Genomic DNA, 123,303 nt, shown 5'->3' with positions numbered 1-123,303 from the left:
TTGTGGTCTAACACTCCAAGATGTGCAGGATAACACGCTGGCAATCTGTCACTCTCCTGGCTCTTGTTAGCTCCAACAGCTTGGTGAGAAAAAACGGTGCCAAAATAGATGCCAGTCCGACCTGGGGGACTTGAGAAGCGTTGCCTGAGGCATGCAGCCGAAAGCTCTGCCTGTCACAGCACGTGCATCCCTGCTCCACTTGGCTCCTCCACCAACCCGGCAGGCTGGGACCAGCCCTGGGCTTTCCTCGTTACTGTCGCAGTTTCCCATCTTACCAAATCTTCACTGAAAGTCGCCCTCCCAGTGCTGAGGTCTCACATTACTGTTCTCTCTTCTCTTCGGTGGACCAGTTCACTTGGCACAGCGGCTGCCTGTGAACCCGAAGACTGCAATTAGGGCTCTTATCATTTGCATACCCTGAATAGCTGTGGCTCCCCTCTTGAACAAGCTCGGCATTCCTAGCACTGAAACCTCTAATCAGGCCAAAACGTTGGCTTGGAGCAGCTTAAAATGGGAACTTGGCGACTCCAGTCTGCAGCTCAGGAATTCCTTGTTTGGTTAGACTTGAAAAGCTGAAATGCTGGGGATATGTGAGCACAGACTGCAGTGACATTTATTAGATTAGCAGTCTGAGGCTGTTTCTTCAAGAGAACTTCGCTAGAGACCACAGGGATCCATGAACATGAAAGGATGTGGTGTCGGTATCTTGCCTCACCATCTGAGTACTTTCCAGTAATAACGGACGCTTACAATACTGACATTGCTGCTGAAAGCAAATCTGTAGAATTATAAAGCATGAACAAATAATTGAGGGCATAAACCAGAAAAAAGAGCCAGATTCAATATAAACCAAAAGGCTGGTGAAACAGCACATTAGTCTGCTTTGCAGTGAGGTGGGACCTAGAAGAGGATACAAAGCCTCTTCTCAGGGTACTTACTGAAATTCAACCCATGACAGCGGTAAGTGATGGCCGCTGCTGTAGGGTAACAAGAAATGAGTTTTATCCCTATTTGTTTGTCTTTATCGTATTCACATGCTTTCCATGAATATCTGAGCCAATGGCAACTATAGCCTTGGAACCTGCAGGATTTCAGCATATACGAGAGGATATTTGTGGGAAGCAAATTTACAATTCAGAAATGGAAAAATTTCACAGGAAACCAATGTCCAAGGACCATCCAACCAAGGAAGAGAAGGAGCATTGAATGATCAGTCTAAGTCTTGGCCATTACCTGTCGATTGTAGTAGTTTTGGTTGTTAACCACAGATGCAGAAATTAGCTGTGAGTAACTCTGGGGCAAAGTAGCTGCAGAAACAAGGTCTCCCAAAGCAATACAAGGGCAGCATGCAAACAGACGGCAAATTCACCAACTGAGAAATGCCTTAAGGGATGCTTAGCTGTTTGCAGCCATAGTCTCAGGAGGGTTTAAGAAATGTACTGTCAGGCCTCAGTCCAGGATGTCACTACCCATTGAAGCCCATCAGAAAGATGCTCTGTGAAAAGGCTGAGTATGAAAACGAAGAGGGGCGTGAATCACTGCTATAGCAAGGGTTTTTCTGCTGCTACCCATTCTGGGTTGTCTTTGACCAAGGTGACAACCACCATTCTTCTGGGTTGTCCTGGCGGAAACTGGGGCCTGGAGCCTCCCAGCACTGCGAGTGCTTCATCTCCTGTCTGTGAGCTGAGTTTGCCCTCTGCTGTTTGCTGAATAGACTGTTCCCTCTGGTTAATCTGAAATGGGAGGGTAAGAACAGCAAGACCTGAAGAACCAGAATGGTCACCCCCAGATTTTAAGAACTTAAGAACTGTGACACTTAAAAAAAGTGACACCCACAAAGGTGGAAAAGCCTTATCTGAGACTTTAGTGTACACTTACTTTATGTTCTCAAGCTTTTCTTTATAATCACAAAGACCAGAACCCTCCCCCCCCCCTTTTTTTTTTATTCTTCCCTAAATAAAAGCCAATACTTAGAACTCAGAATTTAGCCCCCTGATCTCTTGAGACCAGGGATTTGGGTGTGACAGAGAGTGCTGCTGACAAGAGGATCAAAGGCTGTATGAGCCCACAGAGGAAGGTGCCCTGGGATGACAAGAGGTGCCTGCAATGAGGGGAGGTGCCCTGTGATGAGGACTCAAATAGGTTTGCTTTCTCCCCCTGCTCTGACACCATATTCTCTCTCCATCCCTAAACTGCAGACCTGCTTCCATCTGGCTCCCAGGTTGGTTGCTGCCCTCCACTGCCCTGCCTTCTCTTCTGCAGCCATCCAGCCCCGGGAGCATTCATCGCCAGGATGCCAGACGCCCTGGAAAGGACGCAAGGGCTTGTCAAGAAAGCTGCTGGCTTCTTGCCACATGTTTGCAAACTGAGATCAGCCTTCAGGCTCCTCTTGTTGCTGTTTGTTTTCTCCTCTGTTCCTAACAGCCTCTGCCTGTGCTGTCACTACTGTCGCCCTGCAAAGAGGGGCTCAAACAAAGGTGTGGCAGCGGTTGATGTCTGGCTGGGCTGGTGGGACTCTGCTGGACATCCTCCTGTGCCTCCCAGCTCTCATGGGCAGGGCAGGAACTGACCTGGTACTTGTTTCAGAGGAACTTCTGCATTCCCAGCTGGTGCCAGGGAGCTGGTGTCTGCGGGTGGCTCAGCCCAGGGAAGGAGCATCGACTGGGATGTTCAATGCTGACATCTTTCTCACATCTCCCTTTGGAAGTGGCTTCTGGGACTAGCCACTGTAGAAAGACTGCACAGATCATCTCTAGAGCGCTTCTCTAGGTGCTTTTGTACAGCTCCTAGGTGGACACTTTGTTCCATGCATGGACAAGGCTTCAAAAGGTAAGTGTTAACCAGGCAGTAACAGGGGGACGTGGGAGGGAGCTGACTTCCTTGACTCTCTGATCATACAGTTGTTGCCTCAAGTGAGCGTGCTGACTCCTGAGCACCCAGGGCAGCTTTTCAGGGTGTATTGACCCAGAGCAGGACATTTACCAACTGTGTCATATCCCTGTGTCTCCCCGAGACTCCCTCACTAGGCTGAGAAAATTAATGATAACAGGTAACATTTGCAAACACCACAGAAATGTAAATTATGAGGGTCTTTATGGGCAATTATAGATGAGAAAAAAAAGGCATAAAAATGACCTAGGCTGTTCTCAAAGGGCAGCAATGACTATTCCTTTCACATGGTTATTTCAGACGTGGATATCAAGTAAGCAGAGCCCTAGCACAGCTGAAAGATGGATAACAGTTTTGCATCTGGAGAATCAGATCCTCTATCTGGTATGTGGATAACGAGCCTCCATTTTCCTCTGTACAGTCATAGCAAAGACTTGGATAACTTTATTTTAAACCAAGGATTTATCTCCTGCTGAAAGACTTTAGTGCTTAGTTTAATCTGGATTGCATGACTTCAGACACAATGGAACAAATATTTTGAAGTTTGGAGAGTGTTGGACAGTTTTGTAACTGTGCTTGTAGCTCCTACAGCAGCACCAAAATTCCCCATTTCATGCTGCTTTCTAACAGAAACCTCTATTGTCTATAGTGAAGACACATGTGAAGAGATGCTAAAACATATCTTTTATCTCTCGCTTCCACAGATGTGGCCTTGGCTTGGAAGAGTCTTCTGAAAGCCAAAGCAGTGGTACGTGCGGTTCAGGGAACACTTGCTGTCACATATCCTTTATCGCTCTGTATCTGTGCATCTGTGTATCTGTTGCTACCTGTGCATCACCTCCATAGAGTTTTCCTTCATGGATATAATGTAAAGTGATTGTTTGTTCTTTCGCAATGAACATATAACCTCTTTAATCATTTGCTAAATGACAAAGAGAGGATAAAGAGAAAAGCAAGGAACCTTACCAAATTTCACAACACTCTTCAAAATTAATGACAAGAACAGCTGAAGGTTTGCCTTGCTTGTGACTGAAGCCCTGAGCGGAATAATAGCTGACACTGAGCTGGGACATCCTCTGAATTCTCCCTGTCTTATTGTCCTCTTCAAAGGAAACATAATAATTTTTATAGCAGGCACAGCAGCTGCAATCGTAACAGTGAAATTACTTGCATGAATGCATATTGTCTAAATCATGCAGTGTTGCTTGTGCAGTCAAGGCCTGACACTTGTATCACACTATTTAAGTTACTGTCGGCTGGGGTTACTTCCAGCTTATGCTGTTTTTAAAAACATCAGAGCAGCTCTGGTAAAAACCCGAGGCACACATACATACAAAGTGTAAATAATGGAGAGAGGTGATTTCACCTCTTATCTCCCCAGTCAATTGCATTCTTTCCAACTGTAGGAAATACCACATGGAACATGCTCAGACATGCCAGTATTTACAGAGTAACTAGGAGCTGCAAAATTAATCAGAGACGCAGTGTATGCCAGCAAAAGGCTACCATGGAAAAAAAACATATGTCTCCCTTCAAAAGAAAAATCTGCCTTTTCACAGCTACAAAGGATTGAAAACAAATTTTATCATCAAATGTGGAGTTGTGCCAAATCACAGGCAGCCAGAAGAAAGCTTTGGCATGAAAAAAGCTTTGGTGAGTTCTGAGTTACTGGGAAACTGCTGAGACAGGGGACTGCTTTGGTGCTAGAGGGAAGGGAAGGTGTTAAAAGATGGTGAAAGGTCCTCTTCTGTTGAAGAAAGTGTATATTTTCAGCTATCTGCTAATGCTCCCAGAAGAATTTCACAATGCAGGAGTCACACCTTGCTGGAGAAAGTTCAGGCAAAAGCTGCAGCATTAATACCCACCAGCTACAGCAAAGGAAAAGCCACTTGTGCCTGACCTCTGAGGGTTTTTTTTCTAGAGATAACTGAAGTGATGTAAATACAGAATTTTGTTTATTTAATTTTGCACAAAATACATAATATGTTTCAAATCATCTCTAAAAGACAAAGTGGGACAAGAAAAAAGCAGGAAATTGAACGAAATTACACAAGACTCTTAAAAACTAATAAGACTTCACTTGTTTTTATTTCTGTATCTGCTGGGTATTTTGTTTTGAGATGGTTTATTGTCTGGGAACAGTTTAAGCTGCCAGCCTTTAATATTTATGGGTGCTATTTCCTCTATACGCAGTAGGGCTTTGTACCAGGCTCATGGAGATGGCCCACTGCCTGGACCCCGGTCGCGGTAACAAGGATAGCAAGAGAGGTGTGTTGAGTTGATCTGTTAGAAGATTTTTGCATGTAAATCTTTTCTCTTGCTCCCAAGCCATTTGAAAAAAGGAAGGAAAGATGAGATGAATGTTTGTCACTGGGTTTAAATGACACGGGGCACGACGTGACCTGGTGGAGCACATTTTAACGTCATGTACTACGGTACTCAAATAGCTGGGACACAGGGTACTAAAGGCAGCGTGGGTTTCTGTGCAAGCTAGTAACCAAATCCTCAGTCTGCCCCACAGGCCTGGGTGGCATGGAGACAGTGTTCACAGAGATTTTTACACCAAAGGACAAACTCACTTTTCCACCCCAGAACTGCAATGCTGGCAGGCTCGTTACCAAGTGTGAAGGAAATTGTACACAGGTGTCCGAAGAGACAGATTTGGTTGGGGAATAGTCCCCAGTAAAATGAACTGGTTTAATTTAATGGTTAAGGAACCTTTTTGACATTTTGATATTGACATAATTTTGCTACACTGTAGATGGGGAGAGGAACAGAGATGAAACAGCTATGAATGAGAAAAAGAGCAATGAGATTCCTCCAGCCTGCAGGTAAATAACAATCTTAATGTACAGCACTTGGCGGATGAGGAAGCATAGGCACACATAAAAGGATTTAAAATTCTGGGATGTAGGACCTTAGAAAAAGTTTAGCACCTTACTATTTATTAGAAAAAAAGAAAAAGTCACCAGACAATTTCACCCTCGGAAATGCTGACCAATAAAACAGTGGAACACGCCAATGGCCTGACATCAGTTCTCTGTGTCTGTCTGCCCATGCTTGTAATAACTCTTATCAGACCATGGTTCACTTTGTATTTTCCCAATATTATCTGCATTTGCCAAACTCTTGGTAATTGGCAAAACGCTGATCCTGTGGAGACACTGAGATCACCATAGGAGCATGTTCTAGAAATTCAGCTGTCACTCATATTAGCTGTCTATTGAATAATTTAATAATACACTCTACATGTTCAGTCTTGTTTTTCTTTTTCTTAAGAAAGGGAAACTGTGCTGCTCTCTCCCCTGCTTGGTCACAGACCTGTTTCCTTGAGAGCCCTGCCGTGAGCTCTGGCCCATCCAGAATGACCCCTCTCTCCTCCCGGGGCGACTCCTGCTCAGCACCATGCAGCCCTGCCAGGAGGGAGGCTGAGGATGGTGAAAGCACAGCTGGGACACGATCTCCTGCAAAGAGCCTGTACAGACCAAGATGGGACAATTTCAGGGAGCAGTCAGATTCAAGAGGTCGCGCAGTAGAAAGGGAAAAATCTCCCTGCTGTTTGCATCACCCACCTCGCTCCCCCGCAGGGAGCAGTCTGTTCTCAGCTGTCCCACATGGCAGCCGGAGCAATGCTCCTATGCCCATGGCTGTCCTGCTTCCTACATACCACCTTCCATCAGCCAGCAGGCCCAGTGATCAGAAGCTGGAAGAGTTGTGGAAGAAATCACCCCAAAAGAAGTTAGAACAACTCAAGAAGAGAATCCAGGAGCAGAAGCAAAAGCAGCAAGCGGCCTCTCAGGAGCAGAAGTGCCCGACTTCTGCCTATGCTAAAGAGCCACCACAAAAAAGACCCTTGAAGAGGAAGGTGTGCAAAGTGGCGTCTGCTCCTCCTGCTCCAGCTTACAGAGGTCAGTAGTAGTCTGGCATCTATGGAGAAAGGCTGAAACTAGCAGTGCTGAATAACTAACCCCACAGCTTCCACCTCACACTTTGGTTTATGTTAGGCAGCAACCGTGTTCATGTGATAAATTCATTTACTTCTGCAGCCCTTGGGGGAGCTGTAAACCTCCCTGTGCTATACATATCAGCCTGCTTACTGAGTTCACTCCTCCAGTGAATTTACTCCCCAGCACGCACAAATTTATAAATTTCTTTCCACAAAATAGGAAAGAATTTGCTGCAAATATATTCTTTTCTCCCCTTTCCTCCCTCATTCTTCCTTTTGCCAGATATAAAGCATGAAATGGGAAACAGCAGCACAGTAATTTGGAGAGGCATCACAGGTATTTAACGCAGGAATTCTGTAGTTCAGAGGCATTACAGGGGATTTAACGGTTCATTCAGTGGAACTAGTGTGGATCTGAAAGCAAATATTATTAGACTTCCTTATCCTGCTTTGCTGCTAAATTTGGGGCTGAAGTACCATTCATCTACAGCTGTCACTTTAGTTTAGGGTGATTTAAGATCTCAGGTTGCTGTGAGTAACACATGGACTCGAAGAGTAAGGGCTGCCTACGGCTAGCCTGACTAGCCTGCCCGCTTGGCAGTCTTTTCAGCCAACGGGGGATTACTGAGGGTATATTAGACTAGAGCAGACGAGCTGAAAAGCTGTACATAATAAATCTTATTGCTATAATAGCATTAGCATTAATTCATTGGGCACTATGATCCCTGTCACACACCACCAGCTTCCATGGGCTTAGATTTGCTCCAAATCACCTTTTACAACAATGTATGGAAGTATTTTATGGCGCTCACCTTGGGTCTGTGGGAGCAGACATCCGTGCTGCCGTCTCGCCCTTTCAGCTGAAATCAGGCAGCAATTTCTGTCATCACTGCGCAGCGTTACCCCTCCTAATACCCAGGAGCCAAAGCCACAATCCCTGCTGAGCCTCTTCTGAACATGCTCGGGGGGAAGGCTAGTTTAGGTTGTTCTTATCCCAGATCATTTTACATAACTGAGTTAGGGAAATACCAGACAAACAGTTCAACTCGCAGAACAGAGGCAGCCTCTGAGGCTGAGGATTAACAGGTCCAGACACTCGGTTCGGATGCAGCTTGTTCAGTTTGTCTGACTGTACTTTACCATTGAAAAAAGTGTCCCAGCTGCTTTGCCAGATATTACCTCTGTCAGATATCTGCAGCCTGGCCTAGGAAGCCTGCTTCTGCTTTGCTTTTTTTCTCTGGGTTTGGTGACTGCAGTCATGTCTGCAGTTTGATTTTAGCTGCATACTAATTCTTTTATGTATTTTTTTTTCCCCTTCTGATTAAAGACCAAAGAGAGAGAAGCTCAGCACGGAGAATTCAAATGCAAAGCCAGAGGCAGCCTTCACCCAAGTCCTCTGCTCTGGAGAGAACAGTGAAAGATAAATGTAAGGATGAAAATCATGAGAAGTTACACAAATTGATGGACAAAACTACTGGAGGTCAGTGGCATCTGAGCACTCACCTGCCAAAATCTTTAGCTGGTTATTAAAATAATACCAAATCCTAGGATCCGCAGTCAGGGACCAGGGCCTAGTTATACCAAGCAGGAAACAAAGAAAACCATTGAGGGAACAGATAAAAATCAGCATTTGTTCAAGGAGGCGGAAGACGACCACTGCCAGCACAAGGACACAAGGCTTGATGTCTAGGTTAGCTGCTGGTGAATTGTGCTGAGGCCCCCGGATGCGGTGTCAGACTGGCCACCTGATACCACTTTCTGTCACTGAAAAATAAGCCATACGGCCGAGGTGGGAAGAGCTGTCTGTCACTTATTCAGTTCTGTGTTTCCTAATGAATTAAGAGGGCCACCAAAAGGCAGGGATTTCCTGGCCTGCAAAACAGGGACCGAATCAAAGTAGTGAAAAGTCAGATGAATCATCCACAGCCTTACTACAAAGTCAATAGCAGGAACAGGAATCCCAGTCACTAGTTCTCAGTTTACTTTGACTGGTATGTCTAAGTGCAGATTTTCATTCCTGGTGCAATTTTACGCCTTTAACTTTGCATCGGAAATAGTTGCATTCAGGCTTTGTGGGGAGCAAGGCAAGTAGTGGAAGTGCTACGGGCACTGCTCACTCAAAGTGGTTGCATTTTACACTAGCCAAGGTACTAGATATGTAACTTGTGTGAAACAGAAAGAAAAAAATCCAAGCTATCTAATGCTGTGCAGATGAAATTATGACCATAGTGGCATCATGTGCTCTGCTACCTAAGTACTATTTAAAATGCATGAAATATATAATAATTTCCTTCTCCCTCCTTTTTTTTTTTTTGTTTTAATGGATTGTTTGAAAAATGGCTTGATCTTCCTCTGAGAGTGGGTCATAATAAGACCATGCCACATGAAGCATTCATCATTGTAACTGCCAGTGTCATGGTGTCTTTATTGGCTATTAGTTTCTGTCAGTGAAAGAGCCAAGGCAGGGCTACAAAGAGATGAATGAGGGGCAGAGGTCAGAGCCAGAGTACTCAGGAATTTGATGAATTATAAATTTGCTGTAGTTAACAAAAAATTAAGTCACAACAGCTATAAAATATTCATCTGTTCATAGGTAGGAAAAAACAGGAGGATATTTAAATCAAAAAATTTCCTTCTAGCAAGTGTTTTCATCAGGAATACAGACTGCTCGTGAACTTTAGCATCATAGTTTCTGTAGTTAATAAACACTGTGTAGATAAAAAAAAGATTTAATTAAAATCAGGCAAGATGGTGAAGTGAAGACTGTTAGATCTACATATTAATTTGTCAGTTGCATTCAGAGAAACTAAGACAGCATAGAAATAAATACATCCTGCATTTTTAATACTGCTAAACTAGAAAACAAAGTAATACAGCAAGGTGTTTCATTAAAAACACCGATGGATCTCAGCTGTCCCAAGTCCAACAAATTTTGGCAATTCCATCCGTGCTTCCTGCTGTCAAACACCAAAGAGCATAGGTCAGGTGAATAATCCCTTTGAAGGCAACTAAGTCCACGTGATTGTAAGAAGTGATTTCAGCCCTACAGAGAGTGAAGTTATTCCTTGTCTGAAAAACATAATTTCTCTTATGTCATGACCTAAACCGCACGATTAAGATGAGCCTCCAGAACATCTCAGAGTCTGCTGCAAATTCTGCTGATGTAGGTGGCTGTGACTCCTCCAGTGGCCATGGTACGGAGCCCAGGGCTGTTAGCGGAGGCAATGTTGCCTTACAGCTGTTGTTCACAAAGCAAAGGGGAATCTCAGGACAATCCCATTAACCAGTCAGTCTCTAAAAGTGCTTTGTGTCCAACAGATGATTCTCAGAGGTGCTGCACAGTCAGCTCAGCCCACCGACAGGTTTACTGAACAGAAGCTAGACAAGCTTGACTCGGTCAGTTGACTGAGTACTGAACCACATCTTTGAACTGAGGATGATACTGACTTAAGAGCAAAATCTTTTATTTAAAATAAAAAACTTGAATATTTTTATTGGGAGAGAATTTGGTGGGGAGGATTTCCATGCAAAAACCAAATAAGTACCTGTTTAGTCACCTGCTGCTGGACAACCTGGCCCAGGTTGCCCAGAGAAGTAGTGGATGCCCCATCCCTGGAAGTGGTCAAGACCAGGTTGGACAGGACTTTGAGCGACCTGGTCTACTGGGAGGTATTCCTGCCCATGGCAAGGCGGTTGGAACTAGATGATCTTTAAGGTCCCTTCTAACCTGAACCATTCTATGATTCTGTTTGCAATAAATACATAATTATGCCAGTGCAAGTACTGGCATGCTGTGAATGCAATCTGAAATCATGAAGTAAAACAGTGATAAATATTGTCCATTATGTGACACCACCTATTAAGCAAGAATCATTTGTTTGTGCTGCATACTGTATCATTTATTTTTGCATTATACATTGTCTCTCGTCCTCTGTCGTTCATTGATTCTTCCACACTGCATCCTGCTGATTCTCACCAGTTTAAAAATGAATTACTCTAGTGAGTTTGAAGTAATCACAAGGAAAATCACATTTTTGTTATCCCCCTCCCTCCAGTTCTCAAATCTGCGGGTACCCAGTAAGTACCAGCTGTCTGCAGCTGCCGTCATAGAATAAAGCTCTATGACGCTCTCAGATCAACGTCCCGACCTCCTCTGAGTGTTCTTGAGAACTCTGGGAGTCAATGGCTTCTGGGTAAAGCTTGTAAGAACTGTGTGAATGTGCTACAACTGTTAAATTATATAAATGTTAATGGTAAAGCCTTAGGAAATCACTGAACCTTCATGTGTTGCCCTCAACTGATTCATGAACCAGCTCTCTGTCAGTCGGTGAATAGACACTAGCAGAGTGACAGCCTCCAAAGTTTGAGCCCTTTAAAAATTTTTTGGTATCAAAGTAGCATCAACTTTTTGTTTCAGCCTGCTCTGACTGAAACTTTTTAGATCTCCCCACACCTTGAGTGTGAATCCTGGAAACTGCCATTAAAAAGATTTATGATAGAGTTACAATTTTCTTTCAAAGAAAATGTGAGGGTTTAATTAACAAATCCTTTGTTTCAGGTGCAAAGTTACCTGGTGCTTCTGCATGGAGAGAAGGTCAGAAGTTAGCGAGAAAGTTGCTTGGTCCACTTCCTACTTTTCCAAATCTGAGGAGCACAGCTGAAGAGCAGACCACAGCAAATACCTTTGGTACAGTTGCCTCTCTACTACACTAGTTGTTTTGGCACACAAAGAAAGAGATACAGCATCAGCATCACGTCCTGCACATAGTAGCACACTCTGCTCTTTAGCTGGGTTGGTTTGCCAGACACAGCTTCCCTGGGTCTACCAACAGCTGAAGCTGGCCACTGTGTTCTCGTTGTGCGACACTGACAAGCACAAGAGGTTTATGAGATAAAGGGTTTCACTGCCCATATATATTAAATTCTGAAGGGCCACAAACTGCACATCGTTTGTACAAATGGCCATTGCAACTTCAAATTTTGCGTTTACGGACTTGTCTTCTCCTTAGGGCGTTGCAGATTTTACAACAGACATACAAGCCTTGGCTACACATGCAAATAGGCCTCAGACCTATAATAGGAAGCAGGTTTTGAGATGCAGGATACAGGAATTGATACATCTCTGAAGTAATAACGCCACTGTTTTTTCAAAATGCTTCCCACAGAACCTGGTAGAGGATTTGTAGCAATGCCAGCAATGGAAAACAGCTCCAGAGAAAAGGGAAATGAACCTGTGGGGAAAAGCCCTGAATTCAAAAGCTATGTGGTGCCCCCCAGCAAGCCTATTGAAAGGGGCAGCAGTGCACCAACCAAGGGTACCAAACAAATACTCAGGAACCTGCATTTGCAAAGCCAGTGTCATGATGATCACAGACGTACCAGGCTCGTGAAAGACATTGAAAAAGGAAAGGTAGAAGTTCTGCAGCGATACCCAGGGATGCATTCTCCTTCATCTGGACCTCGGAGCATAACTCCCTCTGCCTTCAGGGGGGAGAAGGCACAATCTTCATTAATGGAAGATGGAGCCGAGCCCAGCCGCTTAGAAAGCTGCAGCAGGGGAAAAAGCACATCTCAGAGACAGAAAGGCTCAAGCAGCCCTGCAAAGAAAGGGTCTGAGAAAGAAAACCTTAAGCACCCTTCAAAGAGGAGGGTAAACATTAAAAAACCTCACCCCTACAGCCCTGAAATTGTTCAGGAATTTATGCAACGAAAGAATGAAGAAAGAAGGAAAAAAAGACTAGAAAAGAAAAAGTCTTTGGTGCAGGCCATGGAGATGAGAAATAAGAGACTGCAAGAAGTATACAGGAAACAGAGAGAAGCTATTGGAAAGAAAACGTGTTCTGACCAGCTGTGCAAGTTCATTGGGGAAACAGCATCTGCAAAAGAAAGTCCGCAGCCTAAACTTGAGCAAGTAAGTCGTAAAGGAGTGGCAGATTGAAACCCCTCCAATCTTGATTAGTACAGCACCATGTAGGAGATGAAACACTTCATACAAATGCTTTGAAATGCCAGGGAGAAAAAGTTTTATCTGGAAAAAGAAAGCAATTAACTTCTAATTATGGCAAGAACTGCTGTGCTCATTAGTAAGGCTGGAACCCTTGACTTCAGGGTCAAAAGCCTGGAAATCTTCATTGCTTGAGCTAAAAGAACAGGTTTGTTGTTTTGTGCTCGCAGTTTTCCAGTTACACAAACTGATTATTAAGTGGAACAAAAGCCAAATATTACCCTCATGTTGCCTAGCTATTTAGTGCTTACACTAATGGTCCCTTCTGTCTTAGGAGCAAATCAGTGGTGGAATCCTGGAGAGCAGTTTCATGACCTGTGTGGATAAAACACCATGTACTCTATTAAGTAAAGATCACAGAAGCAGGTACGCAGACATAAAAGGCATCATAGAAAGCCTCTTTCTCAGCACACATTGCAGACTTTTCATACTATTCTGTTGTAAACTATAAAAAAATAGAGTAATGGTCTACTGTACTGTCCTATCTAACCTTTAAAATCAGCCTTACCCCAGTTACAGAATGCGGGAGCATCGGAGAGCGCTTTTGAGCGTGGAAGGACAGCGATGCTCTGGCTCTCCAGATTGAGGCAAACTTTTCAGCCTACTTTTAGGCTTTGTATTTTTAAATAATAATAATTCCTTGCCAGCCCCATGCTGATTCTTCTCCGCATCTGTCAGCAGTTCATGCTCCATCCTGAATCTATCATTTGACAAATGTATCTATAGACGGGGAAATCTGTTTCTTTTTCTTTTGTGAAGCACTTTAGCTGAGGATACTGGTCTGTGCAGAAAGCTACTGTTACTTTGTCTTCATGAAGTGACATTTCTCCTTTTTGTTTAAACAGGAATCAACTTCTATACATGGCTCAATCCCCTCAAAAAAGAGCAGCATTACCTTCTCCAGCACCACGGGAATCTGAATGCTGGTTTCTCAGTCCTCTGAAATGTGAAGACCTGAGGGACTGCTCTCCCCCAGCTCTGCGTACGCCTCCTCTGAGCTTTTCCCTTCCTCAGAAACATGCAAAATCTTACTCCAAGGACCTGACTTCTGGTCTTTCTCCATACAGAAGTAAACAGGACCGAGTGAAAGCCATACATAGTCTATCCAAGGAACTTGCAGAAAAGATTGAGATGGCAACTAAAAGACTGAATGCAGCAAGCTGGATTAAAGACTCTGCTGACAAAACATCAACAGAGACAACTTTGGACCTTTACAATGAATTATCCTCTGTCCCAAAGCCTGAGACATCCAAGGATGAGCAAGACAGGACAATGACTATACAAATGCTTCTGGACACTCCAGACCCTGATGTGTTACGTGTGTCATCAGATAGAGAATTTCATAGATGGGGCAGGATTAGCCTTGTGGGTAGCACCAAAGGAGCAACAGCCCTGGAGAGAGAGAAGGAAATATCCGTTCCTTTGCCTGGTGGGAGAGCAATGAGCAAAGAACTACCATGGACTCATAATGCAGGACGGAGGCATCTCAACACTGGGGAAGACCTGAGCAACACATTGCAAGGTAGATCACATTGACACGATGCAGCAGTGAGGCTCAGATGCCATAGCCCAAGTCTTTCAAAGCTACAAAGCAGTGTTTAAGCCTGATCTCCCCTTGGCTATTAGAAGTGTTATGTCTTGGAAAATCCCTGAGCAGTAGGTCCTCTAGGCTGTATCCGTACTGCTCAGAGGGAGTAGCCGCTGAAGCCTTGAGTGTTTGCAGGCTGGTTCTCTGCACAGCTCACAAGTTTAATGCCAACAAGAGTCACGGGTGCCCTCAGCAAGCAGCAAAGGCAGCCTAGGGACCCTCTGACAGCAGCAAGTACAAGCGCCGCACCACGTGCTGTTCAGTATCTTCAGATTAGTAGGGCAGAACCATGAAATTTCCGCAAATCTCAGATCAGGAGTTTGCCAGAATCTTAGTAGTGACTGACTTCTCTTATATATCTGTTTGATTAGCACTGAAAAGTCTGTCAGTCCCCCTGCGAGAGGAGAGAGAGGACTGAAGTAGAGGCTATCACATTAAGAAGTAATGATCTAACTTAGATAATGATCTAATTACTTTCTTCTCCTCTCATTGCACCTGTGAAACTACATCTCTTCATTTTATCTGTGGCTTTGCCATTGATTTTGGACACATCACTTCACCTTCTGGTGCCTAGGCTTTCCCAGAAGTGAGAAAGGAATTATAAGCCTAACCCCACATACTTAGAAATCTGTGGATAAAAAGAACTATATGGAAGTTAAGTGCTCACACATAAACAGGCAGAGAATAGATGCCAAAGCTTGGGCCGTTTCATTTCTACAAAGAGCATATTTATTAAATGCCTTCATTTGTCTTTTTAAAAGGTTTTCCTGTGAATAAGGGCTCTGAGGTGGACATAAGCCTATTGCATGAAAAGCCAATAACCAGCCCAGCCTCTCCATCTCACAGATTCCTCACTAGAAGGTAAACAAATTTGGATATATTATTCTCTGCTAAATGCACCACACACACACACGTAGTTAAAATAAATAGCACCAATTCAGCATGGAGCCAGACTGCTCTTTACTCCTTAAGCAGCGAATTGCCAAGTAGGCAGATTTTGACACAAGATATACTGAAAGAGGGAACCACCTATTTGTAGAGAGCGGGAAGATCAATAGGAAAGGTTCAGCTGGGGTTTTTTCTGGGCGAGATGGATCTCCCCTGCAGGAGTTTTGCCCTAGATGCAACCCGCCAGCGGCGTGAGGAGACTGGGAGTGGAGGGGGGGGAGGTTCTTTCCGCGTAGCCAAGCCCTGTCCCGCCTGTCCGGGGGAGCTCTGTCTGTCGCCCGCGTTGCGGACCAGGGACAGGCCCCGGGAGGAGGCGGGTCGGGCGGGGGGCAGTGGCGGCGGCGGCGCCGGGACTGTCCGCCAGGTGGCGCCACGAGCCCGCGCCGCTCCGCGCCCGCGGAGCCCCGCGGGCCAGCAACGCGTGTTCGGGAAGGGACACGGGGCTCTGCCTCCCTCCCCGCCCCGGTAGAATAAACCCCTCGGTATTTTAACATATGGCATTGGCAGAAGAATGAATTGATTATCTTTACGAGTGCCTAGTTGAATCTCCACTGATCTCTTTTTTTGCAGGGGATTAAAGAGTGATTTAATGAACTGAATACTATAAATTCATTTTTAATAATTGTTTTCACTCACTTTGCTCCAAAAGCGGGTGAAAAATTCTGATTACTGCAGCTCTACTGGTTGTGTGTATGTGGAACAACACCTACTCACGAACATCAAGTTTCCTTGAGCAGGACACATGTCGGAGCATGGTAATGATTATTCAAAATAGGTTTTGAAGCAGGAAGCTGAGAAAAAAGGATTATATTAATGTAGGTTGTTTTCAGTCAGCCTACGTTAATTAAATGTTTAATGTAGATGACAGCCAACAACAGAGAACTCTCTGCGTTTAGCCCATGTCTTAGAGAGCAAAGACATATTCATGTAACTGCCCCAGGTGGGTCATCTCCGGTGACAGGGAGGACCATGAAGGCACCTGTTAGTTGAGACACAATCACTAACTGCAGACCAGACCCTGCCCCTGTCCAGCCACAGAGAAGGACAAAGCCAGAGTCCCCACAGGGGACACACATCTCTGCAGAGAGGTCTTCCCTGAGAGAGCAAATCCCCTGAGCCCTAGAAGATTAAATATGACCTGGACAGGCATTACCAAGAAAGGACATATGTGCAGCAAACTGGCCACCATGTCCCCAGCTTCCCGTTCAGAGCGAAGGACAAGGTGTCGGTGCTGCGGTCCCTGCCCAGTGGGATGGCGTGGTGCTGCTTCATGGGCAGTTCGCTGGTGCCAGGGACCAAGCTGGCTGTGCCAACCTGCTGCAGTGAGCCTGCAGAGAGCTCTAGCGGGAAGAAGAGCAGTTTTGTTAACTGAAGGCAGGATATAAGGCACAGCATTCATTTTTAAGAAGATTGTTTACAGCTTTACAGTGCAAAGTAAACAAGATGAAAATGAAAATTGGAGAGATAAGTCCAGAAAGCTCAGCTTACCAAAGTTATGAACAGTAATTACCGGAATTACTGAGAGTTAAACCCCTGTTCTTTGTGCGCAACTACCACATTCACAAAGGTTGGGCTGATTCTTCTCCGAAAGATCAGTTGCAAGTATGGAGCTGTTCTGTCACAGAAGATGGCAAATGTATAAAACATGAGCACTTGGCACTCAGAGTGTGCAGTGAAGAGAGTCAGAGCTGCACATGCACTGCACCTTAGAGAGCGCAGCCCACCAGGCTGAAGAAAACAGCGTTGTCCATTACTCTTGTCGTGATGCGTGCGTGGTTATATGCAACTCTAATTCACAGTAATGCAATGTAGGTGCAGAACCCCTGTGGGCCCCGAAGGGAATAGCTCCTCAGCTGTAATGGACAAGCATCAGACAAAGTAGAAATAAGACAGACTGCACCGATCTCCTGAACAATGCAATTACTGAGAAAGCAAAGCTCCTGTGTGTTTCAGCAGTGGAGTCAAACAAAGTCCTCAGAGCATCACAGAAAAAAACCCACCAATAAAATAAATCACAACCCTGTTGCAAGTGCTGCTTCAAAAGATGAGGAGAGCTAATTGCAGATAAAATACGGCTGTATTTAGAGATTAGAAGTGGAAAGCGTTGCTATGTTGTGAACGGCTCCAGACTCATCTCCTTGTGGGCTGAGGGCTCCCTCTGATGCAGCAGTAGTGACAGTAAGGGGACGATATAAAGGAAAGACCATCCCATGTCTAACCCTTTCTTAGCTACTGGTAAAGTAGATAATACAAAGGTTCAGAGTAAAAGCCTGTCTTTGAATTGTCCTCAGCTTTTACTTGCATATGATCTAGATTTGAATTTTGCACCTAGTCCTGAAGCCTGCGCGCTCACTCACGGGAAGCACAAGTCGCTGAGAGTCCTTCCGCACACAGCAGTGGGCAACACACACCAGTAAGGACAACTTGAGGGTCCCTTGATCTAGCTATTCCTGAAGTTTCCAGTATCAACCGGTTCACATGCCTGCTGAGGGCACACAGCTACGATCTGATCGGGCAGAAAGCCCATGGTAAAGGAGCACCAGTGTGTTAAGGAGGTGATTGAGGAAAACACTTCCCAGGGTCATAATTTCTCCTGCTCCAGACACATTTGCACTGTGAGTGCATGAACTGCCTATGGGGGAGTGTTAGTGGGGAGTGAAGGCAGCCTGTCTCTTGGTGAGCATACAAAGCTTTACAGCACTCTGGTAACAGACGGCGATAGTGCTATGTTTTAGCCCTTGGTAAATCCGTGCCCGTAGAGCTCATCACCAATGTAGCTAGAGCAAGGTTAGAAAATACGATAGTAAAAGCAGCTGAATTGGGTCTATGCTCCGACTTCCACTGTTGCTACCAGCGGTAATGAGTTATGAGTCCACAGTTGCCTACAATAGATATTGTCTTCAAGAGTTCATCTAAACAAAGCCACCTGTTAAAAACTGACTGTTTGCCAGCCTCATTCACAAATACAAAACATCCAGCATTACAAAATTAGTGCTCTTGAACATGATCTTATCCACAGCCAGTTTCGACAGCACAGTTCTGTGTTTACATGTTTAATTATAGCTGCAAAAACAGTGACTCATGTTCATGCAAGAAACCCTGCAGGTGCCTCTTTCCATAAGAAATGTTCCCATTTCATGCACGGCTGCTCTGCAGTCCACAGGGGCAGCTGAGGGAGATTTGTTGCTAATGCAAATGATTCGCTGATGGGAATTCTCCAAACTGCCAGAAAATGTGTATGCAATTTCATCCTTATTTTTGATTCAATTATCTATGTAAGTGGCTTTCTATTACATTCCTGAGAGTCAAAAAGATCATAATACTTTTGCGTAAATTCAGTTTTGAAAGTGCATGGGGCAGTCTCACAGGCTTAGGCAGAGCACGCAGCCGCCAGGCAGAGGTCTGACGTTCAGAGTTGTTAGATCACAGCTCCTGCTGTGGACCCAGTAGTGCTTTCTCTTTAGCCACTGCAAATCCGAAGAACCTCATCTGGGAATTGTGATGGTTTATGCCCACTGCAGAGCTGGTTGTGTCTGGTGGAGAGTGGTTGCTGGGCACCCCTGTTAACCCCAGTATTTTCTGTAGAATCTGCATTGACTTCCACTGGTGTTGGCAGTGGCCTTTCCTGGAAACAGGCAGGGTTGGATTTGGACCGTGGCATCAGTCTTTTCAAACAGAAGTAGGCATTTCTCAAGAGCCAAAGGAAACAGTGGCATTGACTAAAATACTAACACAACACAAATGCAGAGACAATACTCCATGCATTTACCCAACAAATATTAGAACTGCTTTTTAAGAAGACCCTGTTACCTATTCTCTTTCTCTCTCATCCACCTTTGCTCCCGCTTTCTGAAGGCTACATCCAAGACGCGTTAGTGGAAGCTGTACTAATCGTTTTAGCAGTTTCTGGGTCATGAAAAACAAAGAAAAGCTTATTAATGAGAAAAATGAAATGAGATTTCCCTAAGCTGATTGCTGATAAAAAAAATTTCCATGTTCATTTTTCTGTATAAAAAGAAAACATCTGTCACCGTTTCAATGTGTCTCAGTGTCCCTGCCTGTGTTTCAGCTGAGGCTTGATCAGTAAATGCCCATTTTCACACCTTCCTTCCTAATCTTTTTAGTTAAGCTCAGATAGTTACAGATCAAAACAAAGTAAAACCAGTTATCTGAGATCTTCATCAGGACTGTGGGACCTGGTGCTGACATTGTTTTGAAATATTAAAGTATATATAACAAATCTAGTTGGGCCATAGCCATGTCCCAGAAACGCTGGAACAGAGACCGGTACTTTGTGTTTCTAAAAAGATTTCAGAAAACTTTGCCAGGGATCAGAGCTAGATTGTGCAACCAAGTCCTAACAATGGCACAGATTGTACAATGCAACCCTCATAAATTAAGCTTCAAATGGCAAGGTTGTTGTTTCTATTTTCTACCAGGTTGAAAAATATGCAGCTCTCTCAGAGAAGTATTTAGAGTAGGTAAAGACGAGTGTTTTATCTTTCCTGACAACATCGAGGTACAAGAAAGGGGATTTTGTACATTGGCAGGTATGACTTTTCAGTGAGTCTTTTGTTTCCATTTAACAAAATTGAATAAATGATAGCTTTGTTAAAATGAAATAAGTATTTTTTTGTTCCAAAGATTGTTTATACTCTTGCACAATCTCAAAAACTCTGAGTAATTGTTGTTGTTACCTTGACACAGTCCGCAGAGAGAACTCACAGCTCAGAAGAATCACTACCAGTGTGAGACCATTTTCAAAGTTCAGAACCAAGAGGAAATTGCCAACTGGTCTCCCAGAGAGATCCTGAGGACACCGGACAGCTTCAGGTCACAGCCCTCTGCCACTCTGAGCCCTGGAGCTGAGACTCACCACAGCTTTGAGCAGGACTTTGGTAAGGTGGCATTTCCCAAAACATCAGAGCACGGTGGTTACTCAGTGCCCTCCCAAGGTACTTCTCATGCTATTGCAAAAGAACGAATAGTCCTTCATTGCAAGAGAATCTTTGCTAGTGGTTCTGATTGGGACTGAAAAAAACTTTTAGGGTGAGGGGGAATTTCAAATAGCTGGTTCGTGTTCCAGATTTCAATGGTGAAGAATGAATATGTGAAAAATGTCCCCTCAACCTTCATATCCAATTTAACAGATACACCCCACTAAAAAATGCAATAGAAACACTTTGCCTTTTCCATGCAGTGCTGTGCTTGGCTGTCTCATCACCTCACAGGTTGCCCCTGTGCTGAGTGACACAGTGACAGCTACAGACAGCCCCCGACAGAACAAACCCCATTCGGGCCAGAGCCATTTTCAGCACCTTTCATCTGAAGGTCTCAAGGAGCTTTGCAATTAATTCTTCATAATTACTACATCAGATAAGTGTGGGATATTATCCTACTTGTACAGCAAGACACATCAAGGCACAGAACATTTACAGGGGGTTAACAAAGGATGCGGGCTGAATGGAGAGATCTGCTGGAGGATCCCGCGGGGCTGGCCAAGGCAAGGGTGGGGTGCCGGGCATCACCGCTTCTGCTCAGAACAAATGTTTGCATAGAAACAAGGGAAAGTTTGTGGTCGAAAGGGTTAAAAGGCAAACAGTAGCATACAGGCCGCCCTGTCTGAAGGGATCTCTGCTTGCTTCCTCCAAACAGTAGCAGATGGTGCATTGTTTTAAGGGCTTTTCCGAGACAAAAGAACAAGATCAGATAACCTTTCCTCAAAGAGGGTACTTACAAAAAGCCTTTGCTCTTATTAAGGATTCTTCATTGTTTTCCCCACAAAATTTTATATGTAATATTGGATTTTGAGGTGGTGGAGAAGCCAACTTTGTTTACTATGCTTCTCCCCATCCCCCAGAGACTAGGAGGGCATCTTACATGATTGGACAGTAAGTCTGTTGTCTGAAGTGTTTACCATAAGCGAAAGACATTGTATTTATTTAATATTAATAACTAAGGGCCCCAATTCTGGAAGGTATCTGGCAAAAAGACCCTGCCATCCACCATTCACCACATGAACAATAGGAACTGCTGCCTGGTATCTATGCCAGGAGAAACCTTTACCTTCTCTGTGCATTTGCAGGAGCTGACAGCGTTTGAGTGAGCTCAAGCGCCAGGTTTGAGTGTGAGCCAGCAGTTCCACTACGGCCCATGTTGCTGCAGATGAGGCACAGAACTGTCACTCTGGAGACAATGTGGTTTTGAAATATGGGTCACAAGTGGATCTGCTCACCACTCTTATCAGGAAAAGGATATTCAGACGCAACGCTGTATTGTCTGCTACGATGCATCGCACCAGCAGTTGATTCTGTTCTCTTTCACAGAACACAGAAGTCACCATGCACACGCAGCATAATGATGTGTAATTACACAACTGCTGCGAAATATAAGTATTTACCTTTAAAAGATAAGTGCATCCCCTAACTGCTAATTATTATGCCAAAGACATGAAAAAATTTCTGTAGTAAACACATTTGGCAAAATGAGAAATTTCATCTTCAAACATAATAAAACACAGTATAAGAGGCAGATATTCATAAAATATTTGTAACTACTGCCTGAAGTAAAACAGTGAACCTGTCCCAAACTGTTGAATTTTCTTTTTAGACACAGAGAGTATAAAATCTGGAATTGCAAATGCTATAAGCACATGCTGTGATGAACAGAAATTGTCTCCACAGGGGTCACTGGGAAGTATTTCACATAGCTCTTATATGGATCCCTAATCATGTTAGGCACAAAGCTTGGTATAACCAAGCGAGCTGATGAGGACCTGCTTTGCACATTCTGCTTCTCTCAGAGACACCACTACATAAAGTCCTTCCATCGTTCCTGCCAGACCACCAGGTCTTTTCCACAGGGAGCTGAGAAGATGAGCTGTACTTTCCTTGATACTGCAGCACGCCCTCTGAATACAGCTTACAGTACCCAAGTTTCTGTATCATTATTAAATAAGGGAAGTGATCATCCCCCTGTACTCGGCACTGGTGAGGCCCCACCTCGAGTACTGCGTTCAGTTTTGGGCCCCTCGCTACAAGAGGGACATTGAGGTGTTGGAGCGTGTCCAGAGAAGGGCTACAAAGCTGGTGAGGGGTCTGGAGGACAAACCTTATGAAGAACGACTGAGGGAGCTGGGGTTGTTTAGCCTGGAGAAGAGGAGGCTGAGGGGAGACCTTATCACCCTCTACAACTACCTGAAAGGAGGTTGTAGAGAGATGGGGGCTGACCTCTTCTCCCTGGTGACAAGTGATAGGACAAGGGGAAACGGGTTCAAGTTACGTCAGGGGAGGTTTAGATTAGATATTAGGAAACATTTTTTCACTGAAAGGGTTATTAAACATTGGAATAGGCTGCCCAGGGAGGTGGTGGATTCACCATCCCTGGAGGTGTTTAAAAAAAGGGTAGATGGGGCACTTAGGGACATGGTTTAGAAGTGGCTCTTGTCAGGGTAGGCTAAAGGTTGGACTCGATGATCTTAAAGGTCCCTTCCAACCTCAACAATTCTATGATTCTATGATTCTAAGAAAAGTAGGAGATTTTAAAAAAAAACATTTTGCCTGTGCCCCTTCCTACAGCCTTGCGATTGGACTATGAGCCAGATTGGACTAAATAAGCCAGAAAGCTCTTGTTTCCTTTTAGAATTTGAGAAATAACAAGATTTAAGTTGAAATTAATTGCTAAAAATGTATTTTCTAAATGTTGAAGCTTAAGAACAGCTACTGGTTTAAAGTAGTTGGCATTTAGAAAGCAAATTAAATGCTCTCCATTATTCTTAAAATGCAGAATCTTAACCTGTATTACAAAGAAAAGATATTCATATGTAACATCTTTCCTTAACTGCTGATTGACATATTTTCTCATGTCACTAGAGGGAGCTGCTTTCTTGCTTGTAGCAGAGGGAGAAATGATTAAATTAGTGGAATCAGTGAAGAAGCGTAACAGCATGTTTTCAGCTAATTGCCCTCTGATTGATGGTTCTGAGATAAGACAGCTCTTCGTGTTTTGCTTCAAAATCCTACACTGTCTTTTGTATTTTACAAAGCTTCTGCCTGGTGCAGCTTCAGTGAGCTCCATCATCAGCCTTCAAACATCTCTGAAGGAGTCTGCAGTGACGGCAGCGTTGAAGCATAGCATGCCTCTTGACTCTGTGACAGGCAATACGAGAATCGCTCTTGAGAATTGCTCTCACTTCCTTTGATAGCAGTTTTCTCCCTCTGAACTAGTTTCTTTCCATACCCACAGATGCTATATTTGCACTGCTCATTAGCTGGCTGATAAATCATCCTATAGCCTATAGCACAAGAAGTCAGGACTTTGTTCCTCTCTGTGCTACTGCCCCACGGGGTGCTGTTACTTGTAAAATACCACTGCAAAGCATGTGCACACCTGTGTACATTTCTTGCTCTGTGGAGTGCAGTGTTGCTTTGCCGTTACAGGCTGGGGCTTTGGTATCCATACTGCAAGGGTAGTGGGTGGAGGGAATTGAGTATAACGGATGAGCGGTAGAAGGAACATTCCATGGACAGTCAGGGTTCTGCTTAGGCCCAGATTCAGGCCCAGCTCTCTCTTGCTCTGCTGCTCTGCATGTGACATTCCGCACGTGGAAGGGTCAGCAGCAGGGTGAGGTATTGCCATGTGCTGCAACATCTGGCTGGAAGCTGAACTCTGGCCAACCCTCCGTACTAGAGGATTTAGATATAAACACAAAATATGCAGAGGACAGGAGCAGCGCAGGACACATTAATCCCCTTGTCTAGCAAGCAGCTACTCTTCAATGACAAGTGGGATATCAGTCGTATTTATAGAGGAGAGAAGAAACTGATTCAGCAGGCGCAGAAATACAGATTCTCCAAGGTACTCAAGAATGCGGATGAGCCCATTGATTTTCCTGTTTAAACAAGTGTAGCCTTCAAGTTCAGAGTCTCTTGCTTAGGGATCGCTCTTCTTGCAGAAAAAGGGCTAAACAGCCATCCTCATCGCCTGTACTGCATATCTCAGTTGTGATCAGGAGTTAGCAAACCTCTTTTCTGCATCTCCATTTACCTGTCACCACCACAGCTCAGTTCTTGCATGCTAACAAAGTACTGAAAAGCCTGAGTGGTATTTCACCTGTCCCTTCCCTTACCTGAAGGGCATCTTAAAATAATAAAGCAATTGAGCTAGCACAGTAATTTTGGAGAGAGGAAGGATTGGGTCAGTTCCTTCTGGATCTGTTGCTCCATTCCACAGCAGCCATTCAAGACTTTTTACACCCCATCTTCATACACCTCCTGGCAATAATGTAGTCAAAGTTGTGCTTACATCTAAACTTGCAAGTACAAATTTTTGTAATAACTGGTTTGGACTGATTGCTGACATGGGCAGAAAGAGAAAAAGCTGTCCTTGACTAAAGCAGCAGTAAGTGCTTCTGCCTAGCTTCAAGTGATTAGAAAAATGAGACTTTTAGCCCAGCTTTTTTAATTATATGTCACAGAGATTCTACAGGGCTTTACTGAGATTCTGCAAGTGCAGCGGAAAGTGATTTAATAAATAGCACTTTTTTAAAAAGACTGAGTGTATGTACATTGAAGCTATCTGGGTATGCAGTAGAATGCCATTCATCATAACATAAGAGGACATGAAGTTTAGCCAGATGGTATTTTCTTTAAAGCAGGATTTTGCAACACAAGAAATGTATCTGGAAATAGGCACATTTAGGAAAATTATGTTCAAAAGGAGTGAAAACAGATCAGAACAAACTTTTTATTCACTTTGAGATTGGTACCATTGGTCAGGCTTTGAGTAGAACAACAATAACATCATTCAGTTTGAGGCACAAAGTTAAAATACTTCCCAGTTTTCAACTATATCCTAATAGAATCCCATGCTTCAGAATGGCCCTGGTATTAGTATTAAAAGCTACTCAGACAACATAGCATCAATAAATTTAGATTGTAATTTTTTTTTAATAAAATGACCTTATTTGTTAGTATGGAAGGAGGCATCCTCATCTGACATTTGAAAGTGATGAGCTGTCTGTATACCCGTTGAAGAGCTACTCACTTGTCTTTTTTCTATTACATTCCTTAAAACCAGTAATAAAACTTCCCTGTAGAAACAACACCTCTTTCATCCACAGCATTTTCCTAAATATACCATTTCACAAAATCATCTCTGGTAACGGTAAGTTTTACAGAGTCTGAATCAGTCCTCAAAATTAGAAAGATTGGGGTAAAACTAAAAATCTTTATAAAAGGATGAACTCTTTATTGGGCATGTAATTTCTAGGTAATTCAGTATGGTTTTGCCTTTTGAAACAACCCTCCAGAGCCAGGAGATATGCATTACTGAAATAAAAGATAAGATTTTCTCTTGATCAATCAATCTCTTGATTCTGAAAAGGAGAGGGTTAAGAAAAGCCTCCTATATTAGTACTGTAAGAGGTAAGTGAAATTTTCAATCAAGCTGTTTATAAAAACACAGCAGCATTCTAACAGAAAAATCTGCATCAGGCTTGAAGCATTGACATTTTATTTCACTCACAACCACATAAACACAAAAAGCATCCTGGCATGCCAAGAAGCCCACATCTCTGTTCCTTCCACGTTAAAGATCCCTCAGTATTTAAAGCAAAAACAAACCTTGTGTGCTGTGGGCTTCTCCTGAGGCATGGGGTAATTTGGATTCAGACAATCTGGACAGGGATACAGATTTTATCTCAAGTTTCCAAGTCAAACCTATTTCTATTTATGACCCACACTTCAATTCATTTATGACTCTGGTTGCTGTGACAGTGCCACAGCATAGAGTAAACACGCAACCTGTTTGCATAAGCTTAGCAATTCATCTGAGAAGCTCAAAGCAGCCAAGAACATATCACTGGTAAACATTACATCACCTGTACTGTAAAAGACAGACGGGAGAGTTACAATAAGGAAGTAGCAGTGAAACAGGTACACCTGGAACAAGAATTGTTTTCCCTACTTAAAAGCGAAAGCTTTTTTTTATGGGCTTGTCTCCCCCATGACAAAAGAGAGAAATCAAGCCTGCACCCCCACACAGGGAGAAGCTACAAGATGGAGGGGGCATGCGCGATGCTGCTAGAGTTCCCAGAGAAGTGACCAAGTGGGGAAGCTTTTCTTGCTTTGTAACTAATGGGTCTGATCCTGTTGGTGCGGCGAAGGAGCAGTGGGGACAAGAGTGGCCATAACCCAGGCTTTGGACTTAGAATGGGAATTGCTCCCCAGTCCTTCTCTTTCCTGGCATAGGACCTTTTGAGTCCTACCTCTTCCTCTCTCCCCAGTACATGTGTGACTTTATGCTAACAGATTTATTGGCAAGATGTAAGTAGTGACATTTTCCTTCTTCGGATATGGTAGAAGAAGTAAATGTATGCAGCGAAGTTATTCCAGGAATAAAGGCAGATATCAGATTTGGGAGGCTTCCAAAAACAGGCCCAGAGAGGATTCAAAAGGAAGATGCAGTTAGGAACAATGTACACATCCCCCCTTCCCCTTTTGGCAATCCCCTGTTTAAATCTATGTATTAGGGCTCAGGCATGTTTTGAAAGGTACAACCAGACCTGAAACACAGCAGAGCTGAGAAGCAGATGCCCCGGTACCACATTGAAAATATCATGATGCTGTTAGATTATTTACAAGGTGTACTGACCTCAACAGTGACCCAGTAAGCCAGCTCTGGTGTCAAAACACTTAAATCCCCATGGACTTTGACAGTGTAGAAACACATTTTCAAGGCAGCATCCAACTGGAATCTGAAGGAAATCTGCTTCCACTGCCTCCCTCTGGGAAACTCTGATACTTTCTTCAGCTGGCACCTATTAAATGGAGCACGGATGTTAAAATATTTTTAATTAACAAATGGTGACTGTTACCATCTATTTCCTAAGCTTCTGCAGGTGAAGGAGACTCTAGCTGCACAGAACTGGAAGAGAAACACAAGAGCCATCTAGACAATTTGAAGCAAACCTCCCTACTACTGGCTCACAAACTGAAGGTACAGTAAGCAACTTATGAAATGAGCAAAGAACAATTCCAGTTCTACTATCCCAGGAAAAAAGGTGCTAGCTATCCTGGAATCAGGTGTGTTTAGGCTATAATCAGTTGGCATCAGCTGACTCTGCATTAGGTTTATAAACCCCATGTAGGTGTAAAGGAGAGGTGCCAGACTTAATTTGCTATTTGGAGATGCTATTCTAGCACTGGCAGGCAAGAATGCGTCGCTGTGCTGCAGCTAAGGCGAGTATTTGTACTGCTTTCCAAAGCAGTCACAGCAGGATGTGAGGCGAGTTGGCTGCATAATACCTGTTCTGCCTCCTCTTGGAGTTTGCTGCCCTTTGCCCCCCAGCTCTGAGAAGTCAGGTGACTTGGTTAAAAATATCACTTATAGCATGTCATTTCCTAATGCAGGTCCATCAGCTCCAGCAGAGGCTTACGGTGCTGAGGGAGAAAGCAAAACTAGAGCTTCAAGAAAGCCAGAGGTGTTTGAGCAACCTGCTTCAACACAATTCAGAGGTAAGTTATCATTTCAGGTCCTGTGCTGTTACCTCTGGATTCAGTAAAATGTTCCTCCGATCCCTACTGGGTTGTATTTTTTTTCTCACTTAGAGTCCCTTAATCAAAAGGGATTTTTTAACTGATAAAAAAACTGTAGATCTGGGTAACCTTTTGGAAGTGCCCAGGTGTCTCAGTTAATGGAATCCCTTAGGTGGTCATTTGGACTGTTGATCTGAAATCACTTAGGTACTGCAGCTTTTGGTATCTATGGCTGGTTTTGCTGTAAAATCAAGAGAAGGGTTTTTAAGTCCTCAAAAGATAATTACTGTGATGCTTGCTCAGACATGAGAGCCTAGTCAGATGCTAATCTTGACCAAAAAGTATCTTTCCAAAACCAAAAAGTTAGCATGCTGTTTATTTGCGCCTCAGATTCTGAATTCAGCTAGGAACTGAAGGAGCTCGGTGTCTATTTGTTAGAATATGAATTTAGCCGCACATTCATAAACACAAGCTCAGACCCCATGTGCAATTCCAAGCTCTCGTTATGTTGTTGAGAATATTTGCTTTGGAGGATACTTTAGCTCAATTAATGTCTCTCAGTATGTTTGAACAACTCAGACAGAAGTCATCTCTGTATGGTTTTGTTGGGTTTTTTAAGCCCTTAGGATGAACATGGTACCCTGACTCCCATGAAAACAGCTCTAAATAAGCAACAGTTTGTGAGCTGTTACACGATCTTACATCCATATGCCCACACAGTTATTTCACTGTGAGTAGTATCCAGCTCATTAGTTAATCCAACTCTTCAGGAGTTATTGGCATATGAAAAGCATTATCTACAATGAAGGGCTTTCCCAAGAGGATGAGGGAAGAAGGCTTAAAATTCTGCCTTTCAAATAGATCATTCAGGTCTATGGACGATTTCTGTGTTTGCAGGAGTGCAGTCGCTCCAAAGGCAGTTGTTATTTTGTGCCAAAGTTGGACCATGCAGAGCAAATGTGGAGAGGATCCCAATCAGAAGGCGACAATGCAGCTGGCAGGTACAGAAGGCAGTATACAATGAGGCGTTTAGCCAGTGTTTTAGCCTGTGGTTTGACTGTACGAATGACTCGCAGCTCTAGAGCATTTGTGCTGTGCATGGTTTCTAAAACTGATGTTCATTTCAAGTCACTTAAGAAGAGCTAATATGGCTGTCGTGGTATCTTTAAGACTACGGCCTCACCATTTTACTCATTCAGATATCTGCTGTGAAGTATCCATCTTTGCAGTACAGGCTTTCTACTCTGATTTATGCACAAACCACAGTATAAACACTTTTAACACCTTTGAATGGTCATGCTTTTTTTTCCTTTCTTTTTTTTTTTTTTAAAGGTACAAGCCCCTTTGAAACCTGTGGGGGGAAAACATAATTTTCCTCATTTTGTTTTGCCATCGTATACCTTACTATGAATGGGAAAATTGTATGAGAACATTTTTATGTTCCTTTAAAGTGGCATATATTAAGGACTTGAGGATTGCTTCTAGAATCTTATGGATACAATTACCAGAAATGCGTCTCTGCACAGATAAAACTTTCAATATTGCATAAAAATGAGCATCATGCTAATTTGAAAAAGACTCAGCCTCCACAGAGGACTTCACTATGAAAGCTGGGAATTGAAATAGTACCTCTGACTGCAATAAGAACATATTTCCTTTCTTTCTTACTGTCAGTAATGAAGAAACACATTCACTGAAGCAATCTGCATTGCAGACAGAAAGAGATCACAGTCCAGTGGATTCCAAAACGGTGGGAGAAAGAAAACCTTGGGGAGGAAGGGATTCGTATTGCTCAGGGCTTCAAGAAGGTGAACACTAAGTTAAAGGATTTGGTGGTATTGGGCAAACAACAACACTTTCTAGCATGACGTGAGAAACAGTGCAGCATCCAGGGGCTGGAACGCATATTCACAAATTTCACTAATTTTCTAATTGATTTTGAAAATTTTGACTTAAATACTCAGATTCATTATGCATATTTAAACCATAACAATCTCCCCTTGTACTCCTGACCCTTCTACAGAAAATTATCCTGGCAGTTGAGAGTTATTTAGCCTATTTATAGGCCCTTTCTTTTTACCTGTATATAGGCCCTACCTGTTTACCATGATTTCACTCAAAAGGGGGGTTAGTGTTTATAACTTGCTTCTGTAAGTGGGCGGCTGTGGGGTGACTCTCCTTAGGCTCCTGCTGAGGGCCTGGCCACCAAGCCTTTGCAAAGGCGCCTTGAATTCAGGAATGGATGCTAACTCATCTATGATGGCAACCATTTTTTGGGGGGGGTCTTTTTTCCCTTTTATTACAGAGAAATATTTTACTTACAGTGACTTAAAATCTTCTCCTTAGGATCTCTGCCAGTGGAGCACGGGGAGCCACTGCATGACCATCAGACCTTGAATCTGTTGTCACCTCTGATGAATCTGCCCCACGGGGAGACCCGTGCAGGGGACGACTCTGGAGACAGCAGCGAGCGGGCCAGCTCTGACAGCCAGGTAACACCAGCTCTTCTACCAGTGTCTGGTTTTTGTGGGTTTTTTTTTTTTTGGCTTTTAGTGCCAATGTCAAACTTGTCACCCACATGGCACTTCAATAAACATGATCCTCTGCTCTGTCCCCAGTGGAGTGAAGTCGGCCGGCACTATGGAGACTCCAGCACCTTCTGCTGCTTCAGCTTGGCCATGGTGGAGCAGTGTCTGAGGGGAGAAGAGCTGCGAGCTCGACACCAGGCTGCCCTCTTCAAGCTCCGCAAAAAAGCTCTCCGGGAGAAAGCCAGGGCCGAGCTGGCCTGGCTGGGCCACCAGAAACGGTGAGGGGGACATGTTGTGGGCAGGAGACCACAGGCGTGCCCTGGCTGGGATGGGTCCCTCAGCAGGAGGTGGAAGTGCAGCTGCCGGCTGAGAGGAAGAAAAACTGTCCCCACTCAGGGGGAAAAGAGCAAATAGAAAATCCTTCTCTTACACAGTAAATGCTGGTAAAGCAGGAGAGGAGTCTGCACAGTTTTCCGCTCCCCAGAGTGTGGTCGAGCTCTCTAGCGCAGTCTCCTTCAGGTGTGGTGCGAGCCCCTCCTCAGCGCTGACTGGGCTGAGGTGCCTTCAGGGACAGCGTGAGCCCTTGGTGCAAGGTGTCCCTCAGCGCTGACTGGGCTGGGGCACCATGAGGTACAGTGTGACCCCCCCGGTGCATGGCGTCCCTCATTGAGTACTGAGTCACTGTGTACCGAGTGCTCAGGGAAGTCCGGCTGCCTTGGGAGAGGTCCAGGTGAGATGTCCTCCAGGTCTAGCAGAACTTTCTGCAGAACCTTCCATAGCTGCTACTGCTTTAGGAGGAGCTTCTATCTGTGGCATATAATAATCTGATTGTGATCCCCATCCTTTTCTGGTCTCCAGCTGTCTGGAAAGCCTGCGAGATAGTGAGGGAGCCTCTGCCATGGCCGCAAAGCAGCACAAAATCCTAACGGAGCTGAAACAGGAGCAGGTAATTCTGCAGCAAGAGGAGCTGGAGTTCATCTTATAAACAGTGGGAGGATGCAATGCCGGGAGGTGGCTGGAGCTGCTGGAGCAAGTGGGGTTTGTTTTTTAAAAAAGTCACTGATGTCATTTTGCATGCATTATTCTGTTTTGCTTCTTTGCTTCCTACATTCAGTGAGGTGGTTTTTGTGCCAAAGCCTGTAAATCTAAGAGAAAAGAAAACACCTTTTTTTTTTAATTCCTGCTGCTCCACTGTTACTGTGGATTTTTCTCTTTGTGCCATAACAAGCAGGTCATATAATGTAGGTTTCCACTGATTTATGCAGATTTATCCTTCTGATGTTCAAATACATTAAATTAATCTGACAGCTAATTTTATAGTCTCAGTTCCCTCACTACTGAGAGGAATGCTGGGCTCATAATTAGACTTGGTAATCAGAAATTTTCTGTCCTACTCCTTATGTAGTACAAAGCCTCTCCTCTACTTCAAGGAATTCTTGTGCAAACCACAAGTGTCTTGTAGTTTTAAATGACCTGAAGATAATTAATTTGCAAAGGTCTCACCTCTGGGAGACACCCCATCTCCCAAGCAGTGAAATATGCACTAACCTGCCACTAGTTTTCACAGGTAACCCCCAGCCAGCGTTAGTGAAAAATAAAATTGCAAAAATTTAAAAAAAAAAAAAAGAGCAACAGAACCCGCACATTGAATTTTCAGCATGTTTTATGAGTAGTATTGCTGTATGTTAAAAAAGACTATACACAATTTTAAGTAGGTCTCTTTTCTGTTATCTTAACACTTCTAGGCTCCTTTCTTTTTCTGCTTTGTGTAGGCAGAAATCCAGCACTTGCAAAACATCTACAGGGCAGCCCATCAAGAAAGAAAGCTTTTATTAAAGCAGCAAAGAGAAATCTTAATGATGCGTCGTTCAACAGCACAACTTCAGGAAAAGGTGCATAACTTGGCTGGGAAGCCAGAGGTTATTAAGTCACAGTCACTAGATGTCTCAGTGGGGTTTTTTGAGTGGATAATAACTGAAGTCATAACTGGCACTACAGCTAAGGAACACAGGTGAAACCTTATGTATTACCATTTCATTTCAGCTTACAAGGAGCCCAGCAACTGATGAAGGAATAAGGCTGAAGACAGTGAGACTTATTTCTAGCCCGAAGCTATCCTCCTCCTCAGCAGAGCCTACAGCCCACCCAGAAAGGCCTGATCTGTCGGGAAATAGAGAGAGTTGTGTCCGGCTAAAGAATAAAAAAAGCAAGAAATATGAGGAGTAAGTAAAGCTCTTTTCACAATAATAGCTGAAGATAAGAACCAATCCAGTGGAGAAGATAGAAGCAGTTATGTCCTAGATAATTGTGTGAGTTTTAAATACTCCCAAGAGGGAGTTTTATAACAACAAGTTTCGAAAACATCTGTGTTCAAGCATTTGATGCATCAAGACCGCTGCTTATCATTCTGACCAATATTGCCTCACTGTTTATTCATGTGTCCTCCATGTGTCCAACCTACCATCTCATGTCCCAAATGGTAAGTTCCTCAGGGCAGGGACCAGCTTATTGTGAGGTATGTGAACAGCATCAAGTAAATCAAGGTGTCTGGATCCGTAGCTGGAGATCCTTTCCATACCACTTACTAAATTATTCAGGTAGAATACATTCATGACTTCAATATAACAATAAGAAACGGTGTATTTCTTTCAGATTTTTCCATTGTTTAAACAGGACCCTTATCTGCAGTCACAAATATTAACTTCTTGAATAGAACAAGCTAAATCTGAGCCTTAATCCTGAAATTTAGGGAGTCTGTGTATATGTATATATCTGTCTGTGTCTATATACATACATATAATCATGTAGTACTGTGATTTGGATTTATCATTAGAAGTTGGACAAGTCCGTTTCATGCTGAAAAAAGCCATGTTGATCTGCCGTCATAAGCTTATTGCACATGGAAGGGGCTGCACTGTGTAATAAACTATTTAATCCTGCACGCAAAACGCGGGGTAATACTTGTTCCTGAGGCAGTTGTGCTTTCTGTAGAATGGCTCCAAGCTCTTGTATTCAGTGTCACAATCCTCTGTGCTTTAAGAAAGCCAATGCTCGCAGGTTTTATATATTAATTTTAAACTCCACGTTTTCCTGCAAGCAGGTAAACATATTTCACCATGATTATCTGCACTATGAAATGTTAAGCAGTATTATCTAAGTCTGCGGGACTGGGGCCTGTCATTGCAATGTTAGGAACGAATGTGGCTTTAATATCAGGCCTAGGCGAGTGAATTTACACAGCATTAATAACCAGGATATTTTTAAATTATGCCACACAGCTACTAACGATAATTCACATTTTCATGATGGCTTTTAACTACAAACTCAAAACACTCTGGAACTATCTATTAATTAAACTTCAAAATACCCATACCGAATGAGTAGAAATGTATTGATTTAATTGGTGAAATTCCCTCCTTTGTCATCCTCTGGCTCTAATCCTATGCATCACTTAACCCCTCAGAGCAGGTTTGTGTTTCACTTAGCATTTAACCACAGCCGGCTTTTGTACGACACGGGGCTTAATTTTATGCTTAAACTGAAGCACAGAGGTGTAATGTAAAATGCCCACAGCCAGAGGTAATTCAGGAGCTCAGTCAAACTGTTCTGAGAGAGCGCTGGCCTCCTGTTCCCCGAGCGCTGTATCCCCAGCATTCCTGTCTGATTCCAGCTGAGCAGTGCAGATGAGGACACAGCAGTATCCACACTACTCAGAACAGCAGTCTTCCAAAGCAAGCTCAGATGAACAAATATCTAGTTTGCTTCAGAAAAAAACCCCAAATGCAGTTAAAGACAAATATGTATCTATATGAATTAAAAAAACCCCTTCTCATTCAGTGTTACCCAGATCTTCAGCAGCCTGGTGAGTCAGGTTTGTGCATTTACTTAAGTTCCCATAGGGAAAAGCTTTCAAATAAATCCCTGCATGGAACTGATCTATAATTCATGGTGTTATTGATTACAAGTCACAGAAATCTTTAAAAGGTTTCTTGGCTGTGCTTTCACTTCTTATTACTGACAAGCCTGCTCATAGGAGAACTGTGAATATTAACGTCAGTCTAGAGCAGACAGGGCCTGGTGGAACTCGCAATGCACCCCATCTCTGGCTGCTGCTTGATGGTGTATAATCTCTTTGCTCTGTAAGAGTGCAGGGTGGTAACTATGCTATCTATCTACCAATGCGGGTATGTTCATATTTTATAATGATCTGCAAGATAGTTAGTAAGCAAGGCTGTAAGGGGATGGAGAGGGTTGGGAAATACTTCTAAACGTGAAAGCAAACTGAAATAATAAATAAATTTAACAATATGTAGAAAAAGCTGCTGGTTTGCAGTTTTGTTAATGGTTATTAAATAATAGAAACAAGGAATACGAAACATAATTATTACAAATGGACAAGCTTTTAGCTAAGAATTGGGACTATATCTTCTGAATTGGGACACTTTGAAATCTGTAACATTAATGGTGTTGAATACTCTATAGGCCATCTTTTTTTCACATTAAAAAAATTAATATGGATTTAGCTTCTAGACACTGTCATATTGTTAGTTTTAATCTATTCAAGAATATGTTTAACTTTTTACATTGTTATTGGAGTAAAAAAACCTGCCCACAGACCCAATAAAACCAAATCAAAAAACTTACATGTAGATTACTGGGTTTTTTTCTGGTCAGAATAACTTAGGCAACTGTGTATTCTAGATCTTGTACCACTAATGGAAAAGTCTGTGAGTATGAATTGTGTTGCCTTGTGCTTTTGCAGTAAGGAGACTGTTTAGAAAGTTCAAAGTCATCATCGCAATCAGTATTTGATGTCCCAAATGTCCATGAAGTTGTGATGCTATATTTAAAGTAGAAAAATTAAAGAAATCTGTTGGAATCTGATAAAGTATCACTGATTGGAAATGGAAGAGGCATACAGGTTCAGATTTTGACCTTAGTTTTGCCTTTTCAGTGCTGATGATTTCTTCAGTCTGCTCTTGTCTATGAAGATTAGAAACCTGATTTACAAAATACAGTATCAAGTGAGAGGGAGGGGAATGGGGAAATAAATACACCATTCAGAGTACTTCTGGCTTTACTAATTTGCTGGTTTATAAACATATGTGCATGGGAGCACTCTGCAGGTACTATCATGCACTACCAGAAGCATTTAATTCATACCTTTATTGACTTCATGTAGATTTGTCATGATTAGCTTGAGAACACAAAAACAACTCCCAGTCATTAATTCCTTGTCTAACTGTTTACAGCCTTTCTACTGAGAACAAGAAAACACTGGTACAATACCAGAAACAGGTAGAGGATTCCACAGGTTTGGAGCAGACCCTGGATGCGCAAGGTCCTGATGCGTCTGAAACTGTGACCAATAACATCTGTGGTGCCACCAGCCAAACCACAGGCTCGGTCTTTATGATTAAAGATTGCATAAACACAGGTACCCAATAAAGAAGACTTCTGCAGCAAACCGTGTTTGTGACCACTTTGACAAACTGAATGATTTAGGGCAAAAATTGAACTCTCTGCTGTTCTTTGCAGCAGTTCAAATGATCTTTTGGAAGAGCACTGTCAAGCTAATTGGCCCGTGAGGGAGAACTTGTGACATTGATCTGTTCCTTGGTTACCTCCAGCATGAGTATTTTGTACCAGGATCTGTTCAAGATTAGCAAGAAGAAGGTGTAACAAGGGTGTAAGATGTTTTGTTGAGGTAGTAGCTATGCATAGATGAAGAAAGAGGAAAAGCGTAGAAATTTCTGGAAGTGGGTTTTACAATTGCTACCATGAACTGGATATGTAAGGTGATGATTGAATAAATAAGGTCTTGGTTCTTTTGGCTTCTTTTGATGTGACAAGGAATGTGTAGGGCGAAACTAAGTTACTTAAGCTATAAATATCTTTAAGCCTTTTTGACTGAGCTAAATAAAAAGCTATAGTCAAGTTATTCATGGAAAAAAATGCAGCATCGTAAACGTTGTAACTTAATGTTGTACCTTTCAGAGCTTAATGCTCAGGATCATGTTTTATTACCTCTGGAACATGCAAATTCATCTAGAATGGATGAGCCTATATCCACACCCATTACAAGAGAAGGCAGAAAGTATGCATTTCTGGTAAGGATCACCTCTGGAATTCCATTTCTGCCTACAAGAAATGGTGTCCCAGGTTATATTTGCCTTAAGATAGGGCCAGCATAAGACTCATTTGGTAGTTATGAATATCAAGTAAATATCAGTCTTGTGTGTTGATTATGTGCACTTCAGCTAAAGACTAAATTTAAACATGGGCTGGTTTACCACTGTGTTCCTGCCCCTTCCATTTTTTCTATGCTGTTAACTAATGACAATGTGTTTAAGCCATCTCCCATGGGTAAGTTTTGTGCTGCTCCAGGAGAAACTAAACCTGTCCCTGGAGCAGTAAATTTTTATCTGCCCATAGCAGCTGCAGAGACTAGTCTCTTTCCTATTTCCTAAATCAGTGACACGGCCCCAGTGCGGGTATATATATGCACAGGAGTCCATATGCACTTACACATCTTAGCGTGAACAGGTAGATTTAATCTCTGATCTCTTAACTATTTTTTGTGCCAGTCCTTTTCTCTGAAGATATTAACTCTTTCTCTTAAATGTTTACATTCTAGGAATCTGTGCTGAACGAAAAGGCATTCATTTCAAACTCAAAGACAGATCCTAAAGACAATGAAGATATTAATCCATGCGACAGCAAGTTCACAGCGAAAGGCTTAGGGATGCTTTCTACTTTGTGTAACTTATGCCTGGTTCAGGCAGAAAATACTCTTCAAGGAACTGGTAAATCATATTTAATGCTATTATGTCCAATCTGTTTCAACCACTTCAATCAAACTTTAATCCAGACAGAAAGAGAGACAATATTCTCATTTATTACCTAAGTGTCTTGCTCACTATACCCAATATATAAATCACTGCTAGGCAAGATGGGGGAGATCTCTCAAAGGTTTATTATGAGATATGATTATACTGCTTCCTCAGAACAAAATCATAACTTATTCTGCTTGTGTCATTAACAATTTACTCTCTTTTGAGGCATTTTTTAAATAATTTAAGGGTGTTCTTTTTAAAAGGACATAGATCAGTTGAAGATAGACTTCAACAGGACATGCTGGAGTTATTTTTGTTTCCAGGTTTTATCCTCAATTCATATTTCTTGCTTTCAGTAGGATGTATGAAAAATAAAACTGGCTGTTTATATGTGAGCCTGTTATATCATTTATATAGTTCTGGGTATGCATAATCTCTGTATTATAAATATTTACGTATTGTGGCAATATTTCATATTTGTGTTATTTTTCTAATGAACTAGCTTTCTGCATTTACTCCTAGATACCATATTGAGGGAGACTATAGATTTGTGTAATTAAGACGGCATAACGGTGGTCTTAATGACAAAAGTTTGGCATAAACTGCATCTTAACTAGATTCTCAAGCATAGCTTTCAGCATGTGGACATCAAATTGTCTGAAGTAAATCCTGTCCCTCAGGCAAAGAGAAGTTTTTCCATGGACTTCAGTGGACCGCAATTTCACCATTACTCTTTTGACTTGATTTTTTATATTTGGCAAGGAGTTTTGTGCTGTCTCATGACCTAGAGCATCAGTTCATAGGCACTGCCATAAACTCCAGTAGCAAGCCTTAGATTCTTGTAGTCATGGCTACTTTGTGTGACTGAGATAAAGAACGCTGTATTTCCCTTCTGTGCTGAATAATCTGTGTATTTCAGGTGATGCTACATTATCCTTAGAAGACCTAGAGAAAGAGTCCCTGATAGTGGAGAAAGTATACAAAGAGCAGAGAAGTCATAAAACTCTGAGAGAAGAGCAGGAGGTCTGCAGTCCGTTTCAGGCACGTGGCAAGCTTATAATTTGTCATAACTGTGTTTTTCTCACGTTAAATTTCAAGAGAAGAAATCTGCGCTATTTGCTGTCATGGAGATACTGTGCTTGGAACTCAGCTTGCAGGCAGAGAAGCTGAAGTTGTGTTGAGGTTTTCTTACACAGTTAAAATATTTCCCTTAAGTCTGGGTAAGTCCAGTAGCAATTCACTGGTATTCTTTAGGTTTCATGTATATTTAGTGATTCTTGATCACAATCTCTGCAGGCTGGAAAAAGGAAGAAAGATCTTTCTTCTGATGATGAAGATGAGGAAAGATCAGCACTGATTTCAGATGAAGCTACATCAGTGACAACCCAGTTAAGAAAAGAACGGTCATCACAAGAACAGAGGTACTGTGTCTGTCAAGGCCAAGACCTTCTGTCCTACTTTCCAATTCTTACTGATGTGTCAAACCTTGTCTAGTTTGTTTGATCCACGTGGTTGTAGAAAGAGCATGCAGACCTGAATGGCCTTACCCTGGTACATGTTGTCTTGTAGAACTTTAAAAAACAAAACAAAACAACCACAAACAAACCCAACAAACCAAACAAAAAAGACCAATCCCCCCCCCAACAATGCAAATCCCAACAAAACACAAAAAACCCCTTCTTTTTTATAAAAGGGTTTGACATAATACTAGTCATGTTCATCAAACGTTGTCTGCCAAGTTTTCTTAGGCAATGTAATTCTTTGGAGTCAGTTGAAGGGGTGTTGAAATCGGTTTTGGGGGAAAAGCTTGTCTTCAGAAGGTTTTGGGCTAGACAGACACCATCTGAAGTAAGAGTTAAAACAAGGCATATAATTCTGCATTACACTGCCTGTAGGTAGCAAATAGACCCAATGAAATTCAATGGTCTAGTCAACATTCTTGAATGACAGTGTGTACTATACACTTCATAATTCCAGTTTAATCCAATTATGTTGTATTTTCAGGGTTAGCACAGACTCTGAGAAAAAATCAGAAATCACACATATAGATGAAAAAGCATCTTCTGAAATCTCTTTGCCAGAAGGTAAGAAATACCTTTTTCCAGTAGGGTTTCTATGGTTATTTAACATACATCTCGAGTATTAGCTCTTCCTGGAGTTAGTCCATAGAGGATAATAGCCTACCTCTTCTACCGTGTAGTGAAGCTACTTATTGGGCTAAAATAATAGACACCTTAATGAAAATCCTGTATTCAAACTCTTCTGATCAACTACAATGGACACGATTGTATTTGTTTATTTGCTACGTTACTGAGTTCCTCATCTTTATTTGATAAGTTTATTTATTTTTTAGTAATGATATTTCAGATAGTCCTAATCTTGACTGTGTATTTAATGCTATTGTCTTTTGAATGCAATTTACAGCTGAGGATTACTGCATTTGAATCCTAAGTTACCTGTCAGCAACCTCTTTTATAAAATAAAAAGATTTTTCTGAAATGCTGATTTTTAAAATTTTTTTTTTAATGTTCCAGTTAAAGAAGTAAAAGTACCTGTCCCTTATGAGATCCATCAGGTGGATGGTAATCAGTGTTTGAAGCATTTGGACCATATTTGTCATGAGGCTTCTGATGAAGAACTAAATTTAACAGCATTTTCCGAAGGATTAGCTTCCACTGAGTCATCGTCCAAGTCAAACAACTTCTCTCTGAGATGTGAAAGTGCCAAATCAGACTCTTCACTCCCAGAATTTCAGAAAGTGTCTGCAGTTTGGGTTGACATCTCAGGAAGCCTGATGTCAGACTCTGAATTAGAGCTGAAAAATGGAGAGGATACAGATGTCAGTATCTCAGAGGAGTTTGTCTATGACAATGGTGGTGTGTTTCCTGATGTTTCAAAAGAGAGGCTAATAGCAATAAGTAATGGAAAGGAAACATTGCCTAGTTACAAACATGATGAACACGAAGCGCCCACAGGTGATAGCACTGAGACTTCATCACACTTCCAGAAATACCCTGGAGATGTTTCAGGTCGTGGCTGCAGTGATAATTTATTTTCTTTTGTTCCATCAGACAAAGCAAATGCCTCCAAAACTAAGTCAGCACATTGTTCCCAGTCTGATAACCCTGCCAAGGGAATGGATGTGCCACATCTGGATGACTCAGAAAACTACAGTAGAAGTAAAACCCCTTCTCGGGAGATCACAAAACAGGGTAAAGATGCAGTTGCCAGCTTTTCGTGCAGTGATGGTATTTATTCACCTAAGATCCATGAACAGCAGAAACCTAGTTCTCCAACTAGCAGCGTGACAAAGGATGGTGGAATTAACACTTTATTTGTGGATCAAAATAGCAACCTAATGGGGTTTCCGCTGACAGGTTCTTTGAAATGTCTAGATTTGGTTACTGACCAGTTTAGTAGCAGTCATCCACCTGACAAAGCTATTACAAATGATAAATTATTAGCATGTCTATCTTCAAGAAACTTGTCAGTTTCAGGAGCTGAAAATAATCATGTACAGCTTTTGAATGAGAGACTCACATCCACCAAACTTGGTAAGATTGTATCTCTGTCTACGTCCAGGCCAGAAATTTTGAAGGAAGTCCATACAGAAACCAATTCATCAGAGTCTTCACAAAGGATTGCCATGGGAAATCAAAATAACTCCACAACTGAAAGGCAAGCCATAAAGGAAGCGAGGAGGGAACTGTTCTCTTCTGTCTCCTCAAAAATCCAATTGTTTCAAGTAAAGAACTGCTCTTCCAAAGGTGAAGATGATACAATTTTTATCAGTGACGAGGATCTCCCTCCGACTCATGAGGATACCTTGTCAGAAATACTGTCTCCTGTTGACGACGTATTGTCCTATGGAAGTGCTGACTTGCCGTCCTCTAACAAAAAGGATTTGTCATTTCCAAGTGAAGATCTTCCTCCTCCCCCTTTAAGTGCAGATGCAATGAAAAATGATGATCCTAGCTTCAGTATGGATGATTTCCCATCTCCACCAGAACAAATGACAGTCTCAGAGACTAGACAGTGTACGGATGGAGATATATCACTGAAAATGGATGCATTACCCCCATTACCTGATAACACTGTGCCTGAAGAATTTCCCTTGCTCAATCAAGAGATAACTAATGCTTTTTCAACTCAGGATGGTAGTCTCTCAGAACAATCTTTAGTTAAAGATATTTCCAGTGCAAAGGAGGGCTTATTAGAATACCAACAAGGAGAACATGAGACACCTTTGCAGCATTTGGAGTTTCTGCCAGTATCAAATCCTATTTCTTCTGGTCAGACCAGTAAAAGTCCTGACTCCATGATGAAACAATGCAAAACAAACTTAACACTGCCCAAAGCTGAGGAGGACAGTGATGACCCATTAATATCATTTGAAATTGGGGACAGAGTGTTAGTAAAGCAGACCCAACCTGGAACCCTAATGTTCAAAGGACGGACTTGTTTTGATAGTGGCCATTGGGCTGGTGTTGCACTTGACAAAGCTGAAGGTGATCATGCTGGAACTTACAAAGGGGTGAAGTATTTTGAGTGTGCTCAGCACTGTGGTGTCTTTGTCAGGCCTGAGGAGATTTCACACCTGTTGGGGGCTAACGAAAATGCATCCAATTACACTAGGGATGAAGACTCTGACTCCTTCTATGATGATGAATCTTTCAAAGGAGACTGCAAATCCTCTGAAGATGATGAGCAAGGAGGAGGGCTTACAGAGCGGAAAGCAGAAGACAGAAACACTGTGGGAGGATCAGAAGTGAAAGAAAACCAGTCTAGGTTACGTATTGCCTTGCTGTCTGGAAAAGGGCAAAAGCTTCCACGTTCTGACCAGTGTAAGTGTAATGAATTCCTCCATCAAAATAACTTAATGTGCTTGGGATTGGATAAAGATAAAACAGAACTGACACAAATAAAACAAAGGATACTTGCAGGTGTGCTTCCAATAAGAAGTAAGACCAGTAACACAGATGAGGTAAAACCAAGCAAAAATATTTGTTGCTTGGTAGAGGATCAAAAAATAAATAAACTTGCTGATGATATTGCAAGTGAACTTGCTAAGAAACTTCTGTTTGACACTTTAATTGCATTTTCTGAAACAGCTCAACACAAATATAAAAGTGCCTTTGAAAAAGACATGATGAATTATGGCAAAAGCCTAAGACAAGAAGACAATCAGAAACTGTTTCTCCTCAAAGAAAATTCAGTTTCTCTCTTATCTGAACAACCAGCAAAGGTTTCTGATGTTTTACTGCGTGATTTAGGTATGCTTAGCATTCATGGTTGTCACACAGTAGCAGAAAGAATTGTAACTAAATTTGTAGATGATGCGGTTAAAGAATATAAGAAGATTAAAAGAAAACACGGATCAAAAGCAGACAAGATATTTCACTCGTCTTCAGAGACTTCTCCAACCACATTGCCAGTAAGTAAAGTCAAAAAGTTTTTGTCTACTTAAGTGTTGGACCTGAAATTGAGTCTACACAGGCAAGCATTTGTGTTGCCCAGAAGCTCTTTATCGTCCATAAAATTTACATCACGTCAACATTTGGAATCAGATTGCTCACTTAATCTGATCCATTCCTCATTTAAGGAATTATCCTGCAGGCAGTGGATAGCATGGGTATGGGGGGGGCAAAGATGATCCAGGCACAGGGATAAGGACTACAGTTACTCCAAATAAAATAAATGGAACCTTTTTTTCTTGGAACTTGTCAGTTAGTCAAACTGATAAATCTGCACAAACTTCAATTTTTATTAATGTCAGAGCAAACCTGGACAACTGTCAGCTCATCTGCCTAACTCCTTTGCAGCTCCTGGCTGTGGGACCTTCAGCTTTCTTATCCTGTATTAGCTCTGCAGGCAGCTTCTACCAAAGTCAAGACTCAGAGCCGCCAGACTCCCACTTTTCCGTCAGCCCCCTGGGAGACTGGCACCCCAAATGAAATGGAAACTTTTGATGCCTGCTACTTCCAATCCCACGGTGTTTAATTTGTATTTCCCAATGGACTATTTAAGATGTAATATCACAGAAAGTTAAAAAAAAAATTTTTTTGCTTTGGGGGGATGGGGAGAGTAGTCACAATTCAGAACAAAAATATTTCACAATGTTAGAAATTCTCATAGATCTCCAAATTTGGCATTCTTTCTAATTCTGAATTCTGCCAAATACAGTTAAAATAGGTATTTTTTATGACACATAAGTAAGCCTTTCTTTGAGCCCGTGCGTAAGAAGATGGCTTTAAGTATAACCTTAATCAGTTGATAACAATCACAATACCTCTAAAAATTGTGTAAAAATATGGAGTATATCACCTGGCTTTTTTTTTTCTCTCTACTAAAGTTCCTTGTAAAAATCCTTGATGCTGGTGTTTTTGGAAGCTCTGAAGACTTTGATCAGCCTAATTCTGACCAACATATGCTGGTGAGACAAAGACAAAAGCAATACTTGTACAAATTAGATCAGTGGCGCTCGGCTCCTTGGAAGAAAACTGCGGAAGTTCCTCTTGTGATACCTCATTACAGTTCATATGTTAAGAAATTGTCTGCATATGCTGTAGAAGAATTATGGACCCCAGAAAACATATATTCAAATTTCAGGAGAATCAGTGTGCCAAAGCACTTTGAATGTAATGATCTCCCAGGCAACGATTTGGAAACAGAAAGCAAGAGGATGTATAATCAGGTATTTTTAACACACTAACTGTTATTAAACTTTTCTGGTGTTCTGTAGGCTGACTCATATTAGCTAGTACTCAATATTATTCTAGCTGCTAAGACTAAATATTGCTAAAGGAACACCAAAAGAGGTATTGCAAAATACTGCTTCTGATAATTTACTGCAAAATAATTCTACTAGAATAGATGTCTTTGCTGTGATAGAAGCCTTTTGCTAGAGCTCTTTAATCATAAGACCCTGGACACCTAGCCCAGTGTCTGGTTTGGGTCTGTTCAGAAAAAGCCAAGCTTCTTGGAAAGCTGCAGTCTAAAGAGTCCAACTCTTCTGCCTTGGATGTCCTGCTCAGTTTGGACAGATCTTCTTGTTCCTCAGCATCCTGAAACTATTGAGTTTCATGAACCTCTGTCTACACAAGGAGATTAAAGGGTCCCATCAGGGCCTCTTGTATAAGCCATCTGTACTTAGTGAGTGTTCACACATTACTAGGAGTCCAATATCTTCTGCTGTACAGGTTTACATGCTCTTTGGGTCATGGTCATCATGACATCAGCTATAGGAACATCAGTGATGCAGGTGGTGTTAGAAAATTTTGCACTGAGATGCAAACTTCTGCTGTCACCAGTTTAACATCCTTCAGAAGCACTAAGAAAACTCTGGAAAGGGCATCAGCGAGAGATTCACATTATGTTGGTACTGTGGTTTTGTTACAGGTTATATTTGATTTGACCCATGAGTTGCTATGTGCAGAATACCAAGTGGCTACAAATCCAAATACATTTCCATGGATGAAAGAAAATTTGGGATCTTACTGTTCCAGGCATCTTTGCAGAAGAACAGATGTCAATGAGGTCAAGGTACATTCTGGAAATGTAAAGTGTACGATAACAAGAGTCAGTGAAGAGCGCAGATATTGCAATGGCAAAATGAGAAAAATGTGAAATTTGGAAGGATTATGGCAGTGTAACTGAGGTGATTAGAGAAGGAAACAGCATTTTTCTGAAATACTTGCATAAATACAGACTGAGCTAATTAGTCTAAATATTCCAAGTGTGTGGAGCTCTGTAGAGGAATGGGAATTAGGCTTCTGAATTCTGCTGGTTATGACTATCTTGGATGTAACGTGTAAAGTAATCTTACGTTTAAAATGTGTCCATTGGCCAGTATTGATCAGCTACTTCTAGATCAATTCCCTAAACTTTGGGATGCTTCTAGATTTAAAGCTGGATCTTCGCGCTGGCACCTGTCACGTGCAACATTAGCAGTGACAGAATTTCTATGAGAACAATTCTTTTCAGCCTTTTTTATTTTGTAGATGTTTGTTCAAGGTGAAATTATTAAAATAATGAACCTGGAAAAGAATGACTTAGAAATGAAAAGAAAATTCCTTAATATGACCAAGTATGGAAACTGTAAAAGAGACAGAGTGGACCTTATCCTGGTAAGCAGACTTCCAAATGTTAATTTGTTTACTTTCTCTAGGTTTAAACTAGAAATTTTCATGCTTTTGTGAGAATCATGTTTACTTAAAAAAACTTCAGAACTTTAAATTACTGCCTTCCTTTTCAGTACACTTGCAATGATATTCCAGTATTTCCAGTTATTTTGAGTGGTTTAAATTAAATAAATTAAATTTACAATGCATATATAAAGTTGTTGCATTAGGAACAGTGTCCTAGTACCTTACAGAACAGACCCCGCTCTTATTCTTGAAGTAAATGTTCATATCCATGTTATATTTTAGATTCAGGAGCTCCGCAAAGAAGAATCTCAGTGGACTTGCTATGATGATGATGAATTAACTGTGAAGATGAGAATGACTGAAGACATATTTGATAGCTTGATCCTCGATACAATCAGAGTTCTTAATAAGATTTATCTGAGAAAAGCCTGTGATTAAAAGTTTTCCCTAAAAGGCCCTAACAGAGCAATTTTAATCTCTGATTTTCTTAAGCAAGAGATGCACCATTTAAGAATTTTAACTCTGAACTTGTAACCAATACCTTGGCCTAATTTATATGTTCATGTTTACAATGAATGAATGGATGCAAGCAGAGACTTAAGTAGATAGAAAAATATTATTAAAAATATTTGCCTTGTGTTTTGTACTTTGGGAATGCTCATTAAGATCAATACTCTTAGACTGATGTTACCCAGAATCCAGAGGGTGGAATTTTATTCTTGTCTCTTGTTTTTTTGGTCAAGATAGCATTTTATTCGATTATGCCTTTTAAGAGCACAATGTGTTTTAAAATTATATACAAGTCTATACAAACAGAGTTCAAAACAATTTATGTGTAAATTATCTTATTCTTTATTACCATGTTCAGGTTGTGAATCATATTTTGAAAATAATGTTCAGAAAATCGTAGGTGACTGTCTTAAGAACGTAAATGTGCAGACGGAATTAAATCTCATGGAAACTGAGTTGCTGTGGACCTCTGTTGTTTGGAATAAACTCCTCTGACTGGAACAAGTCTAAAACTTTTTCTGATGGATACAGCAGAGTTACAAAGGTGATTGTGCACCATTTCTCATACACTGCGCACCTGGTTAAAAGTAGCCTGGAGATGGCTTCAGAGATGTGGCACAAGGAATGGTCTTGCCCTGGCAGGATCTAAACCCAGACATTCAGTTTTAATGTCTCTAACTTTATGTAAATGAGAAGAATACTGCTGTAATGCACTTTAAATGGGATACTTTGCTATCAGCAACTCCTGTTTCAGAAAATTAAACATGTGCATGTAATTAGGTTATTTATCATGCCATCCACAGGAGCCCTTTGAATTCTTACAACATCTAAACGTAGGGTGCTGAGGGTGTACTTAGCAAAACAGAGGCAATGAATAGTCCTATTGTTTTGTATTGACAAAATTGGAAAAAATCAAGATTTTTAACAAGGAAATAGAAGCATGCCCTGAGCATGCTAATTGTTCTCTATGTATACTGCTGGGGTCTTCCCTATTTTGCATTAAGAGACGAATGATAAATTTTTACTTGTTAGTTTTTTTAAAATTAAATACTACGCAAATATTTCTTACTGTAATTCAGAAACTGTTCATTATTTAATAATTGGATGTAAGTAGATCTGATTTATTCAAATCCCATTCATTCAGGGTGTCTTTCAAATAAAATGAAAAGTAAGACAATTAAGTATAAACTATATATAAACTTATATTTGAAATCACAATATCTACCATCTGGTTTTGGTGGGGAAAATAGAAATACATTTTACCTTTATATTTTTAAATACTTATGGCTTAACTGTTTTCATACTGAATTGTTTTCTGAATAAACAAAATAAACCCTATGTATCTCATTTGTATTTATTTTTACTGCAATTCTCATTGATTTCAGATTATATTGTATACACTGCTATTCTCATTAGCAAATGGGAGTAGTTGTTTTGCAGACAGCTCCTGGGGATGTTATAAAGCCCTGTCCTGCTAGCTGCCATATGAACAGAAATAAAAAGGCAACTTCTGCCCTAAGCGCATTAACTGTTGATCTTATCCTGTAAACTATTTTCATGTCCCTTGTGGTACGTTTTCTTAAGTCTCTGACTTTTATCCTCATTGACTAATTAATCTAGATAAGTCATTTGTTCTAAGATTAATGTTTTCTTGCTGTCAGTTTATAGTAGAACTTAACTCATTTTTTTTTCTCCTGGACTTATAGACAAATAGTTGGATACAATGACGAATCTATATATTGAAGCACTACAGTTTTTCAGTTTATTGTCACTATGGTTTTGCAGAAGCAGCAAGATGCTTGTTGTGCTTGAAATGAAAGCTATTAAAAATATCACTTATATATGTGAATGAATAGAGGAAGGACTCATTTTACGTCATACTGGTGCTGTATGTTGCGCTATATGTTACACTTGAGAAAGATAACGATTATATTTGCAATTAGGTTTGTGAGTGAAGCCTGAACCCTTGCAAGATGCTATATACAGAAGGACACAGCTATAAAGTAAGTACTGCTGATGAGAACAAACTGTGTATACACAGAACATGTCAGACATATTTAATATCCCACACCATTCTGTGTTCAAAACCTTAGATTCTGGCACCCAGATATATTGACCTGTTCAGTCAGTGGCAAGACTTCAATATCGAGATTACTCTCCTTCAAGGTCTAATATTTTGTTTGCCTTGGTTTTGATCAATATTAACCTCCTGGGTCAATAAATCTTGATACTAGCCTCAGGAGGAGTCATTATCTTTCATAGAAAATGATTATTTCTCAGTTAAACCCTACATTTAATTTTCCTGTAATCCATCTCTTTCATCTTCACACATTTAACAACTCTTCTGAATAAAATGCACTCTAAAATATCTTAGGCACTGCAAATTTTAAAATTCTAATTAGCAGCTGCCACAAGATTGTTCAATTCTTTGAAGTGGTTGGACTCTGCTATTGTAACTACCTAATTTTGTTGCTTACAGTACCCAGGAAAAATAGAGACAGAAATCCCCTCAGCTGGGGCGTGATAGAAGCAACCACATAGCTTATAGCTCTGGATATGGCTGCAAAAGATAGGCGACTGAAACCACTTCAGATATTAATAGTCAATAAAAGAAGATCAGGAAAAGGCAAAGGTGGCAGAACCTGTTACACAATTCTCAGAGGAGAGGATTTTTTCTGTATATAAAATTCCCACCTTTATACTGTCTATGCATTACTGGCCAGAAACAATGATAACCTAGATTCTAACCTCTGAATTTACACCAGTGGGCCTGAAGTAAGAATTTGGACCCATTTGTTTCCTAGTTATTCTTGAAGGATTAAAAGAAGTAATTATGAGGAACAGAAGCAAGAATTCTCTTTTTGGGGACCTCAGCCTTTTATTACCTGAGTTTTAAGCTCCTCTGAAGTCATCCTCCGGGGATGTTTTCTCCGTTGGTTTTCTACCTCTGTTCATGTAATGAGAATTCTTGAACCTCTATTTACAAATGAAAGGAGACTTTCATGCTGTGGCTGTAGCTATAAAAGGTGCTAAAATCCATTACTAGCGCACAATCAAACTAAATTTACTAAAAGGACAGAGTTTCTAACATCCTCTTCAGAGCTCACAGCATCCTGTCTACAGCCTTTTATCCCATCTTCAGTTTTGAGGAGAAATGGCGTTTTCCTGCCGAGTGATGTACTTTGGGATGAAACAGTTCTCCACCCAAAGGCCGTGCCATTTTAATCTCTTCTCAGTGAGAAGCGTTGTGAAGTTGAAACTTCTGTTTCTATAGCAGATTGCCCTATAAAATCGACCACCAAGCTGCTGTTTGAACCTCAGTAATTTTACTTTTTTGCTTAGACAGACCCCCTGAGGGCAACGTGGCTGTGTCAAAGAGTTATTGGTGGTGTGTCCGTGTTACCAGGGTTTGGTAACACACTCGGGCGACAAAGGGGGAAGGAGCGAGCGATCGACCACCTCCCTCGCCTTGGGCCGGGGGGGTGGAGGCCATGTCGGCCGGCGGTTCCTTGGGGGGCGGCTGCCAACAGGTGCGTCCCCACTCGGGGGGAAAGGCCGTGTCGCCGCCTGTGGCCGGTGTGCCGTTGGCGACAGTGGGCTGTGCCTCCTCGCTTCTCTGGACTAGGGGACCCCAGTTCCTTCAGAGGGGAACCGGGGCCGGGTCTCCCCCTCAGGCCGCCCGGGCGGGACGGGCCGCACTAGGCCGCGTCTCCAGGGCCGGCGCGTTGCTATGGCACCGCCCCGCCCCGCCCCGCCCCTCGCCGCGCGCCGCTGGCGTCCCAACATGGCGGCGGCGGGCGGCAGCGGGCCGCTGGTGCTGGTGGCCCTGCTGCTGGCGGCGGCGGCGGCGCGGCTCTACCGGGCCGGGGAGGATCCGCTGACCGTGCTGGTGGCCGGCTCGGTGCGGCAGGCGCTGCTCAACTCCTCGGCCGCTTGGGTGGTGCAGTTCTACAGCTCGTCCTGCGGCCACTGCATCGCCTTCGCCCCCACCTGGCGGGCCCTGGCGGGGGACGTTAAAGGTGAGGCGCCGCCGCCCCCCTCCGCCGCGGGCTCTCACCGGGCCCCCCGCACCCGGGGAGCGGTCACCGCCGCCGCCCGCCTCTCCACAGCTCCGCCCGGCGTGAGGCCGGGCTGCCGCCGGCCTGACCCGCGGCCTCTCTCCGGGCCGCCGCCGGTCAGTCCCCGGTTGTCGGTAGCGGGACCGGGGCGCCCGTGTGGGCCGCAGCGGGGCCTCGGCGTATGTGGTCACCCGTGGGGCGCTGGGCTCCGGCGGGGCCTCGGCACGCGTGGGCGGCAACGGGGCCTCAGCTGGTGCTGTCACCCGTGGGCTTGGCAGGGCCTTGCCAGGCGTGGGTCGTGCTTGGTGGGTCATCCCTCTTCTGGGGTGGTGGGTGGCTATGGAACGGCCCACAGGGCAAAGCGAGGTGTGGGTGAGAGTAGAAAGTCTCCAAATTAAAACTTTCACAGGAATCCAGGGCTAAAACACCCTCACATGCAGCGGTCCAGCTGCGGATTTGCACTGTGTGTGCAAGGGGACGCACTGAGGCACAGGAGATATGTTTAGACTAAACTCTTTGAGGTAAGGTCTTTATCCTCTGAATGTTTTGTAAAGAGACCAGCCCGTTTTAGAGGCTAAATGAAAAAATATTGTGGTACTGCGGTGGCCATGCATGTGTTTGATTTATATCTTGCAAATTCAATGTAACGTAAACGGACTAGAAGGGGGAAAAGGACCGCCAGAAAATAATACAAAAATAAAACTCAGTGAGAGTCAGATTTTCAGATTTATCAAATGGTGACTTAAAAAGAAGCGATGGCCTCTGCAGTTTGTACTGAGGGAGATTTGCATCGCTGTTCCTTAGTCTGCTCAGGTTTTTTTGCAGGTTCTGAAGTGTTTTATTCTATTTGTAGATCTAAGGTAAGGAAACAAACAGGCCTCTCAGGTCAATACCTTTGGTGGGGAGAAGACCTGAGATCAAATTTGTAGGAAATGTTATGCTTAATGTAGTGGTGCTGAAGGCTTTTAAACTACTCTTAATTTAGCATTTGACATTCATTCCATCCACTTGGATGGAAACAACGGTTCAAATGTTTTCATATGGTTTCGGTTTGAGAGGGAGTGAAGAGCTCTGGCTTTTCTCTGGCGGCACTGTACGTGAAAAGTGTTGACGGTTAACGTTAAATGTAGGTGCAGTATTAGGTATACGTGGTTGTAGATATACGGAAACGGAGGCCTACCCAAAAATAGGTCCTGACAAACTTGTCACATGGTGAGGATTGCTAACTGATGAGCAGAAACTCAAAAACCGAGAAACAGAGAGCAGTAATGGTTTCAGAGCATTTCAAATGCTCCTTACTTGCATGGTTATTTTGTTTATAAAAGCAGTAGCTTTTTTCTGTTTTCTTTGCGTAAGTTTGTGTAGCATTTTCACCTTCTCATTTGGTTTGCTTCTGGCCAAAATAGTATTAGACTTTCTTCTTTTTTGAAGAAAAGTAAGAACAAGGGGGTGTTTGAACACTGCAGAGAAAATCACAAAGAGCCTCAACTAACCAGAGCTTTTGTCAAAATGAGACAGGGGCATGTTTACATATTACTATAGCAGCATGATACCTTTGTAGGCAATATTTTTTGTAAGTTGTAATGACTTCTTCAAACACTTTTTTTCTTTCTCATCTGCAGTCATGATAACTTCAAATGGTGTTACGCACTTGTATTACTCTAACCAGTTAAAGGCCTGTATACTCCTTAATCCATTGAGTTTTTATGGAGGCTTTTACTTAAAAAGTGGATTTTTATGTTTGTGGACATTGGCACTACCAGCAAATACAACTGGCTTCTGGTGTTATTTGTCAGCAAAATGTTTCCATTTTAAAGTTGCATGAATGGCTTTTAGTAGGATACTGAAAACCATCACACTTTTAGTTGGTAGCTTCATACAAAAAAACCCTCCAAAATGTTTTGTCCACTAGGCTGTCTCAGCATTTATTTTTCAAAAATGTTTACTCATCTGTTAAGATATTACAGCCATCTTTGAGGATGCAGACTCATCTACATCAGAGAACTCCTAGGTCACTGTGGTTGTATTTACTGATTTGGTATAGTCAGTTAAATTGGCGCAACTGCTTTTTCCATAAAAGGCCTGTGTTAAGTTTTATTTCATTTCTCATTTGTTAAGTCTTGGGAATACTATCATTGCAAACTTCATAGCAGAAGGTAATCCTCCTGAAAAATAGGAGCAGTACTTGCTTTTGTGTAATTTACATTTTGAGTTTGATACTCCCTCTCCTCTCTGAAGAGGCTTTAAGCTTAGAGACATTGCTGCTGCATTCCTAATCACACATTTAGTTTTATTAAAGTAGTGTCCAAAGTGGCCATTATAGTTATTTGTAGTTTTTCTGTCTTAAAAGATGCTTGAATCTGTCCACCAAAATGCCTGTGGGATGGGATTATATGTAGTAATTTTCTGTGTAGAAGTAACAAACCCTTGGAAATCTCATATACAACAACTCTTGAATTAAATGCAGAAGCAATCCACTCCTCTGGATTTGGAACAACTGTTCCAAATCTAGCAATTGTCCTTCCAAATCTAGCAAGAATTATTTCCTTCTAGAAAGTATTCTTTGAACACATTTGGTGGGGAACTGCAGAAACCTTGTCATTACTCGGGAAGCAGCCTATGTGTTAAAATACATAACTCTCAAGTAGCAGGCAGGGAGAGGTTCCTTGTGATCTTGTCTCCCTGACTGAAACTTCACACAGCATTGCATCTGCCTGCTGGAGGGAATACACAAGGTTTATGCAAAGAAAGTATCTTCCTCGTAATGCACGGTGACTGGTGTGCTGGAATTCTGTAGCATTTCTTAAGTGGGAGGTTTAACCAACCCGTTGGATTTCCAGGTTGTCCAATACATACATTCCCGTCATTCATTGGAAGCTGTTTAGCATAAAGAGAAATAGTGTTGGTTAATATGGTATCATTCATCTACCCCTTTCATATAATTTGTGAGTTACTATTTCAAAAGTACTAATGTTAATTTAAAATTTATCAGCATATAAAAAAAAACAGGGCAGGCCACAGTGCCACTGTAAACTCACACAGTCTAGGCTGTGCACGCCAGCAACTTTGGCATCCTTTAGAAAGGAAAAGCTCTTTTTTTAAGCAGAAGCAAATGCTAAGCAGCACACCCCAGCTGGTGCTCTTTAACCCAAGTATTTAGCTAGAGATGGGTTTGCATTGTTGCCAGTAGGCTATTTGCATTAGGTTCATAGTGCTTCTATTCATTGCGTGGAGGAGGATCGAGACAGGTGGAAAAAGGAGGAGGAGTGGTGAAAGTTGAATGAGATAGATACCCAGAAGCCAAACTTTTCTATTTTTTTTTTATTTTGCATTTTATTTGATGAAATAGACTGTTGTATCTTTTGTGTTCCTGTGAATACGTGCCCATCTGCTCTAGCATACTCGTAGTTACTCCTCGTGCCTGTTCAGTACAACTGAAATTCTCTATCAGCTGCCCCATCCTCCTCCAAAGACAAATAAAGGTCAAGCTAAATTTCAAAAGCCGCTAGGCATGCACCTGTCAATCAGCTCTTGAACTTGATGAAGCTTTCGTGCTCTTTGCTATAAAAGCAAGTTTAATTTTAGTGCTTTTTAAATTTTATTGATACTTGGGAATTGTGGTGTACCTTCAAATTTTGCTTGCAGCTGTTTTGATTTAGCTTAGCTTTAAAAAGTAACTGTCTAAGGAGTCTCTTGCAGTGGTTCTTCCTTAAAGTAATTGCTGCAGTGGAGCATGGCTCAAAAAGATAAGTTCCTAGCAAAATGAGAAGGAAAAAGCTATAAATGAGTTGAAAACTTTTATTAAAGTTATATAAGGATATTTATAGAAATACTTGAACTCTTGTGGTTATTGCTATGAAACATTTATAAAGGAAACTTAGAGTGATGTTCAAACTCAACTATTTAACACTGGTTAAAACTCAGGTATTTTTTGAGGTATACCTAATGTATTCCTGAACAGTACTAAGAGATAAAGACAACTTTCAGTAGACAATATGTGAGTCTTGGGTTGTGTGCAGTTCTGGAACTCTGAGAAGATTGTAAGTTTGGTAAACAGTGAGTCTCCGTTAAAGCAGCTATAATACAAGATGCATCAAATTTATGGATTTGTAATTGACAGACATGTGGATGAGTAACTGGTGGATTAATTTTACTCAGTTATACGTATTTTGCTAGGTAATACAATCCAGTATCTTGCAAGTGTTGGGTTGGCCCCTATTTCATCTTCCTGGATTCAATAAAGCGTTTTTGACCCTGGAACTGCTACGTTGTGTGTTGGGATTCTTTTTTATTTAGGTGTACTGAAAATATTGATGCAGATAAAAAAAAAAACAAACAGGGAGGTTTTAGTTATTTTAAAAATCAGTAGATTGTATTACACTTGAGGATAGAAATGAATAGCAAATGAGAATCGACTGTGGGCTTGATTTTTCTGGCATTGGAATCTATCGGAGTACTGCTGTTGACTTCCATGGGCAGCAGGGCAATTTATCAGCTGGGATCCGTGATCACTTCTGCCAAAAATTGAAAGATATCTTTGTTTTCAGACTGGGAATCTGCAATTAGAGTTGGCGTGCTGGATTGTGGGGAAGAAGAGAACTATGAGACATGCAAAGAATATGGTATTCACTATTACCCGACTTTTAGGGTAAGTGGCCTAATATATTGCCTTAGGTAAATAATGCATGCTTTATAGTAACTAAAACCCTAACAACGTTGCTTGCACAGAATGTTACGTGTAACTAGTTGTTCTGTAGCTGGACTTTTCCTTTACTTTTGCTTAGGAAGCTGCAGGGTTGATAAAATATTAATTCTGTTTCTTCTCACTGAATGCAATAGCTGATGCAGTTATTCATAGCAGTAATTCGCTCCTCAGTTCTAAATCTGAAAAGCTCTTCTTGAAAGAAGATACCATTCTAGAAGGAGCTATATTGTTAACATTTATATACACCTAGTTGTAATATATTCAATAGATAATAACAGTTTGTGTAAATATTTTTCAAATTCAAATGTTCATGGTTATTAATAGTGTTTTTAGTTTTGTTATGTGAAAGTAAAGATAATACATTTCAATTGTATCAATTCAATTCAAATCAGCTGATTTCATGACCAATTAAAAATTTACCTATGATTGATCCTTCACTATTTTTCTAATCAGTTTTGTAACTTGCTTAAACTGGCTTTTAAAAGGGATTTTGTTGTTTGCCAAAAGTATCTCCCATTGTTCATTTCCAGGTCTAAGTGCCACTTTTAACTTCCCTGTCTCTGTCAATCTGTACAATCACATTATTAACCGTGTGAGCAGGATGTCATGGATGGAGAGGGTTGAATATGTGTTTCTTATGACAGGAGAGGGAGCAGGAGACATTTCACTGTAGAATTTGTGATGTTCTACCCTTAATAGAAACCCCACCCTGTGGGTGGTTGTGGTTTTCTTTAAAGTTTTGGGTGTAAATTGGAATGCACTCTTATTTTTTTTATAGCAGAAGGCAGTCAGGCTCCATTTTATATCCTGTTTAACCACTGGAGGGAGTTGAGAAAATCTTAAGTGTTCTAAGTATGTACACAGTTGTTAGTACTGATTTGGTAATCAGTTAATTCATACTTGGGTTAATGTTTGCAGTAATGGATTGATACACAGTATTGAATTATGCATTACAGTATTTTTCTTTTAAATGTTGGCTTTATTGCGTATCAGAGTTTCAACTGGTACATATGAGCCACCCTCACATAGTTGAGAAGCAGGTCTTTGGAACTCACAGGCTAAGAGGGAAAACTGCCTTCTGAACAGATAGATAAAAATGATTTGTAATTACAGCTGTAAAAAGTAAAAACTCTTGAAAGCTGTTTTTGTTTCTAAACTGAGCTTTTGTCTGATATAGTGAGTTCTTTTCAAAGCGATAATACTTTTTTTTTCTCCCACCTAGTACTTCAAAGCATTTACAAAGCAGTTTACTACTGGAGAAAATTACAAAGGTAAGAATATCCTACTGTAAGAAATCCCCCAAAGCAGTTATCCTATCAGCCAGGACTGTGTCATACAATAAGCAAAATCCCTTTGCCTGTCAATTAGTTTAGACAGCTAGAGATGGGATGGACAGTAAATAGTTCTTTAAGATATGATATTACAAGTACTGTATGAAAATGGAATGTCGGGCAGAATTATAGACAGGCAAAACATTTCTTCAAGAAGTTAGTGCTTGCACTCATTTTTTTAAATGTAGTTCTTAATTTTCACAAATGGCTAGATAATTTTTTAAAATTCCTTTTTTTCCACCACACACCTCATCAGCATGAGATCCAATTTGCTCAGTCTTGACTCTGGTGCTTTTTGATCTGTCAGCCACGTTCCAGGCATCCTGAATCTCATTGGGAGAACCCCTATTCAGATGTTGACTAACTGAAAACAGGCTTATCCTGTGTGTCTGACAGGATCACAGCTTGAGGTGGTTTGTCTGGGGACAAAAGTAATGTTGTCTTTTTCAATGGATTAACGTTTAAAAGGCCAGAGGTCAGAAGAGAGACCACCTGCACCATTAACCCTTCATGTAGGAGCAGATTCTAGTTGTACCTGTTACTTCTTGGCATTTGTGAGAGCTGCTGCTTTTTAATTGATTTGTTTTAAAGAAAATAAAATATTCTCACACTTCAGTTATTTCCTCATATTGTTATGTGGGTTTGTAACCTCACCTGGCCCATTGGGTAAGAATGGTACACCTTTGCAGTTTTTAACGCACGATGAATATATTTATTGCAAAAAAGCTACTGAAGTTGCCCACACCAACTATTGTGAAAGTGAGCACAGATTTAGAATGAAGCGTTCTTTGAAGAGAAAATCATCAAGGCAGGCAGATGGTTAGATTTGGAAAAGTCTTGAGCTTTTATTAATTTTGGGGTGGGATGACAGCTTTCAAATGTGATCTCATCTCAACGTTAAAATGAAATCCTACAGATAAATCCTTGGTCCCTGTTCTTCAGCCAAACAGTATTCTGTTTTTTAAGTTCAAACTTAAAACAAAAACCTGACAGAGAAAAGCATGAGAGTGTATGAAAACCTGCATGTGAATAATTTTTTCCCCACTTTTCTGAAGTGCTGTATTTTTTTTGTTAACCTGTACTCAGCAGGAGCAGATCGGGAGCTGCAAACAGTTCGTCAGATGATGATTGACTTCTTACAGAACCATTCCCAAGAGTTGAGACCACCTGCTTGCCCGCCATTGGATCCAGTTTCGTAAGTTCCTTTTTAAAATATGGCTGATGTACGCTTACTGTATTAATTAAATAAAATGTAGGAGGTCCTACTAAAGATGAAGTAAGCATTTTTCCTTATTATCAGTTCTGCTATGAGATCATAAGAGGAAATTCCATCAGTGGCACTCTACCTGTGCTAAATAACTTCTCTTTTCTTAAAAGGTCCAGTGAGATTACTTCTCTCTTTGACAAGAACAACCATCATTATACTGCCATTGTGTTTGAAAGTAATAATTCCTATGTTGGACGAGAGGTAATGTACGATTTATGAATGATATAATGAATATGAATGAATGTTATCATAACACAGCTGAGTTTTGTGTTATTTAGCCAAGCAACAAAATCTCTGATTATATGGCTGAATTAAAGGGCTATAAATGGCAGGTTGTGCGTATTTGAGATATCAGAAAGTCAAGGAATTATATAGGGCTGTTGTATTTAGTCACAAAGAGGAACTTGCTTACAGATGAATGAGATGTCACGTTAACTTCTTCCATTCACATTTTAGTGGAAGATTAATTTATCAGTTTGATTGTTAGCACAACTCTCTCGTCTTTCTGTCTGTTTGGAAGATCGCAACAGAAATATTGTCAGATGATGTTATTGTTTTGTTACTGCTAGAGAACCATTCATAATATCGATTCTTCTGGGCAGCTTTTATGATTTCAACTGTTTATAATAATCTAAATCCTCTAGTTCTCTTTCTTCATGTATAGGTTTTAGGAAGTTATATTCTAAATTAAAATGATCGCATAAAATTATTTTCACAGCTCTGAGGCACTGAGGCAGTGGAAGTCTTTGGTTTTTTGCTTCCCCCACTCCCCCCCCCCCCCCCCCCCCCCCCCCCCCCCCCAATAAAATATTTGATTTGGCATCATTTCGCCACCTAATGAGCCTGCGGTTAGCTTAGACAACTGTTACTTTTCTCTTCCTGCCAAGATCTAGGATAAGTAAAGAAAATAAATTGCATAATTATCTAGGCATAATCTGTGTAGAAACATCCAATGTCTGTGAAATGTTTCTAATTAGATCTGATGCTGAGATGGCCCAGTTGCATAAGTGGAGGAGGCTGTGCTGCCAAAAGCGAGAATCACTTTGAGAAGCAGGCTGCTTCCAGACATTTGTTTTCTGGAAGCTGCTGTGCTGAAACAAGCGGGCATTACTGAAGAGAAGAAAGGTGATGGTTATAAAGTTCTTTGGCATTTTATCGCACTCACTTTAATTTGATTACCTGGCAGTTACAGGGAAAGACTGAGTGTCATCTGATTAACAGAATGTGGAGTCTGCTTTCAGAAGAAAAAATACTTGCTAATGTTATGTAGTATTTTTGCTTTATAGAATAGTTTAGTGAAATAGAAAATAACATTGTTTTCAAGTTTACAGTATAAGACAATATGGACAAATCTGATAGAAGTCACAAGAGCTGATGAAAGGAAGACCATGCATTTATCGCTGATGAAAGGAAGGTCTCTTAAATTACAAATTTGAAAGTGAGGGGAAATGTAGCAAGGATAATATTCACCTGAAAGGGAAAAGCATAGTGGAAACTGTGAAACTAACAGAAAAAAAGAAATAGAAGCATCAGAGTTGGCAAAGAACTTTGATAGCTGAGTCCTGGAAAATGTTTGAGGCACCCTGATGTTACCAGCTTCTGCTGCCTTCGCTCTTTGATGAAGTTTACACCTTGCAAAGAAATTTGTGCCCACTCCCAGCTGCTCTAGTGCAAAAGCCCAGCAGCATGTTTAAACAGCTGATGAAGATTGGTTTGAGCTAAAATGCTGGACTGTGAGCTGGAACTTTTGAGATATAGGCATCTATTCCTATATGGAGTCTCTGCTGTGGCGTTGGTAAAGAAAAAGAGCTGAACAGCCAGGGTGCTGTGGCGCCATAGACTACGCAGCTTGATTTGGCAGGGCTTGCAAGGCAAAGCCTTAGCTCCTGTAAGCCCTTAAATCTTTTCTAAGTCGTGGACTTTGACATCAGAATTCCCTAAAGTAGTGGGACCAAATAAATGTTTCTTCGCTACCTGAAAATTTACCTTTAGAGTCATATATATAAAGTGAAACATAAACCTGTTGGTGCTTTTGGAATATCATCTGGGCTATTTTAGGTTTATGAGGACATTTTATCATTCATTCTTATGTTTTCTTCAGATGTTAGACTTCAAAGGGAAAAGATCAGTATACCAAGAAAAAAAAACAGAATATAGGAGTAAATAATTTCCAGAGAATGGTAAATCTTCTTTAACTGAAATTGTTAGTGTCCACGGAATACTTGTAGATGTGCTTCCTTGGTGAACAGCTTAATGAGACTCTTAAAGGATGATGCACTTCACCTATTTTTATGTCTTGCCCTACGAGATTGGATATTCCTTGAACAATGTATAATTCATGTCATCTTTTCATTATCCAGGTTATCTTAGACTTGATCCAGTATGAAAACATAGTTGTAAAGAGAGCATTGAATTTTGATAAGCCTTTTCTTGAGAAACTTGGTATTATCTCAGTCCCTTCGTGCTATCTGATACATACAAATGGGTCCCATGGATTAATTAACAAGTAAGTAGTTATCTGAGGAATACGGGGAAGTTCGCTTAAGCTATAAAAAGAATTTCCATAGCTTCCTTTCCTACGAAGTAAATTATTCTATAACCTTCTTTTGCATGTATATAATGACATTGTGTCCTGGCATGTAATCAGTAAATTGTACGGACTGAAGTTGCGTGTTCTGTTCCTGTGTTTGAAAATTGCCTGTCTTGAGCACTCGCTAGCAATTATTAAATAATCTGGTGTTCTTGTTTAGTCTTTGTGAGCGCTTGTAATGCACAAACATGGGTTATGCCAGTGGAGGTTAGACTTCATCGGATAGCAGGGAAGATTAGCCAAAATGGTGTGGTGGCTAATTATATCCCTTGTGATGTTAGACTACAATAACAAGTTTATACTGCTGACAAAACTCACTTGTGAAGCAGATGACTTGAAGTAGTGTTTCCAAGTGGAAATAAAAGCTCTAATACAATGGTTGTTATATGGAGTTTGATATGCTGGGAGCAATGAGATGGTTGTTCTTAATGAACCATTTAATATTGTTACCTTTATTTTATAAGAGGCCTAATATTACTTTTGCTTACCACTTTTGCTTATTTGTGGCTTTAACCTATTACTGTGATACTTCTGAAAGGCAAACACTGTGGAATAAAAGTGGAAAAAAAATTAACAAAGCATCAAAGTTCTTAAAAAAACTTGCTCCTAAGTCAGAATACTTGATCCATGTGCACATGGCTGGTGTAAGGCAAACTGACGTTTTAATGAACATGATGTGTTCTTATTTTGAATGGAATTTCCAACCACTAATCCAAATTATTATTATTACTATTCCAAAAGTGAACAATATTTCATTTCACTTTGTGTCAAAACATAACAGGTTGCACTAGGACTGTAAAACATAAAGTGAATATTTTATTTTATAAATATACTAATTTGCTTTGGGTATTCATTCAGTCTGATATTAAAAGTAATCTTTACTTTGTCCATTTATATGCAGTTTGAAGCCTCTACGGTCTTTTTTTTCTTCATATTTAAAGTCACTGCCAGGCGTAAGAAAAAAACTTCTTTTGCCACTTCAGCTACCTGTTCAAGAAAACAAAGAGGAAAGTACAGAAATCAAAGTGTGGAAGGAGTTTGATAAGTAAGTGATACCCTCGATTTTCAGATCAATACTTGGTTATTAAAATTTGCTTGCAGTTTTTTCTTGCTACGTGGGAAGGTGTGCTGTAACTTATTATCAAATCCTAGCATAATTCTAAATTCCATCCCATGTGATGCACCTTGAGTTGAATAGGTTGGTCACTACTGAATGATCCGCATTCTTCTGCTGAGTAAAATTAAAGGTGTTCGTGCTTAATGCTGCAGAAATTATGGCATCGAAGCTGTTGGTTCAACTTCATCCTTTTCTCAATATATTCAGGTAATACTTGTAAATTAATTCAGTTCCAGCATCAAGGTTACAACTTCTTTACAATTGTGAGCAGTGTTTCAAACAATTCAGAGGTAAAATTATTGAGGACTGCCAGTATTAGTTTTTTAGCAGCAAGCATCTGCACTGCTATGGAAGAAATGTTTTTCTCCAAAAGCATTGCTTAATACTTAATTGACTTAAAAATGCCAAGGACTCATTTCCCATTACCTGGGGTATAGATTACTGCTTTGAATTGTTGGAAAACTTCAAGTAATTGATGTGAAAAAACAAATAGTAAAATAACAAGTTATAACTTTGCTGTAGAAAATGAGAATTCTCCGTGTGTATAATAGCGAAGCAGTGCCCGCTAAAAAGTGCTTGTCAAATGCAAGTATAATAGAAAATACTAAAGTCACCGTAAAAGATGTTTATCATACAAAATCCGGTAAGGTTTATCTTCACCCTCTTTCCCTCTTTGTTTGAGAGAAGGATGCAAAGGCTTTGCAGAGGGATAATCCCTCAGCATCTTTAGATGGAAAAGATGTAGGACTGAGTGCTTTCATTTGGTACTTATTTTCGTTTCGTAGACACTATTAGTGTCATCTTCTTTCAACGACTATTATAAAATATTTTATATGAAACATTCTGTTATCAAAACAACTTGGTTAAATTGAGCTGTTTTCCAGCAAGACAGAATCTTGTTGATATGAATCTCCAGTCCAAGTGGCTTCTAAATAGGATCCTTTGGGAGAACCTCATGCATTCATATGGATGTCTCTTTACTTAAGAAACTTGAAGCAGAATTTTGCTGGTTTTTAAAATTTAAGCGAGTACGTTATTAAGGAGATAAATTCAGAGTAAGTCTGTAGTTTGAATTGTTAAGAATATAGATTATTCTGCATTTTAATATGTTATTTCCTGTGTTTTATTTGGGAAGTGGGGCCAGCCAGTTTCTTGAATTATTGTTTTTTAAATTCTGTTTGTTTTAGAAATAATACTGCTGTAAATCACTTTACAAGAAGTGTTAATTATGTGAACTTTTGTTTCTTCACTTACATTGCTCTGTATCATACTGTCTAAAGTTTGTACTCTGAAAGCATTGAAAGGTAGGGTGGTTTACGTGATGCGTTTATAGTTTGTAAAGTGGTTTTTTTTGTTTGTTACGAAGATATTTGTTTGTGAGAAGGAACTCTTAAAATCTTTCATTTGTTTTACTTGTACCTGTCATAAGGTACCTAATTCTATCTTAAGAGCTGGTGTGATTAAAATTGAGCATTAAACTTGTGTGCAAAGAACCTACAGTAAAACTACTGCATTTGGGAAAGGATTTCTAGATTCAGTTCTTTCCAACATTGACCTTTTTCAGTCTTGTTTGCACTTCTGCTCTGTGTATAATCTACTTTTGTTCAACAAAAGTCTCCCTTTTTTTGTAGCATGTAATTGTTCTATTTGTGGTCAAAGCTGAAGAGAAGCTATAATTTCTTTACACTAGCTATTTCCTTGCTGACAATGTCAGGGTTATAATTTCATTACAAGGCAAAACTGGCTGGGAGGCAAAATGTTTAGTCAAATATAAAAGAAGTTCTTGTGTGTGGCTATGCTTCATTTGTCTAAACTCTGAACAAATTGACATAAAATTACTCTTTCTGGAGAGTACGGTGAAACTCATTGAACTTGACATTCGCCATACCAAGCACCTGAACTGACTGCTGTGTCTTCCCTTACTGGTCTGGGATATACTGCAATCACTGCAGAGTGGCAAATGTTGAGGTTTTAATGACACCTACTATATATCAATTTTACCTTCATGACTGGTGAGAAAATGAGCGAAAGAAACCTGCCACTTTATAACGTTATATATGTGTGTTTCAGATCTAAGCTGTACATGGCTGACCTTGAGTCGGGATTGCATTACCTGCTCAGGGTAGAGCTTGCTACGCACAAGACACTTGAGGGAGCTGAGCTGAAGACCTTCAAGGATTTTGTTACCGTCTCTGCCAAGGTATACACTTCTAGTCTTTGATTATTTGTAAGAATAAAGTGACTCTAACATAAAATTTATTATGTGACATAAGTCTCTCAAAATGTCTTTCCGAATGTTTAAATATATGCTTCCTCACTAGCCTCAAAAACTAGTTTTGTGGGTTTCTTTAAGTGTTATTTTTGAGTTATTGTATGCTGTTCTGACATACTTACAGGGCTGAAATGCATTTTAATTTAATCTTAGAGGGCTTGAAATTAAATAAAGCTTAAGTACTCTGCAGCATATTGAACAAACACTGTAAATATAGTCCATTTATCAGATTTTCAGGATAAGTAGCTATTGTAACTGAGTGGGATTAAAAAAACCTTTGTTTTTCATTCTTGACTTTTGGATTTCGTTAAAGCATAGTTGACAAATGGTGTTCTGTTTAGAGATACTAGTAACTTCTGTCTAAATTTTTAATATAATTGAGGTATTGAATTTAATTGGGTATTTCAAAATAATTGAGGTATTGAATATAATGAAGTATTTAAAAAATAAAGATGCTTACATACTACATTTGAGTGAAGGGACAATATATGTAAAATAATGTGATATGACTTAAAAAAAGAAGTAAGAATTTAACTTTATAAAGTAAGCCTACTGAAATGACCAATGTCTCTTTAGATTTACTTACTAAGCAGCTAATGCTTTGTTTTATTTTAAAGAAAGTGAATCAATAGCTATTTAAGGGAATAATAAGGCCTATACGAACTATTTCCAAATATCTGGATTTATCTGAAAATCAGACAGACTGTTTCTCGCCCCCCCGCCCGCCCCCTGCAGCCATCAGAGGTCAGAAATCTCTAGCTGGCCTCATTTCTTTAAGAAAGTGTAGTGGTAATCTTTCCATCATATTATCCCTAAAACACCCTCTGGTCTTCCTGATGGCTCCTGGCCAGCTGATGTCATTTGCTTCCCTGGCTATTAGTGCATAAATGGGGAATGCTCTCTTTCAGTTGTGCGCTCATCTCCAGACTGCCATTGCACGCATGGGGACTGCTGTCCTCTGTTTGCATTCTCTTGTCACCTAATACTTTCCTCAGAGTTCTCCTTCGTGATTCTCAGGTGTTTCCGTTAGGACACTTTTTATACTATCCTCCTGTGTAACAGCATTTATAGTGATGATAAGTCCTAAGTGATGGAGGTTTCTAGTTCCATACTGGGGAAATTTTCGTTGTTGTAGAACTAGGGTTTTTTTACAATCGGTGCAGAAGTCCATTGTTTTTTGAATCCTTGATGAGACTGATACCTACCTGAGATACTATCGTCTCCTAGACAGGAGTAAGTGCAATTATAGTATACAGTCAGTAGTTCAGAGGTGTGCTGTTTTTTTACAGACTATTTAAGAGTTGTCTTTTGAGTCCAAACAATGCATACAGCCCCTTGTGTTAGATACAATACAATTAGCAAAAGGGAGTTAGATTTGCGTGGTATCAAGTAAGTGGTCTAGGAACTGGAAATATTATTGATAGTTGGACAGTGGCTGCAGAGAGACGTGCACATGTATAGTGTGTTCTGTCATAAATTGCTTTATGTATTTAATGTAGCAGACGGGAGGACTTTATTTCCCCATCTGTTGAAATACTGCTCCCTCTGGAAGGGTAATTAGAGGATGGTATGCATACTCTACTTAATTCTATAGTAATTACAACCATCACTAAAGCAAGATACCATTTATAGTGTAAAATAATGGCGTCACCTCTGATTTACACACTCATCTGTCAGACTCTGACTTCTTTAAGTTGCAAATTAAGGGAGTCACTATTTCTAAATCACTTTGGGAATCACTATTACACATATGAAAGGGAAGGTACTCTTCTAGATAACCATCATCTACACTTACAGAAATCTGAACCAATATTTATAAGAACTAATTTTTGTCATTAACTTTCTAAGAGTGAGAAGGATTTCATAGGATTTCATAAAACTTAGGTTTTATGCTCCTTTCTGAGCTGAATTACCTTAATGCAAAATTCTGTTATCTGCCAAAAGTTGTTCTGTAGCATTTCTGCCTGCTGTTGAGTGGCTTCATTAACATCTTGTGCATGCAACTTGGTAAATTTTATAAGCAGAAGTTAGTGTGAGACGGCTTTTTATGGAAAGCAGAACAAGTAATTAATTTGATCATAACAGAAGAAAATCCGAAGCAGTTTAAAGACAGGAAAAACACATTTAGATAAAGATAAAAGTGTCCTGCTGCTAATGAGATTTGTGCTTTAAAGCATGAGTGTTTTCTTCTTATTTTTTTTCCTCAGCTTTTCCCTGGCCGTCAGCCTGTGGTCAAGTTGTTAGAGACCTTGCAAGAGTGGCTGGTGAGCCTTCCATTAGACAAAATCCCTTATGATGCTATCCTAGATCTGGTCAACAACAAAATGCGGGTAAGCTGTTAGTAGTTTCCAGCATAAAATACAGCATTAGTAAAGGATAGGATTCTATATAAATCTAAGACATCACTTACTGATGGTCCCTCAGTCATAATGGAGTTATAAGAAGGTTAAAATGAAAATAAAGTGAAATCATTACCAGAACAAAAAATCCACATGAAGGAATTGAAATGAGAGAACTGAAATATACAATCCTGTCTCAGGTTTACAATGAGCAAGCAATTGCTAACATATACGTGTTCCCTAACGTCAGCTTCAAATGACGCAAGATTCCCAGCAGGTATTTTTGAGCTGCCCTTGCTTGCTGTGCCTGCAGGATTCTCTTGAAGGTCTGAGTTTAAGCGATGGGAAATTTACCCTTTGAAATGGGCATTATTCCTGAAGAGTTTCCCAAAATACTCTTTACCAGTGACTGTATGTTGTATATCATGTAATACGTTTGCAAGAGGGATGAGTTTTGTAATGGTGCATCAGAGTATCTCAGACTTAAGGATTGTTATAAATTTAAAATGTGTTTGTCTTAAGCATGAATTCATTAGCAACAGGTGCAGAGTCATTTACTGTTCTTTATTTGTGGATCACCTCAATTTCAAGGTAGGATCAACTGTGACTGCTGTTATGTTCAGCAGTGAATTTAGGTCCTAGAGCAGCATATATTTTAAATACTTTTTTTTTTTTTTTCAGATTTCTGGGATATTTCTCACTAAGAAAGTTCAGTGGGTCGGATGTCAGGGCAGCAGACCGGAGTTGAGAGGTTATACCTGTTCCCTTTGGAAGCTGTTTCACACTCTAACTGTTCAAGCTGCGCTGCGACCAAAAGCTTTGTTTAATACAGGTAAGCAGCAGTTATGCCAGACACTTGAAGGACAAAGCAAATACGTGCAGCAGTTCTGCCATGGTATAGAAAAAGTAATGGATTAGTGGAATTTTTTCAGTGTGTAAATACTCAACTAATACGTTGGTGGCGGACAGTGGCTTTGGAGGCTCAGCTTTCAGGTTCGTACCAGCAGGGGTCAGAGCCTAGCTTTACTGCAGCGGGAAGGCTTTGAAAGAAAGTGTGTCCATTTGTCCTCGCTTAGATATGTGGTAAATAAAGTATGTGGCCTTAAAGATGTGAGCAGTAAAGCGGAAAGAGGAGAGAATTTCAAGCAAAGAAATTTTGAACTATCTGAAGAGGGATGAAGATTGTTCAGGTTGCATGGTTAATTTAATTTGAGAAGAATAATATCTCACTGTACAGTTTAGTAGCTATAAAAGCTGTACAACCATTAGCCAATCCTGTAATTTTATTTCTTAAATACTGAATGTTATGACTGGGGTCTTTTTCAGCTGAATGTACCTAGTGCCCATTAATCTCTGCAGTGATATACTAATTTGCAAGCACTCTGTAAAATTGCTTATTTTTAGACTTGCAGCATCTTGTGAAGTAGAGTGTTTATATTCTGGTGATGATTCCTATTTAAGAAACGTGCTGGATACATAATCCATTTTCCTTACACAATAGAATTACTAATGCGAAAATATTTGGCTTCATATGTTTTTATTCTGGCTAGGACAGTGCTTATAGTTCTGTTTAGTTTTCATTTAAAGCCTTTTTAATGTCTTTTCCAAGGAATATATGAATGCTAGGACAGAATGTTACTAGACCATTAAACTCAGAAATTTGCAATTTGTCAGTTGCTGATTGTATGTTTAAAAAAAAAAATTTATTTGATTATTTCAAATTATGGATACATATATTTGTCCAGCATTACTTGCAATCACAGTGAAATGTCTCAATTATTAATTTTGAATCTTTTGCAGAATAGGGATTTATTTTTTTTTATAGCTAATCATCCTGTTGTTGTTTTTTGTTTCTCTCTCTGTTTTTTCTTGTTGTGTTTGTTATTCATGGGACAGTATCTTGAATCCCTTTAATTTAGTACTGTGCTCTGCCTGGTGAGTTTGGGGTTTTTTGTAGTGGGTGATGTATTAGCTGTTCAACAGGATCATGCATAAATTTCCCCTTTTGTCCCTCTGTGTTTTAATTAAAAAGTAAAAATGTTCTTAGTATTTATCTACACAAAATCGCATCTTAAATTGCTCCCATGTTTCAGGCGTGAGCTCTAGTCAGCCTGAAGTTAAAAATACACTGTAGAACCTGAAAACTCTTTGGCACACTTAACCATTGATTTAAATTGGGACAAATATGTGATGATCACTTCTTATGGCGAAAGAATTGGGTCAGTCTGAGACTGTCGGATTATGTCTTGGGAGGTTTTCCTCTCCTTATTGCTTGTTTAAATCCCATCTACTAAAAAGCATGATGTACTCCCTAATCCTTCCCACCACAGGTAGGGTTTTATGGTTCTTGTCCACTTTAAAGATTAGGGTTACCCTGAATTGCAGTAGTTTGGGAGGAAAGAGAAAAGGAGGATTACACGATGATACATGGCAGATGTTAATAGAAGATTCATCTCTGGGCTGATAAAAGAAAAACAAACAAAATGAGCCATTTTGCAATTGTTTGTTTTCTTTTTAAAGCAGATGTATTTTTCTTGATAGTTTCCTCTGCTTGCAGAATCTGGCAGTCAGTGTGAACTTGCTATGGCTTTCTTAATATAATGTTTTTATTGGTTTATATTTGACATGTTTTAATGTTGAACGGTGTAATTTGAATCTGCAGTGGGATCAGCATAAGGGAATCCAAAGGAAGTCTGAGCAGAACTGCTGACATTAGAGGATGTATAAAACCATCCTAGAAATCTAGTCCTGAGCATGCTTAATTATAAGAAATGTGGTTTTAGGTAATAGGATCTATTGATGTGAATAAAACAGGCTCGAGGACTTTTTAAAATTATCTGAATTCTTTTTAATCTGTACTGAACTTGAAAGACTTCCCCACAAAATGAATTTTCAAGAGCGTAGCGTTACAGGGGAGAGAACAGATATAATTAAATTTGTGTATGAATCTTGCTTCCTCCATAAAGGAGTTGTTTGCTAGTAGTCACTTTTATTGTGTTTGTTGTGGTTTTTTGTAAATACATGTTTTAGTATACATGGTAAAACTGTTTTGCCTGAAATTCGTTTCAACTTTACAAAATTATTTTTCAGCCTTTCTTTTAATACTGTAATTTAATCTGCTTTAATCTCATAGCTTTTATTTATACATGCCTATTCAATCACAGATATTGAATGTCTGAGTACAGATTGTTTGCTTTTAATGATTTCTTTTGTCTTTAAAGACTCTTTTTTTGTTACCATTTTTAGGAATATAATATTGTTGTAAATAAAGGTGTTTATGACAGTCTTCATGCATTTCTTATGTACATAACGATTAAGTACTCTGATAGTTTGAATAGGTTTTGTTGAGGATTTTTTTTCAAAAAAACAATGCATGTGCAGAGGGCATATGTGCTACCAAACTGTTTGTTATTCGCTACCAGAATAGAACAGTGAGCAAAGCACCGTAACCCTTTACTACAGAACCTACAAAACCTGCGTTGTAAATTACTCATGCTAGTGGTGTTCAACTGCAGGAGTCGGTAATTTGATCAATCTGCATCATAAAATGTGTTTCATTTGACAAGTGTGTGTTTGTGATGACGTATAGTACGTTTGTAAGTACATTTTGGCATAATTTACTAGGTCAATTAAGCATGAATCAGAAAATCTGTGAGACAGAGATGAAACCATTAGGATTTTGACAAGTTTTATCAGGTTTTCAAGCCACTTATAGATGTAGGGACTACCTGCTGTTGCAGTAAGTGCTCAAGATAAAGTTCTCAATCTATAAAGACCTTAGCTTACTCTTGAATAAAATAATGATTTTTTTTTTCTCTTGCACTGTCTTTAGTGTAAAAGTGTGAATGTTACAGAACGAATAATGTGTTTGTATTTATTTTAGGAGGAATTCCTGAGTTATTCTTGAAAGTTCAAATGTTGCTAAGTAGCTATTATGTGCATTCAGTGCCTGCCAAAAAAGCCGTGGCATTAATAACTGTAACGAGATTCTGGTATTCTGTAATACCTGAGTTATGGAGTAGCAAACAGATATCACAGGCACCTTGTGAAATACTTATCTGGGGGGTTTTGACTCTTTTTTTTTTTTTTTTTTTTTTTTTTTTTACTAGTAGGGTCACTATAACTTAGTGTCTGAACCTAAATGTAATGGTGAATGCGTAACATAAATACTCATTTAGTTATTGGGCAAGATATTGGAGAAATTCTGTGCTTCCAGAGGAATTGTGTGAAATATAGACAGTGTGGGACTTTGCATGTTTTAACAGTTTCAAAATGTACTCCTATAATCGGCTTCTGAAAAAAATTGAATGTCTGATTTCCATTTAGCTAACTTTGCTCCCCCCTCAAATTACAAGATATTCTTTGAAAGGAGGAATTTCGCTGTAAAGCTTGACCTTTAACTCTTAATTTAATGTACTATTCAGGGTAACTTGGAAGACAGTTATATAGACTAAATGTGTTAGTATGTTTTAGTATAAATAGCTACTTTGCATTTTTAATAACACTATCGCTCACCTAGCATTTTTTTTGAACCTTAGTGTGTTTGAAATAATTCCCTTGTAGTTGTGTCTGATATCCCAGACAACCTTGCCAAACAGTACGTTTTGCAATGTGCTGTTTGAGATCACTTTAAACTCTACATTAGAAACCAAATTGTTTGGCAATGAATAAATAAATTTCTTACCTCGACTACTTAGTGACAATATTAAGAATGTATTTTGTTGGGGAGCGGTATTTCTTCTCAAAACTGTGTGAAGCTTTTAATTCCTCTAATATCTTTGTGACTTACTGAGGTATAGGTTCTGTGTGATGGCACATGTCCTGTGGGTATCTTTAAAATATAAAAGTGGCTATTTTCTTATATCTGAAGTGGAGGTGTAAATTTGTATGGACCAAGAAGGTAGCAACATTTCCTTTACTTTTCCCATGGTTCGCTTTTATGTACGTTGAAGTGCCTGTGTTGAAGCTGTGTTTGTCCAGATGGTGCTAAATGTATGTCATCTGTCTTCCTAGGTCTTGAAGACAATCCTCAAATAGTACTTCAGATCATGCGGAGATACATTTACCACTTCTTTGGATGCAAGGCTTGTGCCCAGCATTTTGAAGAAATGGCTAAAGAGTCGATGGATTCTGTTAAAACCTTAGACAAGGCTGTTCTCTGGCTCTGGGAGAAACACAACGTCGTGAATAACAGGCTCGCAGGTATGGAAGACCTGGCATAGGAAAAGCCACCAATGGTAGCTGTGTCTGAAAGACAAGGCTATGGCATGTTGTACGACGTGGTTTACATTTGAACAAAGAGAAATGCAAATTAGGCTCCATAACATGAGTATAAAACAACAGTAACTGTTGTTCCAGCTTGACATTCCTTTATTAAATACTGACTCCAAAAGACTAACTCCGCAATTACACTGGTGTACAAGAAAGGGTACTCGTGTTTATAGCAAAACCCAGAGCATCCCAGTCAACTGTAACTCTAAAGCCCAGCACGCTAACCTTTGCATGAGTGGGAAAAACACACTTGAGGTATGCTATCCTCCAGTAACAGTTATCTTGTATGATATATAATGAAAAAAGGTCATCATTTTTGAGATGTTTGAGAGGTCGTCATGTTTGAGAAAACATACTGTTTCTTCTGAGATTTCACTTGTTGCTTGATGAGAGGATCTTTCTGGAGTACAAATCAAAGCCTTTTCAAAAGGGAGCAACACAGTTCAGCTACTTATTGGTGGATAAAACATAATTAAATTTCTTTCTGTAACAGTTTTAAATAGATGTTAAAAAATGTCTTCATTTTATTCTGGAGAGGTGCTGTGTATAAAATGGTAGTTGACCAGGAGACTTTCTCAGGGTAAAAGAGCCTAAACTATTAGCATATCAGCAACTGAATAAAATAAATTTACTGTTCCCCTGCTGGATTGCTATGTTTTCAGTTAGACTGAAAGTACCGTTAAAACACTGGTTGTATTTAATCCGTTCTGTTACGGGGATATCAAGTAACTAAAGCACTAAAGAAAATTGGTTTCTCTTTGCACTTAATCCCTGTCTGCTGTTATGGATCTGTGTAATGTAACATTAGTTACAATTTAAATATGCTGTATTGTGTTTATATTATAGTTATGCTGAATTCCCAAGATTTATGAAGTATTAAATACTGTTGTGAGTGTAAAGAATTTGTCTCCTTTCTCCAAGGAGAAAAAAAGTAAATGAAGAGGTATTCAATAAAAACATCCCCCAATGTTTGTTACTATTGCCAGGTTGAACACAGAAAAAGGTAGTCCTCTTGACTTGGAAGTTGCTAAGTAGTGGAGCAATATACTTATTTAGAACATTAAGTTATTGGAAAACCTGCATAGATATTGATTTAGATGATGCAACAGCCAGCTAAAATACCCTTTTAGTAAGAAGTATAAACATACTGGAATAAATAATAATGTTAAATTATGCTTTTTAAGTTAGCTAAAATTTCTCTTTAGGACAGTGACTTATTTTAATCCTTAAAAGCTGCATCCGTATTTCTGGTAATGTGTATAGCTTTCAATCCGAATCATGTTTGACAGGTCAATGAAAACACCTTGGCACAGCCTTCGAGTGTGGGTCGTGAGATTGTTGTGTGTGGCTCTGCCCTATTTAATTTTTTCCTGTTGCTTTAGAATGCACTCTTTTGTTTGTAATCTTACCATAAGATGTTTTATTTCTACTTTCTCTACTGAAACAAATTGATTACTGGCTGATCTTTGTTTAAGATATCTGAAACGCAAACTTGTGCTCTTACTTGTAAATATCAAGGAGACAAATATTTTTAAGCATCCTTTGAATCCCTGAGCAATATCTTGCTTAAAATCATGGGGAAGTTTCCTGCCTTTAAAAAGGATAAAAGTAATAATAAATAAAATCTGTATTTATTTCTGAAATATTTTAAGTGTGAGCGTACTAATAGCAATAAATTAGCTTTTTTTGACCAGGTAGAGATTTTTGTTCTAAAAATTCTCTCCATCCACAGTTTAAAATGTTATATATTTTTTAGAGCAAAGTGCAACACCAGCTGCAGCGTTCAGCTCTTTGCCATCAAGACAGAAAGGCAGCCACGGCTATGAGCGAGTGAAATGCTGAAATTAAATTGAGTTAAAGACAACGTTATATGTTTAAATGCTAAAAAGCAAGATGGAAAATACATCTTAAATATGATAATGGCTTTTAAAGTACTGAAAATAGTCTGCTATAAGGCGTGCTATGAAAAAGCGAGCTTAGGATGGCATGGTTTGTAATATAGAAACAGGAAAATATCTGCAACTCTTTGGCCTTGAAACTGCTTGCTGCAAACCACGCTTCAGGATTAAAGAGTATTGAGTGCAAAAGAGCAGTTTGTTTTGAACCATAATTCAAGTTAACCCGTGAAAGGCCCAGATGGTGGTGTTTTCATGCCTTTAAAAACAGCAATTGTTGCGTCTTGTTGTATTAGAATTTGAACACTACAGCTTTTACTGAGAGTAAAGGAAAATATTTATGATTTAGTGTTTGTATTTTGAAAGGGGAAGCAATACTTCAGAACATAATTGATACGTCCATAAGGAAACTTATGTATTTCCAAATCTGTTCATGATTGTCTTCCGTTTAATACAAACATTATTGTGCTGTGGGCATTTTTTGCCAACCTCATTACTTATAAGTGGAAAATGCTCTCTGTGGTTTCCAGTGAGTAATCTGGTTCAGCTTTCCTGGTTCATTCGCTTCTGATGGTTTTTTTTTCTCCTCCCAATTAGGTGATTTGACTGAAGATCCAAAATTTCCCAAAGTTCAGTGGCCAACTCCAGACATTTGTCCGGCATGTCATGAAGAAATTAAAGGATTACACAGCTGGAACGAAGCCCAAGTTCTACAGTTCATGAAATATCACTATAACAGTGAAAATATTCTATATAAATACACTGAAGGCCAGACTGACTCCAACGAAATTGAACAGGGAGATACAAGGGAGCTGAAAGACAAAAGCCTACTGAAGAAGCCAAGTGGAAACAGAGAAAATAAGATCCAGGATAAAGAAAAGATACTAGATTCAGAATCCAAGGTGTTAGATAAGCTCATAGCAAATCATGGACCTGTCAAAGATAGTGGTAAAAGCGCAGTTGAAGCAGCTAACCTTAAAGAGACGAAGCAGGCTGTGTCTTTCCTAGGGATTGGATTTTCAAACATAGACATGAGTCTGTGTGTCATACTGTATGTAGCATCGTCCTTATTTTTAATGATAATGTACTTTTTTTTCCGAATGAGGTCTAAACGGTGGAAAGTGAAGTATTATCGTTCATCCGTATAGAAGTTTAAATTGAAAACAAAGTTTTCATTGTGTGTGGCTGTTCAGTACCAGATACAGCTTTAATATTTATGATCAGGGATTTTATATACAGTATTCTTTGTTTAAAACCTCTTTGTTCCCAAGTCATTTCACAAGTGTTCTAGCTTAATATATGGAGCTCGCTCTGAGGACCTTAATCTTTAACTGAGGCACATAGCGCTATCATAAAATGTCCTCTGAAGTAAGCATTGCATTTTTCAGTTAAGATTTTTCCATGACTTACCACCTACATCCTTTACTCATTTTCAGAGTAAACATTACATTATGTAATCAACTGTGCCTGGTTTTAGAAGGAAATTGGATATTGTTTTGTGTACTTCAAGTCAGGTGTTTGTGTGTTCTTTGTTGTTTTTTTTTAATTTATCCAGAGCTGATTTTTGCCTACCAGAGTACTGAACAGTTATGCTGTTGCCTTGGCTGCTTCATTTGGAGAAGTAAGAATTCTGGGTTTTTTTTTTTTTTTTTTTTCAGGAAACAAGAGTTCTCTTCTGATTAAATCAGTTCTAAACCCATGTGACTTTATGAAGTATTATTTATACTGCATATTTAAATAGAAAGCATTGCATGTTCAAGTAAGTCTTCCATTCTCCCGTGCGTTCCAGCCAGGGATGTGTACGTCTCTGCTAGGATGAGACTTTTGGGGCGGTTTGTATCTCAATAAGCAGCCTGATTCTGGCTGCCAATGCTGTCATCTATTTTAGTGGAGTTCAGATGTAAGCAAGGCCAGACTCGGACCCAGTGCTTTACTTGCTCCTCTATTGGATGTGTTAACGGAGCATTAGATAACTCGCCTCGCTCATTTATGAACCAGAAAAGTAGCTCAGTAATGACTGTGTTTTCCAGATGGAAGCCAATTCTGATGAACTCCAGTAAAGGGAAACACCATTTTAGTGAGACTCTGTTTGCGTCAACATGCCAGAACAAACTTACAGATCTGGAAATACTAAGTTTCTTAATGATGTTGGAGAACTCCTTTACAACATAGTAATTTTTCTTCCTGTAAGGTGGGGTGAACACTTCACTCGGTATTTCCAGTTCGGAGCTCTCAGAGAGTATCACCTGCTGGCTGCAAAGTTGTCTGCAGAGTACTTGGAAGAGCCCATTTCTCTTGCGCTTCTGCTGGAGTGCTCCTCTGGGTCAGGAAGGGTTTAACTAATGGTTAAGTCCGAGAGCTGCTCTGTTCTGGGATGTGGCAGCAATTGGGAATGTGGCAGTTGCCTTTGCGGATCTGTCTGGGGTCCTGGCTGGCGGCAATTAGAAGAAACCATGAAAACAGTTATAAAATTACCATTGGGAATAGAGTTCCTTTCTGATCCTAGCTGTGGGGGATAATTCACGTCCTGGATAGTGAAGTTTATAATCCTATCCAATGTAATTGAGCGTGTTCTAGTTATCCATTACCTAATCTTTAGTTAATCCTAATAGGTTTTGGCCTCAATGTTTTCTTGTGGCAGTGAGTTCTACAGATTAATTATGTTATATAAAAAGGCTTTTCCTTTCAATTCTACATTTGCAACTTTTAATTTAATTGAATGTTTGCTAGCTCTTCTGTTATGCGAGAAGGAATAAATAGTCCCTGGCCAATTCATTCTATTTATACTGTTAGTGTGTCTTCCTCTTATTTCCATCATAAACCCTAGCATAAAAAGTTTGAAGCCTGACAACAAGAGTGGTCTAAAAGCACAAAAACTCAACGGGGATATTTTTCCTTAATCAAATCTTGTTTGTTCACAAACCTAAACATTTCTGACACGACTTTCTGCAGCTTCCAATTGGAATAACAAAATTGAGCTTCAAAGATTTACTGTCCCTTGTTCCTTGAGTTTATCAAAATAACATACACAGAAAGTAATAACCTGCCATAGTTATTGTAAACATATGTCAGAGGGAAAAAATCTCCGTTCACGGGGCACTGATGTGCATAGAGGTGCGTTATCTGGGGTTTTCTTAAGCCATCGTCACTGTTTATTGTATGCACCCTGTGGCTCTTGCTCCAATGTGAGAAACTTGACTCTGTGCTCTCTCTCCGGGAGGCTGGGACCGGCTCCTGCCTGCTGCCACGCACGGATCTGCCGAGCCAGGAGCCCCTGTGGGCAACTGCTGCTGCCTGTGCTCTAACAAAAAATCTCTTCAATTTTGACATTAAGTCAGCTGGTGCTTTTTAAGGGCCCTCACTGTTCAAAAGTTCTAGCACAGGGAGCGATCATGGGTCTTTTTTCTTTAGGAATTTCTAAGAGTCCCTATAATTATCTTTACAGCACCTGGGCTTGAATGTTAAGACGACTCATCAGCAGCTAGATTGGTAGTGAACCAGCCGTGGAGCGTGGTCCGGGCTGGCTGGTTGGTGCCTCTCGCTTTGTGCTGGAATCCAGCAAGAGGGGCCAGGAGGAGGCTCGTTAAGAGGAAAGCCCAGAGTTTCCAAATTTAGTTTTGAAAACTGGCCAATTTTTAAGTGACCTAATCTGGGGAGATGTTGGTATTAGCCAACAAGCAAGGACACTTAGCTTCTCAAAAAAAAACCCCAACAAATACCCCACACCACAAAAGCAAAACCGCAGGATAGCAAGTATTGGATCTGGCAAACGTGCCCAGTTCCTGTGGGACTGCGGAACATGCTGCTGCCAGTGTCGTTGCACGTTCAGAAGTTGAAAAATCGGTTGTTACTGCTGGTGTTCACAACTCCACCAAATACACAGGCGCGAGCTGGTTACCTTTGACTCATTCTGCTTATTTTCATCTGCAGAGGAAAACAAAAGGCTTTGAAGGTTTGTAGAGGTGATTTTGCCATTAAAACAGCAGCAAATGCAGGTTTGGAGTAAAGTTTGGGGTTTTTTTGTTTCACACCATTAAGTTTCATGTTGCTGTGACCCTGCTGGAAACATGACAAAACGAACCGATGCTCAAACCTCCAGTGGTGGTCTTTTGTTTCCTAAGAGTGTAAAAACATGAAACTGGGATGTTGGTTATTCGTGTTGGTGCTCTAACTCTGTCACCAGTTCACTGGCCAAGACTTTCCCTTTGACTGCTAGTAGTGACTGCGTCTGGAAAAGTTTTCTTGACTTTGAATTCCGCTGTGTAAATCTTGGTTTACTTGTTCTTACTTGCTGTTTTTATAATGGCAAATTCCATCCTTTTTTGTACTCTGACTGTGAAGACACGTTACGTCTGCTGGGGAATGCGCGATGCTGCTCTGCCGTGGCGCGTTATCGGCGGGTGAGTTACAAACAAAGTGTTTCCTTTTTAAAAATTGCCTCAAAGCGCCGTCTCCTCAGTCCTGGAGGTTTTATTTGTGTATTATGTTGTACCGCGGAAGTTTCTGCAATGCCGCTTTCATCTGTGGATCGTACTGTGCTGCCACCAGTCGTTTCCGAGAAGGATTTCTTGGCCCTTTGTAATTCATGGAGCCGCCTTTGCTCTTCAGATGTTTTTAAAGAGGAAACATTAAACCTGCATAGACAATAAAAATGAGTACCGTGGAACGTACCAGAAGAGAAAGAAAAGCTGCAAGTGCTAAAGAAACCTAATGATATTATTCCTGAGAACTCTCAATTTTTAATTTCCAGCGGTGTATCCGTCCTGCTGTTCCTGCTCAGAACTGGGTGGGAACTACCAGCTTAGGGAGAGGTCCCGGGTGTTGAAAACAGTGAATATAACAGTTCAGTAATTAAGATGTTTTATTTATTTTTGTTCAATAACTTGACATTTTCAAGTCTATTCTGGTTTGGTTGGTTTGGTTGTTTACTCAGTCTCATACCTCTCTAGGAAGGAAAAGTGACCGTTTTGTACCAAACTGTAAATTAATGTGCTTGTTTAAAATAAATCGCAAACATTTGGGCAAAGTGGTGCATTTTCGCTTTTTACCTATATTTTCAAGTTCTTTTTAGGTAAATGGCAGTGAAAGGATAGCATTTATACATGTCCATTTCAAACCACATTGGTCATTTTATGTAGGTACTTAATTTTGAAAAGTACCAGGAACAGGTAAATTTTACTCCGTTTCTTTCACTGTTACCCCGTAACTTTATCAAATGTGAGTGACTGTTTGCAGGAGCGATGGAAAAACTGTGGGTTTCTGACCAATTATTTGCACATTAGGCATATATATACACCTGTACACAAATGGTGCAAACCTCCACTGGCTGCTTCTGAATCTTTCTGCACCTTCTGCTGGCATCTGCGGTGCCACTGAGGAGGTGGGGTGGGGGATGTGTTAAAAATACTGACTTATCTACATGCAGAAGTACTCCAAGATATTTTTAGAAATCAATAAGATTTCTAAACTCATAGATAACATTCTTTGAACTCTGGCAACGCAACCTATTTCTCTGGGGAAACCTGCGTTTCCTTGCTGGCCTGTGACCTTGCCTGGAAAACAGTGATGTTCCCCTGAAGGGGGACCTGAAGAAGGGGCTCATCGCCTAAATGTCTTGAGGGCAAACGCAGACATTGGCCCTGCTGGGGCAGGGGAAGAGTGTCCTGTCCTTGCCACCCAAGGGTAATACATCTGCTGTCTTGTTTTAAAGAGGTGCGGGGTCTGATGCTGCTACATGGTGAGCAGGAGGGTGTGAGAGCATGCAGAGATCAGCCAAAGGGGCTTTTGTGGAAACCTGCTGAGATGGTGCCACAGTGCGAGTGACCTGTGGGGCTGAAAACATGAGGCTGCGCAGGGCTGGCATGTGCCATTGATGGTCCAGAGCGGGACATTGGCCACTGCCCTCCGTCCTGCAGAGCCACAACTGCCACCACCCTGCCCCGTGCACCAGGGAACAGCCACCACCACAGACACACTTTCTTAAACTGCTTCCTTAGAGGATCAGACTAAAAATCCACTTATAAAACTGAGCTTAAAAGAGTCTATGTGGGTCGTCACTTGCCTCCCCAGAAGCTGTTCATGGCCCTGGGGAGGGTTGAGGTGTCCAAGCGCAGCCCGTGCTGGTGGTACACAGCAGGACTCTCTGCGATACCTGGTGTTTCTGCAGCACAGTACGGATGATGCTTCACCCGTGCTGTCCCTGTACCCCAGCCGAACTCCAGCCTGACGTTTCTAGGTACTTTAGTTGGGGGACCCCAGATCCTGGTTCCCAAAATATCTCCCTGCATTCTTTTGCAGCCGTACCGGTCTGAGCTGTCCCCAGGCTGGGACCCGTCCCCCGGTGAGACGAACCATCAGAGGGGGCAGTCCTGACCCAGCCGTCGGCCCCTGCAGCCCTGCGCTGAGCAGGATCCGGAGGGGGCAGTAAGGCAGCCTGGCACCCAGGGGTGCTCAGTAGTTGCTGCGGGGACAAAGCGGGTGCCGCCAGGTCGGGGGGCTTGGGGGCTCGGCGCTGGACCCGCTCCCCGGCTGCCCCCACGGGCGGGCGAAAGTCCCCGTGCTGCCGTCCGGCAGGAACATATGTGTGTTTGGAGGCTCCCGCCCCTAAGCTGCTTTTATTAATTTGTAATCCCCTGCGAGCAGGAGGTAAAGGGATTCGGGGGATTAACAGGCTCACAGTAACAACCACAATTATCAGCTCCGGCTGCCTGGGGCAAGCGATGCACACACGCACGGGGCTGCCCCCCCCGGCACAGCCACGGACAAGCACACGGACACGTGCACACACACCAACGCCGCCGCACACGCAGACACACAAGCACCCACGGAACGGAGCAGAAGCCCCCCCGGGCACAGACGCAGGCACGCACACCCGCATGCACACAGAAACCTGCACACCCCTACTCGCACACCCCCACGGATACACAGGCTGGCACAGCCCCCCTTGCGCACACAATCACACACCCAAACGCCGGACAAACGAGCGCACACCCACGCACACCCACACAGCTACACCCGCAGCCCTGCGTGTGCGCGCCCCTGCGCCCCATGTGCACACTCGTGATCCAGCGCGCACCCCCCGCCCTGCTTGTACCTCCAAATACACACATGAACACTCACACACGCACGGCCACGCAAGTCCATGTCCAGCCCTGTCCTCAATTAGTGCAATTAACCTCCGCCAGCCCCAGGGCGCAGATTGCCATGGGTCAGACACAACTCCTCAGCCGTTACCTCCCCGTGCTCATTAACTAATTACCGGAGGGGGAAGAATCCCTCCAGCTCCCCACGGGCGGCGCCGGGGGAGACCCGCGCCGCGGGGGCAAACGAAATCCGGGCGCGGGGGCGGGCGGGGGGCGGCCGGTCCCGGGGGGAGGCTGCCCCCGACGGCGACTCCCTCCCCCCACTATTTGCCGCCGTCGGGGGCTTTGCGGGGGCCCCGGGGCCGCTTTGCGCCCGAGGGCGGCGACTGCAACCGTGAGCCCACGCGTCGGGCGCGGCGACCCCGGACACGACTGGGACGCGGAGGGGACAGTACCCCCTCCCCGTCTCCTCCCGCTTTTGTGATGCTAAAGAGCCCCGCGGTGAACCGCGGCCCAGCTGCGGCCCGGCCCGACGGCGCGGTGCCGCCCCCGGCCCGCCCCGCTCCGCCCCGGGCGGCGGCCAGCCCCCGCGCCGCTCCCTGCGCTCCCCTCCGCGCCGCTCCGCCACTCCTCCGCAGCCACCCGCGCACCTCGGACGGCGCCCGGCGCACCCGCGGAAGCCGCGATGTTGCTGGAGCGGGTCCGCGCCGGCTCGGAGAAGGCAGCGGAGCTCTGCCCCTTCCCGCGGAGCCCAGGTGAGGGGGGCGGCGCGCAAACTTCCGCGTCCCCCCGCGGAAGCACAGGTAGCGGCTCCGGGAGCCCCGATGGGAGCGGGCCCGGCCGTTCCGCGCTCCCCGGGATACCGTCGGGTCCGCAGTCGGGGCTGGCTGCAGGGGAGGGAGGGCGGCCCGACGGCACCGGAGGATCCATCCCGGACCATCCCGCCCGCCCCACGCTCCCTCTCGTTCTCTCCTGCCTCGTCCCCGACATCAGAGACAATCCCGCTGCCCCCCGCATCCCGGGGTGCTCTGCCCCGCACTGCGGAGCGGCGGCTCCTGCCCCGGGGTCCCGCCGTTCCCCGCGCAACGAGGGCAGGAACAAAACGGGGAGTTTCTGCCCGCCGGCTCCCCCCCGACGGCGGCACCCCCTGCGCCACCCCGCCCGTCTCCGACCCGGCGTTTACCCCCTCTGGAAAACCTCCCGCTAATTCCATTCCTAAATTATTTTTTTTCCTCCCGTTTAACGAACGAGACAGCACTGTCGGGGCGGGGAGGATGGGGCCGCGCTCCCCTGGCGTGTCCCGGACGCCGGGGCTCTCACCGAGGGCGGCAGAGCCGCGTCCGGGGCAGTGGGTCCGGTCCCGGTGCGGACCCGTCCCGTTTCTCGCCAGCGTCGACAGCGCCCGACGGGAGCTTAAAACCGAAACAACGAGGAGGCGGGGCGGGGGCCCCGCCGGTGTGCGGGGGCCGAGGTGTCACCGGGAGCGGGACCTGCCGGGCAGCCCGGCAGCCCCCCGCCGTCGGGCCGGTGCCCCCGGTCCTGCCCGGCGCTTGTCGCCCGATTTAGTCTCTCTGGGGCTCTCCGCGGTGCCGTCACAGCAGCCGCGGTAATTGCGCATTTGACCCGGCAATCAGGAGATGCTTTTGCTATCGGAGGGACCGAAAGCGAACCCCCGGTAGAAGGAACGACGCGAAAACGTCGTTTTTCCGCAGGACGCGAAGCCCGTTCGTGGCACCGCGGTCCCCGGCCGGGCTCCGTCGGGGCCCGGGGAGGCAGCGGGAAGGGAGCAGCGGGGCTCACCGGGGCTTACCGTGGCGGAGGGCCGGGGCAGTGCGGCGGCAGGACCGGGCCCGGCGGGGGTTTCGTGCCGCCGGAGGGGCCGAGCCGCGCTGTGCTTTGCCCGGGCCGGGGGGAAATACCGGGGTTTGCGGCTCAAAACGAGCTCGGGGCAGCGACCGGCGCTGCCTCCCCCGCTCCGGCGTCCCACGGCTCGGGCCCCCGCCCGCCCCGGCCCCGTCGGGGGGCGGCCTCGCCCAGGTTTCGTTTACCAGCGCCCCGAAGCCGTCACCCTCCCGCCGTGCCCAACCGGGAAGGGGCGGCGGGAGGGGATGTGCCGGGGGGGGGGGCGGATTAAATACAGTGCGCCGCGGTGCCCTGCCCGGCGCTTCAGACCGGCACCGGCGGGGAGGGCCGGCAGCTAAAAATAACCAGCTTTAGCGAATTAAATCCCCGGGCCGCGGGGGTGGCAGTGGCCGGGGCGGGGGGGACAACTGCCGCCGTGATTTGGGGAGGTCGGGGAGGGGAACGCGGCTGTTCCGCACCCCGGTCCAGCCTCGGCAGCGACGGGGCGGGGGGCGGCGACGGGCGCGGGGCTGGGGGCAGTGGGGGCTGCGCCCGCGCCCCGCGGAAGATGAGCCAGTGCCCGCGGCCCGCCTGAGGGATCGGCGCTACCGCGGCCCGCCGAGTCGCCATGCAGCGTAAGAGCCGCGGGCCGGGACCGGGCCGGGCTTTACCGGGACCTTGCGGGGCTGTGCCGTGTTACCGTGCCCGGGGCTGTGCTGGGCTGTGCCGTGTTACCGTGCCGGTGCCCGAGCCCGGTCTTCCCCTGGCAGCCCGGGGCCGGGGCCACTGTCTTTAGCGCTGCCGTTATTGGGGTTATTTGTTTGGACACGGTGAATTGTTGAGGAGATGATTATATCTGTAACGGTATCATCTCCACCTCTACCCTTACCCCACGGCTATACATCTCTATATATCTCTATACAGTTATCTTTACATATAGATACTCTTACGTCTGCATCTATCTATATCCATACAGCCGTGTCTATATATTGCTCCGTCTGTATCTATACCGATATATCTATATTTATGTACCTCTATATCCACATTTTTACGTACCTATCTATATCTATACTTGTATACCGATATCTATATATTTATGTCTATATATCTATACATTTTCGTTTTCTATTGTATCTGATTATTTTTGTATCTCTTTTTCTCTGTTATCTGTATCCTTCTATCATCTCCGTCGGTATGTGCAGGGCGACGGGACAAGCCTACTGCGTTTTTATTTTCAGTGCAATTCTCATAATTTTTAGCAGTTTCTTTCCCGACCCCTCCCTGGCTACCCCGCCGTTATTTGCAGGTGACTTCTGGAAGTGAATGAAAAGGAAAAAGAGCCTGAAATAATTGCGTTGCAACTTTGCCGGCGGTTCGGCCCGGCCGTTAATTCCGTTCCCTTCACTTCCCTTCTCGTTTTCGCCGGTGCCCCTGGGCTCTTCTCCCGGCGTGCGCGACCCGGGGTTCCCTGCGCTCCGCGGCGCGGGGAGCGGCTCACACGTCGCCGCGCCAACGAATTTGAACGAATACTGATATTTTTCGGGCCGTTCCCCGGGCCAGCCCCGCGTCCGCCGTCGGGCAGCAGCAACCCCCGGGGGCGGCGGGCCGGGGCGGTCCCGGGCGGCGGCGGGAGGCGGCGGGGCTGACGGGGGCTGCCTCCCCGCAGAGATCCCGCTGTGCGCCGGCTGCAACCAGCACATCGTGGACAGGTTCATCCTCAAGGTCCTGGACCGGCACTGGCACAGCAAGTGCCTGAAATGCTCCGACTGCCAAACGCAGCTGGCCGAGAAGTGCTTCAGCCGCGGGGACGGCGTCTACTGCAAGGAGGACTTCTTCAAGTGCGTGGGGACGGGACGGGGGATGGCCGGGGACCGGGAGAAGCCGGGGACGGTGGGGGTGACAGCGCGGGTGGGTGTCAGCACCGCGCACGGGCACGCGTGGGGTTCAGCACCGCGGAGAGCGGCGCGGCGGGCGGGTTCAGCACCGCGGACAGCGCCGTGCCGGGCAGCCGCCCCCTCCCTTCCTCCGCCGCGCTCAGCGGCCGCCGCTTGTCCCCCCCCCGCTCAGGCGCTTCGGGACGAAGTGTGCCGCCTGCCAGCAGGGCATCCCCCCGACCCAGGTGGTACGTCGGGCCCAGGACTTCGTTTACCACCTGCACTGCTTCGCCTGCATCGTCTGCAAACGGCAGCTGGCCACCGGCGACGAGTTCTACCTCATGGAGGACAGCAGGCTGGTCTGCAAGGCAGACTACGAGACGGCCAAGCAGAGAGGTACCCCTTGCCCCGTCCCCCCCACTCCCCAAGGGCAGGACGGAGGCGGTCCGGGGCCCGCGGGGACACTCTCATGCAGCGGGCGGGAGGGGCGCCGGGAGCATCTGCCGTCAGGGGGTGGCTGGAGGGAGGAGGGGGGGTCGCACGTCCCCGGCGGCGCTCCGGGGTAACTTCGCCCCTAACTCGTACCGTGTCGGCAGAGGCTGAGTCCACGGCCAAGAGGCCCCGCACCACCATCACGGCCAAGCAGCTGGAAACCCTCAAAAACGCTTACAACAACTCGCCCAAGCCGGCGCGGCACGTCCGGGAGCAGCTTTCATCGGAGACGGGGCTGGACATGCGGGTGGTGCAGGTGAGCCGGGGCGGCCCTGGCCCCCCCCTGCGCCGGGTCTGCCCGGGTCGCGGGGCCGGGGGCGGCGGGGAAGGAGCCGGCCCCGCAGAGAGGGAGCTCCCCGGCGTGCCCTGCTTTCAGGTCTGGTTCCAGAACCGCAGGGCCAAGGAGAAAAGGCTGAAGAAAGACGCGGGGAGGCAACGGTGGGGTCAGTACTTCAGGAACATGAAGCGGTCCCGGGGGACCTCCAAGTCCGACAAGGACAGCATCCAGGAGGAGGGGCCCGACAGCGATGCCGAGGTCTCCTTCACAGGTCGGTCCCCAGAGCCCCGTCCCCCGCTGGGGCTTTGCCGAGTGCGGTCGGCGTCCTCCCTGCAAAGCTGCTGCCCGTGTCTAGGCTGCTTTCACCCTCTCGCTGCTGCGTTAGTATTTTTCAACCATAATACAATGAGTGAAAACAAGTGCCCGAGGCGGGAGAAGTGCAGAGTTGCGGGATTTACCGCGGTGCGGCCCCGGCTGCCCCGTCCTGGCAGGGCTGCGGGGGGAGGAACAGGAGCCGCGGCAGCGAGGGGCAGCCGTGGCTGAGGAACTGCAGGGGAAACTCCGCTCTCCCTCCGGGGAGGCTGTGTCGGGTCCCAAAAGGTGCAGGGAGAGCAGGGAGAGAGCTCCCCGGGCGGGCGCTGCGGGAGTTAGAGCCGCTGCTCGTACGCAGTCTTTGCAAGGGACCCTTAGAAATATAAAAAACAGAGTCTGGAATCACTGAACGTTTCTATGGGGAAAAGCGTGTAGAATTATTATTTTTTTTTCATCCTATTTAGGGGTGGTTTCATTTGCGTAGTTACTAGTTAGGACTCTCTTCCCTGTTCTGTGGCAGCTGTTACCTCTCCACTGTGCAGTACATGGGAGATTGCTGTATGTCGGGAGATTTCTGCATCGGAGGGTCCCACTTTTGGAGCGGAGATTTCTGCTGATAAACCCAGGGACATACCTCCACTAACTCTTGTCCTGCATAGCCTCATCCCGTACTCTCCAGACCCCAGGGCATCTGCTGCAGGGGCAGGATACGGCCCTGTGCTGGCTGAGGGGGGACTGGTGCCTGCGGCGCTGTGTGGGGGCACTTTCTGCACGGACCCAGCTCCAGCCCAGAGCTGCCCCAGGGCCAGGTGGGCTCTGCCGGCGTTACCTGGTCCCTGCTGCCGCAGTGTCCAAACGTGCCTCTGTGTGTGTGTATTGTTTTCAGAAATACAGGCGAGGAGCTGAAATGCAAAACTCTGTGTACATATTGACACAGACACATGGCTATAATGCATGTATGTTTATACACACACCGCTTTGCATCTCAGCTTCTCTCCCGTGTTCCTAAAAACCATTTGATTTTCAGGCCTGTTTATACACACAGTGCATCAGCGTCATTAAATATGAATATACTATAAATAATAACTAAAAAATGTTGAACAATTATTGATAGCTTGATGCCACAAACAGGTTTGTATCCTAGGCAACCGAGCAGCTCTCACTGTCCATAAAGCCCCTAACGAATGCAAACAATTTTTGCTGGTAACTTAAGAAATATTGCCCATTTTTCAGAAGTGTTTCTCGGTCATACAAATACATTTCATTAGCCTGTTCCGGAGCAGACAAATACTGCTGAGATGTAATTTTTTTTTTTTTTCCTCAGCAATGGAGTGTTTTTCTTGCATCTGTGAGTGTTCAGGTAGCTCTTAAAAATGATACAAAAATTCAGGATAAACCTCAAACCCAAAGAGAAACGCAGAACAAAAGGTGGAAAGACATTGAACTCACATTCTGCTTTATAGGATTATTTTTAAATCACAATCTTATATTTTAATATGTATTTTTAATGCATATTTTTAAAATCCCAAATGTATTAGATGTTTATACTCAAAAAAAAAAAATAATCCTGTGGCCTTCTATGCAGACCCGTCACCAAGGACAGGAATAATAAGGAGTTACAAGTGGCAAGTGCGTGGCTGCTCAGCTCCCATCCGTCTAATGCGTTTATACCCAGAGCTTGCAGGAGTTCCCGTGTGACCGCTGCCAGCCGTGGCCGTTGCTCTCCCAGTAAAACCAGTCTATTTCCCTTCCAGATGAGCCCTCTATGTCCGAGATGAGCCATTCCAATGGGATTTACAGCAATCTCAATGAAGCGTCCCCTGCTCTGGGGAGACAGGCTGGGACCAACGGGAGCTTTGCTCTGGACCACAGTGGCATCCCAGCTCAGGACCAGTACCACGACCTGCGATCCAACAGCCCCTACGGGATACCCCAGTCACCAGCTTCCTTGCAAGCACTGCCAGGCCACCAGCCTTTAATCTCCAGCTTGGTTTACCCAGACAACGGCTTGGGCATCATGGGACAAAGCGGACAAGGGGTGCCCCAGTCCATGAGGGTCCTGGCCGGGAACGGACCCAGCTCCGACCTCTCCACCGGCAGCAGCGGGGGATACCCGGATTTCCCCGCCAGCCCGGCCTCTTGGCTGGATGAAGTCGACCACGGTCAATTTTGATACAGGGTCCACCACCCTGCAGTGGGAAGGGAAAGGACTCGGTGCTGGTAAACATCGTCTACTCTTGGAAATAAAGGAGGGATGAACTGTGACTGCCGAGCGGGGCAGGAAAGCGTGGCGACACGGAGAGAGCGGCCGAGCTTTCGGAGGGCGACCCGGCAGCGGGTTGGCAGAGGACGGTGGGCAACAGCAGCCGCCCCGCAGCGATTAACATACGGAGCGTCCAAGCGAAACTGATTATCGTGTCTTTACTAAACACCAAGACTTGTGCTTTACAGATTTGGTATAAGGTATTTTGCTTTCTGTTGTCAGTGCATTCTCCAATGCAAGGACTTTGCTTCATCACCCATCCACACCGAAACCTTTTTAAGAGAAAATAAAGTCCTCATCCACGGTAAAAGGTGTGACAATGTCTATATTTCTATAGGAGAAATGTTAATAGTGAATCGCTTCAGAAATCCATGGTAGAAAACTTCTCTGTTCTTCCAGCAGATTTTTTAAAAAGTGCACCGATGCGGTATGTTTTGTTTTATTTTGAATTTACATTAACTTTTCTAAAATGAAATGCCCTTTAATATGCCAATCATTTATCAACAACCCTTTTCCTTTGTAAAATGAAAATCGTATGTTAATTCTGCTTCTCATCTTTTTAATTTGTAGATTGCTAGCTTCATTCTTCCATATAAGCATTAAACCGTGAATAGATGTATTTATTACCAGATAACTACGCTTTCATCACGAGGTCAAGAGGCGATTTTTTTCTTGACCCAGGAACACTAGCGGCTCTGGGTTGTGAATTTTATGCTTTTCTTTCACATTCCTTTGCAACGGTTTTACTGCAAAGTGTCTCAAAAATCACCCTGATGTCTTGTTGCCAAATACCTTCTCGGGGGGGGTCTCTCAGCGGGGGGGTTTGGCTGGTTTAGTTCCAGCCGCTCTCCAGGCACCGCTGGGAGCGTGTCGGGGCGAGCGGACACTTTCCTGGCGACACTTCTCTGTTCCCGGCGTTTGTGTGTTTCCGCCAATAAAGCGCGAGCTGATTGTGAGGAAAAAGGCAAGACAATATGTATATTGTTCTCTGTAAAAAAATTATCGAATTAACTGTAGATTATGTGAATGTCCAGTGTCTTTTATTTATATTCTCGCTTTCTCTCTGATGATCAAATACTTCAAGATTACAAATAAATTTGTCAGCTAAACTTTAAATAGTCTTTTGCTAAATTCACATCTAAAGCATCAATACAGGTAAATGCAATACCTGAAAATAAAAGGAAAAGCCCTCAAAACTCGATGTCATGGCTCAACAAAGTGCTGAAATACATTCTTCCCTTTAAATACAGGAGCAAACCCACTGATGTAAAAATGCTTTGATAAGCTGAAACAAACAAACAAACAAAAAGACGACAGTTTTAGAGGCTGGCAGTCCTTGGGAGATGCAAACAGCATTGCTCTGTGCGTGCACAGGCTTGGATCACGGTCAAGCTATTTTTGACAGGTCGGGGTTATTTTTCAGCATTCAAGCAGAAATCTGTGCTGACAAAGCGATAGGAAAGAGCAGAGTCTGATATTGTCTGTGTGTGAACAGAAAGTCAGATATTGGACTATTTCAAAGAGAAATCAGAAAGGGAAGGAAAAGACCCTGAGGAATGAAGCTTGACGGAACGTTTGCACCCCGTGTGCGTACACACGCGAGAGGCACGTGAACAGGCGCATCTCCGTGTACCAGCCTGTGTCCCGCTCCTCGGAGCAGAGTGAAGCACTTCGCTGAATTCTCTGATTTAAGAATCAGATGGGAGATATTTTTTAAAGCACACGGGCTTCGAGTCTCTCACTGCCCTGGGAAGTCAGGCAATTTTTCCGCCAGGGTCTTCCACGTATCAAGCATCTTTGGAGTGTGCGAATTTGATACCAGCGGGGATGCAGCTGCCTCCATCCCCTTCCCCGCGGATGCTGCTCTGGCACACACATCCCGAGCTTTGCACCCCAAGGGGACCCCCGGGAGGAGCCGTGCTGTCCCCGGGCGGCTGCCGGCACCCCGGCACGGCACCGCTGCCCCGGGGACTCACCAGATGTCAGGCAGTGATGCCTGGAAAGCCCAGGCTTTTATTCCTTACCTTTTCTAAAGGATACATTGCCACTGCTGGAACAAGGTGACGTTGTCCCTGGTCTCTTGCTATAATCGCCCTCGCCGTTTTGCAGCTGCGGGGGGACGTGTGCTTGCCATAACACGAGGCCGTCGCTCCCCGCTTTGCTCGGCGAGGGTGGGACACTGACATCTCCAGAAGTGAGCAGGTATTGACAATATTTGCAGAAAGATTTGGATTTGCAAAATCCTTGTTAACCACCAGCATCGTGCAAGAGTCTTTACAGCTTCCCCCCCTCCCGTTACACACATGTTGCACCCGAGGAGAAGAAAAATGTCCAGTTTCTGCCCTCAGTGAGCTAGCAGAGCCCTGCCCAAAGCAAACCAGGTACGTGCACACCGCCTTAGTGCTGCGATATTCACTCAAGAGGGAAATCCACTCTTTTTTTCAGGCCGCCCAGTCCAAGAGCTACGGCAGGGAAGGGAGAAACCCCACTGCCTGACACCATGGGGCTTTGGGTGTAAAAGCACCGCACCAGCTTGGACCTGGGGATGGTATGTGCAAATTCGCACATGTCTCTGCTCCCTGGGGATTTCTCAGATGGGTGAAGCTGCGTCTCCTGTGGCCACAGCAGAAATTCACCTCCCTGGGGTCTGAGCTCTGGAGCCTGAGCCCAGAGCTGGGCTCGGCAGCAAGAGCCTGGGGCTGCTTTTTCATCCCTCTCCAGAATTGAGTAATAAAGAGACAACTGTTGCTGCGAGCCCATAGATATATCAGAAGGACAACAAAACTTATGGAGTAATTAGAAAATTATGGTATTTTTTTAAAAGCAAATTACAAAACTTCACCCAAACAGAAAACGAGAGTTTGTGTTTTCAGGAATTCCGTGGTTTCTTTTCTCTTGCCCTACGATCTGGAAACACCCCCACCAAATCTGGGTAAGTGTTTTGCATCAAAACAGTTTGGCAGTTCAAGGATAAATAACATTTTCCTACAAAAGACTAAAAAAGACTATAAAAGACACTTATTTCCTGAAAAAGCAGGAAATAAAAAAAGAAAGACAGAAATGTAGTTGATTTTAGGATACCGATGCTGTTATAAAACCACTGTCTAGATACTGTAGTAATTGAACACGTATGTTATAGATCTCTTTTAGGTCGTTGCCCTCCCAGCAAATAACGGGCGCTGTTGTTCCTCTCACCCTGGGAATTCCCGGCGGGTGGCTGAATTTAAGAAAGGAAGAAATGCAAATTTCACGCTCTGCCTTTGTGCTTTGCTCTGAAAGGCAGAAGGGGCTGGAAGCTGCCGGTGCTTCTGCTCGTCTGAACACGGAGAAGAGCTCCCCAAACGTCCTGATATAAAATTCCGGGATTGCATTTCAGCCTCTCCTTTCAGGGCTGAGGGCAGGGATTCCATTAATATAAATGCTTTCTTCCCGTTAAAAAGAAAACCAATTTGAAAGAAGCAAATAAAACTAACGCTACCCGACTGACTGACAGCTTGTAAAACCCAAGCAGAATCAGGAAGCGGGGTTTTGCGTTGCTCAATTTGCAGGTGAGCTTTACAACCTCCGCCGATCTGCCCGAGTGCATGACATGGGAGGCAGGAAAGTTTTCGTGCTCTTAGCGAGGAAAATCTAATGTATGAAGCTTTTCTTCTCAACAGCATATTAATCCTTTAGAAGCAGTTGTGCCTAAACTTGCATTCCCTATAGACACAGGAAATTATTAATTTTGTAGCAAACAGTGGAAATAACTTGTTTTTTTCTCATTCTGATTCCCTGTATGAGGCCAGTGAGAACAAACCCCTCATGCCAGGAGGGAGAGACACCACCTTACTCTTAAATATTTTCTGGAATTTCCGCGGGGTGTCAGCTCTGTCGGGGACCCCATCCATTGCTGCCGGTGCTCGCAGTAACCCAACGCCCGTGAGCCCGGTTGGGAGCGGGGAGGCCAGCGGGAGCCATGTGCCGGAAGGGTGGATAATCCGCCCGGCTCCGCTCGCACAGCTTCTGCGGCAGCTACTCCTTGAGCAGCCGGTGCCAGCCCAGCCACGCAGGGATGGGGTACGTGGGCTTTATCCAGCCTCATCCAGGGGAACGAGGTGGCTAAAGGGGGTGTCCCCTGGTGGGGTCCTAGGGCTGGCCTGGGGACAAACCCAAGGTGCAGGGCTTGGGGATCTTAGTGCCGCTTTGGGGACATTAGTTCCCCTTTGGTGACATTAGTGCCCCTTTGGGGACGTGGGCCAGGTGAAACCCCTCCCCCACGGGGAGCAGGGCAGGTGGCTGGGGCTGGGTCACCTCGGGGTCCCCTCTGGTGGCTTCTCCCAGATGTCAGAGCATCCGAGCAAGGTGTTCTCACCGCCCTGTGCGTCCCGCCTTGCCTCTCCCTGCAAGCACCAAGGTCTGCGGGAACAAGGCAGGAAAGCAAAGACCTGCATGATTTATACACTGAAATAACATTTAAAAGCAGCAAATGACTTTGTTAAGACCTGACAAGAAAACCAGCAAAAATATGCTGAGAAAAAAAGCAAAGGTGTTTAAATTGTTGTGTTTTTTTTTCCTTTCTGACATCTTTACTACTATGCATTTTGCACTAAACCACACGTGCAGGCGTGTTTGTTGGCACCCGTGTAGTGGATAGGGAACAGAGCCTGGGGAAAAACGTTGATTTAGGATGCAGAAAGGACTGGTTTTGTGCTCAGCATTTTGCAATCCGGGGATGAAAAATAATTTAATAGCCAAATATGCAAGGCTTCTGGATTTAAATGAACTTTTCCATGTTAGAACACAGTCAGTTTCTGCATATTATTTATCTTGCAGGATACAGATATATATATATATATAAATGCGTATGTGTGTAAGAGAAGCGTCAGGAAGGTATGTGTAACTGCCTACAGAAAACACAGGCTGTGATCCCCTGGCAGAAGATGCTATTTAAATAATTTTTTTTGGTTTATAATCAGAAACTGCATATTTGCTATCAAGATGTTTTGTCTTCTTCCCATTTTGAATGAAGACTCAGGGAATTTCTAACAAACAAATAAAGGAGACTTGGTGTAGCCCGGGGGCTACGGGGCCAGGCAACCAGCAGTGGACCAGCACTAGCCAACACACCCCGGCTGCTGTCTGGGGGCTCTGGGACAGTGATGCTCCCGAGGGAGCAGTATCCCAATGGAGGGGACCTGGGTCCCTTCCCCTTCTTCCAACCGACTTGCTGTGTGTGAAGCGCTGAGCTTCTTGCTCTGAACCCAGGGAAAACACAGAGGAAAGCTAACAAATGGCTCAGTCCTGACTCACTGGGGATGTTTTTTGACACTTACGTATGACCCGGACCCTCCTCCCGCAGCGCAGGCAGAGCTGCCGGCTGGGGTGAAGGAGAGATCCCAGAGATTTACACTCAGAAAATATTCCAGCAAAGATGCTGCATTTTTAACAGGTCGCCAGCAGCTCCCAGTTCAGACAGAAACAAACTCCACACCTTTTTTTAGCTCCCTGGTTATTTTTCCGCTGGGGTCTGAAGAGCATCTCTGCCTCCCCGGAGAGGGCAGGGCCACTTGCTGCCAGTATGTGGCTGGACACATGTCGGTGTCCCGCTCCCACCCGGGCACCGGCCTCTTCCAGCTCCTACGCAGGAGCCTGTGAAAAGTCTCCGAGTCAGCTGGAGGCGAGTAAATCATTCCTGACAGCTACATCTCTACAGGGCAGTTAGAATTAATGTAACAATTTGGCGTTTAATGAAGCAACAACATGCTGGGCTGCAGAGAATAGCTGGGACCTGCTGCAGTCATATTATAATCCCTGAGGGACCCAAACGGCGGAGACTTCATCAGATGCCGACTTGTTAGGCTGAGCAAACTGCCATGTGGGAGGAAAGCGGCACGGCCAGGAGCCGGCAGCCCCCTCCAGCTGGGAGGTAGCCAGCGTGGGCCAGCCGAGCGTGGCTCGCGGGGACCAACCTGCGGCTCCGAGCCCAAAAACCCTGTGTCCCTGTGCTGTGGGGATGGGCATCGCTCTGAACAGAAGGAGCAGCCCAAGGGATGCCAGGGCACGTTGGTCGCGCGTTGCCCGTGCCACGCTGCGTGTCGAGGGCGGCAGGGAGCTCCCGTCCTGAGGCAGGTCACAGGGATGCTGAATCAATGTTGTTTGTGTAAAAAAAAATAATAAAAATAATCTTCTGAAGCTTGTCGGAAGAGTAGAGAAAATAAATCAGCACTGGAGGTGCTGGGCGGGGGGGAACTGGCAGAACAATATGTTTTGTAAATGAAAACCAGCTCGATCAGGTGCTCTGCACCCAGAAGTCTCTGATTTCTGCAGTTGTGTGTATTCCAGCCGTCTCCAGGATAAGGCCTTTTAAAAACACTCGCTGCATGAGGGAGGGAGGGAGGGAGGGAAGGGACAAACGCAAATGCTGTTGGAGACAATCTCCTGTTTCCCATGGATATACATATGCTCTCAAAGCATCGCAGCTTGCAGCAGCTCGTAAGCTTTAAAATAAATCACACAGTGCATTTTTTTTCCCTCCTTGCTTTTAAATGAAACCGTAGCACAAAACAACATCCCCTCACTTCCAAAACCGTCCACGCCGGTTCTCCTCTCCGGGGCTGGCTGGTGTGTGCGTGTGTGGCCATAAACCTCGACGCGTTTTGTTGTGAAGCCTCATGGTCACCGGCTTTAAGGGCTTGACAGGTTTATAAAGTGCTGAGTGTCCCAGCGGGACCGCGGCACTGTTTGCAGAGAAGATGAAGCGTGCCATATCCAGCTGGTCTAACAAGGCAGCGGGAAATCTAAATTAATTCAGGAATCACTTCTGTTTTTCCGAGGGAGGATGTTGTTCTCAATCTATGGAAATAGCACATCAGAATACTTATTAAGGGCAGGCGCAGGGGGCGCGACGCCAGGCTCCCCTCTCTCACAGGGGTGTAAATCAGGGACATTTAACAGGAGTGCAAAGCAGCAGAGGGAAAGGGGGTCCCCAGGGCTGTGTCCTCGCACAAACACCCCGCACAGGGCTGGGCAGGATTTGGGGTGGAAGGTTTATTTCCACTTGAAACAGCTGATTTACTCAAAGCTGCCTGTACTGAGGGATTGGCCTCAACAAGTCCCACCTGGGCTCTGCAGGTGAGGCCAGAGGGGAGTTATTTAATGGCTCCTGGCTGCCCCTTTTCCAGGGTTGTGTCCTTGCTGATTCCTGGCTTCCCTTGACTACCATGAGGTCACTCTGTATTGAACATTTGGGACCTGGGATTGAACCTTCTCTCTGAGCTGAAGGTCAGTTGTGAGGCTGGTCTGGGGGGAAGTTGTTGCAAATTCATGGGCTGGGGGGATGGTGTCATCTCCAGAACATGGTGCTTGGTGCTTCTCCAGGATCTATCCTGGTATTTGTATGTCCCATAGACTAAGCAGTATGTGTTTCTTTATACCCATGGGGAGGTTGGTTCCCAACGTGTCATTCTTTTTGCAACTAAAAACCCCAAAACAAAGATGATCTCAGCTTGATGAACAACAAGCCTTTATTTCAACACAGCCTGGGTTTGAGAGGATGGAGTTGTTTGCTGGCTCCTTTTTGTGCGGCTGCACAATGCTGAGCTGTGGCCGCTTCTCCTTCTGCATGCTGCAAGTTGGACTAGGATTTGTTGGGATTTGTTTTGTTTTCTCAAATGTGAATTATAATTTGAAACTCAAAAAAACTTCTGTAGACTGGATGCTGAAATTCCTGCTCCTGGAGCAGTCCTGCCCTGGGTCTGCTGCTGCCTCATCTCTGGGGGGTCTCGGTGTGCTGGGGATGGGTGGCTCCTGGCGAATGAGAGGGACAAACCAAGCTTGGTCTGTGTGTGCAGAAGAGGAGGGATGGTCATTCCCTTCTGGCTAAGGAAGGGCTAAATGCTGTATATCACTGCACCAGGGCCGTCGCTTTCTCAGGTGTGGTGGGATGGAGGTCCCACAGCCCAGCTGGTGCCTGATGGGCTTGTCTGAGGATGACGGAGCCAAGCTGGGCTGTGTGTGCTGAGCAGACCACGGTGGCAGAAGGGAGGTGTGTTAAAAAGATATTTGTTGTAACTATGCTCTTTGGAAAGTGAAGTTAAACATCCTTTGTAGTCCTCGCTACCCAGCTCATGTTGGTCAGCACATGGCCCTTCTGGCCAGCAACTGCTCTGATGGCTCTGAACAGCCCTAACCCAGAGCCGTGGGGAGCCTTTAGCTAAATGAGGGAGGATTTGGACAGCAGACCTCCGTGTTTGGGAGCTGGGCTCCAGTTGTTGAGTTTATCATGTTGAATTGGCTTCATATTAAATGAGGCTTTTATGAGAGCAATTGAGAAGCAGCAGAGCCAGATCCTGCTTCTGTTCCTTGCCACCAGCAGTACTTAGCGCAGCCTTTTCATTTTCATTTTGTGAATATACCCTCCTCACTGTGGCCTGTTTCTGACAGGAGGCTGCCATGAACTTCAAAATTAATTTTCCTGGACTGTCCTAATCATTCTAGTTGAAACATCCCCTTGTTATGCTCTTGTTGGAACTTGGCTCTGGGGGATAAGGAGGATATGGGGATTGGCTCTTGATGAACCTGCCTGATGTGGCAAAATTAAAACTTATTCTGGTTTTAATTTGTACTAATCATACACTCAGAAATAAAGAATTGGTCCCCCAAGTGTTTTTCTGGGCTAAAGGACCAGGCTCACTTATTTGCATGGATTAATATGCTGCATGTTAATTGTGGGATGCTGATATTAGCCATACCGCAGCAACAGGGGAAGTGTAACCAACTGAGTCAGTCTGGAGATGTAGCCGTAGCCCAGATCCATTGAAATACAGATTTGTGCAGCTTTTATCACTAAACTTGCCAACAGGAAAATCATCATTTTCAGAAATAAATTCCCTTTTGTTAGTTGAAGCATCTCATTAAGTTGGAAGAACACTAATTGGGCATGCTTTGATCACCTGGGATATTTGATTCCCACTTCAACATAAAGGGCAGTGGGTTATGTCCTATGTGCAGGTTTAACTGTTCAGATCGAGCACAGCATGATGTGGGGGGCTCCTGAGCAGCCCCACAAGAAGCAGCATCCGTAGGAGCAGTCACTGAAATAACTGAGTGCTCAGCTCAGATTTTTGCAGCCTGGTATCAGGCCTGGCTGTGGTGTGCTGCCATAAGACATGTCCTTGTGTCTCAATGTCCACCCTGTGAGTGGGAAGCCCCCCCATGCTTGGGGGAGAGCTGCAGTGCTGGGTGAGGTCCCTCTGCACCTTGTCGTACACCCTTGGTGCTGCAGGGAGGCAGGAGCAGGATGGCAGGAGAGCTGGGGCCGCGGGTGCGAGGAGCTTCTGTGCTCTTGTGTGTTCGCAGGGTTTTCATGCCCTGGCATGGCCCTGGAGTCAAGGTGAGCCTGTGTTTCTCCTTCAGGCCTAGCACAGCTGGAATATGAGCACTTTTGTGGCTCTGTGGGTTGGCACATTGCTTGTCATTAATATTATATCAAGCCCAGCAGAGATCAAGTTGCAGTGCATGGAGCCTTGATGCAGTTGTGTGATCCCTGCTGTGCCCAACAGCCTGCAGGGGGAGGGCTGGGGTGGAACTGGGCTCCCTGGGGTGGAACTGGCAGCAGGTATATAATGGCAGCCTGATGAAGGCTCATGAGCCATGGCTGAGTCTTGCCTCATTGCCCCTGGCTTGCTGTGTCTGTGGGGACAGCAGTCACTTGGGAGTCACCTCCTGCTTCCAGCATGGCAGATGTTTTACTTTCTGCTAGTCTGGGCAGAAAGACCCAAATGCTCAGCAGAGGATGGAGGAAGGGAAACCAGAATTATCTTTATTTAAGGCCATCCCTCCTCCTGCTGTGAGTTAGTGCAGGGAAGGTGTCAAACCTTACCCCAGGGAATGGCTTTGTAAAGTCACAGGTCTCTGCACCAGCAATCCTTAGGGCAGAGCCCCAGGTGTCACATACTGCTCCAGCCTCCGTGTTTGTTATTTACCCCAACACACTTGTGTGCAAGTGTCTTTTCTAAAAGACTTCTATGTAGCTCTATTTGAGCCTACAAGTATATTAGATATAAGATGTACACTGCCTGCATTGGGCACCGTGTGTTGTGTGTAGGCCACAACGATGCTCCGGTTGCAGATGGGAAAGTAAAGCCAAGACTTATCTCGGGTATTTCTCGGCTGTCACAGACCAACCTGCAGCCTGATGGCAATCGTGAGCCTGGAGGTCAAACCCCTCTTTGAAAAGTGGGGTTGAAGGCACATACGCTTGAGGCAGAAAGACACTGGTGGTTAAGAAGCCCAACCGGCAGGTTGCATTAGCTGTGTTTTGGGGAGCTGTGTCACTTCCACAGATCAGCCAGTCGTGCTAATGAGAAGGCTGGCTCTGAAGTCACCTCTCCTCCATTAATTAAAGCTACTTGGTGTGAAGCAGTGAAGAGGCGTTGAGGAAGGGCTCTTGATGCAGTTAAACTTTCCATAGATGTTGCTGGGTATCCATTATGGCCCGTGAAAGCCTTGTCAACGTTTTTCCAAGGAAGAATGAAAATGTAAATAACTTTAAAATGATTCAATGTCACTGTGGTATGGAAAAAGGTCATGCTGCTGGAGACCATTTATCTTTTTGCCGATTTAAAGAGCTTTTTTCCTATTACATTTTTTGAAATTAATGTTTTTAAACATTACCCAAAGTAATGTTAACAATCATGGGGTTCATGGGATTGATCGTTATGCAGCCTGGGATTTAAATTGAAAAAGATTTGTTTTAGGTAGTTGTTGCTGGGGGGTTTTAACAGACTCTTTGATTTATTGCTTATAAAAGTGTTTGCATGATTTAATGAGAAGACAAAACCAGATCCTGAGTTTCCACACAAATATAAGGGTAGAATACTCTTTGGAAGTAAATTTGGGACTATGGAAGCAGAGCTCGTATGTGCATGTAAGTGTTAAAGCATATGAATCTGAGCCTGAAGGGACAGGGTCCTTAACAGCAGATTAAGGGTTGGAGGGAGTATAAATTGGGGACTTAATTTCCCCTTAGCCCTATGTAGTGTTGCTCCTCACTGCTGTGAGAGTGTTTGGACCTCTGTGCTCTGTGAACCTGGTAGTGCAGCAGAAAGTCTGTACATGTACAAGAGCCAGTCCAAAGGAGCAGCACAGAGCTGGAGTTCAGCTGCGTGTCTGGTGTCCCAGTCAGCTAGGACATGAAAGATCTCTTGTGGGTTTTGGTACCTGTTACCTGCCAAGCATCAATACAAGTGCAAAACACTGCATGGACACAGAAGATGAGGCCCCCGATCTGAGGAGAGTGAACCAGCAGGGACCATGGAAATAAGGGTTAGCTGTTAAAAATGAAGGTTCAGGCTTGTCAGTGTGGCCTAAAGAAAAATGCTTGGAAAGAAGGGTGTAAAGATGCTCTTGGCATCCAATGAGGGAAAGCCCCCCATCTGTCCCCAAAGGACAATAGTGCCAGCGATGGCAGACTGTCAGGGAAGAGGGGACACGGCTACCTGCCTCCTGCGGTGGCAGAGCACAGCCCTCATGACATCTCAAGGAGGGCCAAGACCTTGTTAACTTGTCTGCTCCATCTGTCCTGCAGCAATGCTGACCTGAAGCTAATCTCCCCTCGGGTCACTGCTGACTAGGAAAACAGGTGACACTTGTGAAAGGCTTTCTGCTTCTCTGCACAGGAAGAATTTCAACAGTTCTGAACCTTGGTTTGGGGAAGGGGGGAAATAGCTCTGCTCTTAATAGAAATGCTTGGCCTGCTGAGATGTACTCGCATTTTTCACCTCTGTTCCCCCTGCAACATCAAGTGTGAGGGAGCAGGGGATGCCACAGCTGGTGCTTTGCATGTAATTTTCACCCTCTTGTTAATGACCTTGCAGGGATTAGCATGGCCTTCTCCATATGCCAGTAGATTATGTCTGTTGGCAGCTGCTACTACTGGAGCAAAATGGGATAGTTTTCATTAGGAGTGCTTGACACTAGGTTGCCCTGGGTGTCGTCAATCCTAAACTGTCAGTGCCTTTGAATAAAGCAGTGTACAGATGTGATTTATTAGATGTGCTGCTGCTTTGCTGAAAATGTGGCATTTTCAAGTCAGCAAGGTCTTGCAGAAGTGTGAAAGGGACCTTCTTGCTCTTCCCTACTCACTTACCCTCCCACCCTGCAGGCTCTGTGGGTCCAGCAGTGCTGGATGGAAAATCTGCCCTGAAATGACTGAGTGACATGGGGACTTGGATGAAATAATCCCCCTTCCCTGTTCAGTGTAGCTGCTCACTAGCAAATACATCTGTGTTTGTGTTTAGAGGAGGGGAAACCGTGTGTTTTTCAACAGCTTTAACTTGCGAGTATGTTCTGAATGAGCATTTCTATCCAACTTGCATGGGGGGTGGGAGGAGCAAAGACTCTATTCTTCAGTGTTGAAATATGACTTGACCTTGAAATGATTTTATTTTGATGATTAAGAAAATGTTCAGGTCTACCACACAGACCTCTCCCCTTGCTAACTCAAGCAGTGCAGAGGAAAGTCAAGTTTCAGTATTACTCCTTCCTATAACTGAATCGGGGCATATCCTGAGCCGGCACAATATTTTTATGTGGGCTGAGGGGGACACAGCTCACTTCTGCTGGGGACACAGTTCCTAGGGTGCAGAGCAGGGCAGGAGGTAGGTGAGATCCTCATCCAGCTGCCGGGGAGAGATGCTGCGGGGGCTTCCCGCTTCCCTTTGCCCTGGGAGGAACCAGGCTCCCCGTGTTCTGCAGGGATATTAATCCTCTGTTTATCCTGTTTTAAAATAAGCAGTTTAAAGGAGGCTGTCAAAGATGATAGGCCACAAATCCATGTCATTCTTTTGATTTGCAACAGCAAAGCTAAACCCTCCTGTGTCCCTCTCTCAATAGAATGAGGGCTTGTGCTCCCCGGCATGCTGCAGTGACACCCCAGCCCATGCTGGCCAGAGGAGACCCGTTCCTTGGGCAAGACTGCTCATTTGAAAGGGCCTAGGACTATCTGGGTGACATGGGGAGTATCCAGACAGCTAGCCCACAGAACTCAGTGGTGTTCTTTAGGGCTTGTGACCACCTGACAGACCCATCCATCACTGATGGGATGTGGCTTTATTGAACAGCAGACTTGGGTAAGGGACCAGCTGTTGTGGGAGAGTCCTGGAGCTCTTTGCTGTGCTTGACTCTGTGTCCCCTCTCAAGAATGGGGCCACCAGCCCTTCCAAGCAATACTGAGCAGCTTCACTGCAGTCCCACTACTTAATCACTCTTTTTTGCAAGTTCAGTAATCACCAATTAACTATTTAAGGCATGCCAGAGGAGGATTGAGCTGTGTAATATACCAGGTATGATTCATCTTCAGTAAATGCCCCTAATAATCAATGGGTAATTATTTCATGGAGCAGTAGTTCTAATTAAATCTCAATCAATTGTGTATGTGGGACATCTGATTTAAAAGTGGTAGTGTAATGTTAAGTGAATTTTGCTCATGGTTTATTGCAATACAAAAGCTAGTGTTTGTAACAGCAGAGCTGGACCAGCCCAAATGCCCAACAGGCACTGCCAAAAAAAAAAAAAGGAAAAGTGAGAAAAACCTGAAACTTGAATCAAGCTAATTTATTGGCCCGTATAGTCTGAAAACATTCATAAACATTGTCTATGGGCAAAGCTCCCACTTCCCTGGGGCTGAGGGAGGCCTTTGCAAGTCCGTATGAGCTGGGCACCGGGGGCTGGTTTGTGCCCAGGCCTCCCCCAGGACAGCTGAGCCCTCTGAGCCCCCGAGCAATTCCCTAGTCAGAAGAAGACACTGAGGAGTGGTGAAAGGGTGTGGGCAGGGGATGATAAATGAGGGGGAGGAAAAAAAGAAGCAAGAAGGGAGAATGTGAAAAGAAGTGCTTGAACTCTGGCTGCGGTAGCTTTACACCACAGATGGGTTTGACTTCTGTATTCAGCGGTAGGAATAAAACATCACCCTTGATGATTAGAGGCAGGATCAGCACAGCTAGCTCTTGGGAGAGGAAAATAAACCAGGTTAGTTAACAGTGGTAGTTCTAAAAAGCCCAGGAGGTAATTAGAACAGTCTTTCTCATGTAAAAAACAAACTGCAATGCCAAAGTACAGAATAAAAGGTAATAATAATCATAGCTATTTTCTTGTCACATGTTACAGTACCAAGTACGTGAATCCTATCAACATGTGACTGTCTAGTAATGTTGCTCAGGATTATGTGAATGAGACTGCAGCTGGGATCCTCGCTAGCTCCCGAGTTTCTCAGATTTGTGGCTTTGGCTGTTTTGCGGCTGTGTGCCCAGGCTGGGGAAGCCTCTGGTCTGGTGTGGGGTGACAGACCCACCCCCAGTCACCCCCATCTGGTGTCTGCCAGCTGGGCCATGCCCAGGGTGTCATCCCCTTGTTTAAAAAAAAAAAAAAAACACAAAACTGTTCCTTTTCCCTGGCTTTCCCCTTGTTGGAAGTCCCATGGAAGTGTTAAAGTCCAAGTAAAACCACCTGCTGTTCTCATGCCTGGGAATGGCCCTTTGCAGCCAGGTTGGAGTGCTGTGAAAATATCCTGAAAGAGGAATGTGTGTTTTACTGTCTGTGCTCATGGAAGGGCTTCTCGCTCACCAGTGGTCTGCCTGACCTCGCAGCTGCACCCAAAGCTTCCTCTGAATGGTGCTGAGGATGCTTCGCCCCCATTCCCAAATTCCCTGATAGAGCAGGGCACTTCAGAAGGTGTAAAACTGGGCTGACTGACTGCTCTGCTGACCCACATTCCTGTCAGCATCTTGAGGATGTGAAGGAGAAAATAGAGTTTTTACCTGCCTTGTGGTCCTGCAGGCTGTGGCTCACACAGGTGCTTTGGCACCAGGTAGATTGGGGGCTGAAGAAAATCTGGGGATAAAATCGTAATGCTCCTGTTTGCCAATTGGGCTGCTCTGCACCTTTCAGGCAGGTAAAGGTTTCTGCTTTCTCCTCCAAAAAATAAGTGAGGCAGATGAAAACTGCTGTAGGAATGTAAGGAGCAGCAAGCTTGCTTTCTTAGAAACATGGATGTAAAATTTCCATTGAAACATTCTTGCAATAGGATTTTTGGGGATTTCCAGCAAAAGGTGACAGTTACTGACAGCTTCTGGGGGCTTTAGAATTTAATGAGGTAAGGTAGCTTTCACTATTCAAATTCCTTTTTTCATTAAACTAAGTATTCTATTAGTTAAAACAAGGAGATTTTTGAATATACTGGTATTTGCAATAGGAAAATTAATAGTCATGGTAGGAAAGTCTGACTGCTTTTTTTTCTCCTACTTTCATTCTGTTCTCATTAGAGAAAAGCTCATTCCAAAGTTTAGTTAATTATTTAGACTACCGATGTAAACCTTGCTGAAAACATTCTCTTGACATCATAAGTCTAAATTAGAAAGAATTGACATGAAAACTACTTTAACATGTTGGTTGTCAACACCTGTTAAATATATGATGTGATTTTTGGCATAGTTTACATTCTTGACACCAGGATCACGAGCAATGTGACATCAGCCCCGAGAAAGATGTTTGGGCGATGAGAGTGCCTCTACCCTAGAGAGACAGAAACCCCAGTTTAAAGCTGTTGAGTGCAACTGGTGTTCACAGCCTGGCCCAGAAGCTGGCCAGCCACCCCGTGACAGACCAAGGCATGTGGGGGGACAGCAGGGACAGAGCCATGCAGGATGGCTGGTGCTGCTGCAGCTGTGTGTCCCACAGTGCCCGCACTCCTCTGCTCCCCCCGGCCTGTGGAGCCATGGTCTGTGCTCCCCGGACACCGGTGTCCTGCACCTGTCCTCGCCAGCCCCACCCCAGTGGCTCAGCCTGGCATGGGTTTACTTTCTGGTGCCAATTTTGGCTGTGTGGTGGGTTTTTTTCCTAGGTGAGGGCATCTGGCACTCCATATTCTCATCTGGCCTTTGCGATACCCGTGGCTGAGCTGGGGGGCGTTGGGAGGGTGATCGGCTTCTCCCTCCGCATCCCAGAGAGTGTTTGGTGTGGATGTGGGAGTAGCCTCCTTGTTACAGTGTTCAGGGATGATGCTCCAAACGCATCCTTTCCAAAAATTCAGCATGTGACATTTGCATATTACAATTTCAAAGGCACACAGTTTCTGCAGCTAAGTTTATCAGGAATGAAAACTATTTAGTAGAATATTAGGACGGGGAAAAAACAACTCCCAAATACTAGAGTTTCCCCCCGAGGCACTGCTGGGCTACAGCCTATGCCAAGATCTCCTGAGAGTGCGAGGACGTGGCTCGCATGGGCCCGCTCTGAGGCCCTGCAGTGAGTGACCCCTTGCTTAGCAGGTACAGAGGTCCCAGTTTCAGGGATTAATTAACTGTAATAACATCTGAATTCAGATTAGTCACAAACATGCTGAGGAGTGGATATTTCTGTGTAGGAGCGAAACCAGAGGGTAGAAAATCTACTTTCAAAAACACCCAGGGACCATCAAGTTAGTCATGACACTCTTGATTCTTGACTACATTTCTTTTAATGAGGTGCAAGTCTATAACCAGAAGACACTAAAAAGCAATTGCATTAAATCAAGAACTACATCTGACTTTATGGATTGTTTATGGGATCTTTCTTTTATTAATTCTTTATCCTTTAATATTATAAAGGATTTGTGTCTACAATAAATAATGTAAAGTTACATTACATCCTCTTTGGCTTAAAATTTTAATATTCCTATTGCCCATCTCCATAAAGAAATTGTATTTGAGGTCATTGCATATGTACAGCTGCAGTCATAACCCTAATGGAATTACTATTCAAGCACAGGCGAGATTAGTATGAACGCCAAGAAACTACCCGTCTGTCAGGGGAAAAGGTAAAAGTTCAGAGTTCAGCTTGCATCCAAATTATTTATCTCCCTAATAACTTAATAGATTGAATATATTACTTGTCAGTGACCTTGATGTACAACAATAAAGACCCCTTGGTTGTGTCAGAAAATATATGAGACTATAATAAGTAGTACTTATGTAGTGGAATAAAAACATATTCTTTATGATAATGAAGTCTCTTCCCACAAGGACATCACAAGGACACGAAGGCATGTAAACATAAACACTGGCTTGCATTTGACTGTGGCTGGAGAGTGGTTTCTCCCCTGAAGTCAGCTGAGGAGGTGCTGGTGGAGGCTGCACCCCACAGATGCCCCAGCCCCAGCATGTCTGCCTGCACAATGGGTCCCTCCCCACGCGGCGAGGGATGGCTTATGCCCTTTGTTGCTTGTCGAGACACACATTACATCCTACATCCCCTCTTACAACCACTCCATGCAGAGTTAGTCCCTTGCTTTTTCAAAGAGCCCCGTTGACTTCATGCCATATCTAATTATTTCCATTCTGGATCTCCCAAGCATTTAAAAGAATCATTCTAAATTAGAGTTTAGTATCAAAGGTAATACCGCAAATAGGCATGTTGTAAACATGCCTAAAAATAGGAAGGTAATTTCCCTGAGTGCCGTGGTCTCTGTAGCAGTGCAGCACAGTGTCTCTATTTCGTTCTGTTTCTATGTCTATTTTTCAAGGCTTCACATTATCTAAAGGGGAAAACAAAAAGCCCTCGAAGGATATTGTTCTTAAATAAGGCTTATGATTATGGATTTTTTTCTTCCTCAGCCAGCACAGAATCACCATTAATATACTCAAATGGAATGAGTCTCTCCTCTTTAACAGGTCATTTTAATCATATTTTTAAAGTTTCAGTTGGAGATGGAGGAGGAGGGTGAGAGGGAAGACAGAAAAAGAGGAACTTATTTTGTCTGTTGGATGTTTTCCAATTAATCCTTGTGGTGTGCCCTCCTGTGCTGCCTAAGCCAAGCTGAATGCAGTGGTGGTTGCACAGCTGTCTCTGATATGTGCTGGGAGCAGTCCCCCTCGCCCCTGGGATACCATGGGTCTGGACTGTGTGGGAACTTGGTGTCCCATGTCCAACCCTGACCACCAATCTTGGAAAACACTGTGACATCTTGTCTTTGAGGACCCTGAAGCTACATAACCTCCTTTCCTCCTCCATCAGCAGTGCTGTGTGCCAGGCTGAGCCTGCAGCCCCCTCCCCAAAAGCGCAGGACCCAACCTTGGGCTGAGGAAGGACCTGCAGGCGGGTCCCTGCTCCCAGGAAGCCCACTGGAGCCGGCATGTGTGCGGTTGTGCTCCCATTCCCCAGCCACTTATCCCAGCAGCCTCACATTTTTGATTGTATTTATGGCCACTTAATCTGTGCTAGCAGCCAGGATCAAATATATCTCCAGGTATTGATCAGCTTTAGGCTGATAGAAGTTCAAGCTCATGAGGTCTCGGTCTTTGACCCTCAAATAGGATATGAATCTCAATCCAATAGACTGATATTCACACGCAGAGGCTGCCCAGGGTTGCAGGCTGCAAGGGAAAAATCAATGAAGAGTGCTAATGATTCACAATTTATAGAGCAGCTGCCATTTTAATATTAGAATAAATGTTATATTGCAAAGGGATGGGAACATAGGTGGTGGCATGGAAAATATTTCTTTGGAGCCTTTTCTGCGAGAAAATGATGTGCACAGGATTTTATGAAGTATAATTTATTGGCCTCATTTAGACTTATAATTTAAAACTCCTTATGAAAAAGGTATTTAACTAGAGTGGATTGGGTAAGGAAATGGCAAGGGCAGAGCAGGCTGTCTTAGAGTGCTTCAAGGGCTTGCTGGTGGGGGAAAGGAAGCAATATCCTAATATATGAGACTGGATGCAAGAATTCCTCTTCTGTTTAAACATCCCTGCAGCATCGGGCAACAGAGAGGCCCCATTCTCTGACCTGGCTCTTCTGAGCCCACTTGTAAATGGAAAAAAAAAAATTAAATGTGCTGATGAGGTATATGGAGCACATTAAGATTGAATAATGGATCATGTCAGAGTGGAGTGGTAGGGCAGAAAACTCTGCTGAATTGGTGCATGTGGGGGATAGGGAGAATTACTGAAGCCAAAGAGAAGGGGCAGGTTGCAAGACAGACTTCAAACCATGGGAACATAAGAACTCTCTGTCCAGACTACACAGGTTTTTTTGTACTCTCAAATAACTCGTTTCTATTCGCAATGAATTAGTTTCCTTTGAGGTTTCTTTACAATAGCTCATGGGGACAGGTAACTGTGAGACTGTGGCAGGAATGACAGGGGGAGCTGTCACAAAAAGAATGGAAGGTAAACTGCCCTTTTGCCTCTTCCTTGACCGTGACAGACGGGGGACTGGAGCTGTGAGACTTTCTGGAGAGAGCAAGAGGGAGGGAAGGAAACATCTTCAGCGGCTGCAGTTCCCTGGATGACCCAACAGCTTGGGCCAGGTTGGTGTTGGTGAGCTGAGGCCTTCCTTGGGCTCCACACCAGGGGCCAGAACTGTCCTGGGAAGCAGCATTGCTCCTGATCATCCAGCACGATGTCCTGGAGGATGGCTGCCAGAGCTCTTTGTTAGGACACAGTGCTTCTTACTTCTCCGTAGAGAGCAGCATCTTTATGCTGGTTTGCAAGCCACCCTTCCTGGACAAGAAAAGGCTTCACCCTGGGAAGATGACATCTTTCCCTCCAGCTTCCAGCCAGAACTGTACACTCTTGCTTCTCGGTTCTCATGTGTAGTAAGTCTTCACCTGCAAGTCCCGTTCATGGGGTACTATTTCAGTGTATAATAATGTCTTTCCCTGCATGGATGTAAATGGTAAAAGGATTTTCAGTACAAAGAACCCAGGCTTTTTAGAACAGACAAGAAAAGATGGAAATCCTACATCAAAACCACAATTTATGGCATCCGTTTTGGCCATCTCTGTATTTATTCTTTATAGAAGCAAAAAGAACTTAAATAATTCATCTGCCTGAGAGCTCATAACTCTCTGGCCTGTGTAGAATATCTTTCATATATCTCATAACCTAGAGCCTATTGACAAACTGTATGAAAAATAACAGCCCTTTCACTTGCAAAAGCAAAATCCAATTTATTGATTGTGATAGTCTAAATAATGGCATTCCTATTGACAAAAAGGTATCGCCCAAATAGGAGTGAGTTTACTTAACTCAGGGCATGAAATGTCCCATGCATACCATCATAAAACCAAAATTTACTTGAGCCTTTTCCTTCCTTGGTTATACTGCCACTGTGACCAAACTAGTCTACAAAGAAAGTTGACGGGTGCTTAATGAAATTAAACCCAAGATCTTTTGGGGGTTGTGATGGGAGGAACAGACCCAGGGCATGAACACATTTACTTTTTTTCAGTCCAATAAGACATAGCAAAAGCTTATCCATAGTATATGCATACAGCTGCTGTAGTAACATTAGGTGCTCTGAATTCCCAGGCTGGAGCTCCAGGGGCCCACCTGCAGCTGTTGGGTACCATCACTGGTCTCAGGATCCTGTAAACGGGGTGCAGTTTGAGTGGAGATAGCTGGAAATGCCTGAGAGCGTCCTTAAACTTCTGCTGGGAAAGGCCATGGAAGGGTTCACACAGTGACTTTCTGAGATAAATTTGTATTATCCATGTAAGTCTTTCCACTTCATCAGTTTTCAGCTCTCTGGTGCTGCCTGTTTGGTTGGTGGTTAGACAGGGCTCTGGTGCTTACTGGGAGACTCTGGTGCCATGCTAATAACAATCCAGTGAAAGCAAGAACCTGTTCTGCTGCCATTAGGGTGACAGATGTAAGTCCTGGAGTTTGCACCCAGATCTCACCCTAGAACTGGCCGGGTTTGTTCCAGGGTCCTAAATTCGCTCGAAGTTTTGCTTTCTTTGCATCTTGACAGACTCCTGTTTTCCTTTAGTGTTTTTTCTCACTTCCTGTCAGTGTCTCTCTCCTAATTGGGCAACAAAGAGATTGTTACAGCCTCATAAAATACCGAACCCCCTTCCCCATCAATTCTGCCTGTTGGAAAATGTTGTTCTCCAATCCCAGTCTTGCATACATTCTATTACTTAATTCATAAATGTTTAAATAGGGGTCTAAGAGATCCCAACTGTGTCTTTTTACATAATGAAATTACAAGGAGTCATATGTTACTACCATCCATAAACTTATTGTGCACTTTACATAAAATTCAGATCGGGTGGCTCTTGCATGCATGCATATTTTACATTTTCAACTTTATTAAAGAAATGAATAGAGTGCTGGAAAGGCTGCTTTGCTGTACGGTCAATTCAGATCCTGGGGGCCATAAATCTGAAAGCCTATGATTTGTTGTTCTTTGCTCACAATAAATTAAGCCTTTCTTGACGGAAAGGCTGGCTACATTTGTTGCAGTTTAGGTCACAGTATTTGGACAAAGATACATCTGGACCTGCCGGGAAGGGAGTTTGTGCTGGGTCCAATGAGGCAGGGAGGATACCTTCATTTTTATCAAGTTACTGGAGCTGGAACCCACAGCTAATTCTGTGGCACAGGTTTTCAAGTCAGGATAACTGAATGATGTGATTTTCAGCTGAGGGCTGATTGCATTTTTAAAGGCTTTTGATGTGTTCCTCGGAGCTTTTTTGCCTGGATGAAGCAGTGGCTTAACCAACGGGGAGAAAGCCGGGGCTGGATGCAGGTGTGGTCTGGGTGAGACAGCCATTGCCTGCCCTGAAAGATGCCAGCAGGGTGGTTCTCAGGAAAAAGGAAAAGGTCTCCTGGGTAAAGCCAGCCCTGTGTCATACACGTGGCCTGGCATGGCAGGGACACATGGGCATTATACTAATACAAACATGTAATTTTATTGCCACTGCTAGTAATAAGTGTCCTCAATTGCTATTTAGTGATGTCTCCGCTGGGTAAGGAATCAGTTGATAGGCAGGGCCTGGTGAAGCAAAAAGCATTACTATTTCAACCATGAAATCGTAATATCATTTAAAAACAAATCATTTCAAAGTGCTTGTCTGTCATGTCTAGCATGAAGAATGATTTAGTTGATAGTTGCTTATACTTTTCCATTAAGAGAAAATAATCACTATTACTAGCTTTTTCTTTCTCATCGAGATTTAAACCTTCTTTTAGCCAGAAAGGAAAAGCGTTCTTGCCATTGAACAAGACAAAGGGCTGTTCTGTTGAAACAGTAGCTCATTTAGAAATAATCTCAAAGCAATGTTGAAATAACCAGGTATTCTGCAAAGCCTAACCCCAGAATAACCTGTGTCCTCTGCCACAAATGCAGGTTAGCTCACTGTAGTATGTTCCTTTTCCTTTTCAAATTTTCAAATCAATAAAGTGAGATGAGCTGCAAAAATGCAAAGGAAATAGTGCAACTACCATAGTGGCAGGGTCTTGTGCTTAAAGGAAAAAAAGAATCCGAGCAGTGACTTCCTTTTATTTTTTTTCTTATCTGGGATAAGATCAACGTTGGGAAAGGTGACATGTGACAAATACAACGTTCCCAGCTTATTGGTCTCAAAACCAACCAAATATAAGAAAATCAGACGTAACTGCTGATAAATTGGCACATAACCTTTTTCCTGGAGATGCGCTGTTTGGAAACACGGATATTGGTGTAATTCTATACTAGAAAGAGATGTGTATGAGAACTCACAGGCATTTAAGAATTCACTAAACAGCTCAGGGATATTGGCATTAATTTTACCACACTAAAACAGAAAGGAGTTTAATCTTTTCTGTCATATTACTATAACAAAAGATTGGTAGGTGTGGGTGGCACATTCCAAATCTGCTGTGAATAAATACTGGGTGAAGAATATAAATTTTGTTCAAGTGGGGAATAGACTTCAAGTTTAATAGTAAAGTGGCCAGGCCACCTCTGTCCTCCAGGCTGGAATTCAGCCTCCCAGGTAGGCAGTACTGTCAATTCGATGCTAATCTGTATCAGATCCCACATCTGTTCTTTATCAGCATGTTCTCCTGAATGAAAGTTTAGCCTTGACCTGTTGAAGCAGTGTCCATGCTGAGGAGGTCTGGCCATCCTGTGTCTGCGTAGTGTGCTCAATGCGGGTGAGAGATCTCTGCCAAGGCTTGCAGGGCTCTCCTGGTATCTTCTCCAGCTCACACTTCATACCACTACCTAAAACTCCCTGACTAAAGTCTTGCGCAAAAAGGCCTTAGCTAAGTGCTGCCCAACTGTGGCTCTGAGATGCTGACATGGCAAATCTGCTCTGCATTTCAGCTCTGGCCAAGGACTTTACCTGTTAATTGGCAGGTACTAATTGTCTGACAGGTGCTGGCTGAGGGAGCTGATGTTACTGTTAACACCACAGAAAGAATGGATTGATTAAAATAAAATAAAAAAAAAAAAAAAAAACAAACAGAAGAGAAAAATGGAAAACCTGAGCTGGTACCTATGAGATTCTTGTGAACTTATTGTGCCCCCGGTGCCAAGGGAAACCTTCTCTGACCTCTACAATCCGCATACCTCCAGCACTAACACAATGCACCTGACAAACTCTTCCAAACACCAGCCTGAACTTGAGGGGAATTGCTTTTGCTGAACAGCGATTATAATTCCTGCTGTATATCCAGATTTTGACAAGTAAATCTCATATTTTAAACACAGGATTAAAAAATTTTATTACTACAGTGGGGATTAAGTAGTAAAGCCTCAGAATGTAAGTCTGCAAAGTAGGAAACACAGGAAAATAAAGTGAAATCTATTGTTCAAAATAACTCGGGCTTAACCCTTTGTCACCTGGTGCAGACCAGATTGCAATCGGTACAGCCCTGTAATAATTATCCCCGGGTCTCTTGTAACATTTCACGGGACAGGTAGGGGATATGGAATTTCTTCCTGTTGTTTTTCAAATCCCTCCATTTCCAGACTTGGCTGCACCATCACACTCAGAAATAACAGCAGCATTGAAGAGCATCCGAATGAGAAATTCAAGCCAGTCAGTCTCATTTGCTGCACTGACTTGTCTGATTAGGCGCAGTTCATTTCCATTCCTTCTTGTTTGTTTTTAGAGGAAAGTCTCTTTATTAAGAGCTCCATTGTAAAGGTGCAGCAAATACAACAACTTATCAGCTGACAAGTTTTCAAGCCTTTGAGTGAAACCCTGACCCCACAGGAGCCAGCAGATATCTGGCTCTTGTTTTTCAGTGAGCCTGGGATTTTATCTAAAATGTCTAATTCTAGCAGGTTGTCTAAAATGACAACCTGCTCCCTGGAAGGGTGATCTTGAGAATGAAGCAGAGGATGGGGAGCTGGGAAGTGTGGGTTCTGTTTCCCGGCTGTGCACTGGCTCTTCTAAACCTCCCTCTTCTAAAATGATGGATAATAATATTTCTGTACCTGCCAGGTGGGAGTTTAATTCATCTGTGGCTAGTCAGTGATTTGAAATCCTTAGCTGAAAGCTGTTATGGAAATGAAAATAATAATTCTTCCAGGATTATTTGAATGCACAAATTTAGAGGCTGCCACCTCACACCACCAACTTCAGAAAGTGAACTCGCAAAAGGCACTGTTATCACTCTGCTCAAATTTCCCTCCAAATATTCCCATCCAGAACAATGAAACACTCTAAGAGAACAGTGAAGTTTACCACAGGGAAAACTGTAGCTGAAACAGGTGCCAGTAGTAACTATCTAACAGAAAAAACATTCCCTTTTTGGATAAATATATTGCTTGATGTTTACCATGTCTCTTCTCTCCCTGAGCTTACACGGTTGATAAATTGCATTTTTCCTCAGAAATACTGGATGGCAGCAGCTGCTGGACTCAGGACTGCTGTGAAGTTTAGGACTTGATGTTGTGATATATTGTGTAAAACCCTACCGAACCAAGAGCTCCTGCTGTTCCAGGGATGTAGCTACTTTCTCCCAATACTGCTTTTCTGAAAGAGTAATGAACACCTAGTATCCAATTAGCTGTCTGTTCCTCCGGATACAGCTTAGGAATCTAATAAAATTATGGGCACCATCCTAAGTCTTATGCATCTGAAATCCTTACTCTTGCTTCTTTCACACAGTGAGAACTTGGACAATTTTTTTTGAGTCTTCAAATGCATGTTTGTGTCCCCAGCAAGGCCATATGACCTTTTCACTTGTTTTTTTAGGATTAACTGTGAAATCGTTGATAAATGTAAGGCCTCAGAGATTCCTCTGCTTTAAGGGAGGTAAATCTATCTAATCATAGGTTAATTGCCAGCTATTTTCACAGTACCAGAACATTCTTAAAAAACAAATCAATGTCTAATAAATTATTTGTGTGTATCCAATAATTAAAACCTTAATGTTCGGCACTCACCACCTTCTACTGTGCTGAAACTGTCAGAAGATGCTACTTCATTCTAGTGGTATCAGCAGCGCAATCCTTTTACATAACCTACTGATTCATGCATAAGGAAATAAAATCATTGAACATATGATTACTTAAACCCTTTCCATGCTAAGGAGCTATAATGGTTGTTGGCATAATAAATGAATACAGAGTTATTTTGCCTTTGCAATATCAGCTAGGTTCCTATTTTTCCAGGCAAAGAACACAAAGAGATTGGGGTATGCTGAATACAAAAGAAAGCTGAGGCAGGAGTAGAGGTCATTCTGGGGACAGAGAAATTTTAAGTTTTTCTTTCCATGTAATTTTAGACTTCTTTTGATATGGTTCTTAATTAACTAGTAAACTTGTCTTTTTGTTTCCAATTAAATGTATTGACGGTGCATTCTGACTTGGTTTGTAATCTGCTATTTTCCCTTTGGTGTAATCAATACAGAGATGCCACAAAGCTACAGGTGACATTAAAAAGAACTTTTCTTTATCCCACATAATTAATTGCCTCTCTATCTCTGTTCCATTATATAACTGGTGTAACAAAATAGCCCAGAAGGCTGTCTTAGAGGAAAGGTGGGCTGAATTTTTCGGTAGTACTGGGCTTCCTGGGGTGAAGCAGAGCTGAAGTCCTGCAGTTTGGAAAAACAAAGCTTATTTCTTTTTATTTGAGATGGACTTTTAAGAGGAATGCAAAAAAAATCTGTGAAGCCTTCCTCTCCCCTCACCTAATTTTTGTATTAGTGAAATGTCCCGTCACTGCTTCAAAACAAATGCAAAGCATGTGGTCAGTGGGCTAGTATCCTGGGCACGTTCAAAGCCAAGACATGCAGCAAAGGACAAGGCAGTAACAACAACTCTGTCCCAAGGAAAGAACCTGAAGTCGGTGAGCAGCCCTGGTTTGTGAGTCGGGCATGCAGCAAGTAGGTGTAAATTAAAGTTGCATCCCTCAATTAGTGCCTTGACACTGCCTCATCTCCCTGTGCTCTGCAAAGCCTGGTTGCCCTAGAGGAAGGGCTGCTGTGCAATGTCAGAGCCCATTGCGAGGGGATGCCTGATGCAGTCTGTGTAATCAGTTTCAGAGCTTCCATTCCTTGGAGGAGCTCTGCCATGGCAGGATGAGGGGCTCCGCGTGTGTGCACAGCATGGTTATGGGAATGCAGGGGCTGCTCTGCTCGGTCAGACTCTCGGCTCACCAAGCCTGGGGACCTGCATTTGTTTCAGAAGCTTAAACTCATTGCAGAGTTTATGCCAGCTTCCCAGGGGTGAGACGGGGCTGCGGTGAGTGGGAAAACAAGGCGTGAAGCCAAAGTTAATCCTTCAAGATGAAGGATTTAGCCTTGCTTGCAACTTATTTTATCAGAATTAGCAGCTATGGTTGTAACCGATAAGACTGAAATCCAGAGATGGTTCTGGATGTTGGAGCCCAGGTTAGCTGGAATTGAAAAGTGATTGGAAGAAATTCAAATTCAGACATCCTTTATGTTTAGGGGATGACTGGGGGTGCAGCCCCAGTTACACAGCCCTTCAGAAAAATCATACAAGATGGGATAGAACCAAGTTGTTCAACAGGTTGACTTCATACTGCTTTGCTTGTCAACTCTAAAAGTACTTGGTGATAAATAATAGATAAATACCGGAGGATAACGTTGCTCTGCTGTCGTGAATTGCACAGAGCTTTTATCTCTTAATGCATACTATGTAGTGGGGCTATTGCTTGGGTAAACGCTCTGGGATTTGGCACAACAGAAGGAAAGAACAAAAGATGACAGAAAAGGCAAGTGGAGGTTACAGTTTTTGTTAATTAACTTCCTTCTTGGCCTTTACTTTCACTACCGCCAGCAACCCAACTCCCTGCTTTGTCCACAAAGCCCCGTAGTCCCAGGTGCCTGATCCTGAAGGGAGTTTATGTTACATTTAAGATAAACATAAGGCGACAGGTAAGCCAGAGGTAATGAGTTTGGAACCACTCCCTGAGCAGCTGGGAAAGGGGAACTCCACCATGAATCTGGGGGGATAAGATTATCCAGCAGTAACGAAGGCAGCACACAAAATGGGGCTCACTGAAGAGTTGGGCCGTGGAGAGCGGAAGTGACGGGCTGCGCAGGAGGCAGATGGAGATCAGGAGAGCTTGGGACCTGATAGTGGAGATGGGCGCTCCAGGCCTGGGGGCTTTCTCTCCCTCCCTGGTGCAGGGCCTGGCGGTGTGGTGTGGTCCCTGCTGTCACCACACCAGGAGTCAGCGTGCTGAAGGCCTGTCCCCAGCGGCCTCAGAGGCGGTGGCGGCTGGGGCGGTGTGAGAAGGGGGAGCAGGCAGGCTGCCCCCCGGCTCCCACAGAATCCCTCAGAAAGCACTCGGGCAGCAGGGCAGGCTGCCCCCCCCACAACCCCTCCTCAGGCTCTGCCAGGCGACGGGCCGGGGCAGCGGCGTGCCCTGAGGAGGGGTCAGGAATCAAGCGGAGAGCGAAACGCGTAGCGGGGCAGAGCGCAGCCGCTGCCCCGGGGAAAGCGCCTCAGGGCCGCGCCGTAACGGCTTTAACGGTTTTTAACGGTCCCAGCGGCCGCCGTCCCCCAGGCTCTGCTGCCCCCTGTCGGCCCGCGGCGCCTCGGCCGGGCCAGGCCCGGCCTCGCCTCATCGATCGGGCCATAGATTACCCCGGCGCTCTCTCGCTGCCGGGGCCTAAAGCTCGGGGTTTTAGTACAGGTTCACCAAATTGTCAATTAAGTGCAAATCAATCCTCAGCCATTTATCACGGTGTTAATCCGCCCGCGCAGTCCGAGGCGAAAAATCGATCGGTTCCTGTCACCGGGGACCAATCGAGGAGAGCTGGAAGACCAACATCTGCTGTATCAGGGCAACGGCTGAAATTTATAATCTCGGAGAAAAATTGCTGCTTGCCAAGAGGCCCATTAGGAAGTTGGGGAAGTTGAGCGCACGCGGGGGGAAGGGGCCGTGACAAAGAGCCTGCGCAGGGCGGCACGGCCGGGAGGGCTCCTGTCAGCCCCACCGGGAGATTTCGGCCTGAGGAGCCGCTGATTTATCGAGGAGAGATAAAAAAAGATTACTGTTAACTCGGAGATCAATGTGTTAATACATGCGGCTTTGGGGCTCCCGGAGGTATTTCCAGGGCTGGTGCGGGTATCCTGGAGCGAGGGGTTCCTCAGGGCCCCCCCCCGGCTTGGGTCCAGGGAAGGGGGTAACAAAGAGGCCTCGGGTTCTGCCACTGCACCCTGGCAGGTATTTGCATCCCCAGAACGAATCCCTCTCTGTGACATCCCTCATTCTCAAACATATTTGTAACCACTACGGTGCCATTTACATAAAGTACATAGGCAACCTTTCTCAAACTGAAGTAATCGCAATCAGGGTCATTCAGCAACACGTGTTTTATGGATGGTGCTCAAAAGCACAGGATGAGGTGAATGTGCCTCTAGTATCACTTTGGCCACCCGCTGTCCCCCTGTGGAGACACAGCGTGTGGGGAAGCTTTCCCAGTGTCCTGGTTTTGGCTGGGATAGAGTTAATTTTCTTTCCAGTAGCTCCAGTGTTCTGGATTTAGTAAGAGAATAATGTTGATAAACCATATTGTTTTAGTCATTGCTAAGCAATGTTTATATTAGTCAAGGACATTTTCAGCTTTCTATAGACACCGAGAGGGAGCACAGGCAGGACGTGCCATAGATGTCATGCTCAATATGTAAATGGGAGTTGGCCGGGGGGCAGGAATCTGCGGTTGTTGCTCAGGATGGGCTGGGCAACCGATCATCGGGTGGTCAGAGTGACTTGTATCGCTTTATTTTGAATGTCCTTTTACCATTATTATTATTATTATTTTCCTCTTCTGTTACTGTTCTATTAAACTCTCTTTATATTAACCCACAAATATTTTTCCCCTCTTCTCCCCACTCGACTGGGGTTGGGGGGGACTGAGCAAGCGGCTGTGTGGTCCTGGTTGCTGGCTGGGGTTGAACCACGGCACCCAGTCACACAAAAGAGTGGAATGCCCAGAAAAGAAGGGCTGGAGGAGGCAGGTAGCTGTAGTGGCAACTGCACTGACTCGGTGTGCACTGAACAGCATCAGTTGGGTTGGGGTCTGGACAGATGCTGACTTGCAAGGGGTTCATCTGGGCCCTTCTAGGTTCTCTTCATCGTGGAAAGATTTCTGTCCGATCAGGCCAGCTCATTGTCATCTCTGTCATAAGTTTTGCCCGAAAAACATGTACAGTAACTTCCCACTGATGGGTGGGAGGTAGCCAGCATGCCTTTGCCGTGTGCTGCAGAAATCCATGACCATAGGAACATCTCAAGGGCTCTCTAGAGCCAGCTGCTTTTAACACAGAGCAGTGTTAGGAGCATCATCATGGTTATTTTTTAAAGTGTTCACAAAACAAGCACAGTTTTTGTGAGAGGAAATAACACTTCTTAATTACTCTTGTGTTGGAGCTACCAGGATTGCTAGAAAGGATGTCAAAATGCCCTCCCTGGAGGCTTGCCAAAGGTCAACCTAGGCAGAGCCTCTTCTGTAAGAGTTCATGAAGAGAAGTGACTGTATTGGGGAGCTCGTTTCTTGAGCTCCCATTAGGGTCTTATTGAATGTAAAGCTTGAAATAATAAGCACAAGCCAAGAGCTGGGGAATTAAAATGGTGAAGTGATTATTAGCTTAAAGAAGTGAACACACGGTAATTTCCTCTGAAAAGAATGGCTGTGTGCTGGATGACAAGCTGAGACTCTGGAGATGTGGGGCCCTGGGCTGACTCCTCTACAGGACTTTGGGGCTGTGATTTTTTGACAACTGAGGTTGAAACAACTTCCTCTGTCTGTTTTGGGGGCTGTCATCGCTTCTCACGAGGAGTGTAGAGCAGCTAGCGTAACTGTGCTCTCGTATCAGCTGTGGTTCCCTTGGTACAATACTGAGAATGAGAGAGAGAAATTCAGCTCATAAAGGGAAGTGGGACTGGTCAAGAAAAGGCGTAGTCAAAACTTTTGTGGTTTTTATTCCCTTAGTCCAAGTGAAAAATCTACCCTTTTTTGTTTATAGCTGCATGAAGGTCAAGAAGTTTGGTTCAACACTCAGATAAACAATCACAAGACAAAATTTTCTTTTAAAATTTTATATCAGCAATTTTCACAGCTGTAATCATGCTGTGTTGCAATATGAACCTAATTCAAAACTGCCATTATGTGTCTTAGTTTGTTTCTTGCCAGCATCAAAATTGCTTTGGCGCAGTTTTCTTGCAGAAAGGAAATCTCTGTCCAATCACAAAATTGTGATACAAATGAAAATACAAATGTATTTTTTGGCCATGCTGGCAATCTGGCTACAGATAAAAAAAATGGCTGATGAATATATTATCGAACTGTTTAGAAAATGCTGTATTTCAACTAAAGAAAAAGGTACTTGCTAGCTTCTCCTGCCACACAGATGCTCTTTATCCATAATGCTGTGTAGTTATTTGGGTTAATGGGAGCAAGGGAGAGTCATGTGTGGATCCTCTCACGTCCAGCAACTTTCATTGGAATGAAAAAAAAGTATTGAAAAGAAATCAACCCCTGTTGGGGGATGTATGTGTGTGTGTGTGACATTTTTCTTGTAAAATCTGGCAAAATATCATTCAGAATCAGGTTGGTTGGTCTTGGTTCCCAGATTAAGGAATTAAAGATCGACTAAACTCTTCTCAAGTATTTAAGAAATGAACCATCTGTATAAGAATCTAGGACAGATTACACTTAACCTTATTCTGAAGCAAGAGATTAAGATGAGAACAGCTACTGTAATTAAGATGCTGCAGATGCTCTTCACTAAATATTCAGCAAAGGAGATCCTAGACCCTTGTGCTGCAAGAGAGCGAAAAATAACACAGGATCTTTTCTAAAAGAGCCTCCATATTTTGTGAAATCCATCTCACCCCAATAACTCTTGACTGAACTGGTTACATTTTCTCAGGTAGTGCTGTGCTGGTGATTCACTGCTGGGCTCACTTCCCGTGGGCTGTGAGAATATTTGCCACCAAAGTCTTTAAAACAAGGCCAGGTGCTGTCAGGAGGTTGTTCTCTTGATCAACCACTGCAAAAGCTTCTGGAAAAGGGCTTTCGTCCTCTTGTAGGAGGTCAGAGGAAATGGGCAGGCTCTGCCAGCCCAGCTGTACAGCTTATTTTGGGATTCCTAGCTACAACTGATCCTTCTCTCACCTTTTTTTTAGGCAAAAGTTATAATGAGGGCTATGACTCAGACAGGAGCCCTTGAAATTAAGATTGGAAGAGAGTTGGGTTTTTTTTTTTAAGTTGTCAGTATTTAAGGGTTAATGCAATAAAAGGGTTGTCCTGAAACCTTTCTTGAAAGTAAAGTAACTAATAAGTGACAGTATGAAATATTCTGTTGTGTGTAGAATCTCTCTCTCTCTCGTATTTTGCTGGACAAAAGGACTCCTTGCTGATGCCTGCAAGAAGTCCAGGCTCCTCCTAACTGCAGAGAGCTACATGAAGCGTCTCAGACCAGGAGTACATGGTTCTTGCTGATTCAGGGATTTTTCACGGATACACATGAAAGTAATTTTCTACGTGACTGTTGTATCTGGTAGCTAAGGAAAGATTTTTGGCTACGGTGACTCTTGGGCATAAGGTGAAATACCAGAGCATCAATCTGGCCTTGAGAATACCACAAGCTGGTTCCCACTGGGAAGCCCAGGCCTGGAAGTGAGCAGAGCGTTTCCAAGTGCTCATCTGTAAATCGTGTCATAATGCATCAGTCTGATGCTTAATGAAGTGTTTATTATACAGCAAGCTTCCAAATCATACCAGTAAGAAAGAACTACATCCCTAGCAGTCTTCCAGCAACTTGGGCTCCCAAATGAGGCAGGAACTAGAAATAAAACCAAGATGCTTTTTTAAACTTGTTTACCAGCTTTGCTACAGAGATCCAACTATTAGTAGTAAGAACTTTCTTTCACTTCCCAAGTGGGAGGTTTTCATTAAAAAAGAGAAAAGACACTGAACTGTTCCCTGAAGGAACTGAAGTTATTCATCAAGTGAGTGAAATTCAGAGACATCCATTGCACACTAGTGAAATCAACCTGGGAGAATGACCAGAGGCTCACGGTCGGGTGAAATTGTCTGGGATGCTCACATTTATCAAGTGAGGTTATCTAGTTAAGCGTCACTTTTCCTGCTGGCAGGAGAGCCTTTCCCCACTAATAGACTTAGTCTACTTGAATATTGTCAGGGAGCGAATGTTTTCCTGATCCTTTCCTAGTCCAACAGCAACCATTGCCCCTTAGGCCAAATGTGCTTCCTGGAAGAGAGAGGGTCCATTCCCGCGGCTGCTTTTGGAAGCGCCTGCTGTGATATGTTGTTTGTGCAGCGTTTTTCATGTGTTGCTAGTTCTAGAAATGCAAGTCTCTGGTAAACACCCTCTCGAATGGGGTGGAGTAGCTGCTATACCAGCGCACAGCCCCAGGGAATAACTCTCCCAGCTGCCTTTATGCCAAACGTGGAGCTTTTCCAGTCCTGCCTGTGCTTTGTGGACGTTTGCCCAGCCAGGTCTTGGTCCGTGCTGTACCAGGCAGACCTGCGTTCTTGTGCTTTGTTATTCCAAAACCTCACCTGAAAGGAGGGGAGAACATCTTCAGAATATTATCCGTGCTTAATAGAAAGTAACACATTTGAAAGTGCTCCAGAAATGAGTTGTGCATTATTTAAAAAGGGAAGAGTATTACTACCTTCCTTGGATCTCACTCTTCTTGCCTATCAGATTATTTTTTTTACCCTGGGATGGCAGGGAGTTGCTTAAAATGAAAAATTGATCACAGTGAACAGCTGAAAACTGGTTTGCATAAGTCACAGTTATTATTCAGATATTACAATGCAAGGCAGTGAGACCCATGAATACTCACATGGAAGCATTTAAATATAAAAGCTTAGTACTTCCAACCCCAAACAATCCCTGCAGCCTGCCAACAAACGAGAATCTTACTGGAATACACATAAATCATCTTGTTTCTGACAAATCCTGAAGAAGCAGGGGGAGGGGGAACAGAATCCCTTGCTAATTCCCCCAAGCTGCTGTTTATTGAAATTAGGCAGCAAGGATAAACTATAGCTGGATCAATAATTATCTGTCTAATATAATCAAGTGCCTCCTATGAGAGTCTGCCATTAAGCACAACTTCCTGCCAAACCCTTGGACAATGTTTCATGCAATGAACTGTCGGGCGGCTCAAATGACGGGAATGCAAACTAGGATGTGTCTTGCTGGATCGCCGTGTTTCTGGAGAGGGCAGCTCCCATAAGCCGATGACCACTTGCTTTGTGCTGCTGCTTCTGCAGCTATTGCTCATTGTTTGCGTGGTGACAGCGCGGTGCTGGGTGCAGTACAAACAGAGGGGGTGACAGGCAAAGGCTGATGGACTCCCAGGCTACGAATCACCTTGATCCTGCAACAGGCTTGCAGTTGGAGCAAGGCAGGAGCGGGCAACCCCTTTGCATAACATAAAAAGCTCATTTTTCAGTCTGTTTTTCTGCCTTGCAGCCCTTCTGTCCATTCCTGCTCAAAGTCTGTGGTCTTCCTGCCACCAACTTGCATGCTCGCTCAGAGGGGTAGATTTGGAAGCCTGCCTTGGAGCAACCAGGCACTGTGACGGAGGGCAACTTTATCCGTAGAGATAAGGATAGAAACAGGGAGTGCAGCTGCAAATCCTGAAGCACACTGCAGTTAGCCAGCATTCCCATCAAAACAAATGAACTGTGAAATAGAAATAAGCAAGAAACATTTCCTATACTGAGAAAAAGAAGGGCAAAATCCATTTTGCTATTTTCTGCCCACAAAACCCTCTCGCTTGAAATTACCATATTTGCTATTCAGATAATGGAGTTGCTAAGACTGCAGAAAAAACAGTGATTAGATAGCTGTACAGACAGAGCTAATTGAAACTCAGTGATGAGGATGAAAGCAGGAAAGTATTCTTTTAGTTTTCTTCTTCTCTAAAATGCTTTTAACGTTCATCAAGAAGTTCTTTGCATTTTTTCTGATTTTTAAGCTTCCTACTTGAAGTTTCATATCTGAGAGTTATTTTGACAGACAATCCAGTTAAACTGTGAATTAGGCATTTACAAGCAACTTTCTTCTGTTTCCACAGTTCAGCTGCAGAATATTAAAGGCTTGTAGGTGTTACTGATAGTCATATATTGCAGCAATAATGTGTCCTACTGCTATGAACGTCACTGCAGAATTCATCAATTCCATGAAAAATAGTTCCACGTGCACGAGTGTGTAAGTTCACTGCAGTGCTTGTGCCTGGCCTGTGCCGACGCTGCTGACGGCAATAGACATAGATCACTTCATGACACCGCTGAGTGCTTCCCCGCATGCATATGAAAATGTCTCTCTGAAATGGAATTCACAATTTTGGACCCTCCCCAACACCCCCACAGGTACATATGTTCTTGGAGCAACTTAATGTATGTTCTGAGAGGCACAGCCTTATCTTTAATATCTTCGTTTAAGATAATCCTGCCTGCCTGTTCTCAGCTTGGATCAGAGTGTGATGCAGGGATGGGGTCCAGAAGTTTTGCGTTAATAGAGGGATTCTTATTTCTTTTGGAAATTTGAGTTTCTTATAAATGAAAAATAACTAATGAACATGAAATCAAAATAAATACACAGGCAGGTATACACTTGTTCAGTACTCTGGGCGGTGTCATCTGCAGATGCTCACTAGATCCAGTCAGAATGAGGACTCTGTAATTAAAAGCTTTTATAGCTAATATCATAAGCTGTGAATGATCTCTCCTGTTGAAGAAGGCCAATTCTAATGCAGACATCCTTTCTTCTGAGAGCTCGCGGTAGGCATTTAGGCTTTACTAAAAGCAATAAGCTAATACATCTCTATAACACGTCCTAGGTGGTATTTGCATTTCAGGTGGCAATACAAATCAGAGCAGGCACAACAACATTCGGATGCAAAGTCATTTCCTAGCTAGCTAGCAACAGTCTTAATTAATTCTGTACAAAGTGGTTTATTAGACCTGCTTACTAAACCTCTTCCTACTCTGCTCTTTGTTCTAGAGGGAGAAAAATAAACTTGTATCTCTCTCCAATGAAACAGCAGTTTGGTTGTATAGATACCATGGAAGCAGCCTTAAAACTGTAGTACTTAGACCTGATGATTTGTGGTTCTGCTGTTCTGAGAGCTCTTATGCTCAAAGTGCTTTATACAGCCAGAGGTCAATCCTGGCTGACTTCTAAGAATATAAGTCAGCAGCAGTAATATGTAAACTGCGAGAGATTTGACCTCTGGACTGTACTTACCGAAAGGCAGAGGGCACCTTCGGCTGCACCTCCAAGCAGGAATGTACAAATAATAGGACACGTTAAATTTAAGCCCGACAGTCTTTCACTACTGGAGTGCTATACTGGCTTATACTGAAAAACCTCTGTGAACGGAAGTCCTGTTAACAATAAAATAACTGAGCTCAGTCGGAATATGTGTAAAGTCAAACTTGCACATGTATATTTAGAGGGTTGAAGCCCTCCGCAAACATCCCGTTCAGTGAATGCAGCAGTTGAAGCCATGAATAAAAGATCTCCATTTGGCTCAGTGGTCTCTCCAGGCTAGGTTCATTTCTACTTACTGATTATTACTCACCAAATGTATAGTCTATGGAAATCCAACTAATTTGTTGTTGTTTTCTGGTAGCTGCATCCTGCTGAGTTATTGATTGTCTGGACTCAAGGTATGCATGTTATTGTAATAGGCTCCTGAGCTGTTAGCACACCATTGATTCAATATTTCTCTGGAGCAAAAGCCTACTGCCAAGGAATTTCCAGGCACTGGGAGGCTGTAACTATTTCGCTATAAATTTTATTCTTAGCATTTTGAACTTGGAAAAAACTCTTCTAGCTGTTGCCAGAACAACATTTCTCGTTATTAGCGGTAGAAGCGGGAAGCTGATTAAAAAAATGAGAGCAAGAGAAATTCCTCTTCTGAAGGGAAGCTTCTAAATGTGTTTCACTGACCGATCCTGTGTTCTCTCTCTTACCAGCCCCTAAGCCAGGGATGCCGGACACCCTTGTGACTAGAGTGCAGAAGCAGTAAATAAAAAAACCTCAGTTTTGACCCACAGCTCTGACTTCAGCCGGCTCTGTGACCCCAGAGTCAGTCCCACTCAAGCTCTTGAGATC

General features: G+C 43.5%; 3 protein-coding genes across 4 annotated transcripts; all 3 read left to right on the top strand.

Moving 5' to 3' along the window:
• The first annotated feature begins 2,464 nt into the window (after positions 1-2,464).
• CCDC187 (coiled-coil domain containing 187) lies at positions 2,465-46,975 on the top strand. Its single transcript, XM_074608908.1, has 33 exons — positions 2,465-2,829; positions 3,190-3,273; positions 3,594-3,637; positions 4,449-4,542; positions 5,651-5,720; positions 6,169-6,797; positions 8,163-8,315; positions 11,394-11,522; positions 12,001-12,746; positions 13,114-13,205; positions 13,685-14,361; positions 15,189-15,288; positions 20,083-20,273; positions 27,266-27,372; positions 27,786-27,890; positions 28,809-28,912; positions 29,586-29,719; positions 30,258-30,403; positions 30,530-30,717; positions 31,298-31,385; positions 32,212-32,331; positions 32,483-32,661; positions 35,692-35,876; positions 36,437-36,549; positions 37,077-37,245; positions 38,195-38,316; positions 38,572-38,696; positions 39,280-39,359; positions 39,810-42,709; positions 43,628-43,969; positions 44,674-44,817; positions 45,276-45,401; positions 45,705-46,975. The coding sequence occupies exons 2-33, from the start codon at positions 3,231-3,233 to the stop codon at positions 45,858-45,860; spliced, it is 8,601 nt and encodes a 2,866-aa protein (XP_074465009.1). The 5' UTR covers positions 2,465-2,829; positions 3,190-3,230; the 3' UTR covers positions 45,861-46,975.
• A 2,719-nt stretch (positions 46,976-49,694) lies between these two features.
• Positions 49,695-75,561, top strand: QSOX2 (quiescin sulfhydryl oxidase 2). 2 transcript variants are annotated; one of them, XM_074608710.1, is made up of 12 exons: positions 49,695-49,951; positions 54,538-54,638; positions 55,918-55,966; positions 57,116-57,221; positions 57,404-57,494; positions 59,654-59,799; positions 60,785-60,928; positions 63,071-63,200; positions 65,480-65,602; positions 66,293-66,443; positions 70,625-70,813; positions 73,375-75,561. In XM_074608710.1, exons 1-12 carry the CDS (start codon positions 49,717-49,719, stop codon positions 73,923-73,925), a joined length of 2,016 nt encoding a protein of 671 aa, XP_074464811.1. In that variant the 5' UTR covers positions 49,695-49,716; the 3' UTR covers positions 73,926-75,561. The 2 variants fall into 2 exon arrangements, with proteins under 2 accessions (XP_074464811.1, XP_074464810.1); XM_074608709.1 differs by having other exon boundaries at positions 57,113-57,221.
• A 4,870-nt stretch (positions 75,562-80,431) lies between these two features.
• On the top strand, positions 80,432-88,032 carry LHX3 (LIM homeobox 3). Its single transcript, XM_074608659.1, has 6 exons — positions 80,432-80,614; positions 83,368-83,539; positions 83,769-83,971; positions 84,172-84,323; positions 84,444-84,615; positions 86,411-88,032. Exons 1-6 carry the CDS (start codon positions 80,545-80,547, stop codon positions 86,827-86,829), a joined length of 1,188 nt encoding a protein of 395 aa, XP_074464760.1. The 5' UTR covers positions 80,432-80,544; the 3' UTR covers positions 86,830-88,032.
• The last annotated feature ends 35,271 nt before the right edge of the window (positions 88,033-123,303 follow it).

Source organism: Larus michahellis, chromosome 15 (genome assembly GCF_964199755.1).
Source record: "Larus michahellis chromosome 15, bLarMic1.1, whole genome shotgun sequence".
Lineage (NCBI taxonomy): Eukaryota > Metazoa > Chordata > Aves > Charadriiformes > Laridae > Larus > Larus michahellis.
This window is presented reverse-complemented; position numbering and strand designations above follow the sequence as displayed.

What these genes read in the sequence shown, in the direction of transcription:
- LHX3 (XM_074608659.1), top strand. Translation starts at nt 80,545, where the DNA reads ATGTTGCTGGAGCGGGTCCGCGCCGGCTCGGAGAAGGCAGCGGAGCTC. An exon ending in TGCAAGGAGGACTTCTTCAA is followed by an intron (nt 83,540 to 83,768) that starts GTGCGTGGGGAC and finishes CCCCCCGCTCAG; the next exon opens with GCGCTTCGGGACGAAGTGTG. An exon ending in TGCCGAGGTCTCCTTCACAG is followed by an intron (nt 84,616 to 86,410) that starts GTCGGTCCCCAG and finishes TTTCCCTTCCAG; the next exon opens with ATGAGCCCTCTATGTCCGAG.
- CCDC187 (XM_074608908.1), top strand. Translation starts at nt 3,231, where the DNA reads ATGGATAACAGTTTTGCATCTGGAGAATCAGATCCTCTATCTG. An exon ending in TGGCTGGGCCACCAGAAACG is followed by an intron (nt 30,718 to 31,297) that starts GTGAGGGGGACA and finishes TCTGGTCTCCAG; the next exon opens with CTGTCTGGAAAGCCTGCGAG. An exon ending in GCAAGAGGATGTATAATCAG is followed by an intron (nt 43,970 to 44,673) that starts GTATTTTTAACA and finishes GTTTTGTTACAG; the next exon opens with GTTATATTTGATTTGACCCA.
- QSOX2 (XM_074608709.1), top strand. Translation starts at nt 49,717, where the DNA reads ATGGCGGCGGCGGGCGGCAGCGGGCCGCTGGTGCTGGTGGCCCTGCTG. An exon ending in TCCCATGGATTAATTAACAA is followed by an intron (nt 59,800 to 60,784) that starts GTAAGTAGTTAT and finishes ATTTATATGCAG; the next exon opens with TTTGAAGCCTCTACGGTCTT. An exon ending in TGGTCAACAACAAAATGCGG is followed by an intron (nt 65,603 to 66,292) that starts GTAAGCTGTTAG and finishes TTTTTTTTTCAG; the next exon opens with ATTTCTGGGATATTTCTCAC.